Consider the following 144,179-nt stretch of genomic DNA (forward strand, 5'->3'; position numbering starts at 1 on the left):
TTCTTAGTGATCGGAATGTTTATAAGAAACTGAAGGGAGATCCAGGAAGTTCATTTGGGAAAGAACTGAAATTTCTACTAGAAGAAGCATACACTGAGGGTATTATCAACAAGAAGGAATTTGAATTTATTAACATCAAACACCCAAGAATTCCCATAATGTATCATCTCCCGAAGATCCACAAATCCTTGGATAACCCACCTGGAAGACCAATCATATCAGGGATTGGATCCTGTACTTCTAATCTATCAAGGTACATTGACACATTCCTACAGCCTTATGTACGGAACACACCCGCATTCTTGGAGGACACTAGACATGTAATCAATACTTTAAAAGAAATCAAATGGGAGGAAGGATGGATTCTTGGGACATTAGATATCACTTCCCTTTATACAGTAATTGATCACAAAAAAGGCCTGGAATCCGTACAATACTTCCTGGAACAGGATGTCACCATACAAGATGCACAACGACAGTTTATATTGGACTCTATATGGTTCATTCTAACACACAATCACTTCTTGTATAATGGAGATCACTACCTACAGAACAGTGGGACAGCCATGGGGACCAGGTTCGCTCCGGGATATGCAAATCTATTTATGGCACACTGGGAATCCAATCATGTTTACGGTAGCGAGGGACCTGGAGGGAACCTGGTCCTCTGGCGTAGATTCATCGACGACATCTTATTCATCTGGAGGGGAAGTATGGCAGCATTGGAAGAATTTATAACAAAGATTAATATTAATAACTTAGGGTTGATCTTCACAGGAGAGAAGAGCACTGAGAATATTCATTTCTTAGACCTGGATATATATATTGAGAAGAATGTTATAAAAACAAGAACCTACATAAAACCAACGGACGTAAACAGCTACATACTCACCACAAGTTGCCATTTTCCGCCATGGTTGATAAATATCCCAAAGGGACAAATGGCGAGAATCAGAAGGAATTGCACTGAGGATGATCAATTCAAACGAGAAGCCAATACACTTAGGGAGAAATTTATGGAGAAGGGATATCGAAAGAACGAACTAAATATAGCTATCCAGACCATGGGGGATAGGGACAGGGAAGAATTATTGAAGAAGAAACCCAGGATATCAACGGATGACCACGTAATGAGGATTAGTATGGGTTACCACACAAATAATAAAAGGACACAGAATATCATAACAAAACATTGGAATGTCCTCAGGAGAGATAAGATCCTAAATACAATTATTCCGGAGACACCGTCCTTTATATTCAGGAGGGCCAGTACAGTTGGATTGAAAGTAGCCACATCCACTGGTGTGTGGAATAAAAATAACAATAAAAATGGTAAACTTGGAGAAGGATTCGTCAGATGCGGAAGATGTTCCAACTGCAGAGACACTAGGGGCTACAACAAAATCACAGAAATTGCCACAGCGAGTGGTCCTATGAAGATTAACGATCTAATCACATGTGACACACGAGGAGTGATTTATTGCATAAGGTGTCCATGTGATAAATATTATGTAGGTCGTACTAAACGATTACTTAGAGAAAGGATAGGGGAACATCTCAAAAACATGAAGAAAGGATGGGATGGACACCCCTTATCAAGACACTACAAGGAGAAACACAACTGCAGCATCCGGGACACCAAATTCATAGGTCTAGAAATAGTAAGTAGAGACCCTAGGGGGGGTGACTATATAGCCAAAATGTCGAATAGGGAAAGCTTTTGGAACTTCAACCTAGGGACTATGACCCCCAGGGGATTGAATGTAGAGTTTGAGTTATTTGGGTTTCTATGAATGTAATGCCTGCAAACAGACCTACCCAATGTGACAGACAATCCATATGTGCATAGGTCTATCCGGTTACACTATTTTTATGTAATAATATTATGTACTTACATCCCTTATAGGCACCTTTTAAGTTTATATATATAGGTATATTTATTTAAAATTTACTAATTATTTAGTCTCCCATCTTTAAATGTATAGAGGATGTTATAGTGCGTACACTTGTTGCATGTAAGTACACATACCTTATATAATTCACATCCCTAACATTCCGAGTCCTTGAAATATATATTTTCTTTTATATTCCCAATTTTTTAATATTCCCACCTTTTTCATACCTACATTCCCTTTTATTACTGATCGCTTTACATTTTTTACATTTTTAATACTTTTTATTTTTTATCTTGTACAATTTGGGGATGTGTGATAATGCCTAAATATATGTAAGAGGATCCCAGTGAGAAGGACACACGAAAATTACGTATCGACACGGAAAATACGTGTGAATACGGATCTAGCCACTTTGAGACCCAGGAGACACGGAAAATACGCAGTTATATGGAATACAACCACTTTGGGACCCAGGGGAACCTACACTAGAAGGAGAGGAGGAGCTAATGGAGTATATTAATCCAAAGATGGCTGTTCACGAACCACTGGCTTTGAGAAAGGCGGCTGTAGTCCGCTGAAACGCGTAAGCCCTCATCACATAACCCACGCTGTCCTTTGTTGCTACAGGAAGGAATGCTTTACAGCCGCATCGACTAGATGTACTGATTCACTCAAGCCGTAACTAGGCAACAGCTGAGCAACACAGAACGCGGGGAATAGGTGACGTCACCGGAAGTGAACCAGCCGTCACCCGGAACCACCTTGGAGGTGGACGGCGGAACGGATTGAGGATACAGCGTGTGCACACGCTGAGTAGAGCCACGGAGCAGCCGGCCGGAGCTCTGACTCTACCACTGGACTCCAACCTGACTCTCTACCTACTCGTCAGGAACGTGAGTAGAACTACTGTGGATACCTTATTGTGGGAACCATAGACGCCAAGGTTTACACTACAACCCATCTGGCTATACTTAGGACTTATAGTGAAGAGGATATACGCTTGAGACGTGGTAATTAGTCCTCCATAAGGCATTTCTCATTGGAGCTCATCAACCTACCTCACCCTCACTTAGGATCAAGAGACATTATAGCAATATATATCCAGAGGTACAAATAGAGGATACACTATACAGACTTTTTATCCCTAAACGTCTCTTATTTAGATTTTTCCAGTTTTTTCCAATTTTTTATCCCAAGTTTTATCCCGATTTTTTTCATGCACATTGGAGGGTCTGTGTATGTTTGAAGGAGTGGATGATATGTATATACATTGAACATGAAATTTATGCCATATTGTGATGCAAAAAATTGTTTTATATATACAACAACTGACAGTCTGTGTTTTATAAGCATATCTTGAATAAATTCTGATATATGTTTTCATTAAGTTGATTAGCATTATTTACTAAATTGTTAGACCAATTTTTAGACCCAGCGCAACTAGTTTCTTTGTTTTCTATAGGTTCAACATTATAGGTAAATTTACTGATAATGTAATATCGCAATTAACTTGTTATTTACCTTTTTTGTTATTTAATGTTAAAGCGGATCCGAGATGAAAAACGAACTATAACAAGTAACTTGTATATATCTTATCTAAAGTTTAGATAGTTTACACAGCAAATCTAGCTGCAAACAGATTTAATAGAAAATTATTATTTCTTCCTGTGATACAATGACAGCAGCCATGTTGTTTGTAAACATTACACAGTGTCAGGCTTATCTGCACCATCAGCACTCAGACTGTGAAAAAAACCTAATCCCCCATCCTCCCCTCTGCCTCTGAAATCCATGGCTAGTAACACCTCCTCTTCCCCCTGCCCAGACTGAGCTCCCATGAGCCCTTGCTACTGCCAAGGCTCTCTGAAAACCTGTGGGTGTGGTTTATTTAGTTTATATGGAAGTAGAGCATTAAAACAAAAACAAAAAAGTATTTGGCTTGAGGAATGCCCTATAAACAATAGGAAAGGAACACAATTATGCAATGAGTAAAAGTTCACCTCGGATCCACTTTAAATTGCTATTTACCGTTATTACTAGTAATATTGTTATTTAACGCCATGCCTAAATTAGCTCGCAACTTTCAACTTTTTCTAAACGTATGCCTCAAGTGTTAGCAAACCGCATTAGCATATTATATATATTTACACACACACACATATATATATATATATATATATATATATATATATATATATATATATATAGGCTTGTACTAGCATTACTGTTTTTAATCAGTGCAGAAAGTTTGTGGCAGAGTAGGTTCTGTTTACCTATCAAAATTAATTTTGTGCAGGATTAACCAGTGGCATGAAACTGGTATCAGTCAGGCTCCACGCACAGTATTCAAATTGCACTGCATTGCTATGCAATGGCCTTGCAATGTAGCCGAAAAATTACTTTGTGCGGTATTGTTACGGTGCGACCAATACAGGAAGGCATGCAGTACAATGAAAGTATCCCTCACTGCCGCTGTAAATGTGCACTTAAACTCACTGCATGCTGTGTATTATATCATTGAATTACGCGGAACCACAATCAGTGTGATAGCATTAGCCACACAGGAATATCATTGCCTCTTGTCATGATGTGATGATATCGTCCGTTGTGACGCAACGGACACAGTGTGAAAGCAGCCTCAGTGTAGTTGTAATTGAAAGGGGCTAGATGGGGGTGTGAGCAAAATGAGGATTGTATGAAAGAAGAGGAGAGCCCTGCTGATGCAGCATGGTATGCCTGCTGGAGAATTGTGGGGTGTCAAGTGTCAAAGCAGATGTCATTTTATCACACATGGATGGGACAGTCAGTCAGGCAGAGGGGGAGGGCGAGAGGGGGGCCTCAGAGTACAGAGAGAGCTTGTGTGTGTCAAAGACAGTGAGAAGGGGGATCTTTCAACTAATGACCACATCTACTGAAGCTCCCTAACCCAACTGTAATTGGGACATCTCTCTGGCCTCACTCCCTTCTCCTTTCTGTAACTCTTGTTTCCTGTAGACTTACAACTCACAGGCCGCAACTTGCAAAAGAGACACTTCTGCAGAAGAAAAAAGGACAAATGCAAACAAATCGTCAAACCAACCTGTGAAGCAACTACTCAGGTCTAACTGACAAGGGAGCTAACGTTATCGGAAAACAAGAGGATCTGTCACGCTAAAAAGGCTTTTTTTTTAAAAATACTTTTATTATTTATTCATGACATTTTTTTAATTTATTGAGGACACTCATTCAAATATATTTATTTATTTTTGTTATTTAACTATTCATTTTTTCATTTAATCCTTCACCGCTGGATCCCCTTTTTCCCTCGTACGTTTATTTTAAAGGGAGCAATTACGTCTGTCTCTATCCCCTTCATTCAGTCCGCTGGGACTCCCGGAATTTCGCCACCCAGTATGACCTTGCTGGCGTCCGAGCGCTCGATGCTCATCCGGAGCAAGTTCCGCTCAGGTAAGATGCTACTAAAGTATTATTTAAAAATGAACCATATGTCTGTTATTTTAATTCAGAGTTTTTACGTCATCCATTATATTTATTTTTTTCTTGGATTTTCGGTAAGGTTGATGTTAATATGACAGGAACATTAATATATTAGTATAGTATTTGTTAATCTATCTATCTGTAAGCCCTGCATGCAATAGCTAAGTGCAGACTTTAGATATATATAAATCCCAATTCATATGTCATTGATCTGTTCTATTAAAGCTAAGCTTGTTAACATGTTTGCATGTGTTCACCTAGCACATTTGTCTATGGAGAGGGTGCTTCTGGGGGGAGAGAAACAGGAAACCTTCCACTGTGTGGAAAAGCAATAGAAATTCAAGGGTTAGGGTGAAATATAAAAAAAATCTGTTTAACATACCTAGAGCTTCTTGCAGCCCCCGAAGTCATCCTGTGCCCACGATGTCCATCTGAGTCCCTTACTAAGAAGCGGCGACCCCTGGAAATCTGACGAGCCGCCGCAAGTTGACGGCTACTGTGAATGTGCGGCCCTGAGCAGCCCCCCGCACCCTGATTGCGCTCCAGCTGCCAGGAGTGCTTTGTGCATGTGCAGTAGTGATTTTCACGTACTGCGCATGTGCACAATGCTCCCGGCTGCAGGAGCGCGATGAGGAAGCTTTAGCCAGCCAGCTTTGCGGGGGGCACCACTTCTTGCCGGTGGGACTCGGATGGACGGCGTGGGCACAGCATGGCTCCAGGGGGGCTGCAAGAAGCCCCAGGTAAGTTCAACTGATTTTTTAAATATCACTTTAGATTAGTTTACAGTTGGCTATCCAACATAAGGCTTAGTTTACGCATACGTGCAAAAAGTCATTTACAAGCAGGGCTCGGGCCGAGGCAGAGGCTGAAGAGGCTCCAGCCTCAGGGCGCAGTGTAGGAGGGGGCGCACAATTCATTCAGCTGTCATTCCCAATTGTGTTTGAAGCACAAAGAAATAAGAAAAGGACATACATAGCAGTGACTGCAAGCCAGATAACTAGAGATCAAGGTGTTGGGGATGTTAGGGGCCCTGGGGCGCCTCTTAGTCTAATAGCAATTAGTGTGTGACGGCTGGGGTGGGAGGGATGGAGGGGCGCACTTTGCAGTCTCAGCCTTGGGTGCTGGAGGACCTTGTCCTGGCTCTGTTTACAAGTTACTATTCCCCATCCAGGGCGCCATGGACTCAGAGGGAAAGATGTAATTCGGCTGCCAGGTGTTGCTAAGCTCCATCTTTTGGCGGCGCACATATTATTGTCTCAGCACCGCCATAGCCGTACAGCCTATAGAAGAGCATGGTGTGCCCAAATTTTCCTCCAGCATTTTGCACAGTTTCATAGTTTCCATCGCTTAGCAATTTCACAAACAATTTCTTAGAGCAACTGATGATGAATGAGCGTTTTTGCACATTCGTTCAAGCTGAATCGCTCCAAAAATGCTACATGCAACATGTTTGCGATTTTAAAAAAATCCCAGTGCTGCTGTGGGAACACCCTCATGGGGTTTTATTAGCCAAACATTTTTGGAAACAACTTCAAAAGCGCTCTTGGTTTGAACCAGCCCTTAGGCCACAATCCAAGTGGCTGTTGCGTTAACTGTGACAGAAGGAATGCAACACAAAGGACTGGGACGACAGCACCACACGCAGTGGTGTAACTAAGGAGCTTGGGCCATGGGGCCCTAAGAACAAAACCTATCAAGGACACCTGCAGTGTCAGAGAGGTGTATTTAGAATAAGGAAACAGAGCCTTCCAGTTCCTCTCACGGTCCCTTCTGTTCAGCGATGTCACCCAGTTTGAATCCCCGCCACGGGAGGCTCCTGAAGATGGGTGGCTCCCTACTGTGCAGGTGCAAGTGTGCGCTAGTGCATGCTCACACATGTGCAGTATGGAGTCTTCCATCTTCGAGAGAACTCGGGCTCCTGAAGCCTTCTGAAGCCTCCCATTGTGGCGCATGGGAGTGACAGCACTGAAACGAGAGGACTGTGAGAGAAACAAGAAGGCTCTATAGGGCCCAGAGCCCTCTCCATCTATTTTTTTCCACTTGCTTTAAAGGAAATATCGGGCTAAAAACGTGAAATCCGCTTTACTCACCTGGGGCTTTTTCCAGCCCCTTGCAGCCGACTGTCCCACGCTGGTCGTTCTGCTCTACGCTGCCGCCCCGGGCTTCCCGCTGTTCAGGCTCGAAGTCGTCCTTAATGCGCCTGCATGAAGAGCCACTGTCAATCATGGCCACGTTGTCCACGGCGTACAACGTGGCCATGATTGACAGCGGTGCTTCAAGCAGGAGCAGTAAGGACAACCTCGAGGTTGGCCTGAACAGCGTGCAGGGAGCCCGGGACGGCGGTGGAGAGCGGAGCAATCAGCGTGGGTAAACGAGTGTGGTAAGTTGCTTTACAAAGTGACTGTTACACCATACCACAATGCACCACTGTGAGCATGGCCTTAGGGATTTTTGTTCCCCATGCAGGCCATATCTCCAGGCACTGGAGTAGCATTAGGGGATGCAGAGGATGACATTGGCTTGGGGCCCCTCCATATCAATTATTTTGGATATAGTATTTGAGGGGATCCAGCGTGCAACTCATACTAGGGACCATAGCGCTTAGCTACACTACTGCCACCAGGTGATGCTTATAGACTCATAAAATTTTAGGTATGTTGCCATGCAACATAATGGCCACATTGTAATGTGGAACATTGCACTGCAATGCAACACCTATGTGACGTTTACAGTGCAACCAGTGCGGTGTAACGCCATGTGGCATTCCAGCATGCAATGACAATGAAGCATACTTTTCATTGACTGTATGCTTCACTAGATGAGACACAATGCACAGATAATGTGTGGCATGATATCTCTGTTCCGTTGCGTTCCTGCTTTTACAGGGAATTGCAATGCATTGCCCACTGTGAACATAGCCTCAGGGCCCTTTTACACTGGTGCAGTGTGGCATTTTACCGTAGCCTACCGCTATGTGAATCTATGGGGAGTTCACGTTGCCTGCGGTGCACTACACCGGAAGTACCCTATCTAACGCGAGCGCATATCGGAAGTCATGTAAGTCTATGGCGATGTGCGTGCAAAGTTAATGCAGCACATCACAATGAATTGCATCAACGCTCCTGTCCCAATGCTCACGTGTGGGTCCTGAACAACAGGGACCCACACACATCAAATTGCATAAAATGGCACAGCGAGTGCAATCAAGGCATACCAATTTCAGAGTAGTGCCCACTCTCCAATTCCCGACCCCAGGCACTACGCTGACTTGATTTGGCTTGATTGCATTTGCTTGTTGTTTGGGTTGTTCAGGACCCACAATTTGAGTATTGATAACCTTTGTTGAAATAAACATTGCATTTACATTCAGTATCAACTCATCTGCTTATCCCTTGATCGTGGGTTCTGGTCATCTAACTGTGATGTATATTTGAGCTCTCGTTGACTGCAGGTCTACAATTCCTGTGAGCGCCGAGGTTTAACTACTAACTCAACTAGCGTGACCATTGCTATGGTAGCGTGTGTTACTAGTGAGTATTACTGTTAGTAGCGCACGTTACCTTAGCAATGGTCATGCTAACAGGGCCGGATTTGTACTCTTTAGCGCCCCAAGTCCACTGTCATCAGCCATCTTCCTTAGCCAGATGACCCTCCCCCCTCCAGTATAAGTAGCCAGATTATGCTTCCTCCTCCCTCCAGTATAAGTAGCCAGATGACGCTTCCTCCTCCCTCCAGTATTAGTAGCCTGATGACCCTCACCCCCTCTCTCTTCCCTCCAGTATAGGTATCCTTATCACCCCTCCCCATTCCCTCTAGTATAAGTAGCTAAATAACTCTCCCCCTTTTTATGTAGATAGCCTAATTACCCCCTCTCTCCAGTATAGGTAGCCAGCTGATCCTTCCCTTCCCCCTAGTATAGCCTGCTGCCCACCCGCCCTTGATTCTGTGGTGCCCTAGGCCATGGCCTATGGGCCTTGTCTTAAATCTGGCACTGCATGCTGGTCAAGTAATAATAGTGTAATTTGCAGTGCATAGTGCTGTAAGTAAAGGTAGTATTGCCGCGTGTTGTCTGTGTTTGGCAATAATACTGTGGTTTCTTGCATCAGTCCCTATATATTTATACATTTTTGAACGTGAATATAAGTTTGTTTAGTAATGATTGAATGCAATTTTGCCTTCTTAAAACAGAAGGTATTTACTATAATTCAGCTTTAAGTAAGGAACTGTGGTTTCCCATGATGCTTCACTCCCAAATATACAAATCATCCAGTTATGCCTGTAAAGCCAGGCACACATCCAGAACTGCTGGCGTTTAGTGAACCTATAACTTATACATTTATGACTCTATAGACAAATCTGCTGGCCCAGAGCAGGATCATCCTCCGGGCAACCTAGGCAGGTGCTTGGGGCCTAGTGGGCGTCAAAGGGCTCCACTGCTATTTTCTTTGATCTCTCTATACTTCAGCTTACCAAACCCAAATCTACTACCTTGCCTAGGGCCCCATTACATCTTAATCCATCTCTGTGCTCGCGATACAGGTGGTAGAGACTTTTCTTTGCTGTGGGCGATGGAGAAACAAACACTGTAGCAATGACATAACTTAGTGCAGCACTGTGTAACGAGTGGTATGGACTAATGCTCTGGTGAGGGCTTGTCTTATGCACGATTGGACTATCATTTCAGTGCAAGGACAGGCAGGCAGGACATAGATGCAGACTGACTTGTTTCGGCCCTCTGCACAGTCCTGCAGGAACATTGGTGACATACAGTGAAACCAAGCAGCTGGCTCAACATGATGGTATGTGACCTTAAAGCAAATCTGATGCCAGCTGATGATCCTTGTCAAAATGGAAGGGATCAGATTCACTATCAGGTTAACGCGATCAGTACATGGGGCAGTAAATGAGGCAGTTAATGGCCTGTGTGGGGTGCAGTTCCCTCCTTACCCCAGACCATATTTGTTAATGTGTAAGGCAAGGGACACAATTGTCTTTCAGTTTTCTATGTTTTTCTGCATGCATTTTCTGCGCACCATGTGAGTTTGTATGTAGGAAAATGTGCACATTTTTTTTCACAGCAGCTAATGTAACGGAGAGAGATAACTGTCAAAATTATGCTGCAGGATGTCAGTTTTTTTTCTGTGTAAAAAAACACATTAGGTGTCAACTAGCCCATTGATTAACCAGTTCACCCCCAAGGGTTTTTACTCTAATGGACCAGAGCAATTTTCACTTGTCAGTGCTCCTCCCTTTTATTCCCTAATAACTTTATTACTATTTATCACAAGAAAATTATCTATACCTCGTTTTTTTCGCCACCAATTAGGGTTTTTGTGGGTAGTACATTTTGCTAAGAATTTTTTTTTATTCTAAATACGTTTTAATGGGAAAAAAACAAAAAAATGAAAAAAAAAATTATTACTCAGTTTTCAGCCATTATAGTTTTTTATAGTTTTAAAATTAAACATTCTCCTGTGGTTAAAACACACACATTTTATTTGCCCAGTTTTCCCGATTATTAAACCGTTTAAATTATGTCCCTATCACAATGTACGGCGACAATATATTATTTTATAATATAGGTGTTAGTTTTCTGTGGTTTCTTTTGTTCTGGCCATAATTACAAGCCCCTGTATAATAAATTAAAATTAATTTCCCCCATAAAATATAGATTAAAAAAAAGCTGAGTCCCTAAGGCAAATATTTATTTATTTATGTATTTATTTTAAGCTGATTTTTATTTACAAGTGTTTTTTTGGGGGGGGGGGGGGGGGGGGCGGTGGGGAGGGTTGGAAGTGTAATTTTATTAATTGTATTAATAGTGTGTATGTATTTGTATATGTATGTGTAATATACTTTTTGGCCACAAGATGACGCTAGTGAACATTCTCCCGTATAGGAAGTGATTTTTTACACTTTATTAAACGGTGGCAGCTTCCTGTTTTCATGAATGGACGCGGCTGCTGTTTGCGGTCGCGCCCATTCACTCCGCTCGGTCCTCTTCCCCAATCACTCAGAATGGGATCCCGACGGAAACGGCGGCGGTAGCGGCGCGCACACATGCGGAGCGGCGGCGGGAACGCGCGACGTATTAAAACGTCATGTTGCCATTAACAGGCAAAAGCATGACGTTTTAATACGATAGTTTGCCGTTAAATGGTTAACATGAGTTCCCAGTTTTTCTGTGCAGAAAGCGCGTCCTCCAAGTGTCAAGTGTGTCCCCGCCTAAATGTAGTTTAGAAAAAGCTATGCAGAGTAGTGATAAAAATCATCTATATAGATTTAATTGCAGAAAAAATAACAAAAGCAACAAGACCAGCAATTATTCAGTTTGTGAATATTTTCTACGCTGTGTACGCCAATTTATTTTTTATATGCATTATTTGCTATAACTTGATATGTGTTTATTAGTAGCAATAAGTACCAGCTGAATTTCCCAAATGCACCAAAAAGTGTACAACAGTTCCTGAGGACAATGGGTGTGATACAAATATGCATGTACATGAAAACCAAGGGTCTATTCACATGGGTGGTGGGTGAGAGATGGCACTGGGCATTTATCAGCTGTGGTGTTCTCCCTGACAGGTATCTAAATGGAAATGTGCTAGATGGGGCAGCCCAGGAACAATACAGCATGGAGTGGGGGCCATTGCAGAACTTACTCCGAACGCGGCATGCTACATTTGGGGAGGGCTGCTACTGTGCATCATGTGACCACTGGCCAAATGCTGTAGTGTAAACTGACACATTCAGTTCTTTTACTGGTTTGGGGGGGGGGGGGGCACTGAGCATTTTGCCCAACACTTAATGCTTTTTAATGTATTGCGCTTAATTGGTATATGCAAAAAAAGCATGCAGCATTAAAGTGTAAAAGGCCCCTTAGCAGTGTCAAGCTTTGACTCTAAGTTATTAAGATAAAAATAAAATATACTGAATTCATTTTTATAATCACGTGAACTACATAATTACATGTACTAAGGGTGCTTTTCCACTTCGAAGCATGATTGCATGCAAAATTGCACTGTAATCCTAAAAAAAATAATTGTGCATACCGATGATTGCGATTCAAAGAAAATCAAATCACAGTATTGGAAAAGCAGCACAGCGATTTAAATGATGATCATGGGGCTGTTGCAACCAGCAAAATGCGAGCGATAGCTTTTTGGAGCAGATCACAGAAAGTGGAAAAAGGTCCAAGCTGTTTGCCAGCCATTGCTAGTGTCTGATATGATTCAGGCATGGCAATGGTTGAAGTGATTTCCACTTGAAAGTAATTTGAACATGGTGCTGCTCTATAATCGTTTTTGTTTTTGTTACAGTCCATTTTTTATTTTGTTTTGCTTGGTCATTAAAATACTGTATTTTTGAAATTATCCGTCTCTTGTTAATGTCCTTTTTTTATTTTCAAAACTATTTTTTCTCTAATATACAGTCATATAATAATAATATATAGAATAATATTAATATATGTAGGACTTTCATTTTAAAAATGATAACGTTTTTGTTGTTGGTGTTATTGTGTTTTTATAGCACATATGTGTGAATTTGAAGCCTCTGAACAGAATATATAAAGCAATAAAATAAAGTAATAACTACTGTGGCTCTGCTCTTATATATGGCGGCAGAACCTTCATAATATTGACATTTTAATGCATATCTGCACAGGGAACAGGGGAGTAGCCCCTGTGACCTCAGGGGACCCAGAGCTGTAAGGGGCCTCAACTGCTACTTCACTGCCTCCGATAAGGGGTCCATCCTTCAGATCAGGAGTTTTTGGGCTACAATTGTTATGGGTGTTGTAACGATTGTGGAACTTTCTCCGTGATCAGCGCACAACGCGTACGCTGACACAGCGGAAATCCTCCACAAGCGTATATTTGCAGGCACCCAGCAAAAGGTGCTACGCACCTGTAGAGGGAAATTCCTGTCGGCAGATGGCGCTTGGGAGTGCAGAGGAACCAATCCTCTGTACCTCCACAAGTGCCAGACAGGAATTGTACGAAGCGCAGAACGCAATCGCAAGACAGGCGATTGCGAATGAGATTGAGCAAAGGGACAGGTTGTATGTGTGTGCACCAATCCATTCGCCACCCCGTGACCGCGCACACACAACAGCAGATATGAAATAGGAATGCGATCGCGAGAGGTGCGATCGCCAGACGTGACACAAGGCAGATCAGAATAGAATACGAGGGTAGCAAAGGCACAGCAAATAATACAATAAGGAGATACGGAAAATAACAAATGCTAGCTAACCGCGAACACCGCACTCATTCGCAACAGTGCACGCGGTTATGCGCGGTCTCCACGTGATAAGCACAATAGAGACAAGCAACGATAACTAACCATCGGCAGACAAACATGAAACAGAGGACGCGAGCGCTTGCTTAACGGTTACCTCACCGAGCCTCCAGCAAGCGTAGCAGACAAGACAGATACACGAAAACAGGGACAAGTGAGAGATAGGATCCACAGCACTAGCGAAAAGTGGCTAGCGCGATCCAGGTACTGAGTAGCAGAACAGAAGGATCCCCAGCGCTAGCGAAAAGTAGCTAGCGCGATCCCAGAAGACAGAACAGAAGGATCCCCAGCGCTAGCAAAAAGTAGCTAGCGCGATCCCAGGAGACAGAACAGAAGAGATAGCTGGTAGCAACCGCTGCACCAGCTATACTCCAAGAACAGAGATCAGAACCATTTCCTGTCGACCACCTTTGGGACAGGATAATGGCAAAAGGCAAGACAAGACAGAACAGGCAATACAGATAATACAACCTGACTGGGCTAGAAGGGGAGCCTAAAGCAACGCCCAGGAATTAACTATACTAGATAGCAATGGCTGACACTCCAGCAGTGTCCATCAGGAACAGACTATGGAAAGGAAATGACCAGCAAAGCCTTCTGGGAAACATAAAGCTCTTATAGTGCCAGTCATCAAAGACGGCAGGTAGGGGATTTGCATAACGAATGTATGCAAATTCCCCAGCAAGAGAACAGACCAGAAACTTGCAATGGAAAGACAGGTCTCTGTTCCAGAGACCTGCAGCCCACAGACTAGAGGAATGGACAAACAGCTGTCTGCCTGTGCAGCCAGCTGAGCGGATCATCACAGGTGTGAAGATCCCGATGGCCACACTTGTATTATGACCCCTGTGAGATGGGCCCCAAAGCTGTGAGGGTCACAAGGGGTAGGAAAGGGAAAGAATGTGAACATTGTGTGTGTGTGGGGGGGGGCATCAAAGTTTTGCTGGGGATCCCCATGGTCTATAGTTATGCCCCTGATCCATGCCATCCTCTGGTACCCCATTGCTGAACACGGATCTCCAAGGGCTTGTTGGTAAGAAGGTCCAGAACGCTCTCCTCATCAGGCATGAGCGCTGCCATACTGCACCTGCCCAAGTCTGGCCGCACCTGTGTAATCGGCTGAAGCCGTTAACGCAAGTGAGCGCAGCACTCCCAGGCTTGTGCCAGAAGAGGAGCGCAACAGTGGTGAGAAGGGCACAGAAAGCCTCTACAGGATCCAGAGGTTTCCCTTTTCTTAGGTAGGTATGTCTTTTTTTTACCCTTTCCTTTAAGTATTTAGAAAATGATGGGTAGTGTTGTGGTGTAGCTTAGGAATCATGAGCCCCAGTGTGAGTACTCCATACATTACTCTGCAGTTCCACCCAATGATCAGTGTTGGGACTGACTGACAGTATGCAGCAACCTGGAAACCCAGCCACATTCCCAGTCTGAAGCAGGGTAGGCCTGCCTGAGAACATATACTGTAGATCTGTCCTTGGTAATGTACAGCAAAGGATTGCTCTAACCCTTTCTGGGGGCTTAGCAAATTTGAAAAGGTAACTTTTAAAATAAATAAATAATTCTGCCCTGTCGTGTTTTTATTAAAATGAGTTCTTACTGTGGGTATGTGCTATTGTAATGTTAGTCCTGATATGAAGCCATCTGCACTCAAAACACACATTTACAGCTGGAACACTAGTAGAAATAAAAGCAACGAGGTTGGAAATTTGCATTTGGTTTCAAAAACTGAGGATCTTCGCTTCCAAAATGGATTACATGCATTCTGTACTAGACCATTTCACCAGCATTCAGGTTCCCTCCATAAAAAGGGTCCCTACCCTACATACACAGGTCAGCAAGCAAGCAAACATTTGATGCTCTTGGACCTGAGGTTCATGCGGGTGCACTGTCAGTTTCAGACTCAATTGCTTGTGTGCAATGTAAGAAGTCCAGCCCAAGTTTGTTCAAACCAGAGCAGGATCATCCACCAGGCAACCTAGGCAGGTGCTTGGGGCCTAGTGGGTGTCACAGGGCCCATCTGCCACCTTCTTTGACCTCTCTCCACTTCAGCTTACCAAAAGGACCACAAGGGGGCCCCAAATTTACTACCTTGCCTAGGGCCCCATTACATCTTAACCTCTTGCCGACCGCGTCACGCCAGTAGGCGTGGCCGCGGCGGCAGCCCCAGGACCGCCTAACGCCAATTGGCGTAAAGTCCTGGGGCTCTGTTTTGCAGGAGATCGCGCGCAGGCTGCGCGCGCATCTCCTGCTTGGGGGGCGGAGCTCCGCCCCGCCTTCAGTCTCCGAGCGGCTGTTGCCGCTCGGGAGACTGTTAGACGGCGTGATCGCCGTCTATTTACTCTGTGCAGCGCTGCGATCAGCAGCAGCGCTGCACTGGGGACAGCCGTGTGACACGGCTGTCCCCCTGGGGGACAAGAGAGCGATCGGCTCTCATAGGCAGAAGCCTATGACAGCCGATCGCCGTAATTGGCCGGCTGTGGGGAGGGAGGGAGCGAGGGAGGGAAGGGATTTAAAGGAAGAGGGTTTTTTTTTTTTAAAACAGCAACACAAATATTTATTTAAAAAAAAATAAACATGGGGGGAGCGATCAGACCCCACCAACAGAGAGCTCTGTTGGTGGGGAGAAAAGGGGGGGGGGAATCACTCGTGTGCTATGTTGTGCGACCCTGCAGCTTGGCCTTAAAGCTGCAGTGGCCTTTTAAACTAAAAATTGCCTGGTCATTAGGGGGGGTTTAGCCCTGCAGTCCTCAAGAGGTTAAAGGACAACTGATGTGAGAGGGATATGGAGGCTGCCATATTTATTTCCTTTTAAGCAATACATGTTGCCTGGCCATCCTGCTGATCCTCTGCCACTAATTGTTTTAAGGTTCGTATACACGTCCGATAAAGATCGTTCGTTACGAACGATTCGTGACGTTTACACGATATTCAAATTAGACTGAAAAGATCGTTCGTAATGAACGATTGTGTACACACGTGAACGATATAAGTATAAAGTACTGAACGACGAACGATAAAAAAATGCGTGCGCAAACGGAAGTGACGTTATGACAGGCAATAAGAACATGCGTTATCGGACGATCTTTGTACACACTGCAACGATTGAACGATTATCTTTCGAAAAAATCCGCCGGGTTGGATCGGTCCGATTGAACGATAACGATCGTTATCGTTCACAAAAACGATCGTTCACACTTTTTGAACGCACGATTATCGTTCCGATTGTCGTTATCGTTCGTTTTTGAACGATCGTTATCGTACGTGTGTACTCAGCTTTAGTCATATACCCTTAAAGCGAACCTTAAGTCTACTAAAAAAAATGAGATTTACTCACCTGGGGCTTCCCTCAGGAGGTCGCAATAGCAGCATAGGGGGCGATATACAGGCTGGGAACGCGAACAATCACTCGCGTTCCCATGCCTGTCGGCCGGTGACGGCCAAACCGGAAGTGCTCGCCGACGGGTCCTGGGACATCGGAGCGGAGCTGCGAGGGCACCGATCGGCTGCTGGGGGCTGAGGGAAGCCCCAGGTGAGTAAATCTCATTTTTTTTAGTAGACTTAAGGTTCGCTTTAACAAGCATGCAGCAGATCAGGTGTTTCTGACATTATTGTCAAATCTGACAAGACTAGCTACATTATTATTATTATTATTTATTTATATAGCGCCAACATCTTCCGTAGCGCTGTACATAGTACAAACAAATAATGGGGAACAAATATACATAAGAAATACAAGACACTGTACAGTCATGGCATTGAATAGAATAAATACAGATACATACATAGTTGATATGTAGTTGGTACATGTACATATGTTAAAATTACAGCAGTATGAGAAACACTAGGAGGAGGTCCCTGCCCTTGCGAGCTTACAATCTAGAGGGTAGTGGGGAGGAAACAAAGGGGAAGGAAACACCAGGATTAATGGGTGAGCCAGTGTGCCTTCAGTGCTGCCTATAGCAAATTATAGGCTTGTCTGAACAGGTGTGTTTTCAGAGTACGTTTGAAGGTTTCCAGACTCGTGGCATGACGAACCGGCTACATGCTTATTTCTGGTGTGATTCAAACACTACTGCAGCCAAATAGATCAGCAGGGCTGCCCGGCAACTAGTACTGCTTAATAGGAAATAAACATGGCAGCCTCCATATACCTCTTACTTCAGTTTTTCTTTAAAGAAACCATCAGGCAATTCTAACCTATATCTGATTACTTACCTGGTGCTTTCTCCAGCCCCTCGCAGCTGTCTTTTCTTATGGTGAGCGCTCCGACCGCAGCCACCTGCCCACGGTCCCCGCACGGTGCAGAGGATGACCTCGAGGTCGACCTTACTGCGCCTGCATGAAGCGCCACTGTCAATCCAGCCCACGTTGTCCAAGGTGTACTGCGCAGGCGCAGAACTAGAGGTCATCCTCTGCACCGTGCGGGGTCCCTGGGCCGGTGGCTGTGGATGGAGTGCTCACCGTGGGACAGACAGCTGCGAGGGCTGGACAAAGCCCTAGGTAAGTAAATCAGATATAAGTTAGAATTGCCTGATGATTCTTTTTAAGAGAAGGTGGGGTTCTAAGAATGATATCTGCACACAGAGGCTGGGTCTGCCTATACTGCCCAGCCTCTGTTGCTATCTCAATCCCCCCCTAAGTTCCCCCTGCGCTCTGCTGTCCCCCATAAATCACAGCCGCGCTGTCGACACGCAGCATGTCACAGCGGGATGTGTTTACCTATGTACTGTCACTCTCGCTGCTCCCCCTGCCTCCTGCATAGCTCCGGTCCCCGCCCGCGTCCCTTCCCTCCCCGCTGATTGGAGGGAAGGGACGCGGGCGGGGACCGGTGCTATGCAGGAGGCGGGGGGAGCGGCGAGAGTGACAGTACATAGGTAAACACAGCCCGTTGCGTGTCGACAGCGCGGCTGTGAGTTATGGGTGGACAGCAGAGTGCAGGGAGAACTTAGGGGGATTGAGATAGCAACAGAGGCTGGGCAGTATAGGCAGACCTAGCCTCTGTGTGCAGATATCATTTTTAGAACCCCACCTCGGGTTCTCTTTAAGCCATCGCTGGTTCAAACATATGTTTTCAGTTAATCACCCCTAGCATGTGTCTGAGGATCAGTGCAGCAGGAAGTCTCACATTCCCCTCAGTTCAGGTTTCCTTTAAGAATAGCAGTCCAGGTGATGCTATTTTTCATAAATTGGTGGCAGTTTTATGCAGTAATATACCAATAACAACTGCCACTCTGCATTAACTTAGCATCTGTTAACACATAACAATCTATTCCATTCTCTGTAAGGACTTATTCAGGTGCTTAAAGCAAATTGTTAATAACCTCTAATAACATTTATTATTATTATTATTATTATTATTATTATTATTTATTGCTATTATTAAAGGAAGACTGTAGTGAGAAGAATATGGAGGTTGCCATATTTATTTCCTTTTAAACAATACCAGTTACCTGGCAGCCCTGCTGGTCTATTGGGCTGCATTAGTGTCTGAATCACACCAGAAACAAGCATGCAGCTAATCTAGTCAGACCTGACAAGAATGTCAGAAAAACCTGATCTGCTGCATGCTCGTCTATGCTAAAAGTATTAGAGGCAGAGGACCAGCAGGAGAGCCAGGCAACTGGTATTGCTTAAAAGGAAATAAATATGGCAGCCTCTATATCCCTCTCGCTTCAGTTGTCCTTTAATATTGTGTACTTATACAACACCGATATCTCCTGCAGCACTTTATACCCAGGTCACTGACTGTCCCTCAGAGGAGCTCACAGTCTAATCCCTACTATAGCATAGTCTAATTTCCTTATCAAAGCCAATAGCCAATTTTGGGGAACAAACCAATTAAAGGACCACTAATGTAAAAACTTAAAATGCATGTGTATGCATAATAAAAAAAAATGGTACATACTAGTACGCCACCGATGTATTGGGCGCAGGATGAGCTGAATAAGGGCTCACTCTGCTGCCACTGAAATTCCCAGCGGCGTTAAATATGATTAAGTAATTTGGGGTCTGGTAATCACCAGCACCCTATATTACCTATGCACGGGACTCGGACTAAAGCATTGTGGTTATAGCAGATGCCTACTCAGGCGCTACACATGCAGCGCCAAGATTACCTGCTTTGATAAAAAGTATGTGTGGAGCAAAAATGCACTGTACACTTCTTTTTTCTTATGTTGCTGTCACTTAAGGCCACATACACACATCAGACCATGGTCTTTGGAAAATGAAAGATCACAGACCAATTTTACCCCCTTCCATGTAGTATGAGAGCCATACTCTACACAGTCTTTTCCATGGAGCTGAACTCCCCATCAGATAGAAATCTTTTCAAGATGCTGCACACAAAGATGCTGTAGACATTCAAAAGATCAGTATCTGCAAAAGATCTGTTCCTGCAAAAGATCCGTCCCTGCAAAATGCATTCATAGTCTATGATATCTGCAGATCATCATACACACCTTGTTTAACAGACATTCATCTGCAGATCAGATCCACCAGGATGGATCTTCAGATCTGCAGATGATTGTCTGATCTGCAGATGAATGTCAGTTAAACAAGGTGTGTATGGTGATCTGCAGATCTCATAGACTATGAATGCAATTTGCAGGAACGGATCTTTGGCAGGAACAGATCTTTTGCAGATACTGATCTTTTGTGTCTGTACAGCATCTGTGTGTGCAGCATCTTGCAAAGATTTCTATCTGATGGGGAGTTCAGCTCCATAGAAAAGACTGTGTAGAGTATGGCTCTCATACTACACGAAGGGTGGTAACATTGGTCTGTGATCTTTCATTTTCCAAAGACTATAGTCTGATGTGTGTATGAGCCTTTATAGCTGGTAGATAAGAATTTTACAGGACTGAAACACAAAGGGATCCCTGAGAAACACAGGTTATCAGACTTAAAACAACAGAAGTTATGAAACAGTCCATTAATTGCACTCCACATTACACAGTGTTTTCAGACCTCTTGCACACTACATGTGATTCCGATTTTTTTATCTGATCCGATTTTGGATTCCGATTAATGAACGTACTGCATAGTGCTAAGGTTTTTAATCGGAATCCAAAATTGGATGTATAAAAAAATCGGAATCACATGTAGTGTGCAAGAGGCCAAATGCTGTTTTCAGCAATCTTCCAAAGAATGTTGCATCCCACTTTTTATACCAGTGCAAGTGCAGGCCCAGGGACATGTGCGGGATAGGGGAGAGCTACGAGTGTGACTGCATCAAGCATTTCAGTGTAAAGATAATGGGACAGAGCGAAAAGCAAAAGAAGATTTACAGAAAGTAAGCTTCTTTTTTTTTTTATTAGAAAATGTGAACATTGCTTCCTGCAGCTCCAGTGTACTTACTATTTTTAAAAATGGACATGGATTATAAACAATTCATATTAAATTCCACTGTAATGTGATCATCAATGTGGTCAGCCACACACTCCACAGGTGTCTGAAATATGTACAGCAGGTTGTGCCATCTGCTTAGTGGTCAGCTCTGATGTTCCAAGTTTTCACAGTGAAACTTCACTACATTTCTGCTAGTAGTAAATACCGTATACCCTCATGGATGAATGCGGCTAATAAGCACATACCGTACCTGTATCCGGCTTATCTGCAAGTGTTTGGGAGAGCCTGCAGGGATCTTTGAAGGCAGTTTGGTGTCACATGACAACACCACCTAATCAGGTGTGGTCTGATGTCATATGCCTAAGCCGCTACTGAAAGATATTGGGAGAAGAGGGAACCATGCAGAGCAGGGGCAGACATACCATGAAGGCAGGGACGTAACTAGATCCCACCGGGCCCCCCTGCAAAAATTTTGAGCGGGCCCCTCCTCCCCACGGGACCTGCTCGGGCCGTTTTGGGGGGCTGGAAGGGACGCAGCAAGAGGGAAAAGCTATGGCCACACTCAGCGGGGAGGGGGGGCGGTCCACACTCAGCGGGGAGGGGGGGCGGTCCCCCCCCCTCCCTCACCTCGGGCTTTCCCCTCCAGCTTCAATAAGTGTCCGTGAGCAGCGACGGGCAGCAGCGGCAGATACATACCTTCCGTGCGTTCCAGCTGCTCACGGACACTTATTGAAGCTTGAGGGGAGCACAGAGGGGAAAGCCCCAGGTGAGGGAGGGGGGGGGACTGTCCCCCCTCCCCACTGAACTGCAGCATAGCTTTCCTCTCATGCAGCATCCCCTCCAGCCCCCCAAAACAGCCCCGAGCGGGCCCCAGGAGGGGCCGGGCCCTGCCGCGGGGGCAGGGGCTGCAGGGCCTATTGTTACACCAGTAAATGAAGGCACCTGAATAATGTGACTCAGGCTGTAAAATCTGGGGGAGGGGGGGAGGCATCTGGACCTGGTGCCTGCCTCCTCTCCACTCTCCCACCCGCATTACTTGCACAGATACTCCCTCCTCGGGGTGCTAGCACCAGACCGCCCAATCACAGCCTTCCGCTGCTCCTTTTGCAGACATATGATAGGTCGCTGCTAGCACAATCACTCGTTGTGGTGCCGCCCGCAAGAGCATTGGCACCAGTTAGCACAAGGAACAGCAGGTGGCTGTGATTGGCCGGTCTGGCGCCAGCACCCCTGCCTGGATGTTTGTTACTTAATAGCTCAACAATGGCTGAATGGATTTGAATGAAGTTTAGCACACACATAGTACATTACCTGGAATAACATGTAGGATGCTTTTTATCCCCATAACCAAAAAGTGAATGGAGACAAATACAAATTTCACTGGGAAAATGTAAACTGCAGCCATTCTTACACTGTTCATGGTAGGGTTTGCACAGTTGGTCACCAGGTGACTGGGATTAATATTCAGAAAAGTGGGTGTAGCTTACAAAAGCCAAGCAAAATTCACCTATTGATTTTCAAGCAGAATATTTAATTGCTGCCATTTTTGCACTGTTAATGACACAAGCTAACCTGGTACAGTTGGTCATTGGGTGATGGGAGTTCAAATTCAGAAAAGGGGGTGGAGCCACAGCCAATCTGATTGGTTTCATTTCAGTGCAAATAACTGATGCCAAAGAATGCAAAGCTCACAAACTAGGTCATTGAGTAATTGAGTTATTGTGTGTTAGGATTAGAAAAAGTGGACGGAGCCAACACCAGCTAAATACATACCTGGGCTACGCCGGGCCATCAACTAGTATAGCAAGCATGCAACTAATCATGTCACATTTTTGTCAGAAACATCTTATTTCCATGCTTGTTCAGGGTCTATGGCTAAAAGTATTAGAGGTAGAGGATCAGTAGGACAGTTAGGCAATGTGTAAAGAAGGAAATAAGTATGTCAGCCTCCATATTCCTCTCAGTTCAGGTTCCTTGTTAAGCACGCTCCAATGCACACTGTACATACAGGGCCAATGTGTTAAAGTGTAACTGTCGTGCATAACATCAAAAATCACTTCTTTATTTTTATCTGGTAAACAAGCAATAAGGATGCTATCCATACAATCCAAAAGTTAAAAATCACTCTTACTCGTCTTCTCCATAAAACAACATTCCCCAGTTTCCCTGGCTCTTATTTGGTACATCTGCCGCACAAAGGAAGTTACAGGGCATGCTGGGTTTTCTTTTTTTCTTCTTTCCCCTTTCCCCTCAGACATAACTATTGCAGCCTGATTGGCTGAAGCCTCTTTCCCTCCCGTTTTCCCCTCCCACACCTCTGTTCCTCTCTGATTCGCCAATATTTCTCATGCTGAGACAATGCACTTTCTACTGCAGAGATGGGTGTGAGTATAGGAAGACTGGGAGGAGGGCAGCAAAGCATACACAAACAGAGTAAGGGGGGAAATGAGGTCAGGATTGGCTTCAAGATAGACACAGTCAAAATGGAAAATCATAAGAAGGATTTTCTCTTTTTTTTTTTACTATAGAAGAATCACTAAAATCAAAATGTGGACAGTGCAATCCATATGTTATGTAAGTAGAGCAAGTATTTATCTACGTATATGCTTTTTGTTTTCTGAGATAGTATGGCTGACAGCTCCTCTTTAAGGGTCATAGCACTAAAGCTATGCCAATAATCCCAGGCTAGTTTTACCAGCTGACTTTGAATCTCCCTGTGTTCAGCAACCCTTTCCTATTCCATCCATATAAATTCTATTCTTCACCAGGGTGATCCTGTCAGATCTGTAACCACATACTGTAAATGTGCAGGAGACAGCCCATCAAGCAGCTTGTACAGCATGTTCCCTGTTTAATAGTACAGGGTTCTGATCGGTCATTTTGCTTCTACTCTAAATCAGGGACAGCACAATGTAAGCTCTTAAAGGGGCTATTTGTGTGAGTGGTAGTGTCTTAAAGTGACACTGAAGCAAAAAAAAACAAAAACTTGTGATATAATGAATTTAATGTGTAGTACGGATAATGAATAGAACATTATTAGCAAAGAAAAGAGTCTCATATTTTTATTTTTAGTTATACAGGGTTTTTTTTATAATATTGCATCATTCTGTCATATATGCAATTTGACTATGAAACAGAGCAGAGCTAATGACCCTTTCAACTTCCCTGCAGTAAAACTGAAGCTGTTTTTCACTGTTTCTTTGATGTTTAAGTGTTACAGAAAACAGCACTGTAGCCGACCAAAGTTGGGTCCAATAGAAGCTCAGAGAAGCTCTTTTGCATAGATAACAACTGAAGTTTCTTAACTCTTCCTGTACTGGAAACAATCTGAGACTTGTTTCTTTTCTACTAATGTTCTATTTCTTAGCTGTACTGCACATACAATTAATTATCTCATAGGTATATGTTCACTTCAGATTCCCTTTAACTTCCTATGTATCATGTTTTAATTATCAAGATATGTGTGTGTGTGTGTGTGTGTGTGTGTGTGCGTGCGTGCGTGCGTGCGTGCGTGTGTGTGTGTGTGTGCGCAGGTGTGTATGTGAGTGAGAGAGAGAGAGTGTACACTGTGCTAACAGCTGATGCTTTAACAGCTGTTAGAGTTTTCTGTTGGATACTCTAATCCTAGCACTGCAGCTGTGTGTCTATTCTCTGCAGCTTGTATTTTAGAAAACCACTATAATGATTTCATAGATGGCGTGTGACCTACTATGTCAGAGTTGTGGTCATATTTGAAAAATAGCACAATTGCCAAGTGTTTTGTATCCCTCTCCCAACCCTACTCAAACTCCCTGGCCATCACGTAGTGTGTGTAGGCTGAATTTAAAGGGGGGAAAGAAATCTAAATACAGTTTTCTGTTGAACAAAATAATTTTTATCAGCTCACCAAAATTCAGCACAACTCAGCTAAACCTATACTGGAAGTGTTCTGAATTTGTCACCCACTCCATAGCTATTTAGAATGCTCTATTCACAACTTAATAATACTGGTTATTTATCAGACACAGATAATGAGGAGTACATAGAAAAAAATGAAGCAAGAGTAAAGCTATGGAAAGTACGCACATACAATAATTGTCACATATCGGGTACCGGGAAACGATCCTTCGGGCAACAATTCAGGGACGGATGCTGTACAGACGCATCACTAGCCTTCTGTTGCTATGGAGTGTAATACTGTCCTATTTATGTGACTGGAAATTTACATTTTAAAACATTTGTGCCTTAGAAAGTATCCTTTGTTCTGTGATTGTACTCCTTAAAGAGACACTGAAGCGAAAAAAAAATGATGATATGATTTGTATGTGTAGCACAGCTAAGAAATAAAACATTAAGATCAGATACATCAGTGTAATTGTTTCTAGTACAGGAAGAGTTGAGAAACTCCAGTTGTTATCTCTATGCAAACAAGCCATTAAGCTCTCTAAGTTAAGGTCCGTACACACGCCGGACTTTAGGCAACGACGGGTCCGTCGTTGCCTCCCGCTGGGTGGGCGTGCCAGCGACAGTCCGGCGTGTGTACGCTCTGTCGTCAGACTGATACGGCTGTTTCTGAGCGATCCGCCGGGCGGATCGCTCAGAAACAGCCGTATCAGTCTGACGACAGAGCGTACACACGCCGGACTGTCGCTGGCACGCCCACCCAGCGGGAGGCAACGACGGACCCGTCGTTGCCTAAAGTCCGGCGTGTGTACGGACCTTTAGTCATGGAGAGGGCTGTTATCTGACTTTTATTATCTCAACTGTTCCTGGACTATTTACTTTTCCTCTGCTAGAGGAGAGGTCATTATTTCACAGACTGCTCTGAAAGACTCATTTTGAATGCTGAGTGTTGTGTAATCTGCACATATTATAGAATGATGCAATGTTAGAAAAAAACACTATATACCTGAAAATAAAAGTATGAGAATATTTTCTTTGCTGCTAATCTTCTAGTAATTATTCATAGTACACAACCAATTCACTATATCATATTTTTTTTTTCGCTTCAGTGTCTCTTTAAGTCTACACAAGAGTTATTTTGTCTCAGCACCGCATAGTGCGGTAGTGTCAGTAGTGTCTGCTAGCTAAAAGGAACTCCTTTTTATTCTGCACTTTTCTGGCCACTAGAGGTCACTATTTAGTACATGGGCAACATACATCTGTAAAGGTAACAATAATCTTATTCGGGACTGTGGGAAGACCGTATAGCAGACAGTGGTCTCTAGTGGCTGGAGGAAGCACTAACAAACACAGATCAAATGATTCCTCTCCACCACCTAGGCCCAACACTGGACATGGGAAATGGCAGAGTATGTAGTTCTTACTCAAAAGTTAAGCTCCTTTTTAGTGCTTTAGTCCTCACTCGCTGACAGTTTTGAGGGGGTTAAACCATGGCTGCCCTCTGGTAGCTCCAGTGTGTTACCCTAGGGCTGTACACATGAATGTGGTTAGCGGCAGCAAAGCTTAGTAAAATTGAAAGAATGTTGTTTACAACCACAGCCGCTTTTAACTGTGTACAGGTGTACAGTTCTGGCAGTATTTCCTGCAGTGTACCGTGCAGTGCGCACTTAGGAGAATCATTAAATGCCAGGTCTAGTCACCTCATGACCACAGACATCCAGCTGACAGCCAGCTTGTACAAAATCGTTATATGCTTTGTTCTAGGGGTCTGCAACTTAGGCCACGTTCACAATGGCTGTTGCTTTGAGTTCCCTGCGATAGCAGGAATGCAATACAATGAATTGGAACAGCGACGCTGCACGCCATCCTAGTGTTGCGTCGGATACAGTGAAGCATACACAAAGTAAAAAGTATGCTTCACTGCTACTGTTTACAGCTAAACTCCTTTAAATACCTGTTAAGGTAATGTCTTGTTTTAGATTAATAGGAATACTCTATTACCCTTTTCCAGATATGAAGTTGTCAGCATGCTAGACAGGTGGCTAACATAACCAAAGTACATTTTTTTTATATGAGGACTGCAGTGTAAAGAATATATTATCTTGTGAAAAAACCCCGTGGATGTCCTTCTGCAGATTTCACAAAATTGGGAGGTAAATATTGGGAATGCATACTGTGTAGTATCAGAATTATTCTTCCTTTCTAAGTACCTGTAATTGAAAAGGATTGTTACAAAAAATAATCTTTAGGAATCCTTTTGATGAGTGCCAGGTTAAATTTGTTCAAAGGTAGTGGTATAGCCAAGCCAAGGGGCTACATGCTCCAGTGTGAGTTTTACATCCATACACAACAGTTGCAGGATATTGAGCACTAAAACCTACTAAGGGCACAGTGTGAGAAAGGTGTAATGATTATCACTATTTAAAGCAAATAACAAAGAGAGTGTTACCCTCATAGCGCTAATGAAAAGCTAAGGCAGCAGTTGAAGGAGGACCCCTGGTGGTCCCTCAGGTCTAGGGGCCCCAGTGTGGTTGCAACCTCTGCACCTTCTATTGCTTAGTTCAAACATCTGGTTTAGCCACCCCATAAGCACCGGCTGACAGCTGGTTTGCAAAAGACCAAGGATATTGCTTTAGTAGCCATACAGCAATAAGTGTGTCCTCAAGTTAAAGAGGCACTGTAGTGAGATATAGTAGAATGTAGTAAATTATTGAGGATAACCACTTTTATGGTAATTTTCCAGATGTCAGCATCAGAAACACTTTGTATATCAGATATTGCAGTATATTGGTATGTATCCTCATCCTCCCAATGATGCTTAGCCTAGACCAGGCATGGGCAAACTTGTCCCTCCAGCTGTTGGGGAACTACAAGTCCCACAATGCATTGCAGGAGTCTGACAGCCACAGTCATGACTCATAAAGACAAATGCATTGTGGGGTTTGCAGTTCTTTAACAGCTGGAGGGCCAAGTTTGCCCATGCCTGGCCTAGACTGTTTAGCTATGTAGAATTCTCCCCCCAGAGCATTTTGGGAGCAGGTATATATACCTTTATCCCTGCGCTGCCTTTTCCGCCCTGTCAGCTTTCCCATTCTGCTGCCTTGTCCTCTCGTATCTGCCGACATCTTTACCGCTATGGCACTGACCCAGAAGTAGCCAGAAAGTACTTAGCACATAGCAGTGAAGATGCCAGCAGATACGGACATGGAGGTGGAACGGGAGAGCTGACAGGGCAGAAAAGGCAGTGAAGGGATCCAGGAGTAGGCAAGCTGTGCAGCAGTGTTTTGTTTCATACAGGTTTTAAAAGTACAGCGGTACAACAGGGCGTTCCTAGGGAGGATAAGTGCCATTTCCCTTCTGACTAATGCCATATTTGACGTCCTAGTCAGTCGAAGATTTCGGCTGATTAGAACAGGGACATTGAACTGAGAGAATGATGCTGTGACATCCGTCACAGCACCATTCAGAAAACGGCAACGATATCAAACAAACGTCCTCTCAGTTCAGGGGTACTTTAAGTTTCTATTTAACACTCGTTATTAAGTAAATATTGAAAGTAATAACACTTTTTATAAACCTAATAAACTCATAAAAAAAAGATTCCAATAATATAAAAATTGAATAAAGACAAATTTTCCCTTGTGACCGTTTCAAAGTACAGGACAAATCCACTCTAAAACTCATTTTTATTGCTACAGCTATCATCGATAAAAGCCGCTCACACAGTGCGATCACGTGCACATTTTCCTCTGGGCAGTGCTGAAAGGTCTTTAATTCCTTTAGCTTAGTGCGTAATGGCTATGGATAGCCCCTGTTGAATCATGACATTCATCTTAATGCAGACAGGTGGTGGAGGAGCACTTTAGACAAGACACTATTTCTCCTGCAGAGCAGATATCACTGGAGCATATATCCTGCATGGTAGGCCTCATGATACTTCATAAATATCTTCATTCAATTTACCATGTGCTATTTTTTTAAAAAAAGGTTGTGAATGCATAGGATTGTTCGGTGTATCTTAATGAATGGCTCATTATAGTAAAAATAGACTAAGTGCACAACCACATGATTAAAGTTTTTTAAACTAGGCAAGGCAGCATAATTTAAGACCATAGACCTTCGTTGTTTAAATCTCACATGCTGTAGCATGAAAAACAGACTTCAGACTTATTGGAAATGGCACCTGTTCCTCCTGGCCACTAGAGGCCACTTCTAGGAAACAGGAGGCAGGTACTCTATCATTTTCAGTAAGCAGTCTGACTCTCATCATCGATCAGTGACCTCTAGTGGCCAAGGGACTTAATTGAAATCACGAAGGCTTTAGGTTACAAGTGTTGTTGTCCTTTAATACCATCACTGTAGCTGTGCAAATATACTTTAAAAATAACACGTATGGCATTTCAAATACAGTAACTTTTCAATATATTTACATAATATTTGTTTTAAACAAACTGTGAACCTATAGCAGACTTCAGCCATTAGTAAATGAAAAACCTTCTATAGAAAATCCATGGTTACAAATGTAGCATTGTGATGTTTACTTTACCGCCATAGCCTGGCTCATATCAGGCTAAAGGGGAAGGGGGGTGGTGATGAGTTTGAAATGTAGACACAGAGTTTAGTAAATTGGTGAGTGGCAGTTTTTCAGGATTGCGGCTGATTGCCAGGGTTCAGGACTTTTGTAAATTAGCCACAAGGTTGTTCATTTTGGGGCTATTAATGCATCCAACATTGACTGTTTGTGTAGTGTGGAAGGTGGAGATTGGGGCACTTGGCATCCACAGCCACATCTGGATTTCCCCATCTAATACCCTTTCAGCAAAGGATTTGAGAGCTCTGCTTTAAAGGAAAAATGGAACTTTGTTTTATCGAGAGACTCTTTTGAAATCATTAATGATATCCAGCTGGCATTTTACCCTCTTTACTTGCAATGGACAGATTAATCAAAATGACAGTGAGAAAATTGTGTCTGTGTTCACTATTCTAATTCATCGCTAAGCAACAAGCACAGATTTTCCAGAACAAAACAGGGAAAGGATCTGTTGAACCGTTGTTATTATTATTATTATGTATTTCTATAGCCCTGACATCTTCCACAGTACAGAGTACATAGTCATGTCATTAACTGTCCTCAAAGGAGCTCACAAGCTAATCCCTTCATCGTCATGTCATATGTCCCTATTGCAGACTTGGAGGCCAATTTGGGGAATTCAGTAACTTATCTGTGTGTTTTTGGGATGTGGGCAGGAATCGAAGTGCTCAGAAGAAACTAACGCAGACAGAAGGAGAACATAAAAACTCCATACAGAGAATATTGTTGGCCCAGATTTGAACCAACCCTAATGCTGTTATAGTACTGTAGAATCCCTTTATAGTAAACTCCAAGGGACATATGAAATCGCTGCCGGGAGATTTGGGCGCAGGATATAGCCGGTATATGGCTTATGCTGCTGCTGCTCAAGTCCCCGCGGCGCTAATTACTATTCCCCCTCCAAGTGGACATAGATAGTGGGAATTATGTATTTAGGCTTCCAGCTAATGCTGGAGGCCGAATTACAGTGTTAAAAGTAACTTCAGCTCCGTCACCGTCTTCTGACGGCGCCGATGTTACTCACTGATCATTAGTTAAATGGAAATTACCCACGATCCCCACCTTATCAGATTGGCGGAAACTGGTCAGCTTAGCTCTTCCCTTCTATAAAATTACATATCAATCCCGCAACCAGTTTAATAAGTTTAATAGAATATGGCACACTTGGGTAGATGCCTCGGAAACCACGATTCCCAATTTTGACATCAATGTAGCAGTGCAAGATCTGCATCAGCCCTAATTGCTATTTGTTTCTGTTTTTTTTCGAACCCAATATATCTGTTCTGCTACTCATTAATGTGGCTTACCTATGCTCAGCTAATTCATTTGGATAAACCGTAGTTATTGTTTGTTACCCGCTCCATCTGGTATAGTCTTGTATCAACATTACATGGATTGGTACCTTGTTCTTTCTCTTTATTGCCTATAGTGTCCTGTATTTGATGCTTATTTGATGATTGTATGTTCTTGGTATTTAAAAACCAATAAAAATTCACTTTAAAAAAAAAAAGAGTTACACACTGAGCGCCGATATAGGCGTAATTCCTATTATGGTCTATGGTGGCACCGGCTGCGCCCAAATCTCCTGCCCTGTAATTACAGCCCTCGCCAAGCCAAGTAGTTTACTATATCAGGATTCATCATACATTATATATTTATACAGGTGCATGGTTAGGACCTATGGACTGCGTTTACTGTAGTCTGAGGTTTAGTATATCAGAGTTTACTATAATGGGATTCTACTGTAAAATGTTTGTAACCTTTGTTCAGGGTAAGTTGCCTGATGCACAAAAGGCCGGTAGCGCGTGGAGCAACGTGCATCACCATCTAATGCTGGCACTCTAGTCGACATTGTGAGCACTGTGCAAGTTGGGAGGAGAGACATGGGAAGATGAAGCTACATCTTTGTCTGTATGCACTATGCGGCTGTACTCCTGCTGTGCTTTCATCTTAGATGCATTCGGAGTTGATATTAGCATATATGAAGTGTCACTTCTGCTTCATTTTAATTTTGTCACACCCTCCACTCCTTGCTGCTGATTAAGTGTCCAGAAAAGTCGTGCAAACATGTAGGTGCGCATGAAAAAACACTTATTTAACATGGTTCCTAATGGTGACAGTAGCTCTCTTGCCTTGCAGCTCAGAGTCCTGGTTCCAATCCCAGCCGGGGCACTATCTGCATGGAATTTGTCTGTTCTCCCTTTGGGCTCGTTTCCACTATAGCGAATCCGCATGCGGGCACTGCATGCAGATTTGCATACTCAATGTTAGTGGATGGGGCTGTTTCCACGTGTGCGGCGGCGGCTGCGTTTTTCGGTGCGGGAAAAATCTGCACGACAGGGTCATCAGATTTCGCGTGCGGCAGAAATGCGGGCGAATCGCCGCTAATGCATTCAATAGGGAAATCGCATGCGGCTTTGTCATGCGGATTTCCCCGCGATTTCGCATGCGATTTCTCATGAAAGGCAATAGAACTTTACACAGGCAGTGACATGGTTAAATTCGCCTGGCTCCTTGCCATGCGAAATCGCATGCGAAATCGCGGGGAAATCCGCATGGGGAAACGCAGCCGCATGCGATTTCTTCAGCGGTGGAATCCAGGCGATTCCGTACCGCTACAGTGGAAACGAGCCCTTTGTCTGTGTGGGTTTTCTCCAGGCACTCTGATTTCCTCCCACAACCCAAAAACATATAGATAAGTTAATTGGCCTTTCCCTAAAAATTTGCCCCTATACCATGATACATACAGTACATGACACATAGGACTATGGTAGAGATTAATTGTTGTGAGCCCCTCAAAGGGACAGTTAAGTGACAAGACAATATACTATGTACAGCTCTGTGGAAGATGTCAGCGCTATATAAATACTAAATCATAATAATAATATGAATAATAATAATAATAAAGACTGTAACATAGGATACTCCCACGTTTTTCACTGGCTGGGGTAGAAAATGAGTAATAGCGATGAGGAAGAATGTCTCTGGAAGTCTTGTGAACATTTCCCCTAAGGACTCGTTTACACTAGAGGCGTTTTCGGTTTTTTTTTACACGCGGGTGATTTTTAAAATCGCCCACCAAATGCTTGTGCAATGAATGTCTATGAGAAGGTTCATATCATCACGGGTCGTGCGCTGTCCATTCAGTAAAGCGCTGCGTGGGCAATTTTTGAGGCGATTCTGCCTCAATAGAAAGTATAGGAGAAACACAAAACGCTCACAAAATCGCTTTGTGCAGCAATTGCATTCGCGGTTTTAAGAATAAATACATTGTATTTATTATTTTCCGGGTCAAAGAGTTCACTTTCTGACTTGCGCCGGGAGTGAATTGCAAAACTGCTCGGAAAAATCGCTTAGAGAACCGCTAAGCACAAAAACGAATTGCCCACCCAAGCGCCGGGAATAGGAAAAAAAAAAGACGCCTCAAAAACAGCCCGATGCGGACGGAACGCAATGTGAACAAGGCCTTACTTTAGATGTTATTGCGCACGAAAACGGACGTGTTATGAGTTATCACAGTTTAGTGAAACAAGCCCCTAGTCTGCAATACTTAATTAAGCAGAGGTTGAGCAATTCAGCCATATGTTGGAGAGGGCTTCAGTCATGACTATTAATTAAACACCTATAAGAGGTAAAAGGTATGGTTTGCAACTCTGCGGAATGCTACAACTCTCAGTAAATGAACATTCTGCAGAGATCACCTGGCAGGACTAAAGATATTGCAACCTGAGATACATTTTAGAATTCCAGGGAGAGGAAACATTTTACAATGGCCAAACACTGACTAAATAATGTATAAATAAATACTGTAAAAAAAAAAAGCTATTTTATTCAATACATTATTTTCAATTCAGTTCCTCTTTAGGTATTTAGCAGATTACAAAGAATTGGGTAATGTATGGAAAGCTTTTATACAAAATACATGTGTACCACCATACCTGACAAGGTTTACTGGGGATACTTACTCCAGAGGCACATGGTATATACAGCATCGGATTTCATAATGGGCTACACACAGCAATAGTGTTGAAAAACATTTCTATACAGCATGAGTGATTCACATATTTCTTTTAGAATCTGAATCCCTTTAAGATCAATGAGATTATTATGTCCAGATGTATTCGAATTCCCAGACTTTGTCAGCATTGCTGTCTGTCTGTTTGGTTATTTGATACAAATACCAATATTTAACTGCTGTTGTTGGTGGGTGTCAAATCAAATGGCTTAGTCTTCAACTCACCAACTGGCGTTTACACTTGGAAACCCTTTAAAGCAAATGTTCAGTGTAATCCAAACGGGATGAAACTCAAAGCATGGGAGGCTATGCGTGTGGAATGACTTATACACAGTTGTAGCGTGGAATCTGGATGGTTACTTGGAGCAAGGAATGTAGAACTTTATTTTGGTAAGTGAGCAAAGTTCTTCCTAGGTCACCAGTATCTGCACTGTGTTTGTAGGCCAGATGGGCGTTATTTTATTTTTATTATTATCTACAGTATAAGACTCGGTTCACACTGCACAAATCGAAAACTAATCCTGTAAAAACTCATCTGTTTTCAGTTTCAAATAGGGATGGCTGGAAATGGCAATTACCAGTTTTGCTGGTTTCCGATTTCCGTTTTCTGATTTCCAGGGAGACTTTTATTTTTTTGCATCCTCTGATTGGCTCTGAGGTGACCAATCACAGAATGCCGAATTTTACCGCAGTAATCCTAATACCATTGAAATTTTAGGTCAATCACAAGACTTGGGCATACTCGGTAGTATCCGGGTTTTGTGACTTATGTAAAATGACAGTGGTAATCCGATTTTCACAGTAAAATTCTGCATCCTCTGATTGGTCCAATGCTCCAGAGATCTGTAATTGGGCTAAAATTACCGAGTTGCGGTTATACGGTATTTCTGTGTAAATCCAATTTTGGATCGGAATTGCTGATTTCCAATCGGAAATGTGGAAATTTCAATTATGCGTAATCCGAATAAACTGTTTCAATAGTTGCAAATGGATCATTTTGTTACACTGGGCATCAGTTTTTCATCCGTGTGTTCCGTTCCCAGCTGTCACACGCTCGGTGAACCCATTGGCATCCAATTAGTTTGGCCGATCGGGAATCATCATACAGGACCCAAACTTGTGTTTTATTCATTAGAATGGAACAAACCGATCCGTTTACATCCGTTCAGATCTGTTCCCTTTAGTTCTGTTAAACAGAACATTTTGGGGGCCAAAGTGAATCTAGCCCAAAGAAGTAAGTGGATATGAAGACCTGTTTGCTACTTAACTTTTTGATGAAAGAAGTAGTGTGTGTGTGTGTGTGTGTGTGGGGGGGGGGGGGGGGGGGGGGGGGGGAGGGGGTCCAGGTCTGTGATTAGTACAAGCCCAGCTGTGTATTTTAATACTGTTGGCAAAACAAATCAGCATCTGTAAAAATAGCTACACACTCGATTTTTAAGCTCTATTCCAGATTCAAAGACTCTGATCAAATCTCCCAGAGATCTGTGCTGCAACACGACGGATCAATGGAAGTTTCCATTCGATTTTTCGAATAGTGCAAAGTAAGTCAATGTTGTTAGTGGTTTTATATAGGGATGGTCGGAAAAGCCATCCAAAAGATTCTGTGGAAATTCTGATTTCCATCACTGATTCAGCGGATTACCGATTTTCATTTTCCAATTTCCAGGTTCCAATTTCCGAGTAGCCTTGTTTTGGTCATTTTTTACATTCTCTGATTGGCCAAATACTTCTGAGTTGACTCTGCATTCTCTGGTTGGTCCAATGCTTCAGAGTTCTGTGATTGGTTTAAAATTACGGAGTTGCTGTAATGCGGGATTTCTGCCGATATCAGATTTCAGAGTTCCCGTCGGAAATACCGATTTCCGATCAGAAATGCGGAAATTTAAATTCCGCCAAGTTCTAGTTTGATATTGTGGTTGATGGTTGTGAACCATGATGTATGGTGGAGTGGGCAGGGATGACTTCTGTCCTGGAAACTTTGTGAAGAGCCAGCCCCTGCCATGTTTCTCAAACTCAAACTTCAGCTGAACTTAATTAAAAAAAATCTGTCATTACAAACACTTTATTTATTCTGTGAGAACTTCTCACAGCACTCACTGAGGAAGAAGGGGTGACCATGTGATTCACATGCTGATAATATTACTGCCTAACAAGTTTGGTGGCAGCTACAGGAGAAATGGATACACCTCAATAAGCATGTTTTATCCTCCCAACTCCCCTAACCTATCCTTAACTTCTTACCTAACATAACCCTTACTTCTCCCTGTTTCCTCTCCCTAACCGATGTAGTTAGCATATTGTACTATTGGGTATTGAGGCCTATTAGGCATTGCACTGCTGCCAGTAAAACTTATATTTTAGAAAAAATGCCTATTTAGTGTTTTTCCAGGTGACCCCAGGAGCAGTGGTAAAGCAAAAAAAGGATGCAAAGGCTGCCACCACACCCTGTCAGTGTTAACTTCCTGCACATTCCTGAAAGCCCAGAAAGGGTTAAGCTTCAGTGTTTATTTATATTACAGAGCACAGCTCAGGCACAGATAACAGCCCTGATTTACACTTGTTGATATCAGCTAATTAGTCTTATTTTCCTAGACACAAACACAGAACATGCAGCAGTGTATTTCTAAGCAGCTATGAAGACATTTTATTATCTGCGGTGGAAGAGTTTGGGTCCCCTTAAAAAATAATAATAATAAATGTTCAGTTCTTATGAGTTATATTGGTATGGGAAATCTTTTGGGCAAAATTTAAATCTTAATGAAATTGATGATTTTGTTGAATCACACATGACAAAGTCAAAGGACATAATGTGATATCCCACCTTTGCTAAACAAGTGATATGATTTATCAGTGGTACACAAGTAATTTTTGTAATCTAATGTTAGTAAAGATATCTTTCCATTTCAGTTTGCAGCCTGATGTGCAAGTTTTAAAGGCCCTAAACATGTGTACATTTTTTTTCGAGCTTGAAATCTGTAATTTTTAGTGCTTTGTGTATAATTATTATTATTAATATAGCGCAGACATATTACGCAGCGCTGTACAGTGTATATATATATATTGTCTTGTCACTAACTGTCCCTCAAAGGAGCTCTAATCTAATCCCTACCATTGCCATATGTCTATATTATGTAGTGTAAATACTGTAGTCTAGGGCCAATTTTTAGTGGGAGCCAATGTACTTATCTGTATGTTTTTGGAATGTGGAAGGAAATCGGAGTGCCCGGAGGAAACCCACGCAGACACGGAGAGAACATACAAACTCTTTGCAGATAGTGCCCTGGCTGGGATTCGAACCAGGGACCCAGCGCTGCAAGGAGAGAGAGATAACCACTACGCCACCGTTCTGCCCATGGCCAATATATAATGGCCAATAAGTTCCCCAGGATCTCCCCTCTTTCTGTATGTGTAGTTACAGTGGGATGCAAAAGTTTGGGCAATGTTGTTAACCCTCCTGGCGGTTTGCAAAAAAATCGCCAGGGGGCAGCAAATCTTTTTTTTTAAATTTTTTTTTTTTTATGTAGCGAGACAAAGTCTCGCTACATGATAGCCGCTGCTCAGCGGCATCCCCCCAGCCCCTCCGATCGCCGCCGGCGATCGGAGATCCGGAGATCCCGTTCAAAGAACGGGATCTCCCGGAGGGCTTCCCCCGTCGCCATGGCGACGGGGCGGGATGACGTCACCGACGTCATCGGCGTCGTGACGTCAAAGGGGATTCCGATCCACCCCATAGAGCTGCCTGGCACTGATTGGCCAGGCAGCGCACGGGGTCTGGGGGGGGGGGGGGGGCGGCTGCGGCGCGACGGATAGCGGCGGATCGGCGGGTAGCGGCGGCGATCGGGCACTGCACGCAGCTAGCAAAGTGCTAGCTGCGTGCAGCAAAAAAAAAATTATGCAAATCGGCCCAGCGGGGCCTGAGCGGTGCCTTCCGGCGGCTTACCCCGAGCTCAGCTCGGGCTTACCGCCAGGAAGGTTAATCATCATGATTTTCCTGTATAAATCATTGGTTGTTATGATAAAAATGTCAGTTAAATATATCATATAGGAGACACACACAGTTATATTTGAGAAGTGAAATGAAGTTTATTGCATTTACAGAAAATGCACAATAATTGTTTAAATAAAATTAGGCAAGTGTCATTTTATTGATTCCAAAACCTTTAGAACTAATTATTGGAACTCAAATTGGCTAGAAAACCTCAGTGACCCCTGACCTACATACACAGGTGAATCCAATTACAGTATAAGAAAGAGTATTTAAGGGGGTTAATTGTAAGTTTCCCTCTTCTTTTAAATTTCTCTGAAGAGTAGCAACCTGGGCGTCTCAAAACAACTCTCAAATGACCTGAAGACAAAGATTGTTCACCATCATGGTTTAGGGGAAGGATACAGAAAGCTGTGTCTCAGAGATTCCAGATGTCTGTTTCCACAGTTAGGAACATATTGAGGAAATGGAAGACCACAGGCTCAGTTCAAGTTAAGGCTCGAAGTGACAGACCAAGAAAAATCTCGGATAAACAGAAGCGACGAATGGGGAGAACAGACAGAGTCAACCCTCAGACCAGCAGTAGATTGAATGTTTTGTTATCTCTGCTCAGTGGCAGCCAATTAAGTGTCCCTGAGTGAAAATACTTGAACTATTGACCTTTGTTTTTTTATCTCTCCCTGCACTAAGAAGTTTAATTCTACCAGGGAATCTTTTATGTCTGTAGTTTTTTTACCAGAGAAATTTACTACATTCTTAATAAGGTACCGGCAAGACAGAAGCTGCCACTTCCATGACGAAAATTAACTCTTTCAGGCAGCAAAATAAAACAAGTAAAACAGCCTGGCTATTAATCTGTTTTGCACTCTACATACAACTGTTTATCTTGTCATGTCACATGTTGCCTCGGGTACACTTTGAATGTTAGTAGTTGATCATTTGGGTAACACTTTAAAGACCAGGTTTTCTGAGCTACAAAGGCTGAATATATTTATGAACTTCAGTAAGATTATGTCAAGCCAGGGGATACATTAGAGTACAAGCAAGCCAGGCCCAGCTGACACAGGATGACATCAGTACACGTGAATAGGACAGAAGTGTTTGCGATGTTGGCATTCTAACATCTTACTTGTAGTCCTAATGGATAATAACATGATGGCAGATGGAATAAGCCTTTCTCTGTGCCTGTGTACCTCTCTCTGCTGCAGTTTGGAATAATGGACTGATTATCGTTTATCAGCTGTATAGGTAAGCAGCTAATCCCATGTTAGTGGCAAGTATAAAATATACAGATATACACTGGGACAACCTGTGGCAGTACAGAAGGTTGTTAGCTCGGCGTTGTGTGCATGTGTGCTTGTGTTATGTAGCAGGTGTAGAATGGGAATTCATCACATGACTAGAGTAGCACCTTATGGGTGTGGTCATGACTCACAATGCTATGTTCCCTCCCTCAAAATGGAGTACTCTGAGAGGAGGTGTGGCCCAGACTGCCAGACTCCTGGACTGCTTGACAGTCTGAGCTGAATGAGTAGGAGAGAGCTGATTGGGTCACATAATTGCTCATATCCGGACCTAAAAGAGATATTCACATTTGCGGAGAACTGCAAATATCAGGACCTGAGGGTGTATATTCACATTCTGAAAAGAGTTAGGAGTTTGAAGGGAGGGTTGGTGAGTAATAAAGAGAGAGATAGAGAAATCTTGCTATAATGGAGCAAACAGAAAACCAATCCTGCCATGTCTAATAAGTACATTTGCTAAGTGTAAAGATTATTTAGTACACTGATACCTAATAATGTAATATTTTATTTCTTAGTTATGTTGACAGAAACATCCAGGGTTCTTCTCTGAGACTCTAATCTTGCTGAAGGACTTTTCTATCTTGATCGAAAATCCAGAAAAATAATTTCCATCCTGCTTGAAGAATCTTGTCATCTTGATTTCAGCAAGCTGTCTCTGTATAGCTTGTAGCCTCCTTCAGTGCTGATTGAAGAAATGCAAAATCTTGATAAGGGCAGAAAATCCCCACTATGAGGGTAAATGATTGACAGGCGTACGTTAAAAAGGGGCGCTGGGAAAAAAGGGCGCGAAGTTTTAAACGATAAGCATGGATAACGTTTAAAAATGTATTGTACTGTATTTCGTTTAAAATTAATGTTTTATAAAGTTATAAATCATTAAATAATGTGCATTAAATCGGCAATTGTAAAAACGTTAATCTTTCGTTTAAATAGTGAAACGTATAATAACGTTTAAAAAAAAAATTACTAAGTAACCCTCCCTGTACTTACCCCTAACCCCTAGACCCCCCTGTTGATGCCTAAACCTAAGACCCCCCCCTGTTGGTGCCTAAGTAACCCTCCCTGTACCTACCCCTAACCCCTAGACCCCCCTGTTAGTGCCTAAACCTAAGACCCCCCTGTTGGTGCCTAAACCTAAGACCCCCTGTTGGTGCCTAAACCTAAGACCCCCCTGTTGGTGCCTAAACCTAAGACCCCCTGGTGGTGCCTAAACCTAAGACCCCCCTGTTGGTGCCTAAACCTAAGACCCCCCTGTTGGTGCCTAAACCTAAGACCCCCCTGTTGGTGCCTAAACCTAAGACCCCCCTGTTGGTGCCTAAACCTAAGACCCCCCTGTGATAAGCATTAATAACGTTTCAAAAACATATTGTGCGGTTTTTTCGTTTAAAAATAATGTAAAAAAAAAAAATTTGTACTGTTTTTCGTTTAAAAATAATGTTTGGAAAAATATTGTACTGTTTTTCGTTTAAAAATAATATTAAAAAATGTATAAATCACTAAATAATGTGTAATCATGAGAAGCAGTAATAAAACATTAAGTCTCCGGGTGCCGCTTTTAAAACGTTATTTTTCTCCGGCGCCCTTTTTTCCTATCGGGCGCCCATTAAACGATATTTATTATGGGAGTGAATGGCGGCGCCCGATTTGTCCACTAGCCTCCTGCGCCCTTTTTTACTGTTACCGATTGACAGGCCTATAACCCCAAAATCGAGAGCTAATATTTGCAGCCTAATGTTGTTCTTTAAAAAACTCACAGGCACACATTGGTTGCTCTGACATTAGCATGATATGCAGTAACCAGCACATGAATGGTAAGGGCTGAAGCTAAACAATCAAGTGACTACTTGTGAAGCAAATATTTTCTTTTTTTCTGATATGCTAGTATACATTTTTTTTGCTTTTTACCCACAGTTACACACAGTTGGTCATTATACCTTTCTTCAAATCACCTACCCTCAGGGCCAGCACATCCATAGGGGCAAAATGGGCAGTTGCCCAGGGCCCCAACGCTGTCTGACAGGCTCCCTAGGTCTCCTCCCTATCAAGGAATTCTTTATTGGGGCCCCATTTTGATGCAGAGTGCTCACAGTGGAGCACACTCCCCTGTCTGGCTGGCATACGCTTCTTTGTCCATCCCCAAATACCAGTGCCTATTCTCCGTTACCCAGTGCAATGTTATGTGAGTTCAGACTTATGGCTAAGTCACAGAGAATGCCTGTGGGCATAGACATAGCAAGACACAAGAGGTAGTGCTCTTGCTGGACCGCTGTGTCAGCTGGATCTGGGGCCCTGGTGGACAATACCATTGGGGGGTGGGGGGTTGTCGAAACAAAGGGGGCCATGTAATGCTGTATTTGTTGGGAGTGGAGGGTTATTTTACATTGCTTTATTGGGGGGGGGGGGGTCACCTTATACTGCTCAAGGGGCTCTATGTTAGCCAGAACCAGCCTTGCGTACTCTGCTGCATGTTGTATTCCAAGAGGACCAAATGTGCTTGTGCTTGCAATAGCAAAATGCAGCATTTAGTATGTCACATAATTTTTCAGGAAATGTTCTATCACTGGCCTTGCTTATTATCTCAGCTCCTGTTGGTTGTTGCCCGTTTGTAGTGATTTCAGGACTGCATTAACAAGTAATCCAAAATGTCTCCTAACGGTCTATGTTTTGGTGTTCCCCATAGCTTCAGTGTCTCTGGTTGTCTGATGATGTCATCCTTGAAAGGACAGTTGCAACTTGGGCTTGTCAATCAACTGCTGGCACCTGTGCCACAAGATCTGCGTAAATCCTGACTTGGCTGCAACTAGACACTGCAATATTACCTCACCATAGTTTTTTAAGTATCCCTTTTTTCTTCCTCTCTGCAGTGACTGGATTAGTCAGGATTCCCCTGACATGCCAGGACTGATTTCATGTTGATAATATGAAAAATGCCTTGCTGAAGTGTTAGGCCGTTGGAATGAATTAGAGAGCAATTATCTTCCAAACTTCCAATAAGTAAATAAGTAAACTGTGGTTCCTTCAGCAACACCTAACATAATAAAACAAGCATATGTATGCACTGTTAATACAATAATACCAAAGGACTGTATGTGGCACCAGTCATAAGCTAATTACAAAATAGAGTGAAAGTTCTCTGAATATATACAAAGGTATAGATAGGGTCAGGGGATGAGAGACACAGTTCTAACAGCTGTCCCATGCCCCCATGGGAAGAAGAGGGCCTGGCTGTGATGTCTCATACCAACATATCTCTGCTTCTTTCCTTATGGTTCCATCTCTCCAGTGTCTAATGTTCCTTCTTTACTTCCTATAGGGACAAGTATTACGAAAAAAAAATTGAATTTAAAATGCATACTGCAGAGTAACCTGCACTATAAATGTTTTCTCTTGTCGCTTTCACTTACAGTAGGAATTGAAAATCTGACAAACCTGACAGGTTTTGGAGGGACTGGGGGATTATCAGTTATTTCTTTATATACAAAAACACGTATTGAACTGTAGTTGCTCAGTCCAGCTGCAAAAATAAAATGTAAACAAGTAGGTAAACTGTCTGACAGTTATCTACAGATCCTTTCCAGGGAGTGCTTTTGTAAAAATGAATGATAATACTGAGAATCTCCCATGCGGAACTAGTTCAAAATCTGACACATCTGTCAGCTTTGTACTACTTACTGAAAGTAACAGCAACGTAGGAAAAAAGTAATTTATACTGCATTTTACTCTGGGAGGAATGTACATTTTATATTTATTTATTTTAAATGTTAAAATTTTTCATGATAGTGGTCATTTAAAAAAACAACAGTCAAAGAGGGTGTGGCTTATTTGTTGTGGGTAGGTTCTTGAAAAGAGGCATAGCATGAACATTGTATGATGAAAAGAACTAGAGTACATGGCAACCACCCCTCTCCTGAGGAATATTATAGAACAAACATAATTGGCTGAATTCACGATTTTGGTAGTGACTGGAGGTAACTTCCACTCAAGCAGTGGGTGGTGCTTGATTAACCCTGGGGTTTACTGTAAAACATAACACACTGGCGTACTGGATGTCTATTAGCACATAAAAAGACAAGACGATGGTCCATATGCAACTGACGTTTTCTCTGGAGTTTTCTCCTAGGTGCTATTTTTACAACTTGTCATAAAATGCCATTTAAACCACCAGCAAGCAAGAAAATACAAAAATAATTTTGAGAGTACTTTTTTTTATCAACTTTTTTTGGAACTTTTCAATTGTAAAATGCTGAAAACTTATTTTAAAGAGAAGATGAAAATTATTTCCTAGGAGATAACTCAGGAGAAAAAGTTAATTGCATAGAGATCCACAAGCATTTTCAAAAAAGAACAAAGGAATGCCATCCAGTGCAAACGTTGGTGGAAGAGAATGAACCTAATAAGATAACTGTGTCAGTCGGAGAGTCACCACCTTATAAACAGACCACTTAGAACATTTTATGACTAGGTTTCCCTGGTGAAGAATTAGAATCAGGCCTCTAAAAACCCCAAAAGCCCAAAACAACAACAAAAAAAATCAAACAAGTACCGTAAATGCTGCAAATATTATATAATTTATATGAATATATAAATATTCAGTTGTATATAACATGAATCAAGATTTTTAGGGGATTTTTGGAAAACATGGTTATAGGACAAGAGCTTAATGTTTTCAGCAGTCTGTCTTCTCACTCTTTTGAGTTTTATCCTAGTACATGTTTTAGCAAAAGAAAAAATACAAAAACAAAAGTCACTTTTTGCTGCAATTACAGTAACATGTAGAAATTGAAGATGGTCCCAACATTTCACCCAACTTTCTGATGATAATAAGGTATATTTGTATATTTGGGGTCCTACTAGTATGGAGCACCGGGCATTCTTCTTTTCCCCAGTCTACCCATGAACTGAGTGAAGTTATTGATTGGATGGGCCAGGGACTGGTAGTGCCGAATGCAAATGGGTCAGAGCTGGACTTATGGCACTCGGGCCATACATTGGATAAACCATTGGTTATCCTCACCCCACCTGATAACACTACAGAATCACTAACCTGAGTAGAAGGACTCCTACCCCTAATCTTTTAATGTTGAGTTATGGCTTTACTAACCCAGAAAAACAGTATGAGCTGCCAGATTCTAGACGCTGGAGTGCAGTGACTAATGTTCCATAAAGCCTTGTTGAGCTCAGCCAGTGATGGCTTCGGATATTTAGGCATAAAGTGAGGTAAGCAGTATAACTTAAAGTCTTATGATAAGTAGATTGTAATGCATTGCATTGCATGTATTGCACCCACTACTTTTTGTTTCCTCCCTATTCCTTTAGATTGTAAGTTTACAAGGGCAGGGCTCTCTCACCCTTTTGTGTCTTGGAATCTGCTACATTTCGCACTTCATGTGACTTTTGTCACTGTAATTTCTAGGTCTACTAATTCTGTTTTATGTACTAATGTCTCTACTTTGTGTATATCAGTGACTGTATTATTATGCACCCCATGTTTGTATCTTACTCTGTACAGCATCACAGGCTTTGCTGGCACTGGTGGTGTACGGAGCTGTAATAATAATAATAATACCACATACTGTGAATATTCCCCAAATTGAGCAGATCAGTGTCCAGGCATGTACATTTAGCATCTGCTATGAATTTGGTTTCTACAGTATTAGGAAAGAAATCACTTACCCTGGGAAAGCCACTAACATACTGTTATAGTTACTAAAACAAGTATATATTTTAATTATAAAATGCTGTTATGTTAAATGAAGAGGTATTAACAGTAATCATTAGGTGTCTGCCAGTGCCACTATCTTTGCAATTGTCCATAACTAACGTATACAAAATGTATAACAAAGCACAAAACCAATACATTTCTTCAAATGTCCCTAAATTTTGTGTTTCACAAAAATGTGGTCCTTTCAAAGCCATTTCTGACTGTGATAGTTCTTTTTTTGGGGTATGATCTCTGTTTTTTGGGGGACTCTTGAGATATCAGGAACTGTATATGCAGACAGAGACGCCAAAATAATAACATTTGCTAAAAATGTTAAGATGAGAGGAGGCAGCGGTCGACTTACCTCCTCCAAGCAAACACAGAGACTTTTGTATATATTTAAAAACAACAAGAGTTTATTTGTATACTCCAAAAAAGTGCAAGTGCAACGTGTTTCGTAGGCATCTCCTGTTTCATCAGGAAATAAAAAATGGAGCATATACTCATACAGAGGCGCTGAGCTTTGCACCAGACCTGTATGAGTACATGCTCCATTTTTTTATTGCCTGATGAAGCAGGAGATCCCTGCGAAACGCGTTGCACTTGCACTTTTTGGAGTATACAAATAAACCCTTGTTGTTTTGAATATATACAACAGTCTCTTTGTATGTCTGCTTGGAGGAGGTAAGTCCACCTCTGCCTCCTCTCATTTTAACATTATTAGTAAATTTTATTTTTTTGGCGCCTCCGTCTGCATATATAGTTCCTGTGTCCACCCTTGGTGGAGAGGTGTTGCCCCATATTTCCTATCTACAGAGAGAGACTTATTAATCATGAGTGGGGAGTCAGGTCTAATCTCTCCACCTGCTGAAATAGTGGTTACCTGGATGGTAAACCTTGTTTGTGAGTATATCTGTATACTTACCTTACATATCCATTCTACCAGTACATACTACACCATATTGGGCACTCGGTGACTCCATATTTGTGTTTCTTGAGATATCAGTTTTTGGTATAGTGCAGGATGGATAAATATACTGTAGCACAGGTTAATTTTGGTGCAAGATATTACCTATTATTAGAATATTGGTACTATCTCCATACCTAGCACTAACCTCCCTCTTCACACCTAACACTTGCTTCTCTCGCCACTACCTTATGGCATAACACTTACTTTCCTCTTTCCACTGAATGCAAACCTCCCCCTCTCCTCTCTTCATGCTAAACACTCACCTCCCTCTATGCTACCATATTGTCTAACACTAACCTTCCCTTAATTATGCCTAACACTAACCTTCCCAATCCACTCCTAACAGTAACCTTTATTGCTATGCAGAAGCAGCAGAGGACTGTCAGAGAATATGATGTCACACAGTGGGCAAGGCAAGTGGCACACAGCATAGTAATGGTGAAGGCGGTCATTATTGCACCCCCCGTTGCTGATTTTAATCTAGCATGTGTCCCCCCTTTTCACAACTAACAGTAACCTCTCTTCCTGCTACCTTATCACCTAACACCAGCCCTCAGAGCTTGGCTAAATAATCCCCTGACGTTAAAGTTGCCTAACGTTAAAGTTTAGGTAAACTGTAACCGAACTCCTAACCAATTCAAGCACCACCACTACCTGAGTCCAGCTTCGCTGTAGCCACACTTATAACCACACTCAGTTATATCATACCTAAGCACCCATGGCCAAAATGAGCATCTGGCACCCCATTGCCCAACCCATATGCATTGCGGTCTATAGAGGGGCCGAGCAGCGTTGCCATACCAAAATCATCTGCTTTGCAGAAAAGGACCTAGCTTACATGCTGGCCCGGTCCGCCCATGATGCCAAGTAAGGCGACTTCCTCAGGCGGTAGAAGTCTGGGGGCAGCATCAGACAGAAACAGGAAGTGAAGAGAGTGCCTGGCCAACCTATACTGGGGGCAACTGTACCTGGCTAACCTATACTAAGGGCAACTGTACCTAGCTACCAATACGGGGGGCACCTATACCTGGCTACCTACATACGCAAAGGGTTTTTTTTGGGGTGGGGGGCTCACAGCAGCTATGACGTGCGGTGCAAATTGTCGGGTGCGGTGCAATCATTCCATCTCAGGGGGGCATCCTGACAAGTTTTCCTCAGGCAGCAAAAAGTCTAGAACCGGCCCTGCTTACATGACTTGTGGTATTAATTTTATAGAGAAAGCTGCTGACAGGAAAAGATCCAGGGTCAAGTACACCATTTCCTAGAAACTAAAGGTAAATTCTACCAGATGGCATTGAAATAGCAGCCCTCAGCAGGCATTGGTTTCTATTCTACATTTAAAATTTGGATCCAGTAATTTCATTGTAATGGGTACGCTAGCGTCTTATATCCGTTCTTAAGTTCTCAGTTGCATTAACAGATGGACTGTAGCGTTACCCTTGTGTTTGAGACGGCTAAAGTAAGTTACCTTTTGTTTTTCAGCCTGTGTGTTTTGGAGAAAGGGGAGTGAGAGAAAAGGGAGTGGGCGACATATCGGATTACTGGAATAAATAGAAGCCCCCGTCACTTAAAATCATTCAGCTGCTCAGTGCAACATTGGCCAGAGACAACTGTGGGTAGCATGAAACTGCTGGAAATAGAACATGACCCAGTCTTACTATGTCTCCTTGGCCTTCCATGCCATCTCGCACCTATAGAAAATGCTGGCCTGAAATGTTAACCACTGCTTGGTGAGGGGCTTGATTGCACTATGGCAGTTCTAGAAATGTTCTCTTTATTATAGTGCAGACTGGAGCATATTAAATGAGTGAAAAGAGTGATGGTGTGTGCAGGAAGCCATGGCAGCCAATTAACTTTCAGAACAAGCTTGTTCAGAAGAACTGTAGGAACAATGTCTTAAAGGGAACCAAGCACTACGTTTTTCTGCAGTTTCTCCTGTTTTGTAATAGATATAGGAGCTGCCCCCTTCCTTTCTAGCTGCTCATTATTTTATCCAGGGGAAGGTGTGAATATAGCATCTGTGACTTCTCTAAAATCTTTGAAGCACAGTTTCCTTCCTCTCCACACCCTACTGAAGAAGAAAGCATTTGTTTGCTCTCTGCTAATGTGTGCAATAAAATAATTACATTAGTCCTTACCTGTCTGAAATATCTGCGGTTGGGCAGGCCTCGGAAGTAGGGTAATAAAGACCTCTGCTAAACTATAAAAAGAAGAGGTAAAAAGTGAAGTTTAAATAATGAGCCACATTGTTGGCATGCATTCTTAATTTGCTATTGAGATTCCCTTGGTGCTAAAATAGTGCTTTTTTTGGCTCACTTTAAAGAGGCACTGTAGGAACATATAGTAGAATGCAGTAAATGATTCATGGATACCCACTTTTATGGTAATTTTCCTGTTTTCAGCAACAGTATATCTATATATTTGTATATAACCCTGCCCTACCAGTGATGCTTAGCCTAGGCTGTTTAGATATGCAGAATTCTGCTCCCAGAACATTCTAGGAGGCCAGGTATATTTTGTACTGGCTTTGAAATTCTCAGCAATGAACATTACGGAGATTTCACCTGTCAAAAATAAAGATGTTGCCGCCTGTGATAAGTTTCAGAATGTAATTCAGGGTGAGGAAAGATTTTACAATGGGCAAACACTGGCTAAATATTTTATAAATTAATACAGTTAAAAAATAAGCAATTGTATTCATTTTGTTATTTTCACTACAGTTCCTCTTTAAGGTGGTCAAGTCACACAGGAAATCATGAATAATTACATTAACAATAGCAAATGAATAGGAATTCTTGGAATGTCCTTGGCATAGTTAGATCTGCCTATCGGATTTGTTCCATTTATGAGGATGGTATGTTCTAAAGTTATGAAAGTCACTCTCTGTGATTAATTACTAATTAGACAAAGCTCAACGATGAGAAATTATTGAAGTCATAAATGTGTTTCTACAAGACAGCAGCTGATCAGCTCCAGAAATCAGAGGGTTGAGAGAGACTCTGGACAGCCATAGACAGCGATATTCCAGTAGAAGCACAAACAGCAGGGAGTCATTTAGGCACATTTAAATGAGAGGCTCATGAAAACATCGATGGTGCAAACATTTCCACTCTAATCTTTGAACTGTCAAGAAATTCAAACTAATATTGGAAAGGATAACTACTTGTGAAAATGATCAATGGTTTTCACCCCACATTATAAAAGCTACTCATAGTACCTAGTAGGGAGATGGATGGTAGGAAGATGCAGAGGAGAAAGAAAGCCCTGAGACTCCCTCATGAGGAGATGGACCAGTCCAAAACCTGTCGGTTTTGTCAGATTTTAACTGCTTCCTTTTTTTTTCGCTGGAGTGGTCCTTTAACTGGAAGGGACTACTGCCCCCCTGCAAAGTGTTGCTGCTGGATCCCTACTGCAGGTCAAAATGCAAGACATGAGGAGAGGTGGCATGGGTACCTGGCTGGTCACAATTTTGAAGACTGGACAGGGATATACTGTTAGATGACTAAAAATCAAAATTTAAATACTGCTCTCAATTTGAGGATGGATGAATTCACTGCAAGAAAAACGGGAAGCAGGAAAAAAGGGCGCCGGCATAGACTCTAATTCATTGATCATTAATACGCCGTCCAAAGCAGAAAAAAGGGTGCCCAATAAATATTGTTAACAATATTCAAACATTAATGTTTTTGAAATATGTTATCGTTTTAGAAGCTTGCAACGTTATAGGTTTTGGCATATTAGTTTGTTTGTATGTACAGATTTTACATTATCAAACATATTATTGTTTCTATGTGTGTAAGGGTGTTTTTGCAGGGGGGGTGGTTTGGGTTAGGCAGTCAGCCTACTGGCTGCAGAAAATGTTCCCATTCCTGCAGCTGATAACTTGTGAACAACAAAGTCAGTTTTGAAAGGTCTAAATTACCAAAGTTATTACTGTTGATAGCTCAATCCAATGAAACTTCATGGAGTTCCCTTTTGAAGCCCAGCTCTAGGAAAATAAGGGGGTTGATTCATTAAGCTGAGCTGCTTAATGTGAGCAGTGTGAGTTGAGTGCATACTAGGCACGGTAGTGCTGCATAGTCTGTGCTGGCAACTTATGCACACTTCATTCACATAACGGCGGTTTCACGGATCCTGCCCTAAGCCCTATCGGATCCAGTGGCTTTTCCTACACTTTGAGTGGCCCAATAGGCTGTTTCTCACTTAACGGGCAGCCTATTGGGCCACTCAAAGTGCAGGGATCACGTCCTATAAAGCCACTGGACCCGATGGGGCTTAGGGCGGGATCCGTGGAGCAGCCTCCATTTTGAAGAAGCATGTGTAAGTTGCCAGCGCACGCTACGCATTACTACCGTGCGTAGTGTGGGCACAACTCACACTGCTCACATTAAGCTGCTTTGCTTTTGCTGCACAGCTTAATTAATCAACCCCAAGGTGTTTTAGTTTTGAGGAATTAGGATCTCTGAGACTTTTCCTCACTTCTTGCCCAGACATTCCAATTTCATGGTTATCTTTAATTGAAAATTAAACAGAAGAACTACATTAATAGTGGGATCATCGTGGTTGCAGTTTTGTTACTAATTTCCAAATAAGCAATTACAGGAAAATGAGCATATGCTAAAATTGATATAAAATAGGTGTACGTGTAAACCTGTGATATGCCTGAACATTGTGCTCATGAGCAGTGTTTGTGTTGGGAATCGCATGTTCAGGGCTGTTGACGAAGGCAAATGTTTGGTTGCGTCCACCAGCAGTGGACTATTACCCACAATGCCCAGCATGACCTTTAAGAGTCTCTATGATTTGGAGCGGTGACATCAACACGGCTGCAAAATGGTGAGCGCGGGTTTTTAAACCCATGACATCTTAGCACATTGGCATCTATAGGCTCATGCCCTTGAGGTGCCCTCTTTGAAAGTAGTAAAAGCTGAACATGTTACTAATTTGATAAAGATATAGATTTTTTGCTAACTAAAATTAGTTCAATTTTTTTTCCGTTCTCTTTCAGTTCTCCAACTGAGAATGCAGCATCGGCGCTCGCAAGAACAAATGTCTGAGCGGAACCTGATGCCATGTAAGTTGTTATAAAACAATTTATGTTATATATAAGAGTCCACTCCATTCATTATAAGTGCGGGCTTGGCTCGGAATAAAGATGAAAAATGGCTCACCTTGCAACTCGGGAGGACGCGTAAATTGCCCTTTTTAAAAAAAATAATTTGTGCAGTGCCCGACCGACACTCCAAGCGCCAAATCAGACATGCAGCACTGGCGTCAAAATGATTGCCGCATCGCTGCCACAAAATCAGCTGCCTCAATATTTATCATGTGGCAAATTAACCATAATATGTTGAGATCAATGACCCAGAACATATGGACTTTCCTATATGATTGTAGTACTAAAGTCAAGTAAAGAAAGAAAGAACATTGCATATCCCAAACTCATACACACCAAGGATAGATCCAATGGGGGGTTGCCTCATTCAGAGGTTATGGGGGACATAGTCAGGGCCAGAAAGTGTAACTCACAAGTTGTACACAGCAGCAGAGTTTGGGCCGTAGTTTCAAAACATTATGAAAGAAGATAATAGGCATAATAATGTGGGGGGGGGGGGGGGGGGGCTTTAACCAGTTCCGCCGCCCGGACATGAAGCTCACTTCCGGGCGGCTGCTCTGCTGCGCTCCCGCGCGCGATCGCGGGCGCGCCCCCGTGTCCCTGTGGTGTCCCCCGGTAGCCCTGGGATCAGTGAACGGGAACATGGTTCCCGATCACCGATCCCTGTCCCTCGCAGAAAAACCGAAGCGCTCACAAATGAGGCTTCAGTTCTTCTACCCGGAAAAATTTCTGCATCCCCTTGTACTTCCACTTAGTGAGAAGTACAAAGAGGGAAAACAAAAATGAAGGTGGCTATCTTGTGGCCAAATAGTAAAACTACATCTACATATTTTTTCATTACAATTTACACATATAACAACATTAAAAATTAACTGTTTATGTCCCACACCAAAATATTACCCAAATAAAATTTTTAATGGAAAAAAAATACAATAAAAAAAAAAAAAAGACATAAATAGTTACCTAAGGGTCTGAACTTTTTAAATATGCATTTGAAGGAGGTATACCACAAATATTTTTAAAATTATAAGCTTGTAAATAGTGATGGACGCAAAACGGAAACAATGCACCCTTATTTCCAAATAAAATATTGGCGCCATACATTGTGATGGGACAAAATTTAATTAATATAATAACCGAGACAAACTGGCAAATAAAATACATAGGTTTTAATTATGTTAGCACAGATTATTTAAAAGCTATAATGGCCGAAAACTGAGAAATAATGATTTTTTCCCCATTTTTTTCTTATTAATCCTGTTAAAATGCATTTATAAATAAATAATTCTTAGCAAAATGTACCACCCAAACAAAGCCTAATTAGTGGCGGAAAAAACAAGATATAGATCAATAAATTGTGATAAGTAGTGATAAAGCTAGTAGGGAATGAATGGGAGGGGAAAATTGCTCTGATGCATAAGGTGAAAAATCCCAGCGGGCTGAAATGGTTAAAGGCCACTTTACCTGAGGCAAACAAATACCAAGGGGTGAGCAGCACAAACCAAAATGTAATGCAATTTTTTTTGCAAAGTATGCAAGCAGCAATGGAGATCCCCAATCTCCACATAAAATATATAATTAATGCAGAGGGGCTGCAGCACACAACAGGAAATAGTGACAGGGGCTTTTGGTTACGCTTTAACGCGCTTAAGCTCACCAACTGCGCCAAAGTGTCCCCAATCTGGTGAGTCCTACTCTACCATGCAAAATGCCAGTTTTTATAAGCAGTCTAGTGGGAACTAATCCAAAACCCAGAGTCAACTAAATAGGAGAAAAAGAAATTAAAACCACCTCACCTTTCACTAGCTACCAAAGGAACTCTCTGAACATGTGCTATGCACTAATTTATATGCTTAACTGTGCTAGAGGTGGGCGTGGCTATGCAGGCTCACAGGGGAAAATTATAAACAAATACCAAGGGGTGAGCAGCACAAACCAAAATGTAATGCAATTTTTTTGCAAAGTATGCAAGCAGCAATGGAGATCCCCAATCTCCACATAAAATATATAATTAATGCAGAGGGGCTGCAGCACACAACAGGAAACAGTGACAGGGGCTCTTGGTTACGCTTTAACACGCTTAAGCTCACCAACTGCACCAAAGTGTCCCCAATCTGGTGAGTCCTACTCTACCATGCAAAATGCCAGTTTTTATAAGCAGTCTAGTGGGAACTAATCCAAAACCCAGAGTCAACTAAATAGGAGAAAAAGAAATTAAAACCACCTTACCTTTCACTAGCTACCAAAGGAACTCTCTGAACATGTGCTATGCACTAATTTATATGCTTAACTGTGCTAGAGGTGGGCGTGGCTATGCAGGCTCACAGGGGAAAATTATAAACAAATACCAAGGGGTGAGCAGCACAAACCAAAATTTAATGCAATTTTTTTGCAAAGTATGCAAGCAGCAATGGAGATCCCCAATCTCCACATAAAATATATAATTAATGCAGAGGGGCTGCAGCACACAACAGGAAACAGTGACAGGGGCTCTTGGTTACGCTTTAACGCACTTAAGCTCACCAACTGCGCCAAAGTGTCCCCAATCTGATGAGTTTTTTCACCAGATTGGGGACACTTTGGCGCAGTCGGTGAGCTTAAGCGCGTTAAAGCGTAACCAAGAGCCCCTGTCACTGTTTCCTGTTGTGTGCTGCAGCCCCTCTGCATTAATTATATATTTTATGTGGAGATTGGGGATCTCCATTGCTGCTTGCATACTTTGCAAAAAAATTGCATTAAATTTTGGTTTGTGCTGCTCACCCCTTGGTATTTGTTTATAATTTCCCCCTGTGAGCCTGCATAGCCACGCCCACCTCTAGCACAGTTAAGCATATAAATTAGTGCATAGCACATGTTCAGAGAGTTCCTTTGGTAGCTAGTGAAAGGTGAGGTGTTTTTAATTTCTTTTTCTCCCATTTAGTTGACTCTGGGTTTTGGATTAGTTCCCACTAGACTGCTTATAAAAACTGGCATTTTGCATGGTAGAGTAGGACTCACCAGATTGGGGACACTTTGGCGCAGTTGGTGAGCTTAAGCACGTTAAAGCGTAACCAAGAGCCCCTGTCACTGTTTCCTGTTGTGTGCTGCAGCCCCTCTGCATTATTTACCTGAGGCAAAGCTACCTAAGGTAAGCACAGAGGTATTTTCATACTAGATATATCCAGGTGTGCATACTGCATCTTCCGGCGCTCCGATTATCCTGTCCACACTCATGTGATTCACAACAATAGATTTTTGTAATCTGCTTGTGTTCCAGCTTTATTAGTTAGTTTATACTGCAGATACTGCATGCAATTATTAATTCATCCTTTCTATATCATACCTCCAGCTGGAAATAAACCACAATCAACTTTCCCAGAACAAAATGGAAACTTGGGACAGACAAAAGTAAGTGTACATTTACTTAAAGAAATTTCTAAAAATATGTTGCGTACAGAAGTAATTTTGTTGAAGCGTACAACATTCTTTAAAGTGTACCAGAGCTGATTAAAAGAAAAAGTTTTATACATACCTGGGGCTTCCTCCAGCCCCATACGCTCGAATTGCTCCCACACCGCTGTCCTCCGCTGTCTGCAGCTCCAATACCGGGTCCTGTCACTTCTGCCAGTTGGGGCCAGTCTAGCGTAGGAGAAGTGCACCCTCTACGTATCTCTCCAGTGGTTGCTGGAGAGATACGCAAAGAAAGAGCGCACATTTCTGACATAAGACTGGCCACGACTGACAGAAGTGGTGGGACCCGGTATCGGAGTTGCAGATGGCGGAGGACAGCAGCATGGGAAGCGATCCAAGCGGATGGGGCTGGAGGAATCCCCAGGTATGTATAAAACTTTTTCTTTTAATCAGCTCTGGTTTCCTTTAAAGTAAACCTGAAGTGGAAATAAACTGATGAGGTAAACAACTGTGTCTATAGTTCTACTCCTAAACAGGATTCCCATATTCTTACTTTGTCTTAAAGTGGTATGGAACTCAAATTTTCATCTTTGCTCTGAAGGATTACATTTATAGGAAAAATACTGTTAAAAAGTTACTGGAAAGAAGCTTTTAAAAGTAGCTTGATTATATACAGTATATATGTTACGGCCAGAACCCGAAGTCGGGCCACTGGCCAAATGATTCCCTTAAGTTTCATGTATTTTCTGGCCGTCTCGCTGCGGCTAAGTGTATCAAAAGTTAGTTAATTTAATTAAATTAAGCCGGCGGCAATGTAACAGATGAAGCCGCCGGCTTCGGCTCTGCCTCCTCTCCTCTCCTCCCCCTGCCTCTCTCCTATACAATACTGACAGCCGGAGTCCCCCCAGAGTCGTTCGTCGCGGCAGGGAATCCTTCTGTTCGTTCTTGCAGAGTGGGTGCTGGCAGAAGTAATGTCTGCAGCCCCCGCTCTGCTTGTTTCTTGTGACGAACGACTCTGGGGACACGAGTGTCCCCCGACTGCCAGTGTTCTATAGGACAGATGCAGGGGGAGGAGAGAGAGAGGGCTGAAGCCGGCGGCTTAATATGTTACATTGCCGCCAGCTTAATTTATTTAAATTAACTAACTTTTGATACATGTGGCCAGAGCCGGGACAAGGTCCTCCAGCACCCAAGGCTGAGACACCAAAGTGCGCCCCTCCATCCCTCCCACCCCAGCCGTCACACACTGATTGCTATTAGACTAAGAGGCGCCACAGGGCCCACAACCTCCCCAACACCTTAATATCTAGTTATCTGGCTTGCAGTCACTGCCATGTATCCCCTTTTCTTATTTCTTTCTGCTTTAAACACAATTAGGAATGACAGCTGAATGAATTCTGCGCCCCCTCTTACACTGCGCCCTGAGGCTGGAGCCTCTCCAGCCTATGCCTCGGCCCGGCCCTGCATGTGGCTGCAGCAAGATGGCCAGCAAATACATAAAACTTACAGGAATCATTTCATTTCTAACATTGGCCGCAGGGGCATGGCCACGGTGCCTTTTGGCCGGCCAAATCCCGAAGTGGCCAGACTTCGGGTTCTGGCCGTAACATATATATGCTAACTAGGCTGTACTGCTTGAGGGCCTTTTGGTTTTTCAACAGATTAGATTACTTGTATTTGTGAACAGAAGCAAGCATGATGACAGTATGGGCACCAAACTGTAGAAACTCACGTTTTTATTGAGTGTTATGCCAGATGGTATGGCTTGAACGACATCTGAAAAAACGATCTTTCATGTGTGTGTACGAGTCTTTAGTCTTGTTTATCTCAAGGCTCATACACATGTCCAAACTGCACACAACCGCATGACCAACATGACAAACCACACAACCTGACAAACCTGTATGTACACATGCCTAGACGGCTAAAAAGCCAACTCAATTAACATGCTGTGCACGCAAGAGGACTGACAGAGTACACATTCATAACAAGTACAAGTCTTTCAAACAACTTGTACACATGCCCCAACTGCGCAACAACTGCATGATATCAGACCAACATAGATCCAACAGTTGGATTGATCAAACCGCCTGTTATCAGTTGCTCAAGTTGTTTGCATGCATACACATGCCTGATTATCATCTAACAGACTAGACAGATGATAATCAGGCTGCAGGGTGGTCCGTGTGTACTTAGCTTCAGACTTACACAACATTATGACCTCTGATTATGATTAGTTATTAGTGAATCTTTACACTGTTCTGTTAATAATACAGCTACAAATAAACTGTCATTTGGAGCTCTGAATTCTTAACCCTGAAGGTGGCCACACACAATAATATAAAATGATACGATTTTACGGCAATTGCATAAATATGATCAGATCTCCTGAAAAAAACAAAAGCTTTTTTTTTCATTCGACTGAATAATCTGATCGGATTTCCTGTTTTTTTTTTTAATCAATTTGGAATGCTGGAAATTTTTCTTCAATTTATCTAATGATTGTATGGTGTGTGTTACATTGTCAATTTATTAATATGCACACCCTAGCAATTTTCTCAGAGTTTAAAATAATTTTTTAGCATACTTGGGGAAAAAATTGAACATATGTGTGTGGTACATTGGTCATATTTTTGAAATGTTACAATCAGTCAAACAAATTGATTGCAATTCTTGAATTGAACAGATATTTAAAAAAATTATATGGTGTGTGGCCACCTTTACAGTGGAAAAAAATGGGCAGAGCAGGACTGCGTTCGAACTGAACATACACATGTTTATCTCACCACATTGCATGTCACTTCAGGTACCCTTTAAGACCTAAGCATGGGAAATTATGATAAAAAAATATTACTTATGAGGTTCCTTAGAAGACTGTGTTATTTGCTCCACAGACGGAAGACTTCATGAAGTGCAAGCCCCAGAACAAGCTCCACAAAGTGGCGGCTGTGAAGATGCCTTTTTCGGAAGGTTGGGATTCCTGTTGTCACACTTGGGAGTGGGGTTTGTAAGGCTGTGATGTAATAAGAATGTACATAAAATGATTAGAAGTATTGAAATTGAGGTAGTAAAATAAAGTTGTAGGAGAGGCATCCGGATGGTAACTATAGTTACAGACATGCTTCCAGATAATACTGCAAAGTGCTCTCTACATGGTAAGGCCCCCATAAAGAAGTCAAACCTTGATCTTCACTCAGGGACAAGCCGATGCCTAAATTTTTGCCCAAAAATATTGGCTTATCCAGTAGTATAAAAGGTATAAAAGTTTTGCCCCGTCACCTGTGTTAACCAAATATTCCACCTGGTTGGTTTTAGATGGACTAGTTGAATCAGATGAATTCAAAGAGAAGAAAGCTCGCCTGGCTGAAGATCTGAATGAGAAGATTCTACATCGGCCAGGCCCTCTGGAGCTGGTGAAGAAGAACATCCTACCATTGGCCGCCAGCATGAAGGATGGAATAAAGGGTGAGGTAGTGTTTTTACCTTAGATTGCACTAAGCATTCAGACAGCTTATACTGTATCATTTATAGGATAAAGTCATAGCTTTTGCTAGATCTTTTTTTTTGTCATATGAATTCTACTATATTATCAATTATTACCTTGTTAATTCTCTGCATGTTCTTGTGCATTTGCCAACATAACTACAAACAACAACTCATAATCTGCATTGAAAGATTGCTGAAAAGAAAGAGTATCTCAGTTACTGAAAACATTGTGTATCCTTCAAGGGAACCATGTGACATGATGAGATACACATGTATGTACAGTGCAGCACACAAATGCCTATGCTGTGTTCCTATTGTTCTTTCTCTGCCTGAAAGAATTAATATTCAGCTATGCAACTGACTGTTTTTTTTCTAGTCGGTAGCCAGTCTGACTATACCATCTAGGGTTGGTAATGCTTGGGAGAACTCATGGAGGAGCCTGTGATCAGTTTGATCATCTGATAGATAGGGTCTGTTTTTCTGGTCATGATCGCATGTTAAACCAGGAAGTCATCACAGCAAATCAAAACCTTACAAATCTATCAGCTGGTTAAACTGATTACGTGCGTCTACATGAGTTCTTCTAAGCATTGCCATCCCTAATACCATCCCTCACTGGTAAGGAATTACAGACATAAAACACATTCCTAGCAGATAACCGTGCTTCTGAGAGCAGGGGATAGATAATAAAAGTCAGTAGTTCATATATTTTAGCTCACTGAGACACAGGACAGACTGTGTCATTGATAAAACAATAAATCTTTTTTTCTTTTTAATTTTTTAAACTTAACATAAAACTTGGGATACCTAAAGGTCATTTTTAGTAGTAGGATGTAGTAGATTAAGTTGTTTATTTCATCAGTTCATGTTCACCTGAAGTTCTCTTTAAATAAGCGTAAAGCTTTTTCTCCAAGCTTTTTCACACGCCCTGTTATGTACATGTAGTTATTCCCAGGCAGTATCCAGAGATAGCAAGGAAATGAACAGCGCTACTTAAAAACAGGCAAGTGCCTACCTGCAAAAGAGTGCAAGCCCCACTTGTGGGATATAATACACACCGAGCATACACATGACCTGTCTACCACTGGAGGAGGATGTTAGTTTCCTGTAACAGCTTGCATGCAACCTATTAAGTACTCGTCCCTCCCACTGCGAAGAAGTCGATCCTCCATGGGAGGGGCCTAACACTAACTAAATCCTAACCTATGTATATGCCTAGCCTGGGTGCGGCTAATCAAATCAAATCGAAAATTGAAAATTGCGCAAAAGGTGGATGCGCTGATCCACCTTTTGCGCAGTATCCAGAGATACTTTTATCTTAAAAGATATGTTTTGATCAGGAAGATGTAACACAAATAACCTGTTTTTCTGCTGTCTTATTCAGATATTTAATTAAGCTGGCTAAACAGAGTATTTAAAACTTTTTTATAAGGTAACATAGTAACACAAGTTGGTTGAAAAAAATCCATCCATTTAACTGGCTAAGGGCGACACTAGTTGAAAGCTACGTCCTGTTTTGATGCCGATGTGGCTGCCAGGGAGTAGATATCAGCTCACAGACGCCACGCATTCTCTCGCTGCTCTCGTTGCTCTCGCTAATCTCTCCCTACCACAGCTCACTCGCTCTGCCGTCTCTATAATGGTGAGCCGGTCAGGACTCAGGAGCCATTTCATTTGCTCCTAACCCTGAATGTCAATGTAAGTAACTCCCATTGGCTAACATAGATAGACCACTTTCAGGAGCCAATGAAGGCAGCTCCTGACCAGCTCACAGAGCTGTGCCGTCATAGAGACTGCAGAAGGTGGCTTGAGGTTCCCGTCGTGGACGGCGGTTGCGGCAGGTATGTGCAACGATTCATCGGTATTCCATCTTTTCTTGTACCAGTGGTCTCTTGTCCTTAAGGGGGCAGAGAACGCTGGTACTTGAGTGCTTAAGTTTAACCAGAAAGAAAGAAAAACAAACCAACACTGTCCTGAACACACACATATCCCAAATGATTCCATTACAAATGTAATTCCTACTGAATGATCCCAAAACTTCATTTTTCAGTTCTGCGCAAAGTTAGGAAGGGTCAGCGTCTGTGTTGAGCATGTAAATTTTATCTGAAAAGATTTCCCCTAACTTAATAAAATCAAAACAGAAAGTGAACAGAAATCGGTCACACAAACTATAAAAATGTTGTATCTTTACAATTAGTACTTTTTTTCTGTGATGTCAGAAAAGAGTTCTATGTTACTAATAAAGGTGCAATGTTATAAATGAGCGTCTTAATTAATACAGCAGGAAAAGGACCTCTGCAGTGTTGATATTGCCATCTACTGTATATCTCCATTGGAGAAGCTAGGCATTACTCATGTAAATGGAAGTGCAATCCCCAGGATTCCAGGAGTGGGGAGAGCATCTCAGATGTCTCGGACACTTTATATTTAGTCTCGGGGTTAACATTCAAGTGTGAACACTTTGGTAAGGGGCTAAATAGTGCATGTTCTTGGATGCATACAACAGTTCATCTACTTAAAGAGGCACTGTAGTGACATATAGTAGAATGCAGTAATTTATTCTGGATACCCACTTTTATGGTAATTTTCCTGGTTCCAGCATCAGAAACACTTCCTCACTTCCTGTATATTAGGCTGTTTATTATCTATAATTCTCCTCTTAGAGCATTCTTAGACCAGTTATGTTTTCTACTGGCTTTAGAGCTGTCAGTAAACCAACATTCTGCAGAGATCACCTGCCAGCCGTAAAATTATTTACTTGCTTGCAGGTGGCTTAAAGGGCATTTCATTGATAGATGTGAAAATATCACCTCCTAGGAGAAAACCTAGAAGAAAACGTTATGTCGATCAGGCCCACTTTTTTTTTTGTTTACCATTTGTTTGTTTGTATTTTGTTTGTCATCAATATAGGTCATATAGGCCTCAATTCACTAAGCTTATCTCCTGTCCTTAACAACATTTCTAGAGTTGTTACCATGGTGATGGTAGTCAGGAAACATTTTACCTTAGGCAAACCTAACGTTAACTCTTCAATCCTTAAAATAACTCCAGAATTCGACATAATAACTACATAGGACGTAACTTAACTACAGAGGAGGTAACTTAACTACAGAGGAGGCAGCTTAAGGAATGAAGAGATAAGATAACTCTCTCACTGTGTGGAGGTAAGTTTTCTCTTGCCTTTTTATGCCCAGCGTGATCTTAGTGAATTGAGGCCATAGTCTTTGACACAGCATTTTATAAATATTAATGTCAGACTTAAGCTTGTTCTTTAATCTCTTTGTTTCAGTAGATCAGATCCAGATCTCTTCATCTTCTGATGCTTTCTCCTTTGATGATGACATCACTAGCTCTTCTTCTTCCTCTTCCTCCACTTCTTCTTCTCCTCGCTTTGCACCTTCTCCTGGTCTTTCAGTTAACCTGTCCCCAACATCTACCAGCACTACATTTCAGGTATGAGGCTGTTTCTCATCTCTAGAGAGAGTAGTTCCATGTATCGCCACCAGGTGGAAGCATATGCTATATTATCTATTGCCGAATACTCAAGTATACATGAACCATGGGAAAGGTACCTAAGGTAAGTACAGAGGTATATTCATGCTGTATCCTCATACCTCTGTTCACTGTCTGTTTGTCTCCTAATTCCCGCCTGCTCCCCTTAATCACGCTTTGAATAATCAGACTACCGGTAAAGTTAAACTTTTAGGTGGGAAGAGGCAGGCCTATCACCCTCCCATTTGTTATGGAGGGTAATGGGAAGGAACATTGCCACACACCTGCCTCTATCCGTCTCCCTGTCTTTCTCAAGGCGAGTGAATGAGGTGGGGAAGAGTAAGGAATGGGAGGATGATAAGAGGAAACATTGACGCAAATCTGCGTCTTCCTTTCTGAAAGTTTGTTGTTACCCAAAAGTTTAAAAAAGTGTGATTACGGGGACTAGGGTTTGATGGGTGGTGAGGGGTCGGAGGAAGGAGGGGAATACGTAGAGGATTGGACAACCCACAAATGTATGTGGATCCAGCATGAATATACCTCTCTGCTTACCTTAGGTAGATTTGCCTCAGGTCAGGTGGTTAATGAGAAGCTAGCAATTTCAGCTTGAAGGCAAATTTCATGCAAATTTTATGCAGCTTCAAATTGAATTGTGTCAGTCAAAAACAAGCACTTCCTGCTGATTTGGATTGGTGTAACGCCCACCTGCATACACTTTGCATAAACTTATAGACTTATTAGCATCCTGTTGAGAGAGATTATATATATATATATATATATATATATATATATATATATATATATATATATATATATATATATATATATATATATATATATATTGTGTGTATGACTGCTGAATTGAACCAGTAGACCATTGCACCTAGCACTTCTCATATTTTTCTTTTTGAAATCCTTTAATCTTTTAGATAATGGAAGGATATCCTGATAATGAACATTTTGTGTCAGTGTCAGTGATTCTTTCCAGCAGTGAAGTCTTATCTTCCCCAGCGATCTGAAAAGTGTGGATGTTTCTCATCTGTACCTTCACTTCTCTTCCAGCTGGATCATCCCCGTCTAATTGAGGTGAACCAGCTCGGTGCAGGGACAATTACTGAGGCTGACTCATTGGCAACCAATAGGTCAAGCATTCATCTTTCAACACAGGTCTCGTCTGGGGTTCCTAAGGTATTGTATTGTTCTATGCGGCAAACACACTGCTCAGGGAATTCTCTGTAGAGCAGGAACACGAGTTATCTTATCCAAATAAAATATTACATAAATAAAATTTGTAAAGGGATTTTTATACATATAAATTGTTCATAGAATAAAACATGAATATAAAAAGAAATTAATAAAGTGAAAATTTCTCACTATTTGTGACTGCACCACTACTAGTAACTTTTTCAAAATTATTATTGAATCTTTGGTTGGCAATCTATTACCAATATTCACAACCTTTTCCTAATTAATAAAATAAATAAACAGCAGCATCCCTACGACGGTGAGTTAGGCCCACGGTGAGCCGGAAGACAGCTCACCCTGCTGCCGCTCAAATTTCTGGCGGCGCTAAATACCATTCCACCTCCGAATCATAGCAACTGAGAGGAAGAAGCCATTCAGGGTCTGGCGATTGCCGGATCCCCGAATTACCCTTGCGCGAGGTGCGTACTACAGTATTAGTGATTATGGCAGCGCCGAAACCACTTGCTGCGGTCTGCAGCACATTCAAATTCCCAGCATGTATATCGGTAAATAGTGATCATTGACTGAATGACAGGTTTTGTGAGGCTACGTTTCCACTTTGCAAGACGCAATGTTGTCATTTGTTGTCATGCGAGAACGCATCGGACTCCCTCCAGCCGTGCCATGCAGGGCTATGGGGATTCATATGCGCAATCTGATTTCATGCTGATTTCAGTAGCCTGTAAAATCGTATTCTGTATTCACGTGCGGGGAAACAGATGTAGATCACAATAGTGGAAACTCAGCCTAAATGTTTTTGTGCTACTTGTTTATCTTTCCGTGTTTTGGGAATATAAGTAGTTGTTTGGCTGTCTTCCAACTCAGGCTCTCCCCAGTGTAGTGCTGTTGCAGAGCCACAGTGCCATTTGTCAAGATGTTGGTTACCACCAGTGCTTGGAATTGGTGCTAAGGGGCAAGATGATAAAACATGAGAAACATACAAAGACGTTAATCATAGCATATCAGGGTAAGCAACAGGAAGGGGTTGATGTTAGGGGAGGTTAGGATTAGATGTCAGGATGGCAAGGTATTAACATTGACAGGGGAGATTAATGTTAGAGGCTAGGAAGGGGCTTTTTGCACAGGGGATAGTTAGGGCTGGCTAGTCAATTATTATTATTATTATTTACAGAGCACCAGCATATTTCGTAGCACTGTACAACATGCAAAACATAAAACAATGGGGAGCGTAGACAAATGAGCAGTTCCCGGAAGTGGGGTTGAGACACTGGTGGAGTAGACAAAAGGGTTAGCTAGAATTTCAGTTCTAGATATAGAAAATTATAAACGTGTCTGAAAAGGTGTGTCTTGAGTGTACATTTGAAAATCTCCAGGCTTGGAGCATATTGGATAGGCTGTGGTATAGAGTTCCAAAGGTGAGGTGACACTCGTGAGAAATCCTGAATCAATGAGGTAGAAGTGATGGTTACATTACTGAAAATTGCTTTACATACTAGAAGAGCCCAATAATGCCCAGCCCATATGTGTATAGTGCGAAGGGCAATAAGAAGAAACATTCAGCTGACCAGCCTTATCAAAGTGTTCTCTTCTCTAGAGAGTTTGTGTTGGTAACAAACTAGCAAAACTTTTTTATTTTTTATTTTATATGGTTACTGTTGGAGCCTGAAAATTTGAAGCAGAACTGGACTGACAGGAGTAAATAAATAAATAACCTGGTGCCTCCAAAATATTTAACTTTATTTTTCCTTAAAGTGGCAAATGGCGAAAAAGTGTAAAATGTAAAGTACATGTAAACATACACAAATAAGAAGTACATTTTTCCCAGAGTAAAATAAGACATACATTACCTTTCTCCTATGTTGCTGTCACTTACAGTAGGTAGCAGAAACCTGACATTACTGACAGGTTTTGGACTTGTCCATCTTCTCATGGGGGATTCTTAGCATGACCTTTAATTTTTATAAAGACATTCCCTGAAAAGGATTTATACAAATACTAGTGACCTTAGCCCATTTAAAAATGGGCTAGGTCTGTCAGTAATCCGCCAGCCGTACGCATGCCCGCCATGCACACACGACCGCCACTTCTGGCCCCGTCCTCCTCTGGCTCTCGGCAGTGTCTCTGCGTCTTGTCCCTGCACATGAGCAGTGCTAAAAAGCACTGACACATGGACAGATGCAGGGACACTTGCCTATTATTAGGTAGGATGCTAGCCAGCCTCCCTGCTTGCTGCACAGTTTTTTGGCAGTTGGATGGAGCAACCGCCATTTACTAAGTGCTTTTGAAAATAAAGTAAATCTAGAGAACCCCCTATGAGGAGATAAGCTGGTCTAAAACCTGTCGGTTCTGCCAGATTTATACAACCTACTGTAAGTGTCAGCAACATAGTAGAAAAGCAATTTACTGTATATTCCGGGTGTATAAAATGACTGGGTGTATAAGATGACCCCCAACTTTTCCAGTTAAAATATAGAGTCTGGGATATACTTGCCGTATAAGACTACCCCTCTTCCAACGCACACCAAATAAAAATGAAAAACACATCATATACTGGTGCTATGTATGAACAGATACTGGTGCTGTACTGTATATGGTACCCAGTATATAACAGTATATAGGCAATTGGTTGGATTGGTCAACTCTCCCTCTCCCTAAGTGGATTGGTCAGCTCTCCTTGTCTCCCTGTTTATGAGAGTGGTATGGAAGAATAGATCGCGCTGTGCCCATAAAACAAGCCTCTTTTACCCTTCTGGCCTGCCCTTGTATCCTATTTACCTCCTTCTTTGCCTCTCAGATCTCGCACATGTGCACCTGTGCCGCTTCACTACAGTCCTCAGCAACAAGATCTGAGAGTTGGTAACAGGATAGGGCGTATTACCCGGCATCAATGACAACCGGCGTATAAGACGACCCCTGACTTTTCAGAAGATTTTCAAGGGTTAAAAAGTAGTCTTATACACCAGAATATACAGTATGTCTCATTTTACTCTGGGACAAATGTACTTCTTATTTTTTATATATTTACTTGTACTTTAAATTTTACACTTTTTCGCCATAGTGCCCCTTTAATAATATAATACATCACTGGTCTTGTACCTTTAAAATCGGTGGAAAACTTCACTTAAATCATTCCTAGGAATGCATAGTGCCGATGTACAATTTTTTTTTTATGAGCACAACTAGGATTGTTTTGTTAGTTAGGAGGTTTTTTGCTTTCAAATATTGTAAATAATTTTTAAGTGACGGTAACACCAGTATCTCTAAATAGAAAATATTTGTAGCACTCCTGACTTTAATTAAAATGCTGGCATTATATGATAATAACAGTAGCTTGCCTTAAAGAGAACCTGTACTGAGTAAAAATATTTAAAATAAACACATGAGGTAACTTCAAATGAACATTACATAGTTACCTTGCTATCAGTTCCTCTCAGAAGCTCATCATTTTCTTCTGACAATAATCCCTTCTAGTTCTGACAATATTTTGTCAGATCTGAAATATATCAGTTGCTGTCAGTAAAATATCAGTTGCTGTCAGTTATAGCTGAGAGGAAAACTGATGTACCAGGTAATGTCCATGTTTCCCTATGGCTCAAGTGGGCGATGTTACAGTTTAACTGTGTGCTGACCAGAAAGCTGTTATGGGTAATGGCCATTTTCAAAATGGAGGACAGAAAATTTCCTTGATCACAGTGAACAGACAGGACGTGGGACAGGAGAAAGACACTGAGGAGTAGACTACATGGAAGGTAAGTATGACTTGTGTATGCTTATTTTGACTTTTAATTTTCAATTCAGGTTTTCTTTAAACACAACTTTGTGTTGATACTTTCAGGTCCCAACGAAGCCTTCTGACATGGGAAAAAGCCAAAGGCAAAAGAAGCCCAAAGATGCTAAACCAAAGGTTAAGAAGCTCAAATATCATCAATACATTCCACCGGACCAGAAGGCGGACAGGTCACCGGTTGCAATGGATGCTGCCTATTCTCGTTTGCTGCAACAGCAACAGATCTTCCTTCAGCTGCAAATCCTAAATCAACAACAGAACCAAACCTTCTGCGTCCAGACAGTCCACCCACTGGCTGCCAGGTAGTCAATCAATTATCTCTATTAGGAGAATCCTCGGTTTCACTTTTATGGTATATTATTTTCAGACAACAAATATCAATCAATAGTCTTTGACTTATTTTTTTTTTGTTTTCACAGTATCTCAGCAGATCAGGTGATCAGCTTCACAGGAGCTGCACCTGCTGGTACTCCCACTATAAACATTGCTCCCCCTTCTGGTACAGCCATAGCAACTGCACCAAATTCAAACGCAACCTCTCATCTGAAGCCAGAACTGTTGCCAGCAAACCTGGATGATCTAACAGTGAGTGAGACTGGACTGCTTTAAGTTACTTTATCTTAAAATGTAATCATGCTCTGGAATGTGCAATAAGACAAAATAAGAAGTACATTGTTAGTTTATTTCCAGTTTTTCTAAATACTTATAGGGGTTACTTAGCAAATGTCTTCCACCCAGGGCCGGGCCGAGGCATAGGCTGGAGAGGCTCCATCCTCAAGGCGCAATGTAGGAGGGAGCGCACAATTCATTCAGCTGTCATTCCTAATTGTGTTTGAAGCAGAAAGAAATAAGAAAAGGGGATACATACGGTAGCAGTGACTGCAAGCCAGATAACTAGATATTAAGGTGTTGGGGAGGTTGTGGGCCCTGTGGCCCTCTTAGTCTAATAGCAATCAGTGCGTGACAGCTGGGGTGGGAGGGATGGAGGGGCGCACTTTGGTGTCTTAGCCTTGGGTGCTGGAGGACCTTGTCCCAGCTCTGCTTCCACCTTGCTTATTAATTAGAAAATGAATACTGTACAGCTATGTACACACTTCATATTATCGTGAATTGAAATGATCATTAGAGATGTCGGGTGGCCGTTTAAGATTAAGTGCTATGTCAATCAAGGTTGTTTTTGAGTATAGGCAAACCAAGCAAATTCCTAGTGTGACACCTGGGGAGGAGCTATTCATAGTACACGGCACTTCATGTAATTGTTATACACAATTGCAAGTTCCATTAATAAAGAGATAAATACTAATTTTAACACCTAAATGGGCACTGTTGATTAGCCAAACAAAGAAGGCCTAAATAGCATAACATTAATATGGCAGGTGCTACTAATGTGCAAATTGAACTGTAATTGTTTTGTTTGCTCTGTACTGTGGCAACGCTTCTGGATTTTCTACCTGTAAAAATCCAGGCTGTACCTAAACAGTATGTTTTTATAAAATATCTAAACAACCCTTTATTATTATTATTATTTATTGTATTTATAAAGCGCCAACATATTACGCAGCGCTGGACAATAAATAGGGATACATACATTGCAACAAGGGGTGACAGACAGAGAGGTAGAAAAACGGTTATACAACATAGCACAAGGTTATAAAATGCGGTTTCCAGAGACCCGGCAAAACAAGTACGAGTTAGTCCATGAGAAGGGTGTAATTGCCGGGGTAGTAAAATTAAGAAGGACACACTAAGGGAGGGGGAGGCCCTGCCAAGGCTTGCAATCTAAAGAGTGGGGGGACACATAAGGTAGGACTGTGGAAACCCTTATAACAATTATAGGAAAGGTTTGTTATGTGAGTTCAGTGAGTTTTTTAGCTTATAAACCACTAACCGTGAGTTTGTGCCGTGAGGTGTGGTAATCTGTGTATGTTTTATACACCTACAGTATTTTGAGAAACAGTATTATTTTGGCTATAACCTATGAATGTTATTGGTGCCTGCAAAACTAATGCAGGTGATGATCTTCCAGTTCACTGGAAGACTGGAAGAGGGAAAAGGTACCATGCCTATAGCACCAAAGTGTCCCGAAATAGCCCCGATGTCAATCATAGGCCCTGCTATTAATTTTTACTTTTTTTTTTGCCTAATAATGAAATATTATTGTCCTATATTTCCTAACAAGGAATGCAAAAATTGTCCTGGGAAGTATTTTCTAGCTAAGACTATTGGATAAAACTGTGGATTTGTAGAGATTGTGCCAGTTGATCAAGTGTAGCATTACAGGTCATTGTCACCTGTACTGTACCTATAATAGTGAAGTTAATTTTATGAACAGCTATAACTTTTACTTAAAAGTCACCAACAGCCATTAATTATTTATTGTATATTTATCCAAGGTGTCAGAGCTCCGTCAACATCTGCGAAAAAGAGGACTTCCTGTGTCAGGCACCAAACCAGCCTTACTGGAACGCCTTAGGCCATACCAGATTCCTCGTACCAAGACCATTCCAGCCCCCATCCAAAGTGCAGGGTTGTTAACCCCAATAATTGAAATTCCAACCTTTACAAATCCTTCTGCATGTGACACCGGTACCACCACTCTCTGCACATTTCAGACCTCCCCCCCTCCAGCTCCTGTGGAGGGTCTTCCGGAGGCATCAGAAATATCCATCGGTGTCCCAGAAAACCCTGAGACACAGGCAGGAATTCAAGACAAGGACGTGCCGATGCAAGGAATAGATGATGATCAGGTTCTTCTCGAGAAACAAAGGGTAATTGAAAATCTAACGTGGAAATTACTTCAGGAACAAAAGCAGGCAGAGGACCTTCGTGTTGAACTAGAGATGCACAAACGTTTAAAAAATCGACGAAAGAACGAGAAGCTGAACCCCAGAATTACCATCAAGACAGAGACTGACGAGTCTGTAACTTCATGCGCAAAAGCACAAGCTGAAGAACCACAGTTTTTATATAGACTAAGTAATGACAGACCAGAGTTACCACCACCTGTTCAAGAGCCACTGATGAGTCCAGACATTACTGAAAACTACATGGTAAGTACATTTTACATATCTATAAGATTAATTATTTATGCATGGTGCATATGTTGATTGAATAGACTTATTCATTATATCAGCTAATTACAGTACAGTGGGTAGCACAGTGGCGTCAGACGCGTATTTATAGGGGTGCATATAGGGCACCTGCTATAGGCGCCCCCTTGTGGGGGGGCGCGTCCTCAACAAGCAATGAATCACTCCTGTATTAGCTGGCTCACCGCCAGCGCTATTGTATAGGTCCGCCGCCTGCCCGCTGCCCGCAGGAGGAGAGGAGAGGACGAGGGATTCTGTGACATTTACTGCTGTGACGGTGACCTGCCGTGCAGTGCTCCCCACGTGTCACCTAACCGCCTGGTGCCAGCTACATCCACGCACTATTTCCTGCTAGTGAGTCTCCCCTCCCACCCCCATTACATATGCGGCCAATCAGGAGGGGGATCGGATTCGAGGATACAAGGCAGCGAGAAGGCGTCAGCGTTGCTATGGCGACCAAAAACACTGTGGGACGGAGGTCCCCGCAGCGTCTCTGGTCACCATAGCAACTGCGGCACTGCTTGCTGCCTTGTATTCTCGTTCCCGCTCCTGATTGGCCGCATATGTAATGGAGGTGGGAGGGGAGACTCACTAGCAGGAAATAGTGCGTGGATGTAGCTGGCACCAGGCGGTTAGGTGACACGTGGGGGGCACTGCACGGCAGGTCACCGTCACAGCAGTAAATGTCACAGAATCCCTTGGCCTCTCCTCTCCTCCTGCGGGCGGCGGACCTATACAATAGCGCTGGCGGTGAGTGTGCACATTGTGTCTGTGAGGCATTGGGCAGATCACACCTGGCTGGTGGCAGAAGTAAAATGTAAAATATTATAAGCTAATAACGATTGATTGATTGATTGATTGATTGATTGATTGATTAACCACTGACCACTAATCAAATTGGATACCAGAGCCAAAAGACTCTGGTTAAATAGGCATATGATGTGGTTAGGGTAGGGTGGTATAAGCAAATATCACTTTCTTTTTCTGTCCCTCACTTGCTGTTCTCCTGCAATAATCAATGTTCTTTTGGGCAACTCACAGGACCCGGACATACTGTGTATGCATAGTATGTCCTTCTCCCCTGTGCATGAATGATGTCATTATACAGGAGCATGCGCACTCCTGTCCTGCGTGTACTCTCACTGCAGTGGAGCGCGGTTTGCGAGCGTACTCCTATACAGTGACATCATTCGGCGAGGGCACATTGGAGGAGGACATACTATGCATACACAGCACAGTATGTCCAGGTTCTAGGTTATGTGGATCGGCCAAAAGAACATCGACTATTGCGGGAGAACAGTGCGCGCTTTGCTTATTTGTCATCACGTACTTCAGTGTCGTCATCTTCCAAAAAATGACTGCGAATCCGCATATAGTGCTGCTCCATAGTATTTTCAACATCTGGGGGGGGGGGCGCAATTTCAATGCTTGCCATAGGCGCTGTTATCCCTAGATACGCCTCTGAGTGGCGTAGTGGTTAGCATTCTCGTCTTGCAGCGATGAGTCCAGAGTATGATTACATAAAAATGTGAGGCACCTAAAACATTTTTTAACACAACTGCATCTGAGTTGTTTCATTTAAAATTCATTGTGGTAATGTACAGAACCAAAATAAGAAAAAACTGGTCTCTGCCCAAATATTTATGGACTTAACTGCATATTGCCTTTTGCGGCTGCTTTCAAATCTGAGTTCCTACATTTGCTCACCACTTACTTCTTTCTAACCAAACATCCTGTCTGTTTGTGTAAATGTACTCAAAGAAGAAAATGACCGGGTCTCAACCTGGATTTTGGTCGAGACCCGGTCATTTTCTACTTTGAGTATGTTTGTCTGCACCTTCTCTGGGCCCAGGTGCTGACTGGTTGACTCCCTGGTGTTTTAACAGGTGTAAGTAGTGGAGCGATCGAACAACCTATCTTGATTATTTTGTATAAATGCACAGTTTCTACTGTAATAAAGAGATTCTGTGCAATGTAGTCTGGAATCTATTGTTTCTGCTACTTTGGTGTCACATGGTTACTCCTGATGGACATGACGAACAACTGAGTCAATGAAGTCAGAAATCATGTTATATGGCAATGGTAAGCACATGCGGTATATGAAAAAGAGAATCTGTCCACCTATACACCATTTAACCTCTTCAGGACCACAGGCTTTACCCCCCCTAAAGACCAGGCTAATGTGTGTGAAATAGGCCACTGCAGCGTTAAGGCCAAGCTGCAGGGCCGCACGACACAACACAAGTGATCCCCCCCCCTTTCCCCCCCACCAACAGACCTCTCTGTTGGTGGGGTCTGATCACCCCCAGGTTTGATTGTTTTTTTTAAATAAATATTTACTGTCTCTTTTTTGATGATGATTTTTTTTTTAAATATGCAAATTACCCTCCCTCTCTCCCCTCGTCTGCCTATCACAGCGGATCGCTTTTGAGTCCCCCAGGGGGACATCTGTGCCACACGGCTGTCCCCTGTACAGTGCTGCTGCTGATCGCAGCACTGTACATGTTAATTAGACGGCGGTTTAGCCGTCTAACAGTCTCCCGAGCGTCAATTGCCGCTCGGAGACTGAAGGCGGAGCTCAGCTCCGCCCACCAAGCAGGAGATGTGCACGCAGTCTGCGTGCGATCTCCTGCAAATAAGAGACCAAGGACTTTACGGCCATCGGCGTGACGCGGTCGGCAAGTAGTTAAATTAATTTATCATCCTGGCTGCTATTACGATTTGCCGTGTTCTGTTTAGTGCTAAGTTGGGTTGTAACTAGTTGTGTGTGTAGATATTAATTACCATCCTTCAATGATGAGTTATGTGTTTCATCAATAGAGCTTTCACTACAAAATCTTGTAACAAAACATTCCAAAGCTTTAGTTTTGCAACAGGCGAGTAGGCGACCTGATCTGTTGCAGAGTGAGCTTGTAACCTCTAGAAATACTGAGTGTAGGCAGTCTCTCCCACTTGCTATATTGGAGTCTCAGGGTAGACATCTTTTACTCAGCAATGAAATGACCTACCATAACTTACGATGAATTTTCATTTCTCAGCTCTTCCAGCCTCCTACGTGTGATGTGATAGGACAGGATTTTGAGCTTCCAATGCAGATTACGGCGAGTCCTGAAAGTCCAATTCAGAAGCCTCGCTCCTTTGAAGAAGAACTACAGGAAGCTATACAAAAGGCACAGGTATGTGAGCCATAGCAGCATTGAGTGTTTTGAAACATTTTGGTTTTACTTACCAGTACTGAGCTCTCTTGATGCTGGAAATCACAGTTAACACAACTAATGATGATCGTAATCTGCTCATTACGAATACATGAAATTTCGTGTCCATTTTTGCAATTATGGCCTTACGTAATTACAGTTTGGACATTCAATTCATTTCATGTAATCTATTTGTAATTTTGCATAATTTCCTGCCGACTTTAGTGGTTAATAACAAACCCCCATACATGCTATTGTCACCAAAAGGATCCAAGGGAAAAATGGTTTTTAAACTCAGAAAAATTAGAAAAAATTAGAAAAATGTTGACTTGTTTCCACTACTCCCATTGGCATACAAAGCAATTTTGATGATGGTACCATGTGTGGTGGCTCTGCCTGTGGCTCTGCCTGTTCAGTAAGCCAGCACCTATTCCGTAGGAGACCTTGGGCAAGTCTCCCTAACACTGCTACTGCCTATAGAGCGCGTCCCAGTGGCTGCAGCTCTGGCGCTTTGAGTCCGCCAGGAGAAAAGCGCGATATAAATGTTCTGTGTTTGTTTTGTTTGTTTTGTTTGTATTGACTGCTAAAATTGGCATGAAATTAAGCCAAAATTATCCGAAATGACGGTTCCTGATTATGGTTACAAACAAAATGAATTACTATTTTTCACAAAATTTCGCATTACAATTTCACAGTGTAATTGTGAATTATGATGCGAAATTATGATTATACAAAATTAATGCTCATCACTACGTTTAACACTGATTCGCTTAATACCTTTATATTTTCCTAATCCCTCCTGACCTACCCTGGCATTAATCCCCATACAGTCACACAACCCTACTCTCCTGTACCTAACACCAATTTGAACCTTGAACCCCTTAGCAAATATGCCACCCAAAGCCTTTACCAGAATCTTGTGCCTAATCTTAACTTTTTCCCTGACAAAACTCTAATTATAAAAATATATGAATGTTGTATATTGTTAAATAAATAAGCAATTTTATAAATTGCGTTATTTTCACTGTAGTTCCTCTTTAAGAAATTTTAGGCACATTTAGGTAAAAGAACACTTTATGTCCAAAAGCACTGTACTAAGGTGACCTGGCAATGAATGGAATTATTTTGTTTATGTGTACCGTATATACTCGAATACAAGTCGACCTCGTGTATAGGTCGACTCCAATATTCAATCCTCTTAAGCTGGAATTTTTTATTGACTCAAGTATAAGTCTACCCAGCAAAGTTAATGGCTGCACTTGGGGCTCAGGAGGGCTTAATGACTGCACTGCATACAGTATTGCAGCCATTAACCCCACCTGTCCCTTAAGTGTAGCCAATACCTCCCTCCAGGGCCCCAAGTGCTGAAATTATTCACTTCCTTTTATGCAGCCCAGTATTTCCCTCCGGTCCCTTTCCTTGGCAATTGTTGCGGCCACTAGCCAGGACTTTCAGATCTATGTTTTCTTGGCATTTCCTTTCCTCAAAGTATCACTTATCACTAGGTAAATTGCTGCAAATGGGAATGTCACTATTAGTACACACATCAGTCTGTGATCAGTGCCGTCAGTGACTCGTGTATAAGTCGACCCCTATACTTTTATGAAGCGAATCAGACCTAAATTTCTAGACTTATACTTGAGTATGTACAGTACTTCAAATTTTGTTTTAAGTATATTATCTGTTTTTCCCCAGATGGCTCTTACACAGTCAATTGAAGACATATTGGAAGAGCCGCTACTACACACAGGTTAGTTTACAAGAAAAGCAACACTTATACTGAATGTATTGACACATTTGCTTCGGGAATAGTCTGGAATGCCAGAATTTAGAATATAGAAGTACCAAAGACTGAGCTCATTCCTTCTTCTTGACAGGTTCAGTTTGAGACTGGGTACTTAAAGCATATCTGTTACAAACCGGAGTAGCAAAAATGGGTTGTGAAATTAAATTCTTAATTTAAAGTAATAATATGAAAATTATATGATAAAAATGTTTAAGAGATCTACACAGCATGTGATACACGCATTACCTAGGTAACACAAGTGTTGCTTTGGGAACACACAGTGCGCTTCTTGCGTAGCACAAGCAGTGCTCGCATTTCCTAGGTAAAGTGGGTTGTGCTAACTACACAATGTGTGCTAAGTAGTCAGGGTAAGAAACTTTAAAATTGCTGTGTGCTTCTGTGCATGGAAACTTTACCTGATGTTTACAGAACATGGCCCATATAGACAGATGCAGTCAAAGTGTGATGTAAAAAAGAGTTTTATGCCTGAGGCTCCCTGATAATCAGTGATTCCACCCATCTCATTAAAGAGACTCCAAGCCTGTCACAAAAAAGTACACTACCTGATCCAGAGGAAGGAGGAGGGTGAGGTGGAGGATGGGTCAGGTAGTGTCCATTACTGCCTCTCCCCACTGCTCCTATGTGATACAATCCTTCACTTTCTGTTCTGTGACCTCTGGGGTCACAATGCTACAGATGCAGCCCTGCTCTCCTCTGAGAGCACAGAGCACTGATTGACATTGGAAGGGGCGGTGGAGAGGTGGGAACAGGCAGAGGGCAGTAAAAAAGGCTCTTAGGGTGGGCACGTATCTTCCCCATTAGTTTGCCAACAAGCTGTCAGCAGATTTGGTGGGGGGGGGGGGGATTGGGCAGCATGGCAAAGGGATCTGACAGGGGCGCGGAGGGCACACAGAGCCATGTCCTGCAGGTGGGAATATGCCTCTGTGTCCCTTTTTTATATTAAAAACCGCCTCGGGTACACTTTAGTGGCCTAACTGGGAGGCTTGAGATGTGAAAGTATTGAGACCACGCACAATTGCTACAGGAAATCATCAGCCTATTTCTGGAATACTGATAACAATTAAAGAGTCACCCAAATTGAGATAAAATACTTAAAGAGGAACTGTCACGAAAATCTTAAAATGTAAAACACATACAAATAAGAAGTACATTTCTCCCAGAGTAAAATGAGCCATAAATTACTTTTCTCCTATGTTGCTGTCACTTACAGTAAGCAGTAGAAATCTGTCAGAACCGACAGATTTTGGACTAGCCCATCTTCTCATGGGGGGGGGGGGGGTGTTTCAGGGTTTTCTTTATTTTATTTACTTTAAAGCATTTAGTGAATGGCAGTTGCTGCATGCATCCAACTGCCAAAATAGTGTGCAGCGAGCAAGGAGGGCTGGCCGGCTTCTTTGTATTAATCATTTTCAGGTAATGTCTTTATAAAGAATAAAGGCCATGCTAGGAATCCTCCATGAAGAGATGGACTAGCCTTAAACCTGTCGGTTATGTAAGATTTCTACTACCTACTGTAAGTGACAGCAACATAGGAGAAAAGTAATTTATGGCTCATTTTACTCTGGGAGAAATGTACTTCTTATTTGTATGTGTTTTAAATTTTAAGATTTTCGCGACAGTTCCTCTTTAAAGAATAAAGTAATGTGAGGGAAGAAAAGTTAACCTGAAGAATATCAAATACCTATAGAAGATAATTGTTGACATTATTATATGGCACATTTTATGAGGCTTGGCCAGATGCTTTAGAGCAGGGCTTCCCAACCCTGTCCCCAAGTGCTACCAACAGTACTTGTTTTGTAGAGAATCACAAACATGCACAGGTGACTGAGGTGATGTTATTAGGGCCTAAGCCCATTAATGCAGTTGTGTCCGCTTCTGCCCGCTTTTCAGCATCTGTAACATTAGTGTGTAACTGAAAAGCGGACACAACTGCGTCAGTGGGCTCAGGCCCCTAATGTCTTCTTAGCAGATTAACTACTTCTGTGGATTTCCACAAAACATGCACTGTTTGAGGACAGGGTTGGGAAGCCCTGCTTTAGAGCAACCCTGAACTGAACAAAAACATTTTAAAATAACTACAGTCTGGCAGATGCTGTTAGAGCTGCTGGTTACTTCATATACACACACACTTTAGGAGCAATAATGTTTATCAAATATGATATATAATTTCTATTTTTACATTTTAATGTTAGGAATAGAGTAACCAAGCGGCTCAGGGTGACCCAAACTACTAGGAATGTATAGGGGGATAAAAGGAACCAAAAAGCCCTCCTACTAAAAAAGCAAAACTTGGTGTAATTGCCTTCTTAAAACAGAAGGAAATTTGCAATAATTAAGTTATAAATGAACATTTGTGGTTACCCACAATTCACTACTACTAAATATGCAAATTATCCCTTTTCACCCTTGTTAAGCCAAGCAAGCATCCAGAACCGCTGGTGTATAGCAAGCCTATAGCTTTAAGTTTTACACAGCCATATCAAACCCACATGTAAACAGCCTGTTTCTGACTTTTGGTCCTCATCAGTACATGGCAGGGATTGATAAGGCTGTATGAAATAGGGCTTGAATGGGTACAACAGAGTAACTAAGCATCTCAGGGTGACCCAAACTACTAGGAATGTATAGGGGGATAAAAGGAACCAAAAAGCCCTCCTACTAAAAAAGCAAAGCTTGGTGTAATTGCCTTCTTAAAACAGAAGGAAATTTGCAATAATAATGTTAGGAATAGCAATCTATGTTAAAAAAAACAAATCAATAATTCTAATATAGAATTTTCATTTTTAAAACAGCGTATCCAATTCATAATTAGTTAAATTTGTTCTTAATTCATCAGAGGAAGGCCATAAATAAGAAATGTATAGCAGCATTTTAAAACTTCACATAATAGAACAAGCCCAAAATTGTTCATAAAACAGTTATTACAAGTCATAAAATTAAAAAGGTAAAGACAATGTAAATTCATATTAAACAATTAAGAAATAGTTCTCTATGAATTGTTTAAACTAATATCAAAGTGATTTGGCAGCAGTGTATTCAAGTAACCTGCTCTTTTGGTAAGATTGTATTATTCACTGATTTATATAAATAATAATAATAACAATAGGTATCGTATGACATCTATGCAAAAAGGGTGCAGGGGAAAAAAAAGGCGCTCAATGAAGGTGAAAATTTTTTTCTCGCCAATAAGAGCTAACACTAACCCTATTCTCACACTGAACCCTCCCTCTACCGATGTCTAACCTTAACTGCCTCCCAACCCCCCAAGGCTAACCTTAACCACCCTCCCCACATGACTAGCCTTAACCACCCGCCCACAGCTAGCCTTAACCACCTCCCACAGATAAGCTTAACCACTCCCCTCCATCACGGCAAACCTTAAAGAGAACCCGAGGCGAAGTTCTCACAACGAAATCCACATACAGAGGCTGGGTCTGCCTATAGAGCCCAGCCTCTGTTGCTAATCAGATCCCCCCAAAATCCCCCCTGTGCTCAGCCAGACCCCATAAATTACAGCCGCATTGTGCGGCTGTGTTTACCTTTCTAACGTCAGTCTCGCCGCTCCCCCCGCCTCCTGCAGAGCTCTGTCCCCGCCCGCATCCCTTCCCTCCAATCAGCGGGGAGGGAAGGGACGCAGGCGGGGACCGAAGCGATGCAGGAGGCTGGGAGAGCGGAGACTGACGTTCTAAAGGTAAACACAGCCGCTGCTGACACGCTGCGTGTCGGCAGCGCGGCTTTCATTTATGGGGTATTGCCGAGCACAGGGGGGATTTCGGGGGGATCTGATTAGCAACAGAGGCTGGGCTCTATAGGCAGACCCAGCCTCTGTATGTGGATTTCGTTGTGAGAACCCCACCTCGGGTTCTCTTTAACTGCCCTCCTCCAGTTATAAAATGCAGCCATCCTTGCATAATTGTATGGTTCAAGTATAACCTATAAATGTATATTATATGCATATCATGCAAAACCATTTCGATCTCACGGCCAGTGTACTTTTCCCTTGGCAACTATTGTAATGCATAATGGCCCATATGCAATTAACTTTTTCACCTGAGTTATCTCCTAGGAAATAATTTTCATCTTCTCTTTAAATTAACTTTTCAGCTTTTTACAAATGAAAATGTACCCAAAAGTTGGTGAAAAAGTACTATACAATTTATTTTGAGTATTTCATTTCTTGCTGTTTGCTTAAAATGCATTTTATGACAAGTTGTGAAAATATCTCCTTAGAGAAAACTCAGGAGAAAAAGTGAATTGCAAATGGGCCAATGAATTTTAATTGGACTTTTAATTTAATTTAATTTTTTTTCTATTGTAGATGAATTAATGCATGTTGATAGTGACATCGACATAGCGGAAAGCATGAAAACGGAATCAGATCTACAATCTGCTTCTGCAGTCCCGAATTTTACAAAGCAGGGTCATTGCTGCTTAGATGCACAACCTCCACCTGTGATGCCCAGTTCTACAATTCTGGAATTTCCTGTGTCGGGGAACTACGACTTCTTGAGTGGTCAAGACAACTTCTCTGTCATCTTCTCTCCTGATCAGATTGAAATTCCATCTTCACCTGATCATCCGGAAATCAACATGTCCCCTTTGTCCTCCTCCTCCTCCTCCTCTTCAACTCGCGCTGCATTTGATCCTGCAGACTGGCTGGAAGCATTGACCTCAGGATCTACGTCAAACTTTGGTCCTAGCAGTCCCGTAGGTTCAAGCATATTTTCAACTGACATTTTTGACTCTCCAGACTTAAGTATTAACAGAATGATTGACTTAATGGTGGAACAGTGGTAATCAATAAATGGCAAAGGACAAAAGAAACCAACTAGAGCTCACTCCTAGGGTAACAAAAAAGTAAGATAATCTTTCTTTTACTAGCTTTTGCTAGCCGGGGTACACGGGGTGGAATGTGTGGTCAAAACTCAGGTCGTATGATAGGTGAGTATGTGAAAGAATTGGTCTCAGCTGCTTCCTGTAGACACTATATTGGCTGCACTAGAGTTGGTTAGTGATCTGGAGTTTTCGGTATTGTGTGAACTCATGGCTCCAAATCAGAAAACATTGTATGAAATGGCCAAAGACACAGTAAATACCTTACCCAATTCCACAAATACTAGCGCCTAATATCTGAAAATCAACATTGTCTTATGCAAAAACTGTGAATTAGAAAATGTAGCATTGAAACAGAATCTGTGTTACATTTAAAATTGAATTACATTAAACATTTTCTATTATCACCATTTCCATAGCAATTTGTGAATGGCACATCCGGTCACATCACATCTGGTGACAGGTGTTATTCTATGACAACCATTAGAAAATTATGGAAAATGGTGTGTTAATTCATGTCTTTGATGATCAGAAGCTGTCAGTAGTGGTAATCTTAGCTAAGTGGAAGTTAATATAGGAGAATCTGATTCCTTTACATGTGTTATTTGCAACAGTTCAAAGTTTACTGTATATATTATTTTATAAGGTGTTTTCCATTTTCACTCTCATACAGTGATATGATTACATATGGGTTCTTTAGGATTTTAATACACAATTGAAAACTTGTAATACTGTTCCCAAGTTCCACTTAATTGGCTTATTTAAATCTCAATTCCAGTCACAGGTCTGAGTGACCCAGCTGATAGCTTAGTAAGCAGAACACCCAAATAATTATTTTTCAAGTGATTTGAAACAGCAGAGCTAAATCGGTTAACACACAACTTTATGGCTAGGGCTATTGCTGATTGGTTCTGATTCATCATGCTATTCAGACTGCAAGGGGGCGGGGCACAGACTAAACGATCTGATAGGTTTAGAGCCCATAGCTATGGAAGTCTATGGAGCAGGAAGTAGATGATGAAGAGACTCATAACCAGGTTTTAAAAGAAGTATTATTTGATATCAACCAGTCAAGGAGTTTCTGCACAGATGATAACAATTTACTCTGTATTGTCAGAATTAGAAAACCCTTTTTGCCTGGATTTGAGGTTTAAGAAAATAGCCTAAATATTTGTAATGTTCTGTCACTCGTAACAACCAATGAGATGATAGTTTTAGTCGATACAGGGCTGTGAATATTTTTGGTTGTGTCAGTACATCGTGACTTTTACAGTAATTTTTACAAATTTGCAGGCCCGTAATAAATGTATTTAGGAAGAAGAACCTTAGTTTTAAACAAAAAAGCATATTGTTAATATTTGGAAAGATGCTTGAAAATGGCATCCCACAAGGCTTTGCTCAAACATTCCATTAAAAGGTTTCCAGGCAGGAGGAGAAATTGCTGTAAAGACAAACAACACAGGTGTGTAGTATGTCAGTGTGTCTCTGTAACTACACATCTCAGCAGTCTTTATTCTAATGCAAAGCCGTGGGGTGCAAGTGTGGACAGTGAAGTCGTGTCTGTAAGTGCTATGCAGCAAGAAACAGGGCTGCCAGTCACCTGAGTGAGTGGATTACACAATGCTGATAGCAGTGGATGATCCATCTCCAGTACATCTCATTGGCTGACCACAATGGCCAGCAGTGAGCATTCACTGCAGTGACACCAGAGGAAGCAGGATCACTGCAGTTTTCTTATGGTGTCACCACAGCCAGGGATAGCAATTATCAACTGTAGCCACCACCAGCATGTACCCCTTGCAGAAGGTGATTAACACTTATTAAAACCCCTGTAAAAGCATAGAAGATTGTGAGATTTGTTTATGCAAAGGAACAATTATTGATTTTTGTTTAACTTGTGCTTTACTTGAAATAATATCTAGAGTAGATGGCTCCTTAAAGGAGACAGAAGTTGAGAGAAGCAGCTTTTGTTGCCAAAGGCAGCAGAAGTATTGTAAGTTTAATAGTAAACTTTACTGGATGACCCAAGACAAGAGGATAAGTGCACAAGTTTCATTCATACCATATAAACATAGTGTGATGCAAAGGACGCTGTAAAGATACAGCAGTGTTGACATACAGTGCCCATAAACTGTGCAATTTTAGTGAACAATCGTATTTACAATACTGAATGCTTGATTGCATCATCGTTCGTTTTCTTAATTACATTGAGATCACCCATAGTAAAATGTACGCTGCAAGTGTGACTGCTTAAAGAGGAACTTTATTGAAAAGGTAAAAAAAAATAGAAGAAAGATCAAGAAATGATTAATATTCGCCATGTAATTTGTTCATATTATTTGATCCACAATCAGCCTGCACATAATCATCTTTACTACTGGCAGACATGACAAATCTATAATCACACCCACTAACAATGTGATAGGCTAAAAGGTTATTTTCTTTTTATAGATATACATATGCACAGAGGGAGATACTGGTTGCTTGGCAGTTGGAAACAGTTGTTATTTCCCACAATGCAACAAGGTTTACAGACAGGAAACTGTCAGGACCTAGGTCCTGACATCACATTGTGGGGGGGGGGGGGTTTCACCACAATATCAGCCATACAGACCCCCTGATGATCTATTCGAGAAAAGGAAAAGATTTCTCATGGGAAGGGGAGTATCAGCTACTGATTGGGATGAAGTTCAATCCTTGGTTACAGTTCCTCTTTAAGCCTGATATGGCGTAGATTTTATTACACTGGCTTTATCACATGCTTCTGACCCTGTCATTACTGTGAGCCAATCATAGTGATCACAAAGAAAAAAAGGCTTTGGTTTTTATGGGGCTAGAGCTGCGCGGTCCCCAGTGGGTTCAAAAAACTGATTGATTAGCGTGGTGGATTTTTTCATAGATACAATTGCAACTGGTTTTATGATTGGGAATAGTTTGGATTCTTTAATGCTGTGGATCGATTGAATATGATTTTTTTTCTTTTGATCTTAATGATCTCATCTAAAATATGATCACTTACTAAAAATCGCACTGTTGATGGGCACCATAAATACTCATGCTCTGCATTATGTGAAACAAATCCATGAAGTACAAGCTACACACAGTAGACCTCAATCATCAAAATGTCTTTTCAGAACTGTGCCCCATTGCCACTGATTGCATCCAGTCCTGTACAGAATCTGATTGGCTTCCACTGAGCAACACAGGCAGAATGAATTTCAGACACTTTGATGTATTGGAAAAATTATTGCTTGTGGCTTATGAGCAAAACACTGTATTTCACAATGCTAAAAAAAAATAAAAGCTCAAAGAAATATCATTATTGCTGATCTGTGTGGTATGATTCTGAATGGACAATAGCCACTGGGGATAAGTTGATGTTTCACAGAAAATTAATTTTCCAAAGAAAAATCCCATATCTCTTTTCCAAATGTTTTACCAAAAGGTTTTTTTTTTTTTTGTAACTATGGGCTTGATTGACTAAACCATGATAACTCAAATATCACACCTTATCAAAGATATCACACCTTATGAAAATATATGACACCTTATGAAAAGATATCACACCTTATCAAAGTGAACACACCTTATCAGAGTAGCATAGCCAGCGCTACAAACCCACAGGGGCTCAGGGCAGGATGAGTGCCATTGCCGATTAGCAGGCATAAGTTTGTAGTGCTCGCTATGCGACTCTGATAAGGCGTGTTAACTTTGAGAAGGTGTGATATCTTTGAGAAGGTGTGATATCTTTTCATAAGGTGTGATCTTTGATAAGGTGTGATATTTGAGTTATCACGGTTTAGTGAATTAAGCCCTATGTGTGTTATATTACTTTTTTGTATCTGTATCTTTAGAGGTAACTACCATGCCACTTACAGGTACTATTTGGGGGGCTGCTTATGGTAATAATTCACTCACCAAACCAAGCCAATCATTACTGAATAATGTCAGTAAGGACCCTTCCACAATGCATGCGCTTCAATAGAATTGTTGAATCCCATGCATTTTGTCAAGCTCAAGGGCACTGTGATTTACATAGTAAGGGTGCTGCCCTGTACAGAGTGGTGCTATCTCTTTTTAACCTAATCTTGTTTTTTTCTATTTTTAACCTAATCAGAAACGTAGTGCCTGCTGTAGTTGCAATTAGGTTAAATGAATGGGGGCACATGCAAATCGCATAGCAAATGCAGTGCTATGTGATTTGCTTTGTTACCTCCCAACTCTAAAATTTTCCTGTTGCTTTTTTTTTCCAAGTCTGGAATCGCAATCATGACCATCGATTGCAACCATAATTGTAGCAAAATGCGCACTCGAAAACAAAAACATAAAAATTGTGGCTAGTCTTCTTGGACCCCGTGGTAAAATACGCTTTTACATTTCCACATATTTCACATGATTTTTAGCAGTTGATTTTCTTTTTTAACCCAAAAAAAAACAGGTTTGCTCAAACTAAAATGACTATATGCCCCCATGTGCCCTCATTCATAGTGCCCGGTTTTCTGGATTACTTTGATTCTCGAGTAAATGAAACAAATTGTCAATGCATCCTGCATAGGACTGGATGAAGAATGAACATCAAAGTTGGAAAGTGGAAAGTTTATTTCACAAGAAAGTATTTTGTGCAAGGAAGACTGAAAGTGAAGGAGTCCTCACTGTATCCAAAATTTTTAAAAAATGCTTGCCGTTTGCAGTCCAGTTAAATGCACCGAATATGAATAACATAACATTTGAACACTTGCTGTGAAGCTGCATACAATAATATTAGGCAGGTCAAATTCAGCAGGGTAGAATAATACTTGCATTGCTTAATAACGACTACTAGAAGCAAGAATCCAACATAAAACATAACTTCAGGCCAAATCTGAATATGTTACAGCCAGAAACCAAAGCCTAAAAGCAACTTAGGAGGCGCCCCTGGATACCGTCGCCGGTATAGATATCACACAGAAAAAATGAAAGCTTCTTGCCTACATTAAACAAGGAGACTTGCGCTGGTGTATAATAAAAGAAGAATTTATTAGGACTACAAGCACTGCAGACAATGCGTTTCGCGGCTTTAACCGCTTCCTCGGGTCAAGTATAATGCTTTAAAACAAACAAAAAATGGGCGTTCAGAATACACAGATAAAACCATATATAACATAGATATGACAACAGTATTTCACACATAAAAAACATTGCATTAGGACATAATAAACATGGTGTTGACTTACTACGTCACAGGTGTATTGAAATTTAAACGCATCAAATTGGAAAGCACTAGAACAGCCTGGCCACTTGGGGTTCTGGCTAGCCAATATGCAAAGTAACCAGCTACTGTGGCCAAAAACTGTGCAATTTTTTGGGATTTTGGCCAGCCAGAATGGGAAATGACAGGACCTGGCCGGCCACTTCCTGAAGGCAGACTGCAAAAGTTTCACCATCGGCATCTGCGGTACCCGGATCCTTCCCCTGCCCCTTGCCCCCTGTGTCCTCCTCTCACATCTGTCTCCAGGGAGGAAATATACAGGGCAGCCCATCCAGTGCACCTGTACTCTCTCCCTCCCTGCTGTGTGTGTGTGTGGTGTCTCCAGCTTTGTAGCCTTTGTCACCATTGTTCGCTGCTGTTATACAGGGTGCAATAAAAGCCAGAGACACCACACACACATTATGGAGGGAGAGAGTACAGGCGTGCTGGATAAGCTATTCTGTATAATCTCCACCCCGGAGATAATGTGAGAGGAGTAAAACCAAAGAACAGTAGATCCTATAGTGAATGCACCACTGCAATCATTTAGAAAGTAGTTGACCTAAGCCCGTTTAAAAATGGGCTCTAGGTCTTTTCATTCTGCCACCGCTGCCGCCAGTAAGTGGCCATGTGCGTGCACCCGTTCTCTCCGCACACCAGTCCTCCGCACCCGTCTGCCGCACACATGTGCTCACACACCTGTCCGCCCAGCTCACTGGCCCCGTTCTCCTGTCCCAACAGCTGTCTGTCCTGCACATGCGCAGTAGCGCAACACACGGACACAGGGACAGGATGACGCAGGGATACAGGGATATTATTAGATAGGATATACAAAAATGAGTCTTATTTGGTACAAAAATGAGCAAAACAATTAAAAACAATTAAAATGAACAATGAGCAGGGCTGCCTTGAATATGACAACAATAGATAAACTCAGTGACTCCTGACCAATGCAATAATGTGTAAACAAATAGGGCAGGTCAGCAGTAATGAACGCCACTAAATGGTCAATAATGCACAACAAATAAAGAGTGTGAGCCCCAAAAGAGAAACAAAATCCACGTGAGTGATTTGTGGGAGATGAAAGGCAAAGACTGACACCATGAGAATAAACAATCAGGTAAGTTATTATTATTATTTATTGTATTCATAAAGCGCCAACATATTACGCAGCGCTGGACATTAATTTAGGTTACAGACAATATTTTGGGGTGACAAACAGCAATATGACAATACAGGAATACAAGAAAGCCAGATCACACAGCACAGTATGAGTACAAGGTAATGCTTAGTCAGTCACTGGAGGGGAGCATGGAGATTAGGCAAGTTAGGTTTCTTCAAATGCATAGCATGGGTGCACAGTAATGGAGGTGCATGATCAGGTAGGACACAAAAGGAGGAGGACCCTGCCCAAAGGCTTACAATCTAGAGGGAGAGGTAGGGACACGAGAGGTAGGGGACCAGAGTTCAGCTGTGGGTTTAGAGCAATTGTGAGGGGTGGTAGGCCAGAGAAGTTGAAAACAAAGTGAGTGACACTAAAAAAAATGAATGTGCACAGTAACAGGAAATGCACAGATGCGCACAGCGGCGCAACAAGAAGTGTGTAAGGCACACAATGGCACTGAAAAATAAGAGGGCTCTCTGAAATGCCAGGAGAAAGGTAGGAGAAGCTGGAGAGACCCTTGCTCAGAGCCGTCGCAATTCGCTGTGTCAAATGTTTTGTCTTTAAAGTGAACCTCCAGACTAAAATCTACTCAGCAGTACTGAAAATGGCTTGGTGTTTCTTTAACAGGTTCACAGCATCAGAACTTTGTTTTTCTTACCCAAGCCTCATTTTTAGCTGCACAGAAGCTAAGTTCCGCCCCATCAAAGAAATCTGCTCGGGCATTTTTCCCTTGATACTGTCCAAAGCATGATGGGTTTTCTGATGTTGTTCTCATTGCCTAGCGCGTGCAGCTGGGAGGGGTGATCAGGACACAGGACAGTTGGAACTGTGTCTCATGCTCCCTATCACCTCCTTTCAACCAAAAAGATGGCTGCCCCCATGAAATCACAAAATGTTCAAATTCTTTTAAAACAGGGTAGGTAAGAGATTATATTACCTATCTATTTTAATTTACATAACTAATGTAACTGCATGACACACACAGCCCTTTTCTCTCCTTCCCTGGCTGTCTTATACAGGCTAGCTGTAATCACCCTTGCAGCAGAAGGGGTAGAGCTACATCCTGCCTGTGTGCGCTCATCCCCTCACTATCTACTGCATGTGAGAATACCTACAGAGGTGATAACTTAAGGCCTGGAGTGATAAGACAACACTCTCAGGCCCATATGCAATTCACTTTTTCTTTTGAGTTTTCTCCTGGGTGACATTTTTACAACTTGTCATAAAATACATTATAAACCACCAGTAAGCACGAAAATACTCTAAATACATGTGATAGTTCTTTTTCAACAACTTTTGAGTACTTTTTTCAATTGTAACATGCTGAAAAGTTAATTTAAAGAGAAGATGAATATTTTCTCCTAGGAGAAAACTCAGGTAAAAAAAGAATTGCATATGTCCCCCTTTCTCTTAATTGGATTCACCTGTGTATGTAGGTCAAGGGTCACTGAGCTTACCAAGCCAATTTGAGTTCCAATAATTAGTTCTAAAGGTTTTGGAATCAATAAAATGACAACAGTGCCCAAATGTATGCACCTGCCTAATCTTGTTTAACCACTTAGCAACTTCTGCCACGCTTTTCTACGTCCTTGTTTACAAACACCTATAAACACATGTAAATATTTATTTCTGTTTTCTATTTTTAGAAAACTGAGTACGTATAGCACCATCTTGTGGCCAAAAAGTAAAACTACTTCCAAATACACTATTATTCACTTACCATAGGAACATTAAATACGTTTTCCTTATTTTTGAAACTCCTTCACCCCTAACCCAAAATAAAATATTATCGCCATACTTTGTACTAGGGAAACAATTTAAACATTGTAATAACCGGGACAAATGGGCAAATAAAATGTGTCTGTTTTATCTACAATAGCACATTTTATTTTTAAACTACAATGGCTGAAAGCTGAGAAATGGTGATTTTTTTTTCTTTTTTTTCTTCTTCTTCCCTGTCAAATACATATAAAATAATATAATTCTTAGCATAAAGTACTTCCCAAAGAAAGCCTAGTTTTTCCCTCAAAAAATAATGTATAGATCATTTCAGTGTGATAATTAGTGATAAAGTTATTACCGAATGAATGGGAAGAGATTTTGAAGGGGAAAAAACATGTGGTAGAGAAGTGGTTAAACAATTATTGCACACTTTCTGTAAATCCAATGAACTTCATTTCACTTCTCAAATATCACTGTGTGTCTCCTATATTATATATTTAACTGACATTTTTTATCGTAACAACCAACGATTTATATAGGAAAATCATGACAATTAACAAAGTTGTCCAAACTTTCGCATCACTCTGTATATATCTATCTATCTATATCTATCTATCTATCTATCTATCTATCTATCTATATATATATATATATATCTCAGCCCAAGCTCAGCTCTGGATTACTGCCAAGGGGGTTAAGTATTACCACAGGATGAGTAGAGCAGAATGCAATACATCACATACAATGAATTATGCTCTGTTCATTATGTGTAAATGTACAATTGTGTGTAAATGTAGAAATGTACTTCTGCTTAATGCAGTTTAGTGCATACACCACTTTTTCAAGTTTTGTGAAAATGTGTATCTTGCAAAAAACATTGTGTTTGCCGGAAATGTAAATTTCTATCTCATCTCTAAAATCACCCTTAAGGCCTTGTTCACATTATAGGTGTTTTTGTTAAATTTTAAGGGCGGGCAATTTTCAAAATCACCCTGATTCTCTATGAGAGAGTTCATATCAGAGCGGTTTGTTTGCAATCTGCTTTGAAAAGCAGTGCTTGAGCCATTTTTGAGGCGATTTGCCTCAATGAAAGGTATAGGAAAAATGCAAAACGCTCACAAAATTGCTTTGGCAAGCGATTGCGTGAGCGCTTTTTTTTAAAAAAATACATTGTATTTATTGTTTCCGGATTTTTTTTCAAGAACAAAAGACGGAAGCGCTCTGCAAAAACGCTTACGCTCTGCTATCCCCAGCGCCGTGCTAACAAGGCTGTTTACATGTAACTGTCTATCAGCACCGCTCCCCCGCCTCCTCTGTATTGGCGCTACCCGCCCGCGTCCCTTCCCTCCCTCTGAATGGAGGAAAGGGACGCGGGCGGGTAGCGCCGATACAGAGAAGGCGGGGGAGCGGCGCTGATAGACAGTTACATGTAAACAGCCTTGTTAGCACGGCGCTGGGGATAGCAGAGCGCAGGGGGGTCCTGGGGGCACACCATGGGGCAACATAGGCTGGTGATAGTGTGCACAACCAGCCTCTGTGCCCCCACTACATCATTAAATCCCACCTCGGGTTCTCTTTAAGATAAACCTCCAGTTGTCAACATTACATTGTTCTATGAGGGCCAGCTGTCAGTTTCCATGGCTTTGAGTCTGTAGCTCTAAATATATCTGGTTCACACTAAAGTCTTCGGATAATATACAACTAGATGACATGAGTAGGAGTGAGAAAAATCGTTGCTGCCACATTTTCGTTCAACTTCCGGTTGAATTGCAAAAATCTCACAAATCCTTTTTGCCAAACTGGGATAATAAATGTCTCATATACATTTGAATTGGTTTATGCAGTGTATGTAGTCCTGTCGTTAACTGTCCCTCATAGGCGCTCCCAATCTAATACCCACTTGGGATGAGCAACTGATTTCTGAATTTCAAGTTTTGCATCGGCATCAGCATCAGAATTCAGAATTTGCAATGCAGAATTCCATAGAATTATGCCGTGTACTTTAAAGTCAATACCATCAACTTTAGCAGTTAATTGCATTCCCACGCCAATATCCTTTAACGTCTTGAATAAAGATCTTCATGCCCTTGCTACACACCTCGCTTCCTGCCACTGGCACTCACGATATACTAAACTATAGCAAGCCCAGGCAAAGCATCTTTAAATGTCAGCGGTTCTCCTAATTGGTCCTTTAAAAAACAGGAATCCTCCCTGAAGATGCTTTGCTGGGGCTTGCTATACTTTAGTACAGCAAGCCTCCTGACCCCTGTGTGACTGCCGCCAACACTACCACCCACAGACACACATGACACCCACAGCTATCAACTAGTGTTGGGCGAACAGTGTTCGCAACTGTTCGGGTTCGCCCGGATTTCGGGCTGTTCGAGTTCGATTCGGGCTTCGCCGGACACCTCGTGGTGTTCGGCCATGTGTTCGGCCATGCGGTCGAACGTATGTTCGGCCTGACAGCTCATGGCCGAACGTTCCCCGAACGTTTGGTTCGCGCTGTGATTGGCCGAGCGGGTCACGTGGTTCGGGCACGAACACACGGCTTGTGCTGCGATTGGCCGAGCGGGTCACGTGGTTCGGGTAAATAAATACCCGAACCGCGTCATTTCTCCGCCACTTGCGTTTGGGTTTAGCTTTGGGTAGGCAGGCAGGTTAGACTCTCTCTCACCAGCTAGGCTAGCCAGGGCCCCCCAGCCTCCTATACTATATTTGCCACTGCACTGTAGTGCCAGTCAGCTCAGCGTGCGTTTACTGCTGGGATCAGTAGTACTTCCGTCCATCACCAGTATATAGCATAGTATATAGCATTGTCTTCTATTGCCACTGTACTGCCGGTCAGCGTGTACTGCTGGGATCAGTAGTACATCCGTCCATCACCAGTGTATAATATAGTATATAGCACTGTCTTCTATTGCCACTGTACTGCTGGGATCAGTAGTACTTCCGTCCATCACCAGTGTATAACATAGTATATAGCATTGTCTTCTATTGCCACTGTACTGCCAGTCAGCTTGTACTGCTGGGATCAGTAGTGCTTCCGTCCATCACCAGTGTATAATATAATATATAGCATTGTCTTCTATTGCCACTGTACTGCTGGGATCAGTAGTACTTCCTTCCATCACTAGTGTATAACATAGTATATAGCACTGTCTTCTATTGCCACTGTACTGCTGGAATCAGTAGTACTTCCGTCCATCACCAGTGTATAACATAGTATATAGCACTGTCTTCTATTGCCACTGTACTGCTGGGATCAGTAGTACTTCCGTCCATCACCAGTGTATAACATAGTATATAGCATTGTCTTCTATTGCCACTGTACTGCCAGTCAGCTTGTACTGCTGGGATCAGTAGTACTTCCGTCCATCACCAGTGTATAACATAGTATATAGCATTGTCTTCTATTGCCACTGTACTGCTGGGATCAGTAGTACTTCCGTCCATCACCAGTGTATAACATAGTATATAGCACTGTCTTCTATTGCCACTGTACTGCTGGAATCAGTAGTACTTCCGTCCATCACCAGTGTATAACATAGTATATAGCACTGTCTTCTATTGCCACTGTACTGCTGGGATCAGTAGTACTTCCGTCCATCACCAGTGTATAACATAGTATATAGCATTGTCTTCTATTGCCAGTGTTCTGCCAGTCAGCTTGTACTGCTGGGATCAGTAGTACTTCCGTCCATCACCAATGTATAACATAGTATATAGCATTGTCTTCTATTGCCACTGTACTGCTGGGATCAGTAGTACTTCCGTCCATCACCAGTGTATAATATAGTATATAGCACTGTCTTCTATTGCCACTGTACTGCTGGAATCAGTAGTACTTCTGTCCATCACCAGTGTATAACATAGTATATAGCACTGTCTTCTATTGCCACTGTACTGCTGGGATCAGTAGTACTTCCGTCCATCACCAGTGTATAACATAGTATATAGCATTGTCTTCTATTGCCACTGTACTGCTGGGATCAGTAGTACTTCCGTCCATCACCAGTTTATAACATACTATATAGCATTGTCTATTGCCACTGTACTGCCAGTCAGTGTGCGTGTACTGCTGGGATCAGTACAACCATAATGAAGAAATCCAGTGAAAGAGGGAGGGGCAAGGGAAGAGGTGTTTCCCCTGACGGTTCACGTAGAGGCCGCAGTGGAGCACCTAAGAAAACCGACTCAATACCACCCATGTGTGCCAGACAAACAACCCTCACTGATCCACAAGAGCAGGAACGGATAATGAATTGGATGACCTCTCAAGTGTCCAGCAGCGGGTTAAGCAGCAGCAGCACCAGCACATCCTTGTTGTCACGCACGAGGTCCTCTGCCAGTTACAAGGAGCCAGTGGGCACAACGGTGACACAACCAGCAGCTACACCATGCACACAATGGCCGAATAACCAGTCCGAACAATTATTTCCGGACACAATGGCCTCTTCGGAGGAGCTATTCCCACTCCTACCCTTACAAACAATGGAACAGCCAGAAATGTTGTGCCCGGATTCACAACCATTGTGCGAGGTAAATGCACCACGCACTGAAATGCAAGGCGAAGACGAAGACACCCAAATCCCTGAGCAATGTGCGCAGGAATTTGAATTGCAGGAGGTCCACCAAGAACATCTTGAAGACATGGCAGTGAGGTGCGCAGAGGGTGTTCTGGGGAGCTCTAGTCCACTGCACACACACACAGTCACAGATGAGGAGATGGAAGAGGAGGTTTTGGACGATGTGGACACAGACCCGGATTATCGAGTACAAACCGTGCTGTCGGGATAGCAGCAGTACAGATGAGTCTGCTGCAGAACCCACTGCTGCAAAAGTTCGCCGTGTGCCACAAAGTAGGCGGGGGCGGGGTATTTCGGACACAACAGGCATAGCCGTAGAAGTGAGATGTCAAAGAGGCACGAAAGAAACTCGCCAGCAAACCAGGAGCTCAAAAGTATGGGCTTTCTTCGACGACTGCAGGGAGGATGTTACCATGGTGATTTGCAAGGTGTGCAGGACCCGACTGAGCAGGGGGAAAAATATCAACAACCTCTCCACCACCAGCATGCGCCGCCACATGGTAGCCAAACATAGCACTCTGTGGTCAAACACGCAAGGCCAGGGTAGCGGCTCGCTTCCAGCCCCCAGCAACACTGCCTCCGTTGTCACCAGATCCTCCTCAGCAGCAGCCCAGCCATTACGTGGTACACAAACATCCGTAGTAGACGACGATGTCAGTTTCCGCAACAGTCCTCTTGACGTTTCCCAGTCTTCAATGACCACGACAAAAACAACCAACTGTCCTTCGGTGTGCGATCCTACGGTTCAGTTGTCTGTCCTGGAGATGTTAGAGCGCAAGAGAAAATTGCCAGCAAATGACCCCCGGGCCGTGGCACTAACAGCCAGCATAGCCAAGTTTGTGGCCTGCGAAATGCTGCCATATGGCGTGGTGGAGACAAACAGCTTCAAGCGCATGATGGCGCTGGCCATCCCACGTTACGTGGTTCCCAGCCGATACTATTTTGCGCGGTCTGCAGTGCCAGCGTTACATGAGCACGTGGTTAGCAAAATAACCAGAAGCTTGAAAAATGCCGTTGCCTGCAAGGTTCCTGGACGAGTGCCTTTGGCCAGGGTCGATACATCTCCCTGACGGCGCACTGGGTGAACCTTGTGGAGCCTGGCAGCGACTCCTCATCAGCTACTGCGCGGGTGTTGCCCACGCCGCAAACTGCTGGACCGGCGTCCCTCAGAGATAACAGCAGAACCTACCTCGACTCTGACTCCTTCTCCTCCAACGCCTCCCAAAGCGGTACCTCATCCGGCATCGGTAACCCAGCAATAGGGTCGTGGAAGCAGTGCAGCACAGCTGTTGCCATGCATCAGCAAGCCTTACTGAAGCTGATCTGCCTTGGAGATAAGCAGCACACAGGTGAAGAAATTTGGAAGGGAATCAAGGAACAGACCGATTTGTGGCTGGCACCGCTGGACCTGAAACCAGGCATGGTTGTGTGTGACAATGGGAGCAATCTCATTCGCGCTTTAAAGTTGGCTAAGCTGAGACACATCCCTTGCCTGGCACACGTTATGAACCTAGTTGTTCAGCGGTTCCTGAGGACATACCCAGGCGTGGCAGATCTTCTGCTGAAGGTGCGACGAGTGGCAAATATTTCCAAAAGTCTAGTACCGCTTCAGAGGGACTCACCAAGATGCAGGAGCGGTTCAATCTACCGAACCATCGCTTGGTGTGTGACGTACCCACGCGCTGGAATTCGACGCTGCACATGCTAGCACGCTTTTGCGAGCAGAAGAGTGCAGTGGTCCAGTACATGACAGCGCAGTACCGAGGCGCATCCGGACAGCTACCAAGCTTCTGTGGATCTGATTGGGCCACCATGTTGGACCTCTGCCAAGTCCTCCAAAATTTTGAGCAATCCACGTTGCTTGTGAGCGGTGACAACCAGGGCCGTTTCTACCCCCGTGCGGGGCGTGCCGCCGCCCGGGGCGCTGTTAGGAGGGGGCGCTATAATGGAGGGGGGAGCCGGAGCCGCGGGGAGGGCAGCAGGACCGCTCTCTCCTTCTCCCGGGCGCCCTTCGTGCTCCCCCCTCAGATGCAGAGCGAGCAGCCGGGAAGCGCTGTTTGCAACTCACCTGCCTGGCTCCAAGCGCTGCTCTCTCGCCGCTGGTCTGTCTCTTCTCTCTGCATACATGCTGATACACGCGGCTTCCGGCTAAACAGGAAGCCGCGTGTATCCGCAGTATGCAGAGAGAAGAGACAGACCAGCGGCGAGAGAGCAGCGCTTGGAGCCAGGCAGGTGAGTTGCAAACAGCGCTTCCCGGCTGCTCGCTCTGCATCTGAGGGGGGAGCACGGAGGGCGCCCGGGAGAGGGAGGGAGAGGTCGGGCTGCCCTCCCCGCGGCTCCGGCTCCCCCCTCCACTATAGGGGACAGCTTGCTATCTAACCTATCCTGGGGGCACCTACCTAATCTAACCTACGCTGGGGGCAGCTACCTAATCTAACCTACGCTGGGGGGCACCTACCTAATCTAACCTATACTGGGGGGCAGCTACCTATCTAACCTATACTGGGGGGCACCTACCTAATCTAACCTACACTGGGGGGCACCTACCTAATCTAACATACACTGGGGGGCACCTACCTAATCTAACCTATACTGGGGGGCACCTACCTAATCTAACCTACACTGGGGGGCACCTACCTAATCTAACCTACACTGGGGGGCACCTACCTAATCTAACCTACACTGGGGGGCACCTACCTAATCTAACCTACACTGGGGGGCAGCTACTTATCTAACCTTCACTGGGGGGAAGCTACCTATCTAACCTTCACTGGGGGGCAGCTACCTATCTAACCTACACTGGGGGGCAGCTACCTATCTAACCTACACTGGGGGGCAGCTATCTATCTAACCTACACTGGGGGGCAGCTACCTATCTAACCTACACTGGGGGGGCACCTACCTAATCTAACCTACGCTGGGGGGGCACCTACCTAATCTAACCTACGCTGGGGGGGCACCTACCTAATCTAACCTACGCTGGGGGGCAGCTACCTATCTAACCTACACTGGGAGGCAGCTACCTAATCTAACCAACACTGGGGGGCAGCTACCTATCTAACCTACACTGGGAGGCAGCTACCTAATCTAACCTACACTGGGGGGGCAGCTACCTATCTAACCTATACTGGGGGCACTTATTTAACCTGTATTGGGGGCACCTACCTAGCTAGCCTATACAGGTGGCCACTATACTGGCTACCTATATTGCAGGCACCCACCTAGCTAACCTGTACTGGGGCACCTACCTATCTAACTTATACCGGGGGCGCCTGCCTATCTAACCTATACTGGGGCAACTATACTGGCTACCTATACTGGAGGCACCTACCTGGCTAACCTATAGCGGGGGCAACTATACTGGCTCACCTATGCCTGGCTACCTATACTGGGGTACCTATTCTTGGCTACCTATACTGGGGGGGACCTATACTAAGTGCAACTAGACCTGGCTAACCTATACTGCGGGCACCCATACCTTGCTCGCGCGGGGGGGGGGGGGGCGCAATTTTTACACCCTCGCCCTGGGTGCATTTTAGCCTAGAAACTGCACTGGTGACAACTCTTCACTCAGCATTACGATACCACTGCTGTGTTTGCTGAAAAAATCAATGCTGCAGATCAAGGAAGCCGCAGTCAGGATGCAAGTGGGGGAATCTCAAGAGGACAACGATCAGCGTGATGATGATACCAACATCAGGCAATCTGCCTCAGGAAACGCTGGTCCTCCCGGCAGCTATGCTGAAGAAGAGGACGAGGAACAGCTGGAGTTGGAGCAGGACTTGGACGCCCCCACTGCCGAGGGACAGAGCGGTGCACGTTGGACTTTCATGATTCAGCGGGAATGGACAGCAGAAGAAGACGAGGAAGAAGGTGGGCGACGGCGTGATGCTGGTGATGATGATGAGGGTGCGTCAAGCTCAGAAGAACATGATGAGGATTCTGTTAGGACTGTGGCAGGCATGGCTCAATTCATGCTAGACTGCATCAAACGCGACCCGCACGTTGTTCGAATTCTGGACGACGTGGATTACTGGGTTTATACCCTTCTGCATCCACGGTACAAAGACAATGTTCCCAAACTCATTGGAGAAACTGTCAGACAGGTCAAAATGGAAGAATACCAGCAGGCCCTTGTGGAGACATTAGAGAGGAGATTGACATCCTCCTCCTCTAGCCAGTTCCACGCCGACAGACTGACTTCCGCAAACCCAGGACGAGGAGGGGAACAAAGAACGCAAGCTGCAGCTAGTGCCCACAAGGGAATGGTATCGGCAGTGTCCTTGGAGTGGCAACATTTTCTGACACCCATGCAGCAGCCCACAGAACAGCAATCGCCCAGTTCCACCTACAACACCGCTCGCCTGCAGAAGATGGTCAAGGACTACATGTCAGATGGCGTAGCCGTGTTGAACAATCCATCTGCACCCTTCAACTATTGGGTCTCTAAGCTACACACCTGGCACGAACTGGCAATGTACGCAATAGAGGTGCTAGCTTGCCCGGCAGCCAGCGTTATGTCGGAACGCTGTTTCAGTGCTGCCGGAGGCATCGTCACAGATCGGCGGCGTATCCGCCTCTCCACAGAAAATGCAGACCGTCTCACTCAAATTAAAATGAATCAATCCTGGATTGGAAATGACTACGCAACACTCCCGGACCCCAACCAAGTAACATGAACAGTGAACATCTGTGATGGGCTAGCGTTTCTGGTCCCTGTTTATTGAACCTCTTATCTGTATTACATTTATGACTGCATGGCGGCAAAATGCATTGCTATCCGCACGCTTCTTGTCCTCATGCAAGGCCTGGGTTGTTGTGTCTCAAAGCGTGGCCTTCTCCTCCTGCGCCTCCTCCTGTTCCATCACGTGTGCTGCTGCTGGGTTAGCGTTGCCGGTCCCTTTTTACGGAACCTCTCATCTGTATTACATTTATGACTGCATGGCGGCAAAAGGCATTGCTATCCGCACGCTTCTTGTCCTCATGCAAGGCCTGGGTTGTTGTGTCTCAAAGCGTGGCCTTCTCCTCCTGCGCCTCCTCCTGTTCCATCACGTGTGCTGCTGCTGGGTTAGCGTTGCCGGTCCCTTTTTACGGAACCTCTCATCTGTATTACATTTATGACTGCATGGCGGCAAAAGGCATTGCTATCCGCACGCTTCTTGTCCTCATGCAAGGCCTGGGTTGTTGTGTCTCAAAGCGTGGCCTTCTCCTCCTGCACCTCCTCCTGTTCCATCACGTGTGCTGCTGCTGGGTTAGCGTTGCCGGTCCCTTTTTACGGAACCTCTCATCTGTATTACATTTATGACTGCATGGCGGCAAAAGGCATTGCTATCCGCACGCTTCTTGTCCTCATGCAAGGCCTGGGTTGTTGTGTCTCAAAGCGTGGCCTTCTCTTCCTGCGCCTCCTCCTGTTCCATCACGTGTGCTGCTGCTGGGTTAGCGTTGCCGGTCCCTTTTTACGGAACCTCTCATCTGTATTACATTTATGACTGCATGGCGGCAAAAGGCATTGCTATCCGCACGCTTCTTGTCCTCATGCAAGGCCTGGGTTGTTGTGTCTCAAAGCGTGGCCTTCTCCTCCTGCACCTCCTCCTGTTCCATCATGTGTGCTGCTGCTGGGTTAGCGTTTCCGGTCCCTGTTTATTGAACCTCTCATCTGTATTACATTTATGACTGCATGGCGGCAAAAGGCATTGCTATCCGCACGCTTCTTGTCCTCATGCAAGGCCTGGGTTGTTGTGTCTCAAAGCGTGGCCTTCTCCTCCTGCGCCTCCTCCTGTTCCATCACGTGTGCTGCTGCTGGGTTAGCGTTGCCGGTCCCTTTTTACGGAACCTCTCATCTGTATTACATTTATGACTGCATGGCGGCAAAAGGCATTGCTATCCGCACGCTTCTTGTCCTCATGCAAGGCCTGGGTTGTTGTGTCTCAAAGCGTGGCCTTCTCCTCCTGCGCCTCCTCCTGTTCCATCACGTGTGCTGCTGCTGGGTTAGTGTTGCCGGTCCCTTTTTACGGAACCTCTCATCTGTATTACATTTATGACTGCATGGCGGCAAAATGCATTGCTATCCGCACGCTTCTTGTCCTCATGCAAGGCCTGGGTTGTTGTGTCTCAAAGCGTGGCCTTCTCCTCCTGCGCCGCCCTCCTCCTGTTCCATCACGTGTGCTGCTGCTGGGTTAGTGTTACCGGTTCCTTTTCCTGGAACCTCTTATCTGTATTACATTTATGACTGCATGGCGACAAAAAGTATGTTACCTGTGCAAAGAAAAATGACATTTTCCGCATTTAAAAGACAGTTTTTCCTTTGAAACTTTACAATCAATTTTCTCAAAAACTATAAGCTCTTTTTCAAATATTTTTTTTCCTCTTGTACCCACTCCCAAGGTGCACATACCCTGAAAATTTGGGGTATGTAGCATGTAAGGAAGCTTTACAAAGCACGAAAGTTCGGGTCCCCATTGACTTCCATTATGTTCGGAGTTCGGCACGAACACCCGAACATCGCGGCCATGTCCGGCGAACGTTCGCGAACCCGAACATCCAGGTGTTCGCCCAACACTACTATCAACCACAACACCCCTGCACCGCTAACCCCTGCCACTCACCAATGCTCACCTATGGGAACCCTAGCAAAAGTACCTTTGAATTTGCCTACATATTTTCCTATTGTTTTTTTACAAGCAGTAATGACCATCCCAACGCATATCATAGTCAGTCATTATTTTATGTTCCTATTGTAATCTACAAGGAGAGACTAATCAACCTATCTGTGTATGTTTATAGGTTGTTTGAGGAAACTAGAGTACCCAGAGAAAACCCACAAAAACTTGAGGAGACCATACAAACTACATGCAGATAGCATCCATGAAGCAGAAAATTTTTTTGCCATACCACCAGCAGCACTGAAGGTTTGGACAGAATTCTGGATGTCAGGGAAGAGAGAACTTCAATAGCATGTTGTGCCAATTGTGGGCAGATGCCAAGCCTGCTTATTCCAAACTCTATGATGTCACTGTTGCCCCGATATTCTGTATCCTCATTATCACCATTCACCACCAAAAACAACAAAGAAACCTAGATACATGTGTGCCATTCTTTAAGCAGTTGGTGGTTGCTATGGCCCTGTAATTTAGAACTTGTAAAAATTACCCCCCCCACACACACACACATTGTTGTGATATGGCAGACAGAGGTGCTCCCAGTATTAGGTAGGCTCCAGTAGTTAGTAGTTAGAGGTAGCCCCCAGTAGCCAGATGTGTTCCCTAGTATAGGCAGCCAGAGGAGTGTTGGGTAACTCTCCTCTCCTGGATAACAACATGTCCCATTTCCTTCCTCCAAGGTGTCCCATCTTATTGGTATCAGACCTGCATGTGATCACGAAAGCGTCATGTGATCACATGCAAGGTGATTACCAAAGAGACAGGATGCCTAGGAGGAAAAAGATGGACAGTGTGCGGACACCAGAGAGTTTAGTTATTTTTGCTCCTCCGTTGCACACTCTGCACGCCCCCCATTTCCCCTCCGCCACTGTCACCTGTCCCCAAAGTGCAATTTGAGCTTAAAGCGGAATATAACCCTGCATTTCAACTTTGCTCTAAAACATTATTTACAGTGTGCAACCAGCATTTTTTTTTACTAGACCAGCATTGGAAGGGTTACACAGAGCTTTAAAGTTCCTGGAGAGAACTGCAGACACATCCTAAGCTTAATAGATACATTTTGTTTACATAAATGTATCTAAGTGTGTAATGTGACTCACTCTCTCTGACTGAGAAGGAGCTGGAGGACAGCCAAAGATTGTGTAACATTTATCACTTGTTACATTCTATTTAGTTAAATGTATCTATCTGAACTTCTGCATATCTCTCCATGGAACTTTAAAGAGGAACTCCAGTGAAAATAATGTAATTAAAAAAGTGCTTCATGTTTACAATAATTATGTATAAATGATTTAGTCAGTGTTTGCTCATTGTAAAATCTTTCCTCCCCCAGATTCACATTCTGACATTTATTACATGGGTGCATTGTTACTGTGGGCAGGTTATTTAGCTGTTTCTAGCTGTTAGACAGCTTTAAACAGCCATTTCCTGTCTGTGAACATTGTTACATTGTGGCAGTTTGCCAGGAGTACCGCGGTATTCAGAGCCTCTTGTAGGAGGGGTTTCAGCACAAAATTAGTCACAGAGCGCCCCCTGATGGTCTGTTTGTGAAAATCATTCTATTTCTCATGTAAAAGGGGGTATCAGCTACTGATTGGGATAAAGTTCAATTCTTGGTTGGAGTTTCTCTTTAAACCTCTGTGTTTAACCCTCCCACTGCTGGTCTAGTAAAAAAAAATAATGCTGGTTGCATATTATATGATGTAACTAATGTTTTAGAGCAAAGTTGAAATGCAGGGTTATATTCCGCTTTAATAACAGTTTTATGCAATCTTTTTAGAGTACTGATTGCACAAGTTTGGATAGGGAATGAAATGATTATTTTATAAATGTGAATTTTATGTACTTATTTAATATTCATTAGTAATAAATAATACATTGTTTTAAATATTAAACACAGATTCTGATTGGATGCTTGTTAAAAGGCCACCTAAGCAATCCTAATATATCAGGAAAAAATTGTCAGCGCTCCTGATCAGCCACATCTGAAATTACTACCAACAGAGGTGTGCAGAGCCCTCTAGAGGAAAATACACACCTTGTAATCAAAATAGATGCAAACTATGCACTAAAAATAAACCCTAAAGTCAAATTAAAATGTAATGAAAACTTGAAATAACAAATGGGTGCAGCAGCGATAAGTACATTTAAATTTGTAAACAGCAGGGGGAGGTGGCAGCGCTTCCTATTGATTGACCAGCAGCAATATATCATATATATTGTGAAAGATTATATAGAAAATCAGCAACTAGTTATGGGATCCAGGTCAAATAACACTAATATGTTCTTATCCCTATTAACCAGTAGTTGCAGAAAGAAATGACTACAGTTCTTCCACTTGTGATTCTACACGGTAACCAAGTGGCTGTCACTCTCATCCTACAGAGCTAGAGCCTCAGGACTTATTTCTATGCAGGACACTATTAGCATGAAATTTGTATGCTTTCCCTATCTTTATGTTTCCTTAACATACTATGGTTCTTCTCCACATCCAAAAAGCATACTAGTAGTTAGGTTCAGATGGGCATTTGGGTGACTTTTACCGCAGTGCTTGTTGTTAAATGTTGCCCATTCAGGTAATTGGGCAGCTTCCGTACCATTATTTACTGTCATTTGTGTGTGAGCACCACTTTCCGATCTCTATATTTCTATCAGTTCAGCTAACGCTCAAAGCAACAGGTGTCTGTGTCTTTGTGTCCCCCAGCGGGGGTGAAATACACCAAAAGCTGCCAAAAGCCGACGGAAGTTGTCAAATGCTTTTCTGCGCACTTGCAGAAAACCATTTGTCCAACATGCCGACAGAAGACTCCGTTAACAAGGCCCGTAGAGACATGAGATTCTAAAGACCTCAGATGGTCAGTTGCTGATATTCATTGCTTGTTATATTGTGAAAAAACTATATGAATGCATAACAATGATTAAAAAAAGACATGCATTGAATAGGGACAACCTTAAAGGGCAACTGAAGCAAGAGGGAGATGGAGGCTGCCATATTTATTTCCTTTAAAGCGATACCAGTTGCCTGGCTGTCCTGCTGATCCTCTAATACTTTTAGCCGTAGACTCTGAGCAAGCATTTGCAGATCAGGTGTTTCTGACATTATTGTCAGATCTGATTTGCTGAATGCTTGTTTCTGGTGTTATTCAGACACTCCTGCAGCCAAATAGATCAGCAGGGCTGTCCTTTAAATTGACTTATATTACAAAACGACAATGCATCGCAACAGCATTCTTTTTTACTGCAAACATTGGCGCCACCTAGTGTTCTTTCATAATACTACTACACAATTCAAAGACGACACTATTCTGCATCAAGCAGGAATACCTATATAGGGCATGATGACCCAGAACTACTAGCTATAGGCTAACTATACACCAGTGGTTTTGGATGTGCAGCCTTGCTTTCAGGGGTAGGAGTAGGGAAACCATTTGTTAATGATACCACTAGTCACAGCACATATAGAGGTGATCATTACCAGCAAAGCACCAGCAGAAAAGGTTAAAGGATTGATGAAGAAGGGTCCCTAGTGGACCCCTCTGGTCCAGGGCCTCCCAGTGCAGTCCCAACCTCTGTTTCCCCTATTGCTATATCACCGACCTTCTGTTTTAAGGAGGCAAAATTCCATTTTACTATTCTACAGCATGTTCTTAAAAAATAATATGTATATTTGAATGGGATATTCATAAGGTGCTAGTTTAAAGGAGTCATCAGGGAAAATAATGTAAAATGAGTGCTACCTACCGGGGGGCTTCCTCCAGCCCCAAGCTCCAGCATGTCCCTCGCCGCAGCTCTGCCCGCAGCCGTTTGCTGCAGCTCTGTCCCGGTCCCCGGCGATGACGTCAGAGCGACCTCCAGGTCACTCTGTACTGCTCCTGCGCGAGTGGCGCTGTCAATCACTGCCACATCTACTGCGCCTGCGCAGTCCGCTCTGGCCCACGTGGCGGTGATTGACAGCGCCGCTCACGCAGGCACAGTACAGAGCGACCTGGAGGTCGCTCTGACGTCATCGCCGGGGACCGGGACAGAGCTGCAGCGAGGGACATGCTGAGAGCTTGGGGCTGGAGGAAGCCCCCGGTAAGTAGCACTCATTTTACATTATTTTGCCTGATGACTCCTTTAACATCTCCACTGTATTTTTACCGTTTTCAATGCTTTTTGATGTCGAACATCAGTTTTCAAATATTAAGGGCACCTCTTTTCAAATTTAAATTACTAATGATATTATTATTATTATTATTATTCAGAACACATTTTTTTTTCCTATTTAATTATCACATAATTTTTATGAAAAATTACATACCGTGTAAATCAGGGATTTCAAACCTGTCCTTCGAGGGCCGAGGTCCTCACACATTTTTGGTACAGCTGAAATTAATTGATGGGACTGAATCAGGAAAGGTGTGGTCCATCAGGTAGAACACATTCCTCTCTTTCTCAGTCCATCCTAAACACTGGCATGAATCTGGCCCTCCAGGCCTGGAGTTCGACACATGTGGTGTAAATAAAATAAAATGCATTTTTTTGTATAAATTAAATAAAAATAATATATAAACAATAATCCTTTTTAAAGATGATCTCCCTAGCATTTCCAATGTGAAATGTTGAAATACAAATTTTCCTTTCCACATCATTTTCAACAACTTCTGGTGCTGAAATAAACTGACATTTTTTTTTTCTTTTACAAATTAAAATAGAACATTTAAGGAAAACTACAGGCAGTCTCTGTCATCCTGCAAGAGCTTTTTCCTCACTTCATTTTCATTTTATAAATATGGAGCAATGGGAAACTCAGGAAAACTGATGAAAAAAACCCACACTGACAAAAAAGGAAATTCAAGACCTTAGTAAATATTTATTTTTAATTGAATCACTTACAGGCAGTTGAGTTATTCTCCTGCTAGAACTGGATTCATATTCTTCCCCTAGTTGATCGCTTATATCTTACAGTTCCATGCAGCCAACATTTTGTAAAAATCTTATTATTATTTGTAATAAAACTTTTTATTATTTTTTTACATTTTTTTTTATGTTACACCAGACATTTGTGTTTAGATACCAAGCCATATAAAGGCCATTTTAGTCACTTAGCAACCAGAAAAAAAGAAAAACAAATTATCACTCAACTTAACGGGCCAAAAGCCAATTTCTCCTTTCCTATAATTTAACAATGTAAACAATGACAAGGGATCACCCCCTGTGAGTTGGCCAGATGGCAGCATACAGATGTCTTAATTTGGGCTCAAGATCAGAAAATATTTTCATAGGAAATTCTATATTTTCTTTCTCAATAGGCATATTTTAGATATTAAAAACATTATAAATGTTCCATGGTGTAAATGTTACTTTAAACTGCAAGTAACTTGCCCGTTGTCCGGCCATTTCTTCCAGAAGGGAGGTGAGTCCACCCACTTCGCCCTTTTTAACGATTTTAATTTATTTTACTCTACCTGGCGCCTCTGTTATCCTGCTACAAAAGGACAGGGTGTAGAGAGTATGTTAGATAGAACTTAACATGTACACAGAAAAATAATTTTCCCCATCCCTGATTTCTCGTAATTGTGCCCTTTTTTTTATTTTTTTATGATGAATGTTTTTGATCTGTAAACAAAGTAAAATAAGACAAAAAGGACCAACCTAAACATAGAGCACAATTTTTAAATGAATGCTTCATCTCCATTTTGGCAGTACACAAAGTCCTAGAGAGACAAATGTGTTCTCTCTCGGCAACTGCTGTGAGGCAGCCGTCTTGTGGCAGGACATTTTGTACTATGTCACAAAAGCAATTATGCTAAAAAAAAAAAAATGCATGCAGAGGAGGACACGGGGACAAACGGAGGTCAAAGGGGGACACAAAGGGGCACAGAGGAAGACACAAGGAGGACACAAAGGGGCATAGAGAAGGACACAAGGGGGGCACAAAGGGGCATAGAGAAGGACACAAGGAGGACGGAGGCAGGCACATGGGTGACACAGGTGGACACAAGGGGGGCAGAGGAGGGCACAGGGAGACACAAGAGGTACAAGGAGGCATGAGGTATAAAGGGGACATAATACACAAGATCGCCCTTCACCATGCATGCACCAGGTTTAGTATATATTCTTTTTCTCCTGGTTTTTGTCCTCTAAACCTAGGTGCCTCTTATGGTCAGGACAGGAGTAGAGACAGCCCGAACGGTTCGCCGGGGAACGGTTCCCGGCGAACTTCCGGGGTTCATGATCACAAAGAACCGCAAACTTTTCTGGAAGTTCGGTCTCCCTGATAGTGCATCATGAGGGTCAACTTTGACCCTCTACATCACAGTCAGCAGGCACATTGTAGCCAATCAGGCTACACTCCCTCCTGGAGCCACTCCCCCCTTATAAAAGGCAGGCAGTGTCAGGATTTTCACTCACTCGTGTGCCTGCATTAATTAGAGAAGGGAGAGCTGCTGTGCAGACTCTCATAGGGAAAGCTTAGTTAGGCTCTTGTAGGCTTCTTAGCTTGCTCCTAGCTGATTCTTATTGCTAAAAAAGCACCCCTCAACAGCTCTTTTGAGAGCTAATCTTGTTCTTGTGATCTATTTTTTTTGTGTGGCCCACTTGCATTATATACAGCCCTGTCAGTCAGTGGCAGCTGGCCTTTGGCCCCTTGGTGGTATAATTACTGCGGTGCCAGGTGCACATTATAATACCCATCACTGCATATACCTACTACCTGTTGTTCACTTCAGTGCACGCACCTACCTACGTGAGCACACACAGTGTCACTGTGCCTGTCCGGTACATGCCTGTGTGTGACAGGTGCACATTTATAATACCCATCACTGCATATACCTACCTGTTATTTACAGTGCACCCACCTACCTACGTGAGCGCACGCAGTGTCACTGTGCCTGTCCGGTACATGTCTGTGTGTGACAGGTGCACATTGTAATACCCATCACTGCATATACCTACCTGTTGTTCATTTCAGTGCACCCACCTACCTACATGAGCACACGCAGTGTCACTGTACCTGCTTGGTACCTGTGTGTGTGTGACAGGTGCACATTTGTAATACCCATCACTGCATATACCTACCTGTTGTGTTCAGTGCACCCACCTACCTACGTGAGCGCACGCAGTGTCACTGTGCCTGTCCGGTACCTGTCTGTGTGTGACAGGTGCACATTGTAATACCCATCACTGCATATACCTACCTGTTGTTCACTTCAGTGCAATCACCTACCTATATGAGTGCACACAGTGTCACTGTGCCTGTCCGGTACCTGTGTGTGTGTGTGTGTGTGTGTGTGTGTGTGTGTGTGTGTGTGTGTGTGTGTGTGTGTGTGAGAGAGACAGGTGCACATTGTAATACCCATCACTGCATATACCTACCTGTTGTTCACAGTGCACCCACCTACTTACGTGAGCGCACGCAGTGTCACTGTGCCTGTCCGGTACCTGTCTGTGTGTGACAGGTGCACATTGTAATACCCATCACTGCATATACCTACCTGTTGTGTTCAGTGCACCCACCTACCTGAGTTCCTGAAAGAAGCAGGGGGAGCTCGTTGTCAGAAACAGCTGGTGGCAGTGTCCAGCGCCATGTATCGCCACCTATGGACAGCCAGCCAACATGCCCTTCAACGTCAGCTGCTGATGCCACCACCCCAGGGGCGCTCAGCGGTTTGGAAATTTTTTAATGTGTCTACCGTAGATCAGAGCAATGCCATCTGTTCTCTCTTCCTCCAAAAATTGAGCCATGGAAAGGCCAACACCCATGTAGGGACAACTGCCTTACAAAGGCACATGGAGAAAAGGCACAAACTGCAATGGGAAGAGCACCAGAGCAAAAGCAGCACACAAAAGAAAAGCCACCCTCCTTCTCCTCTTCCTCCTTCAGGTGCAGCATCTTCAGCCGCTTTCTCCCTTGCACCTTCACAGCCATCCTCCTCCACTCCGCCTCTGACCTTGAGCGGTTCCTGCTCCTCTGCCCACAGCAGTCAGGTGTCTGTAAAGGAAATCTTTGAGCAGAAGAAACCAATTTCTGCCAGTCACCCCCTTGCCCAGCGTCTGACAGCTAGCTTGGCGGAACTGTTAGCTCGCCAGCTGTTGCCATACCAGCTGGTGGACTCTGAGGCCTTCCATAAATTTGCGGCAATTGGGACACCGCAGTGGAAGATACCAGGCCGCAATTATTTCTCTAAAAAGGCGATACCCAAACTGTACCGTGAAGTTGAGAGGCAAGTGGTGTCATCTCTGGCACACAGTGTTGGGTCAAGGGTCCACCTGACCACGGATGCCCTTATCTGCCAAGCACGGTCAAGGCAGGTACATTACTTGCACAGCCCTTTGTGTCAACCTGGTGACCGATGGCAAGCAGGGAGTATGTGGCTGTGCAACGGACCGACTTGTGACACCTCCATGGCTTGCAGGCTACCTCCTCTCCTCCTGCTACATCCTATTCGCTGTCGTCTTCCTCCTCTTCCTTGGCTGAGTGGCAGTTCAACTCTACTGGTGCTGCGATCTCCTCTCCAGCTACACAGCCCCAGCTCCCCAGGGCCTATGCTGCATGCCAGGTATGAGGGTGTCACACCATCTTAGACATGCCTTGCCTCAAAGCGGAGAGTCACACTGGAGCAGCTCTCCTGGCTGCTCTTAACAAACAGGTGGATCAGTGGCTGACCCCGCACCAGCTGAAGATCGGCAACGTGGTGTGTGACAAAGGCAGCAATCTCATTTCCGCTTTGAATTTGGGAAAGCTGACACATGTACCCTGCATGGCACATGTGCTGAATCTAGTCATTCAAAATTTGTGTTAAAGTACCCAGGCTTAGAGGACGTCCTGAAGCAGGCTAGGAAGTTGTGTGGGCATTTTAGGCGGTCTTACACGGCCATGGCACGCTTTGCCAATATTCAGCGGAGTGAAAAGTTGCCGGTGAGATGCCTGATTTGCGATAGCTCGACTCACTGGAATTTGACCCTCCTTATGTTCTCTCGCCTGCTAGAACAGCAGAAAGCCGTCACCCAGTACCTCTACAATTACAGTAGAAGGACAAAGCCTGGGGAGATGGGGATGTTCTGGCCCAACAACTGGATACTCATACGAAATGCATGCAAGCTCATGCGGCCGTTTGAGGAGGTGACCAACCTGGTGAGTCGCATTGAAGGCACCATCAGCGACTTGATCCCGTACGCTTACTTCCTGGAGCGTGCCGTGCGTACAGTGGTGGATCAAGCTTTGGAGGAGCGTGAACAGGAACAATTACGGGAGGAAGCGTTGTGGAATCAATTCTCATCAGAACAAAATGTTTCCTCAACACCTGCGGCAGCACAGAGGGGGGAGGAGGAAGAGGAGGAAGAGTCGTGTGGGGAAGAGGAGTCAGACTTGGATGATGAGGAAGGTGTTTCTTTGGAGGAGGAGCTGGCGGTAGAAGAACAACCGCAGCAGGCGTCACAGGGGGCTTGTGCTGCTCAACGTTTCCGTGGTATTGTATGTGGCTGGGGGGAGGAGGAGGACTTACCTGACATCACTGAGGAAGAGCAAGAGGAGATGGATAGTACGTCTGCATCCAACTTTGTGCAGATGGCGTCTTTCATGCTGTTCAGCCTGTTGAGGGACCCGGTATAAAAAAACTCAAGGGGAATGACAATTACTGGGTGGCCACGCTACTATACCCTCGGTATAGCCACAAAGTGGTGGACATGTTACCAACTCACCTGAAGGCAGAAAGGATGCAGCACAAGCTGGCAACTATGCTTTGCAATGTGTTTAAGGGTGATGTCACAGCACACCGCAATAAAGGTACCACTGCCAGTAATCCTTCTCCCATGTCCACGCAGGCAAGGACAGGATGCTCCAGCGATCTCATGGTGATGTCGGACATGCGGACATTCTTTAGTCAAACACCTCGCCTTAGCTCTTCCGGATCCACCCTCCACCAACGTCTGGACCGACAGGTAGCTGACTACCTGGCCTTAAGTGTTGATGTAGACACTGTGAGCAGCGATGAACCCTTGGACTACTGGGTGTGCAGGCTTGACCTGTGGCCAGAGCTGTCCCAATTTGCCATCCAACTTCTGTCTTGCCTGCCTCAAGCGTCCTGTCAGAAAGGACCTTCAGCGCAGCTGGAGGCATTGTCACTGAGAAGAGAAGTCGCCAAAGGGTTCAGTACCTCACCTTTATCAAAATGAATGAGGCATGGATCCCGGAGGGCTACTGCCTGTCCCAAGACTAAGTCAGTCCCCACACACAGCATCTCTGCTTCCACGCTGTGTGACTGCCCTGCCCCAAGACTAAGTCGCTCCCCACACATCACCTCTGCCCGCAGGCGCTTTCTGGTGCGTGTACATGCCTGCCTAATTTTTCTGGCTGCACTGCAGCTGCAACAACAAAACAAAAGGCATGTACATGTGCCAATTCCCCTTCGTGATCATTACCTTGCCGCGGTGAAGGGGCTTGCGTATCACAATGAAGCAATGACCGATGGCTATATGAGTGTCTCGGAGGTTCGGGCCATCTCTAGTCAGGAGCGCCTTATATACCGAAAAATACGGTATATAATTTGTGTTTTTTTTTTGGTATATTGCTTTCAGATAGGAGCAAAAGGAAAGCAAAATGCCGGTGTTTGGCTATCTTCCTTTTTGTTCAACTAGCTTCCATGGCCATTTGGAGGGTGTGAGAGCAGTGGTGCCAGTTCTGATGGCCACCAAACCCTTCAGCACCTCCAGAGTCCAGAATGGACTGGCATTAGAAAGATTACGTACTTTTTGCCTTTTCTTGGGAGGATGGTAAGCAGATAACCACTCCTTTCAAGCTGAATATTTAAAGTGGTCTTTTTGCAGACTGCTTGTCTTTTTATTCAGTAAAAAAGATAGTAAAACATAGACACAGGTAAAAAGTACTTTACAAAACATTCTCAACACTGTTTCAAAAGTCAAATTAATATTTTATTATTTTTTTATCCTCATCTTCTGAACAAAGATCCCCACTTGTGATTATGGCGATCTAATCAATGATACTTAAGGACTTTATGTCTAATGTGACAGTTCAGGAACGAGTTCTGTACAGATGTGTTGCTAGATGCATTCTGTTACTATGGAGGTGGGCAGATGTAATGGAGAGGAAGGGTTAAGGAGAGATAGCAATTTTGTCGGCCTGTGCTCGGACAACATGATTTGGCAGGCCAGGTCTTTTACCAATCTATTGGGGAAGGTACAGGGCCACCTAGCTGGAGCTGGAAAATTCCCATTCAGTATTAACCTTTTTAAGTTCCAGTTCTCCACCAGTAAGGGTCAAAAATGTATTTACTAGGTAAATATAATAAAATAATGTTATACTTTTTACTAGAGAAATATTGTAATACATGATATAAGTTCACATTTGGTGAACAGGGTTCATGTCATCAGGAGCCAAGGAAAAAGAGAGGAGTTTGGAAAGAAGGGAGAATTGAATATTTATTTTTAAAAAGAGTAAGGGAAGTGTGTGTGTGTATATATGTGTGTGTGTGTATGTGTGTGTGTGTGAGTGCGTGCATGTGTGCGTGCGTGCGTGCATGTGTGTGTGTGTGTGTGATAAAGTGGAAAAGACACACCACAACACCGCTCACTCCACCCAGTACAGTGCCAGGACCAGGACGGCCGACTCCAAGGAATATGCAGAAAAAGATGAAAGGCCCGCATGATGTCCTAAAATCAAAATCCTTTATTATGGACGTATCCAAAATTTATAAAACATAGTCACGCATCTCCAGCTGACATGTTTCGGAACAAGTTCATAAACGCTCTACCCCCATGGTAACACATACCAGTCGGTGCAGGATCTAGAGAGCCAGTCCTTTAGTACAAACCATGGAATAAGGATCCGCAGACCAGGCTTAGTTTAGTGAAAAGATGTCCGTTCTTTATTAGAAAAATCCACATGACAGAAAGTTGTGCAATAAAATCACAGGATCGACTAACGCGTATCGGGCTTACAATCTGCCCTTAGTCATAGTCAAAGTGAACCTGTTGAGGAAGCAGCTTATAAATGGCTGTGAGGGAAAAACTCCGCCCCTCTCAAGCCAACAGCCAGGTCCTTAAAGGGAAACATTACAAACAAGCAATAAAAGCAAACTTGCAATTTATAAAATATTACAAAGATATATACAAAGGTAAGAGTAATGTAAAAAAGAGATAACCACTGGAGCTACAGTATTGCTACAAGAAAGTACCAAAAGGAGAGAGAACAAATACAAAAACAAAGGGGTACTATGCCGGTCAGTAATCATATACTAGGTTCAAATCCCAACGTTTATTTAAACCTAGAGGTGTGCGAGTGCCTAGCCTATAAATCCAATAAGCCTCCCGTTTCAATAGGAGTCTTTGTATATCACCTCCTCTGATAGGACAGGTGACTCGTTCAACTCCCTGAAAACTAAAAGATCTTAAGTCACCTTTATGTATAGTTTCAAAATGTTTAGAGACTGCTGACTTTTGGAAAATGTTCCAATGTGTGCCACAATAGTGCTCAGCTATCCGTGCTCTTAGGTTGCGAGTCGTGCAACCCACATATTGAATCTAGCACTGAGAACAAGATATAACATAGATGGTATATTTCGTATCACAGTTAACATATTGTTTAATGGGAAAGCTAGTATTGAATGAATAGGAAGGCACTGTAGTTCCCCGCTTATGACAATGACAATATTTGCAGATTCGATAGCCACAGGGGTAGGAACCCACCGTGGCCAACCATGTAGGGGTATGTAGTGAGGAGGGGGACCTAAAAAGGCTGGGGGAAAGGATGGAGCCCAGGGTCCTGACCTTTCTGGCAGAGAAACGACATCCGCCGTCAAGAACTTTTTTGAGTTTAGGGTCTGAATGCAGAACTGGAAGATATTTTCTCACAATAGTAGTAATTTTTGTAAATTACAGTAGACATATTCACAAATGTCATAATGATAGGTGTCAAAAATAAAGATTCAAAACCATCAATCATTATTAAAGCTTAAACAGCCGACACCCAGCAACCCCCAGTCAACAATATGTATATAATAAAATAATGAAAAGATGTATATAAAATCAACTGAGTATAAACTAAAAAAGACTGAACAGCGAAAACTAAAAAAGGCATTTAAGTAATCAAGGCTAGATCCCAGCGAGAATTCAAACCTCTAGGAAACCTGGTACCCTGGTTTTCGCTGTTCAGTTCTGTTCTGTTCAGAGTCCTTCAGAGATGCAAAATCAGTAATAATTATAATGATGACATTATTAATAAGGGGGAAACCAGCATTATGAACTGTATACAATAAAAGAAGAACAGAAAGATATAAAATAAACTATTATTACATGTTGTATACACACACACACACACACACATATTCCTATATACACACACATATATATATATATATATATATATATATATATATATATATATATATATATATATATATATATATATATTCTGCAAAGTGGCATGTGACCAGTTCACATGTCTGAAAGCACTCAGAGAGTCCACAGAGCCCAATTCTGACTTTTTAAACACGGTTAACAATTATAAACATTTCCCAGTCCTTGCATCCTTTTGTTTATTTTCTCACATCTTCTACCACTTGACCTCCTGCTATATGACATCATTAGAAGTGTTTTGTCAGACCCCAATAATTGTAAATGACTGAATGTCAGCTGATGTTCTGGCGGTATAAGACAGGTCTGCCAGAGTGAGAGTTCCTGTATGAGAAAGCAGATTGGACAAACACTCTCCAGCATGCTGACCTGTATTCTGTCAATCATCCCTGGACAACATAACTTACCGTGGCACTTGTAGTTAAATTGTGTGGAAGCCAGGGAGTATGTTTAATGGATGTCCTTAACAACTTATATAAAAACTAGTAGACCTAAGCCTGTTTAAAAACGGGCTCTAGGGCTGTGTTTCCGCCACTCGCCGCCGCGCGCGCACCGGCTGCACACCCGGCCGCCCGCTCACACGCTGCACTTTCAGCTGCCCGCTCACACGCTGCACATCCAGCTGCCCGCTCACACTCCGCACATCCGGCCGCACAAGAGAGCAAATAGTGAAAGTGCAAGAGAGAAAGAACAAGCACAGTTGCAGAGAGAAAGAGAGAATTCAAGATGGAAGGAATTGAGAGAGAGAGAGAATGCAAGATGAAAGTGAGAGAGAGGATGCAAGGTGGAAGTGAAAGAGAGAGACTGCATGGTGGAAGTAATTGAGAAATAGAGAATGCAAAATGGAAGTGAGAGAGAGGATGCAAGGTGAAAGTAATTGAGAGAAAATGCAAGATGGAAGTGAGAGAGAGAGAGAGAGACTGCAAGGTGGAAGTGGGTATGAGAGAGAATGCAAGGTGGAAGTGAGAGAGAGAATGCAAGGTGGAAATAAGAGAGAGAGAGGGCCATATGCAATTCACTTTTTCTCCTGAGTTTTCTCCTAAGTAATATTTTCACACCTTGGCATAAAATGCCTTTTAAACCACCAGCAAGCAAGAAAATATTGGCAGTACTTTTTCACCTACTTTTACAACTTTTTCAGTTGCAGATTGCTGAAAAGTTAGCTAAAATTGAAAAATGATCTCCTAGGAGAAAACTTTGGAGATAAAGTGAATTCACAAGGGCCAGAGACAGAATGTAAGGTGGAAGTGAGAGAGAAGATGCAAGTTTGAAGTGAAAGAGAGAGAGAGAATGCAAGGTGCAAGGTGAAAAGAGAGAAAGAGCAAGCACAGTTGCAGAGAATAACAGAAAATACAAGGTGGAGGTAAGAGTGAGAGAGAATGCAAGGTGGAAGTGAGAGAGAGGATGCAAGTCTGAAATGAAAGAGAGAGAGAGAGAACACAAGGGGGAAGTAAGAGAGCTAGAAAATGCAAGGTGGAAGTAAGAGAGAGAGAGAATGCAAGGTGGAAGTAAGAGAGAGAAAGAATGAAAGGTGAAAAGAGAGAAAGAGTAAGCACAGTTGAAGAGATTAAGAGAAAATACAAGGTGGAGGTAAGAGTGAGAGAGAATGCAAGGTGGAAGTGAGAGAAAGGATGCAAGGTGAAAGTGAGAGAAAGAGTGAAACAAAACGTCAAGAGCCAGCCCAGCCAAGACTACCAACACAGGCTGACAAAAGCCCAAATAAAAGGAATGATAGAAAGCTGCAAGGACCGATACATAGAGGAATGGAGAAGTGACATAAAGAACTCCCAGAAACTCACTATCTACCAATCACTACAGAGGGAGTACACAATGGCCCCATATCTGGAGAGGCTACACCACCACAAAGATAGACAGGCCTTGAGCCTGTACCGTCTGAGCGCCCACAACCTGGAGATAGAGACAGGACGACACAGACAGACATGGAAGCCCCGGGAGGAGAGACTGTGCAGGCAATGTGACCAGGGGGTCCTGGAGGATGAGGCCCACTTCCTGCTACACTGCAGCAAATATACACCGTTGAGGACCGCCCATTTCCAAAGACTCTCCGCCCACATTGCAGATTTCACCTCCACAGATGAGGAGAGGAAACTCTATATCATACTGGGGGAAGAGGAAGAAACTGTGCAAATAGCTGCCCGATATGTCACGACCTGCCACCAACTGAGAGGAACATGATAACACATGGACTGTATAACCCCATACTCCCCTCCCCAATGCACTGTATGCCTATACCCCCCTCCCCTATGGACTATATACCCCATCCCCCCCATACCATCCCGTACATCCTCCTATGGACTGTATACCCATGTCCTTCCCTTATTCCCACAATCCCCCCCCCCCCCCCCCCCCACGTTAATGTTCTATTTTGCTTTGGCAATGCTAAATGTATTTGGTCCTGCCAATAAAGCTTTTTTGGATTTGGATTTGGATTTGGAGTGAGTGAGAGAGAGAGAGAGAGAGAGAGAGAGAGAGAGAGAGAGAATGCTAAATGTATTTGGTCCTGCCAATAAAGCTTTTTTGGATTTGGATTTGGAATGCAAGGTGAAATGAGAGTGAGAACGCAAGGGGAAATGAGAGAGAGAATGCAAGGTGGAAGTGAGAGAGAGGATGCAAGGTGGAAGTTAGAGGTAGAATGCAAGGTGGAAGTGAGAGAGAGAAAGAGAGAGAGCATGCAAGGTAGAAGTAAGCAAGAGAGAGAGAGAAAGAGAGAGAATGCAAGGTGGAAGTGAGAGAGAGAGAGAGAGAGAGAGAGAGAGAGAGAACGCAAGGTGAAATGAGAGAGAGGATGCAAGGTGGAAGTGAGAGAGAGGATGCAAGGTGAAATGAGAGAGAGAATGCAAGGTGGAAGTGAGAGAGAGAGAGAGATCAAGGTGAAATGAGAGAGAGGGTGCAAGGTGGAAGTGAGAGAGAGAATGCAAGGTGAAATGAGAGAGAAAAGGCAAGGTGAAATGAGAGAGAAAATGCAAAGTGAAATAAAAGAGAGAATACAAGGTGGAAGTAAGAGTGAGAGAGAATGCAAGGTGGAAGTGAGAGAGAGGATGCAAGGTGGAAGTGAAAGAGAGAGAGAGAGAGAGCATGCAAGGTGGAAGTGAGAGAGAGAGAGAGAGAGAGAGAGAGAGAGAGAGAGAGAATGCAAGGTGAAATGAGAGAGCGAATGCAAGGTGGAAGTAAGAGAGAGGACGTGAGGTGAAAGTGAGAGAGAAGATGCAAGGTGGAAGTGAGAGAGAGGATGCAAGGTGGAAGTGAGAGAGAAGGTGCAAGATGGAAGTGAGAAAGAGAGAGAGAATGCAAGGTGAAATGAGAAAGAGAAAATGCAAGGTGGAAGAGAGAGAGAGAGGATGCAAGGTGGACGTGAGAAAGAGAGGGAGAAGTCAAGGTGAAATGAGAGAGAGAATGCAAGGTGGAAGTGAGAGAGAGGTTTAAAGGTGGAAGTGAGAGAGAGAGTGCAAGGTGGAAGTAAGAGAGAGGATGCAAGATGGAAGTGAGAAAGAGAGAGAGAATTCAGGGTGAACTGAGAGAGAGAATGCAAGGTGAAAGAGAAAAACCGAGAGCAATAGGTGGCAGAGTACTGTACAACGTATTTTCGAGTGAGAAGGAACACAAAGCTTTGTGTATTGAGAGAAAGTGGAAAGTACTGTAGTAAGAGAGCACAGGAAAAAAAACAGCAGCATGTGGAGCTGCAGAATGGAAGTGCAAAATCTGCACATTTAGAGAAAGTGTCAACTACCACAGACAGATAGAGTGCAAAGTGCTATAGAGCTAAGTGTCAACGAGATAGAGAGAGGGAGACTGTGTTTGGAAAGTGCTGTATGTAGAGAGACAGGAAGTGCTACAAAAATACATTCCAAAGCGCCAAAGAGAGCTCATAAAGTACTGAAGACCAGGGCCAGGCCGAGTCAGAGGTGAGAGAGGCTCCAGCCTCAGGGCGCAGTGTAGGAGAGGGCTCACAACTCATCTATCATTCCCTTATTGTGTTTGAAACAGAGAGAAATAAGAACAGGGGATACATGGCAGTGACTGCAAGCCAGATAACTAGAGATTAAGGTGTTGGGGGCCCTGAGGCGTCTCTTAGTCTAATAGCAATCAGTGTGTGATGGCTAGGGTGGGAGGGATGGAGGGGCGCACTTTGGTGTCTCAGTCTTAGGTGCTGGGGGACCTTGTTCAGGCTCTGCTGTAGACTAGAGCGAGAGAGAAAGAGTGCAATGTGCCATAGTGTGAGAGTGTACAAAGTACCACAGAAAGGTGTTATGCTACACTAGTTTGGATAAGGGCCTGTGGAAAAGGGCTTCTTACTAGTTGACTATTGTGTCTCTTGCTCACAGGGTGGGCCCATTCTCTCACTAGCTTAGCAGTGATGTAGCTATGGAGCTAGTGTGAGTTTTACATTGCCCCCCCCCCCCCCCAAGCACTCTATACATAACAACTGATATGGCGCATCAAAACCTGCAAAGGACAACCACAGTATCAGAGGTGTAAGTAGAGGATGGGAAACAGTTTGTTAATGATTGCTGCTATTCAAAGCATCTACAAAAGTGATTATTACCAGCACTGGACTAATAAAGCGCTAATACTGTGATTGAGGGAGGGCCCTTAGGGGCCTCTCTGGCCCCAGTGTGGTCACAACCACTGCACCCCCTATTGCTACTCCACTGTAGCTTAGTGTCCACCTATCAGTGTCAGCCATTAAGGGCTGGTTTACAGCGAATGCTCTGCACCAGTGGATCAGTTGCTGGGCTGCCTCTGTGCCTTTTTCAATTTATTGGCAACGATCTGTTGTGCACTGAGAATGCATGCAGCAATCTGTCGTGTGCTGCAATGGATGCATTGCCATTACATTGCATTGGTACCACAATAACCACATCTGGGTGGCAACTGACGTACTCGACTTTTGTTATATGATGAAATGTTCACTAGAAAGTCCCCCCCCCCCCCCCCCACACACACACACACACACACTGTGTTTGTGGATCTCTGTATTTCCTGAGTAACCACAGCTCTGAAGCAACCATTCTGACCTGTGAATTAGAAAAATCTGGGTGGAAACCATACAGGGCAGGGGTCAAATTCTCCAGCAGGAGGTGGAGACTCCAAAGTGCACCCCCAAAAAAATGGTGCTTGCCTCAGTAAAGATAGCAAATGTGGCTCCAGTATTAGGAAGACCCCATGCCCAGCTTAGATAGCCAGGTGTGTTTCCAGTATTGGCCATTGTACCACCAACACTACATGCTGAAGCCAGCCTTGCATGTACCATTTATGCTCAATCCATTTATGCTCAAAAATACTATTCTGCGGAAAGCAGTGACCATCCCTACTAGAGAGAGAGAGAGAGAGAGAGAGAGAGAGAGAGAGAGAGAGAGAGAGATGAATCTACCTGGCTATCTGGGGTTCTCTTTGGACAACTGTTGAACACAAAAGGCAAGGCCATGCCTGGCTACAAATCCTTAAGCAGTGGCTGGATGGTGTAATGGTTAAGGGCTCTGCCTCTGACACAGGAGACCAGGGTTCGAATCTCGGCTCTGTCTGTTCAGTAAGCCAGCACCTATTCAGTAGGAGACCTTAGGCAAGTCTTCCTAACACTGCTACTGCCTATAGAGTGTGCCCTAGTGGCTGTAGCTCTGGTGCTTTGAGTCTACCAGGAGAAAAGCGTGATATAAATGTTATTTGTCTTGTCTAATTTTTCTTTTGGATTGAGCATAAATGGTACATGCTAGGCTAGCTTCAGCTAGTAGTGTTGGTGGTATAATGGATATGTTAGTTACCTACCATACACTGAGACCTGGGTTCAATTCCCAGCCACGGTATGTAAGCTGGCTTTTTAAATACTGGAATTCCCTGGCAGATGAGACCCTCCTCCCTCCGGTAGGAGGTAGAAGGAGGAGGAGGGAGAAGCCTACAAGAGGCTAATTAAACTCTCCCTAGCAGAGTGCGAGCAGCAGCTGTCCCTTAACTAATTAGTATAGGCAGACGAGTGAGTCAAATGGCTCAAGGACCTTGCCATTTATAAGGGGGGTGGGGCTCCAGCAGTGAGTGCAGTCTGATTGGTGACAGATGTGCCTGCTGACTGTGATGTAGAGGGTCAAAGTTCTGCTCAATAGAGCATTATGGGGCGAATCGAACTTCCGGGAAAGTTCGCCTTTGGCAGGCGAACGCGAACCACCGAAGTTCGCCGGGAACCGTTCGCCGGCGAACCGTTCAGGACATCTCTACCTGCAATATCAGTTAGCCTCCCCCCATATGCAGAGTATGTGAGAAGACCCAGAGCATGCCACACCTGTCAGTGCTGCCAGGGCCTTCACTATGTGGCACAGTTTAATGTCTCCTCTCTGACTCTTCCATTGGCAGATGTAATGCGTCGCTCCAATAGAGGGCATCATAGAGAGGAGACACTGAACTGTGGGATATGGTGAAGATCCCGGTTGACAGGTGAGAGACACCCTCTGAGTCCGCTCTCATACTCTGCGTATGGCCAGGTGAAGTGGGCATTTCGGAAAGCACAGACGCACTCTCTAGGCTCTGCGCCCAAAGACTGGTGCCTCCCCAGCCTCTTCCTTGGCCAGCCCTGATTTCATATGAAACTTTTTTCTTTCTGGATGATGCCCATAAATAGCAGGTCAATCTCAGCAATGTATGCCTGTTATGAAATGACACAGGGAAATGGATGGAGGGGACACAGAAGACTTTGTTACTGTAGACATACCAATACTAATAACAGCAATGAGTGAACTGGTTTCTGATCATCAGAATAATTCATCCTTGATTCTATACACGATGGGGAATATCTTGGAGCGTAATTAAATTGTATCTATCAACAAAAATGAAGTTCAGTACCTAGGGACAAATTATTATTTCCTCAATGAGTTGCTACTTTAATTGCCTTTATATTTCAGCTTCATGAATTAATTATTTGTTTTTAGGCTTTTACATTTTTAATAGCAAGTTTCCATTAATAATTATTTATAATATAGGGGATGGGAGCGTGAAGAAGATATACAGTATATATGAGACATATGGCAAGCTTTCTTGTTTAATCTATTGAGTTTGCCAATAAATAGTATCATCCTTATTCAAACGAAAACTTTCTGCTTTAACTGATGGCTAATCATTTATAATATCCTACTGCCATTACTTATAATGCAGATTGTTGCACTAGAATTGGTCACTAACTAAGAAAGACAGATAAGGATAAAATAGGCAAGATAGCAGTTTAGACCCTTGACAATGCCCCTACCCCACTGCCAGTTTTTTTGGTAGGTAGGTGGAAAAGAGAGCCAGAGGATTACTGGTAGTAGAATATCAGTAACATTACTGATATTCTACTACTTAATTTGGATAGTAGAATATTGGTTATCTTTATCAATATTTTACTATGGCCTAACCCAACCCTATACTCACACAGAACCCTCCCTTTACCAATGCCTAACCCTTAACCCTCCATCAACCATTGTCTAACCCTTAACGCTCCCTCTAACAATGTCTAGCCCTTAACCCTACCCTGGTGGTGCCTAGCCCTTAACACTCCCCTGGTGGTGCCTAGCCTTTAACACTCCCCTGGTGAACCCTCCCCTGGTGGTGCCTAGCCCTTAACACTCCCCTGGTGAACCCTCCCCTTGTGGTGTATAGGCCTTAACACTCTCCAGGTGGTGCCTAGCCCTTAACCCTCCCCTGGTGGTGCGTAGCCCTTAACCCTTCCCTGGTGAACACTCCCCTGGTGGTACCTAGCCCTTAACCCTTCCCTGGTAAACACTCCCCTGGTGGTACCTAGCCCTTAACCCTTCCCTGGTAAACACTCCCCTGGTGGTGCCTAGCCCTTAACCCTTCCCTGGTAAACACTCCCCTGGTGGTACCTAGCCCTTAACCCTTCCCTGGTAAACACTCCCCTGGTGGTGCCTAGCCCTTAACCCTTCCCTGGTGGTGCCTAGCCCTTAACCCTTCCCTGGTGGTGCCTAGCCCTTCCACTATGTGATTTTCCTATTGAGACTTCCGATCGACATTATATTAATTTCCCTGTTTTTTTTTTTTGTATTGAGACTTCCACTATATGATTTTTGAATTGAGATTTCCTCTATATGATTTTCGTATTTAGACTTTCTTTTGCCCTTGTATGAAATTGTCCCTATGATTTTCATATTGAAACCTCCTCTGCATGATTTTCGTAGTATCGTGACTTCCTATTGCCATTAAAAAGCATTGTGCGCCCTTCCGTAAAAGCCACACTGTGCTCTGTGTGGCACCCATTTTAACCACTTGCCGCATGTGCCTTTTTTACCTGCTTCGCCCTAAAATCCTGCAGGGCCCAAGACAGATGGCTAGGTTGCTTTGTGAATATTCTGACTACTAACAGGTTCCATCTTTTCAAGTGGCTAGAAATTAATATACGCATAATATATTTAAAATAATTTGATTACATTTATAGAAGAAATAGTGTGCCGAGACGTGACTTTTAAAAATGCAAAATAATTAAGACTGTCCGGTCTGAAAGTCATTGTACATTCATTTCCTCTTATATAGACTGCTGTGTTTTGTCATGTTATTTTCTCTGTGACTCAGGCCATTTATGCTACAGGTGTCTTCCTTATGGGAAGAGCTGCTTTATATACCCACATGTGTCTTCCAGTCTTCAGTACGCAGCTGTATGGACACTATCTCCCTATCTTGGATAATTAAAATGAAAAGCTTTAGTTGATGGGTCACTGCTACTAACTCTGCGCTGGTGGTCTTCATGGATGATCACATAAGCTCAAGCAATTAAAAATAGGCAATCCCCACGCGGTCCACTAATGTCGGCTATTAACTGACACATTGTTTTCACATATGTAGATGGCTGTCAAAACAAAATACACCCATCAAAGGTGGTCTGAGTAAATCTGCAAATCCCAGGAAATGCATCTGCCTGTGGCGCAGATCCACAATATCTCACAGCTGGTCCTCGGAAAGGAAGTACACTTGGGTTTATTCAGGAAGGTAAAGCGCTGTGTGGGAAATGCAGGAAATCATAAAAATGAAATAAACGTCATCTGTCTGGTAAACTGTCATTTGATTATTGCTGTTGGTAGCCACACCTTGGACATCCTCCTCAACATTGCTTCACTTTATGCCCACTTGTATTTGCCATGGCTACTTAAAGGGACTCCGAGCTCTGAATAAAAACGAAATTGGTACTCACGTGGGACTTCCCGACCTACGGTGGGCTGCAGAAAGCCCCAGGTGAGTACCAACTTCGTTTTTATTCAGAGCTCAGAGTCCACTTAAAGGGAAGGTTCAGGGTGGATACAAAAAAAATAAAAATCCACAAATATACATAGTACGCTACGGTATGTCTCTCTCTGCAAACCACAGTTTTTTCATAACCTTAGAAATGTATGTTAAAGGGAACCTAAACTGAGAAGGATATGGAATTTTCCTTTTAAAATAATACCAGTTGCCTGGCTCTCCTGCTGATCCTGTGTCTCTAATACTTTCAGCCACAGCCCCTCAACAAGCATGCAGATCAGGTGTTCTGACTGAAGTCAGACTGGATTAACTGCATGCTTGTTTCAGGTCTGTGATTCACCCACTACTGCAGCCAAAGAGATCAGCAGGGCTGTCAGGCAACTGGTATTGTTTATAAGGAAACATCCATATCACTCTCAGTTTAGGTTCCCTTTAAAGGGAAGGTTCAGTGTGGATCCCCAAAAAATAAAAATGCGAATCCACTTACCTGGGGCTTCCTCCAGCCCGTGGCAGGCAGGATGTGCCCTCGGCGCCGCTCCGCAGGCTCCCGGTCTCCTCCGGTGGCCGATCCGACCTGGCCAGGCCGGCTGCCAGGTCGGGCTCGTCTGTGCTCCAAAATGCGCCTCACGGGGGCGCACTGACGTCATCAGACGTCCTCCGGGCGGTACTGCGCAGGCGCAGTAGTTCTGAGCCTGCGCAGTACAGCCCGGAGGACATCCAATGACATCAGCGCGCCCCCGTGAGGCGCATTTTGGAGCACAGAAGAGCCCGACCTGGCAGCCGGCCTGGCCAGGTCAGGTCTGCCACCCACCGGAGGAGACCGGGAGCCTGTGGAGCGGCGCCGAGGGCACGACCTGCCTGCCACGGGCTGGAGGAAGCCCCAGGTAAGTGGATTCACATTTTTATTATTTTTTTGGATCCACCCTGAACCTTCCCTTTAACCACTTTACCCCCGCCCGTACGGATTTCTCCGTCCCTTTTTCCATCCTTTAACCCCCAGGGACAGAGAAATCCGCACACTCCCGCCGCTGCCCGCGCTCCCGCTCGTAAACACGCCGCCCGCCGCTAGTAAACACGCCGCCGCTCGCTCGCCCAGAGATTAACGAACGGGAAAATCCATTCCCGTTCGTTGATCTAAGCCCCGCAATGATCCGCTGCCGCTCGGCTGAGCAGCGCGATCATTGTGAGCAATAACAAACTCCCAGCCTCTTTCCACTTCCTGCAAGCGTCCGGAAGGACGCTTGCAGGTCGCATGAAACAAAAAGTTACTGTTGCCATCTTGTGGCCAAATAGTAAAACTACACCCTAAGCATTGTTTACACACAAATAAACTAGTTTTACACAAAAAATTAACTCCTTACCTCCACACTCCCCAATTTTTTTTTTTGTAATTAAAAAAAAATAAAAAATTTACAATTTAAAAAAAATACATAAATAGTTACCTTAGGGATTGAACTTTTTAAATATTTATGTCAAGAGGGTATAACACTGTTACTTTATAAACTATGGGCTTGTAATTAGGGATGGACGCAAAACTGAAAAAAATGCACCTTTATTTCCAATTAAAATATTGGCGGCAAACATTGTGATAGGGACATAATTTAAACGGTTTTATAACCGGGATAAATAGGCATATACATTTAATGGGTTTTAATTACAGTAGCATGCATTATTTAAAAACTATAAAGGACGAAAACCTGAAAAATAATAAATTTTTTCCCACATTTTTTCCTATTTTCCCATTAAAACACATTTAGAATAAAATTATTCTTGGCATAATGTCCCACCTAAAGAAAGCCTAATTGGTGGCGAAAAAAACAAGATATAGTTAATTTCATTGCGATAAGTAATGATAAAATTATAGACGAATGAATGGAAGGAGCGCTGAAAGGTGGAAATTGCTCTGGTGGTCAAGGGGTAAAACCCCTCAGTTGTGAAGTGGTTAACATACATTTCTAAGGCTATGTAAAAACTGTGGTTTACAAAGAGAGACATACCGTACTATATATATTTACTGATTTATCTACTTTTACAAAGTAGTCACTGCGATTAGCTCACAGTGATCACAGTGTCAGGAGCCAATGAAATTGGCTCCTGACAGGCACAGGGAGGTCAGTTGCTATTGGACAGCTGAGTGGAGTGGCGGTAGCAGTGCAATTGCTGCAAAAGCGCACAATGTCGCGACATTGAAATCTACACCCTGGCAATCACAAGGCTAGGTTCACAGAGGGTATTGTAGTGCATTGCCTGTTAAAGCAGAAATTGGAATGGAATGCAATGGAATTGGAAATAAACGCCACACATCATCCGTGCATTGTGTCACATGCAGTGAAGCATACAGTCATTGAAAACTATGCTTCACTGCCACTGTGTATGTTCACGGTTTGCAGTAATGCACAGGGATGCCGCATGCTGTTAGACCACACCGCACCAGCTGCAAAAAATCCTGGGTTATTTGTCACTGGGCACATACAGTATATCCCCCTTTTTCTTACCAGCATATGCACTTGCACTTTACTCTTACCGTATGGATTATCTTTATACAGTATTGTTGGCCAGGGATTGAGTGTTTATTATTTGATATGTACCCCATCCATCAGTTTTTAATGGTTTGTAAGTGTTTCTCATTCTTGTAAACCAATAAAGCTCCTTTTTTTGGCATTTGTACATGAGCAAAATTGTATGAAGAAAATATCCAGAAATTCGCCTCAATGGTCCTGCCCTGCACACAACAACACTACCTCAAAATAAAGTTTTACTTTTTAGAGTTTGGAATCTTTGGATGGGATTTAATAATGAATAGGCCTTCATAAGCTGCAGACTAGAGATAACCACTGTATTCAACAGAAGTTCCTCTGGAAGAGAATCTATGGAAAGTCCTATGATTGATTTAGTCAGGTGCCTGATTGGCTGATCACAATCATGTGGTCATCATGTCATTCTTCTGCTTCCTGTTTCAGATTACACAGGAAGCAAAGCAGCAGTGAAACCTGAACATGTGATTGTGACAAGCCAAAAAACTCCCCCGAAACATATAAATACATCACCTTCTCAGATTGATCACATGCTTCATCATTGATTCTGCTACAGGAGAGGCTGTGTAAGACTAAATAATCATTTCTACTGCACATTCGATTCCCATTGGAAAATAAGTGAGACTAAAAATGCATATAAAAATTATTCTCACTTCAAAGTGTTGATCTGAATGGGGAATTCCCTTCAAGTGTGCAGCGGAAATGGAACACACAGCTTTATAAATAAGCCTGAGGTTCTTCCATTTGTCTTCCTGCTCTTTTATAGAACCACACACCCTTTATTCATCCTCTCTCTCTACCGCCAGTGCATGACCCCATTTTTGGCTTTTCTTCTGCTCTGGGCCTGAATAGAATGTGAACTTTTCAACTCGTTGATATGCGGTGTGAGTGTTCCTCTTAACACCACTGCTCACTGTTCAGGCTTTTCTCCCCTCTACGATCTGGCAGGATCTAACTCATAACAAATCCATGCTGTAGCCTTCCTGTGCCGTAGAAAGAAATAAGTATGATTGGTGCTTATAATTCGTGCCATATTGCCAGATATTTGCACATTGGAATAACATATTTCTGCTTTGCTTGTTGAGGAATTAATAGCACATAGAAAACAGATGTGAAACAAGCTCGCTCAGGAATTAAAGCTTTAAATTAGTCGCAGGAAAATTATTGACTTTGGATAACACAGGGAGCCGTTTGTTTCTGCAAGTATTCATAATTCATTTCCGACCTGCGGAACAATATACCGGCTATGTCATTCTGCATATTGAAGGCTGCAGTGACACAGTAAAGACATATGATACAAAAAGAATAAAAATTAGAAAAAAAAACACTTGGTGGAAAAGTAAATCGAATAATGTTTTTCTTAAAGCAGATCTGAACTCAGAACTTTCTCTCTGCACTAAAAGATAAGCATCAGCATAATAACCTTTAGGGCTTATTCACAGTGGGATGTTGTGTTGTAATGTGTCGTTAAAGTTACAACACAGCATTACTGCAATTACTACTCACTGCAAAAAAAAGAGGTGGGTAACGCACATTAAAGTGTACCAGAGACGATTCGAAATAAATGTTTTATACATACCTGGGGCGTCCTCCAGCCTCATGCGCACGGATCGCTCCCACACCACCCTCCTCTGTATCGCCAGTTCAGGGTCCCGTAACTTTGACTAGTCGCAGCCAGTCTGACGCAAGAGAAGTGCGCCCTCTACGTATCTCTCCGGCAGTCGCCGGAGAGATACATAGAGGGCGCACTTCTCTTGGGCAGACTGGCCGAAGTTACGGGCCCCGGTACCGGCGACACGGAAGACTGAGGTGTGGGAGCGATCAGTGCGCATGGGACTGGAGGAAGCACCAGGTATGTATAAAACTTTTATTTCCAATCGTCTGTGGTTTCCTTTAAGGCTACGCTACTGCTGCATACAATAGGTATAGTAAAGCATACAGGCAATGAACAGTTTGCTTTCCTGTACCTGGTAACGTGTGCGTTTAAAGGTAATGCAGTGCAAGCAGTGCGTTACCATAACGCTGCACTTTACAATGTGACGCTAACGTCGCACTGTAAACGTCCCATAGGATTACCATTGCAGTACGGTAAGCTGAGTTTATAACGTAGCTCCACTGTGAATGTAGCCTCAAAGAAAAGGATGTCTTTGTTACAGCTGATACAAATCCTGAAATAAATCTGCACTGTTTCTACTTCCTGCTTTCATGGAAGCAGACATATTGTTTACAGCCTGTGCTTTCAAATGAGCGAATTATTTATTTATTGTATTTATAAAGCACCAACATATTACGCAGCGCTCGTTATCTGCCTTATCTGCCGTGGCAGTCAGGTGACAGGTGAGAGATCAATTTACAACTTGTTATTAGACACAAATGAGGTGGAATTAGACAGGCTAAACTCTCTAAATCCATACAGGGTGCATGTATGTTTTCCTTCTGTCCTTGCAAGAGTTCAGGTCTACTTAAATATTTTTAACTTTTTGCAAGTTTCCTATTTTAACTTCTAAAAAGTGTAGTACTTTTAACGGCTGTTGCAGTTTAAATACTCTCGTAAACATGACATCGCATTAGGCGAATTACTTACGTACACATATCACTAAGAGACAAGTAAAATTGTTTATTTTAGAAGTTTTGTTTTACATAGATGTTCAAAGGAATGGGCGGTGAAGACTCTGGGTGTTCCAAGATCTTCATTGAAAACACAGGAAAGCTTCCAAGGAGGACAGAGGGGTGCGCAGTTGTTTTTACAGATGAGATCTGGCCTAGCGCTGAGAGGTTAATGTGGCGTCCTCCTGGGTTGTACATGTTCAGCTCAGCAGTGAATGGTCAAGTTATGGTCATTGCTATACCTGTCCTTCAGAGGGATGTCAATGCTTATCCATTATGCACTGCGGGGAACATTTATCGAGAAATTCTGCACCAATCTGCGGCTTACGCTTTATAGTACAGTACCTGCACTGATCTTCAGAGAATTGGTGACACCTGTGCCTGCAATGCAGAGCAATAGTTTGGTGGACAGCTTTATACTTTGGCACAACGAGAAGAAGACAGAGAGATTGAGAACTCAAGGTTTTGGCTACAATACATGTGTTTTGCTCTGCATAAAGCTAGCCATTCACTATTCATTAGCGGCAAAAACGCTTATCCCGATCATGGGATGTTAATTACCCACGAGTCAATCACAGGACAACCTCAGTGCCGTGGTTAACCACAACTTCTATATTGTTACCCAATTAGATGTTAGATTCGACAAGAACGTCTAATAGGCCAAAAATATTGTATAGTATATGGCTAGCTTTAGTTTCACACTGGGTGCTGCTGCTAGGCAGATTTTCTAGATATCCCCCAGAGAGTGCAATTGTTTCCGAGACAACAGGACCATTCCTGGGCAATATAAGCAGTGACTTGGCTTTCTGACCTTCAATGCACCACCTATGCAATGTTTACAGTGCTGCCGATGCGGTATAACCGTGTACAGTATTCCAACGCACTGCATGAAGAGGGTTACTTGAAAACATGTGTTAACAGTGGCCGTGAAGCATACTTTTCATTGACTGTATGCTTCACTGTATGCTTCTCCATGTGCTGCTGATAACATGTGTTGCAACTTTCTTGTTCCGTTACTTCCTAACTGTGTAATGTCTGTGCACGGCAATATTACCGCGGTTTCCTGCATTAGGCCCAAGATCCTTGTCTCTTTTCTCCTCTAAAATAGGACAACAGATACCTAAGCTCACTGTGATTTATCAACATAATATATGTATGCATTTGTATATTACGTTCAATATGAGTGCAATGACATCTTGCTTTTAATACAACAAGCGCAATAACAAGTACTCTGAGAAGCACTTGTTTACACCCTCTAGCACGCTGCCTCCTGTGTGTGGAAGTGGGTATGGCTCTAGCAACAGGGAGATCAGATTCTCATCCCCGGAGAAGCAGAAGGATACAGTAAAAGCAGCTGCCATGTGTTTACCCTCCAGCTTCTGCCCATTATTAGATTTGGACTGACTTAGCTTTTAGTTCCTGGAGGATTTGATAGATGTAATGATGTTGTCTTCAGAGGCATTGGAGCATTATCGTCGCTTCTATTATTTGCGATTTTGTCAGTTGGGGAAATGAGTTCCACATATCGAGACACACATTTCATTGTTAGATTTCATGCAAAGGAATCTGGTGCTACAAGCCTACAGACTATGTAGCTGTGAAATAAACTTAATAAAAAAATATTCCAGCCTGATTTGTTGCTTTGCAGGTCAGCCACATCTGTTTGAATACTTAGTTGGTGTCTAGTGAAGATGGCAGTTTTGGGTTCCTTCCTAATCAGTACATATATTACAGTGTGTGTGTGATTTTATGTTTACATGGCAGGGTACTCAGTTAAGTTATGGAGGATCTCCAGGATTATGTTTATTGACTGGGCAGAAACACAAACCGCTTAGTGAAACCATTGCACAGTATTGCATTATCCCTTTAGCAGCCAATTTTCTTGCAAATGCTCCTGGTCAATTTATTTTAGCACTTTTTTTTTATTTCCCTGCTAGTAATTAGCACTGCTGTAATGTGTATTTATGGCCACTTGTCACTAGGGGGAAGTGTGAGACAATAGCTGAGGACTTGTTCTTCCAGTTTCTATATTTGCTGCTAGTAGAAAGAGATCAAAGGATTCCAAGCATTTACAGCACAGTGAGATCTGCTCATTGAAGTCAGAAGCAATGCACTTATCTCAAATGAGAAAACTCTATTGAAGTCGCTTATGGGTTAATAAACAAAAGGTAATTATAGGTCATCAGATCCAGCACATGGCCGAAAGCCAAGACCAAAATGCAGCATTGTGGGCCAGTGGGCAAGGCCTGCAAGCATGCATCCATAACCACTGGTTTATAGCATCACTAGATGCTTTCAGCATGGCTTTTAGGTTTCTTTTGGCCCCCTATGTAATATATGTGTTACTGCTTCCACCTTCCCTACACATGGATCAGCCAAAACATTATAGTCACCTGCCCAGGGTTTTGAAGGTCTCCTTTTTGCCGTCAAAACAGCTCTGGCCCATCCAGGCCTGGGCTCCACAAAAAGCTTTGAAGGTGTATTTCCGTATTTTGCACCTAGAAATTAGCAACAGATCCTTTGAAGAACAACTATGTGGAAAAACTAACATTTGAAATACAGTATGTATATTACCGCACAATCATAGCTGGATTTGTACTCTTAGTAACCCTAGGCTTTCTTGCTGTTCCTCTTCCAAGTGCAGCAGTGCCTCCCATTCCATGTGCATCCTCCACATGTACTATCTATGTAATGCAGCCCCTCTATTTCATTTAAAGCTCTCTTGGGAAGCAGCACCTCTCTTTCATGTGTTGTAGGAAGTGTTAACTTACCCTTGTCACCATCTCTGGCCGTTGCGGTCCACCTCACTCCAATGCTTCTTCCTTCTTCTGGCTTTGGAGGAGGAAGTATCAGGGTAATGAAGCACAACAAGGTGGCAACACAGGTGAGTTAATCTCTCTGCTGCATCCCATGTTAAGCCTCTGTTTTATACAGAGCTCAGAACAAGCATTCTGAAACTTATCCGTAGTTGCTGTCCAAATTGCACCCTCTTTCATAGCTAGCTACCCATCTTCTATGTCCAGCTGCCCCCCTTGGGTGGCAGCCACCCAAGGCAAAGCACTGTAAAATGACCTTTTTCATTTGTAGCTATATGAAACTATAACTTTCAGTGGGTTTAATTAATCTGATGACTCTGAAACTCTCACATTGTAGACTAGAGATCTTCTCAGAGGGACCTTTACAAAATTTGAGTTTGGCACCAGCAGAATGATTGTTGCAGTATAACATGTTCTTGTGTACTGCTCCATTAGTGGACATCTGCTGAATTACCCAGAAGTTGAGTTGTCCCTGCATACAGAAGAAGCCAGTGGGTACAGCTCCAAGTTCTTGAGCTCACCTTAGTATTGATTTCAGTTACCTTCAGTTACCTTCTAGCTACAAAAGCTTACCTCTACTCTGCTCAAATTGGACCCAGCTGCAGTGGTACCCTATATGTATTGTACAAATGCATTGTGTCCCTCAGGGGTGTGTTGCAAGGTCCGCACCCACTGCAGAGCAGATGCGTGCCACTTGTCCATTGGTTGGCAACAAAATCCGATAAATACAGAAAATGTGAAGATCAGCACAAAAAAGTAGCTTAAAGTGTACCTGAAGGGAAAAAAGTGCCCCAAATGGGAAATTAACTTAGTAGAGGGAAGCCTCTGGATAATCAAGAGTCTTTTTCCATCCCCCTCGCCTCCACCAATCCAAAATCCTGTGCTGGGAGTCACCGAACCTCTTTGACAAGGGCTTGTGAAAGAAAGGTCACATCACATGCTCCTGTCTGGGAACAAGCATGGCCGAACTGCACCTCGTGCCTGCACAGTAGCATGGAGCTGGGCTACTGCGCAGGAACAAGGAGATCTGTACTTGCATAGTGCGACCATGCTTGTTCATGGACAGGAGGGTTTTGGTGATCCATGTAGTGACCTTGTACTCAAGAATACCCAGGTAAATGAAGAGACCAGGAGCCCAATGGTGTAGTATCATTAATAAATGGGAATTTGAAAGTATATACATCTATACTCACAAGAGTGGGTTGCAGATCCCTGCAACCATCCACCGTATAAGCCAGCGGAAAATTATCCATTCCTGCTCAGTTTTCCAGGTCCTGACGAAAGTTGGATGGTCGCTTTCCTGGGTTTGTTGTTTTTAGGGAGAAAATACTGTTAGCTCCAAAGGAGGTTTATCTGGATACTCATAAGGATGGGAGTGCCCAAGTTTAAAATATATATATAAACTTCTGATAGTTAAAATAAGAATGAGAGGTAATCTCTTACCTCTCCTGACGACAAAAACACCAGTAGTACTGGAACAGTATTTATTCAAAACACAAAACAGACAGGACCGCTGCTGTAAACTTCCAGAGGGTCTCAGCATTAGATCAGTGGTCTTGAAAAGGATGTGGTAAGCCTTTGGAGGATCCAGAGCCTTCCTGCTATTGAGGTAAGTATCTGACTTGCTTTTTTTAAAAAAAATAGAGTTTTATTTTAAAACATAGACTAAAGATTAATTCTAGCATAAAATCAAGACGCACTCAGGTGGTAAAACGTGTCCCTGACCCTGAGTCATTGCAAATGCAAAAATGTCATGTTTGACTAAAGTGTAACTTTAGCATTCAGGATATGAAATCTCTTAACTGTAGCATTATATGGGAAATGAGCTGGGCTGCTAGACTAATGCAGAAGAATGTTAGTGGGTGGTATACGGAATGGGAAAAACAGAAATGTCTTCATGCCGAATGCTAGATGAATTGCCGATCCCACCATATTACAAACGTAACGTCAATTAAATATATCCTATATAAGCAAAACAGTTTTCACCCCATAGAGCGTTCAGCTGCACTTTAACGTGCTTCTGTAAATATTGTAGACGGTGGAATTCTGAAGAGGTGAGGTGAAATTGCTACATGACTTTTCGGATTAAGTCCCAGACACGTCATTAAAGTGACAGCTCCATGTTGTAACAGTGCACTGTGTAAACACAATGAGAAAGTCAGTCAGTCAGTATATCAACAAAAAAAGGAGAAACACTTGGAATGTATATTTGAATATTCAACCCATATGTATTCACAGCGTGGGGATAAAGGACACAAGGGAAAACACTGAACCTGAAATGACTGTGTAAGCAAAGCAAAAATTCACACAGGGGAAGATGTGAATGTTCCTCTGAAGTCATTCCCCGTCCCAAGGCACCAAACTCCTGCGCTATTACAATAGTGACAGATGATGTTATTATGTTTAGCCAAATTGAACTGGATCGGCAAATTTTTAATGTCACTTCACAGGCTGTCTTGTTAAAATTGCATATCTTGGAGGAAGGGAGAAAGTCGTTATGTCTGAATAAAGTTGAATTGGCCTATTTGTACTTTTCCAAAGTCACAACTTCACAACTTGTTGACAGTAAAGGAAATACACTATGGAGTAGTTTTAATAGATTAAGGGCTTGATTCACAAAAGCGTGATAACTCAGTTATCACACCTAAAAGCTTTGACCGTGCAAACTAGGGTGCTAAGTAGTTTGCACAGGCAAACTACTTAGCACCGTAGTTAGCACATGCAAACTACTTAGCACCGTAGTTAGCACGTGCAAACTACTTAGCACCCTAGTTAGCATGTGCAAAGCATGTTAGCATGTGCAAAGTGGCTTTTCCCTGGCATGCTAACACTTTGCACGCTTTAGTGAATCAAGCCCAAAATGTTCAATTTGATAAGTAATGAAGTTGATCAAAAACCTGTTTGAACCTAGAGCCTTCCTCACTCAATTTTGACAGAAAATTGCAGCAGATCCGACCCAATCGAGCTTGGCTATTTCCACAGGAGCCCAAGCAGAAAGCCGCTAGTGAACGTATGCCGGAAGGCCACTTTTATTATTATTGTTATTAGTTGTTGGGAGTGTAGGGCTGGATCAGGCTGACTCAGTGAGGAGGAGAACGGAAGAAGCCATATTTGGATCCAGAGGCTTCCCCCTTCTAAGGTAAGCAACTATTTTTTTTATTTCTTTTTTTTTTTTAACATTACAGATTCCTTTTAACACGCATACCTAAATATATACAGTATCTCACAAAAGTGATTTCACCTCTCACATGTTTGTAAATATATAATAATAATATTTCATGTGAAAACACTGAGGATATAACACTTTGATTCAATGTAGTAACTTGTATAACAGTGTATATTTGTTTTCCAATCAAAATAACTCGATGCACAGTCATTAATGTCTGAACAGCTGGAAACAAAAGTGAGTACCCCTCTAAGTGAAGAATGCCAAAGTTCTGCTCAATTAGACATTTTCCCTCCCCGAGGTCATATTACTCGTTAGTGTTACAAGATCTCAGATGTGAATGGGAAAATGTGTGTTAAATTTGGCGTGATTGATTTCACACTTTACATAAGGATGGCCAAGGCCAGCCTTTCTCAACCTTTCTACCCTGGAGGAACCCTGCAAATAACTTTGGGATATCAGGAAACCCCTGCAAACAATTTTTTGATCTCAAGGAACCCCTACATTTATTTTGGAGGCGGCATGGTCTTTAAAAGTATGTGTGGCTGTTTATTTCACTACCCCTATTACACTACCACTCATTATACTGTCTCCTGACCCCCCAATTTAGTGCTTCTTGTTGAAGTATCACCTATTATAATGTGCTCTATTATACTACCCCCACGATGGGGGAAAATGCCAAGGAACCCTTGCAGAGTACTCGAGGAACCCTGGTTGAGAAAGTCTGACCTAGGCTATAGGAAGATTGCCAACACCATGAAACTGAGCTGCAGCATGGTGGTCAAGACCATACAGCAGTGTAACAGGAGAGGTACAAATCTGAACAGGCCCTGCCTTGTTTGACCAAAGTATTTGAGTGCTCATGCTAAGCCTAATATCCAGAGCGTATCTTTTGCAAATAGATGGATGAGTGCTGGCAGTATTGTTGCAAAGGTTGAAGAGGTGGGGGGTGGAGGGGAATTTTACCATTTCAGTGTTCCGACCATGCACTGCAAACTGCATCAAATTAGTCTGCATGGCTTTTGTCCCAGAAGGAAGCCTCTTCTAAAGACGATGAACAAGAAAGCAAACAGTTTGCTAAAGACAAGCAGACTAAGGACCTGAATTACTGGAACCATGTCTTGTGGTCTTACGAGCCAAGATAAACGTCTTTGATGCAGTTGGTGTCAAGTGTATGTGGTGTAGTGTTGGGCGAACAGTGTTCGCCACTGTTCGGGTTCTGCAGAACATCACCCTGTTCGGGTGATGTTCGAGTTCGGCCGAACACCTGATGGTGTTCGGCCTTTTAAGTTCGGGTTCGGCCCGAACTATTGAATGGCCGCCGACAGGGCCGAACAGGGCCGCTGTTCGGCCGAACAGGGCCCTGTTCGCCCGAACATGCCGCAATACGGCCCCCCTATGGGGTCGCAGGCATAAGGGGGGAGCATGCCCCGATCGCGGGGGGGGGGGGGTCGGAAATTCCCCCCACCCCCTCCGCTAGCGCTCCCCCCTCTGCACGCTTCCCCATACAAAAGTTTAAGGAAAGTACCTGCGGTAGTGGATGGCCTGGCAGTGGCACTGTGGAGTGAGGAGGAGGAGTCCGGAGAGTGACGCGTTGAGGGAGGCCGGGCAGCGGGCGTGAGGTCATAGAAAGGGCGGAAGTACCACAAGGGTACTACCGCTGAACCGCCCGCTGCCCGGCCTCCCTCAACACGTCACTCTCCGGACTCCTCCTTCTCACTCCACAGTGCCACTGCCAGGCCATCCACTACCACAGGTACTTTCCTGAAACTTTTGTATGGGGAAGCGGGCAGAGGGGGGAGCGCTAGCGGAGGGGGTGGGGGGAATTTCCGACCCCCCCCGTGATCGGGGCATGCTCCCCCCTTATGCCTGCGACCCCATAGGGCCCCCAAAAGCGGGATGTTCGGGAAGTTCGGGGTTCGGCCCGAACATGCCGAACATCTCGGCCATGTTCGGCGAACTTTCCCGAACCCGAACATCCAGGTGTTCGCCCATCACTAATGTGGTGGCAACCTGGTTAAGAGTACAAGTGTGTCTTGCCAACAGTTAAGCAGCATGTAGATGGAAGAGTCATAGATTGGGGCTCCATAAGTTCTGTTGACATGGGGAAGTTACAGTTCATTGAGGGAACTATGAATGCCAGCATGCACTGTGACATGCTGAAGCAGAACATGATCCCCTCCCTTCGGAAGCTGCGCTGCAGGGCAGTATTTCAGCATGATAACGACCCCAAGCACACCTCCAAGATGACCACTGCTTGCTAAAAAAACTGAGGGTAAAGGTTCTGGGCATCCGTTGAAAAGGGCGCCTGAGCTGCCTGTATGAAAAGGGCGCCTCCATAGACATCAATGTTATTTCTGCAAATATGGGCTACAAGGTGGTGAAAAGGGCACCCGAGTTTTGATATAGGCTTCAAGCGGGCACCCCTTTGTAGCCCATATTTTTCGGCTACATGGTTTTCGGCTACAGTAGGGCACCCCTTTGTAGCCCATATTTTTTTCGAGCTACAAGGTTTTCAGCTACAAGGTTTTTGATTCTGCTACAAAAGGGCGCCCTTTTATAGCCTAGATTTTTGATTTGGAGGTGCAGGGGGGTTAGGATTAGGCATCACAAGCGGGGGAGGGGGATCTAAGGGTTAGGCAACACTAGCGGGGCTTAGGGTTAGGCACCACCTGGGAAGTCCAAAGGTTAGGCACCACCATGGGAATCTTAGGGTTAGGCGCCACCTGGGGGGTCTTAGGGTTAGGCACCACCAGGGGAGTCTTAGGGTTAGGAACCACCAGGGGAGTCTTAGGGCCTTTTTCCACTAGCCTGCGATTTGCGATTTGCTTCTGATCGCAAATCACAAGATACATTAAACTAATGGAAACTGCAGCAGCAATTTCCATTAGTGCGATCCGATTGCGATGCGATTTTGGTCAAATCGTCCTGCCGCGTTTTGTATGCGATTGAGCTGGACTATAATGAGTATAGTAGCTCAATCGCAATCGCATGGTGGAAAGTGAAACGCGATTGCGATCGCGATCGCATTTCATAGTGGAAAAGAGCCCTTAGGGTTAGGCACTGTCTGGGGAGGTCTTTTATTTAGGGTTAGGCACCACCTGGGGGGTCTTAGAGTTAGGCACCACCAGGGGAGACTTAGGATTAGGCACCACCTGGGGGGTCTTAGGGTTAGGCACCACCAGGGGGGGTTAGGGTTAGGGGAGGGTTCTTTGTGAGAGTAGGGAGAAGTTAGGTCGTAGTAATCACCAGGGGCTGTCTTAGGGTTAGGCATATATGGGCTACATTAGGTGCCCTTTGTAGCCGAATTTGGAATATATGGGCTACACCAGGTGCCCTTTGTAGCCGAAGTTGGTATATGTGCTACTCCAGGCGCCCTTTGTAGCCAAAGTTGGTATATGGGCTACACCAGGCGCCCTTTTTGTAGCCGAATTTGGCATATACTGTATGGGCTACACCAGGCACCCTTTTTTCCAGGCGCCCTTTTCAAATAGACGCAGGTTCTGGACTGGAGAACATGTCTCCTGACCTATTGAGCATATGTGAGGCTTACTTAAACAGAAGATGGAGGAGTGAAAGACAGAGCCTGGACAAGGATCTCCAGCACCCAAGGCTGAGACACCAAAAGGTGCCCCTCTATCCCTCCCATTCCGGCTGCCACACACTGATTGCTATTAGACTAAGAGGCACCCCAGGGCCCCCAACACCTTAATCTCTGGTTATCTGGCTTGTAGTCACTGCCATGTATTCCCTTTTCTTATTTCTCTCTGCTTCAAACACAATAGAGGATGATAGCTGAGTGAGTTGTGTGCCCCCTCCTACACTGCGCCCTGAGGCTGGAGCCTCTCTCACCTCTGCCTCAGCCCGGCCCTGGTGCAAGGTTTTTAACTTCTACCAGCTTTGTGATGTCATCATGGAGGAGTGGAACAGGATTCCAGTGGCAACCTGCGTAATATGTTAGCGCTTTATAAATACAATAAATAAATAAATATAAATAAATAAAACCTATGAAGCTCTAGTGAACTTCATCCCCAAGAGAGTGCTTGAAAATAATAGTGGGCACACAAAATATTGACACTTTGTTACGCATTTTGACATTCTTCACATATTGACAGCACTTTTACACTGCATCTTGCACACTACATGCGATTCCGATTTTTAATCGATTTTCACATGCAATTCCGATTTCCAATTTTCAATCGGTACTGCATGCTGCATTTTCTCTGTTTTTTTACTTTTGATAGCATCCAGGGGAAATCGGAATCGCAAATCGGATTTGCAGTGTGCATACAAGCTGTACACTGACTACTTTACATTGCATCAAATGGCCATATCTTCAGTGTAGTTCCATGAAAAGATATAATGAAATATTCACAAAAATTTGAGGGGCTTAGTGTTTCACAAGCTTAAAGGATACCCGAAGTAACATGTCACATGATGAGATAGACATGTGTATGTACAGTGCCTAGCACACAAATAACTATGCTGTGTTCCTTTTTTTCTTTCTCTGCCTGAAAGAGTTAAATATCAGGTATGTAAGTGGCTGACTCAGTTCTGACTCAGACAGGAAGTGACTACAGTGTGACCCTCACTTATAAGAAATTCCAACTATAAAACACTGTAGTCACTTCCTGTCTGAGTCAGGACTGAGTCAGCCACTTACATACCTGATTGTTAAGTCTTTCAGGCAGAGAAAGAAAAAAAGGAACACAGCATAGTTATTTGTGTGCTAGGCACTGCACATACCCATGTCTATCTCATCATGTCACATGTCACTTCGGGTATCCTTTAACACATATTTCATTGTAAATGTTACATACAGTGGTGCTCATCCGGATTCCGAATATCCAAACTATCCAGATAATCCGAAGTTTTTACACTATCCGAACTTTGAAATTCGGATATTTTTTTAAATCCGATAGACTATCCGAGCAAACTTGGATTTCCCATCTGAAATCCGAAAACCAGAGAGAGAGAGAGAGAGAGAGAGAGAGAGAGAGACCTTAGACAGGTTTTTTAGCCATTTTCAGGTCACTTCCGGTGTTCTATCCAGATATCCGAATCTGGACGGATACTGGGGTCAGATATCCGACCCGGATTCGGATTGGAAAATTTTGATAATTTTGATACAGCGGTATCTGGATCCAAATTAGTTCCAGATAGTTCCATTGGCAAGGTTATCTCCTCCATGGGTTTTAACTATCATCTTTATGCAGATGACACCCAAATCTACCTCCTGTATTGTAATATTGCTGTATGTCATCGCTAAATATTGTCTGTAACCTAAATTAATTTTCAACGCTGCGTAATATGTTGGCGCTTTATAAACACAATAAATAATAATAATAATAATACTGAAAAATGGTATCCGAGCAGCACTGGTTACATACTGTATGATCAAGTTCAGGTATAATTTTCTGTGAATGACAGGTTCACTTCGGGGCATACCAATGCACCCGAGCAGTGATTAACACTTGTCTCTTACAGTTGTTGGGTGCTGTATATCTTTATGGTGTTTGAATGTTCTATATTTTGTTTGCATGGAGTTCCTTTGCGTGTTTTTATTCGCAACCAAAATCATGGTGGGAGGCTTATCACGACTCTAACTTCTAAAAAATGAAAGTGAGTGTGGCAAGAGTATACAAGTGTGGTAAGAATATTAGACTGTAAATGCCTTGATAGTGAGTGATGTAAATGGATTTGTGTAAAGTGTAGCAGAAAATGTTATCTGTGCTATATAAATGTCTACCAAGCATAGCCTGTTCATACATTGCAGTATCATGTATAATACATGTGATGGCACTAGAGGGCAGCGCATCTCTGCTCATGCTTGATGGATAGCAGAGCGTCTCTGGCATCTCTCTCTGATGGATATCAGAAGATCCCTGGGCTTTGCTCCTCAAAAACACAGAAATCTGAGAGTCCCCGTGGTTACAAGGGAAACTGACAGCAAAATAACTTCAGAGTTCTAATCAAATATAATGTGAGTCTGAAAACTGCTAATCAGCTGCTAGCGAGAGTGATGCTGGACATAACATTACAGCTTTATGGAGATAATAAAAGTCTGCAAGCTGAAGGAGTGTAGCACTTTCCCAATAATATCTGCGGGGATTACACCACCATATTCCCTGGGTCTTTTCTCTGATCTCCGGAGATTATGCATTAGGAAGATGTACTGCAGCATTGTATAAATGTTAGCCTAAAACATGTGTGGCTCTTAGACTTTTTTATTATATTCATTTTATAGCCTGGACAATCTTGCTGCAGTGCTTCACAGAGAACACACATCAGTCCGTGTCCCTCAGAAGAGCTCTCAGTCTAATGTTTATATCCAGGGTCGTTTCTTGGGCAGTGCGGGCAGTGCGACCACCCTGGGTGCAAACCGGCAAGTAGAAGAAGGGGGGCGCAGGCAGAAGGACATAACCGCTAGGGAGCTGGTGACGTGCGATCCAGCCAAATGGATGAAGAAAGAAGATTACCAGCGCGTTCACCTTCCTTGACTCCTCCTAGGCTGCCTGCGTCAGAAGTCAAGTCATCATCACGTCACCACCGCATAATGACACCTGATGTACTGTAGCGGTACTGCAGGCTGCGTGGCACCCATGGAGGAGTTTACTTTTTGGGCTCTCTTCGCCTGTGTGTTTTCCTGGTCCCTGCTTCCTCCTGGATGAGCGGCTGGTCACTAGTAGGTAGGCAGATCTACTTGTGACCTGTGGCTGTGTGACTGTCCCTAAAGAGTAAGGGTTTGCGAGTCCACGGGGGTGGGTGGGAAGGGGGCTCAATTATTACACCCTCGCCCTGTGTGCAATTTAGCCTAGAAATTGCTCTGTTTCTATGGCTATCACGTCTGGCCAATCTGAGTTAACCTCCTTGGTGGTTATCACCAGGGATGAGCAGAAACTATGCCAGTGTGAATTTACGCATCGTAGTTCGCATCTACGCATCGTAGTTCGTAGGTGAACTTTCAAAACTATGCTTACGAATTTACGCGTAGCGAAGTACCGTTACGTGTAGCTTACGCCCACTATGCGTAGTTAACATGTGTATTGCGTAGTGAACTACGAATGCGTTACTCGTGTCTAATTTTCCATGTGCGATTGTATTCTTACAAATTTACACATTAGAAAGGGGAATGTACGCATAGAAGAGTTACCGGTATACACAATTAAAGAGGAATTAATGCGTAAAATTTTCTGCATGCGGGCATAAGCATCCGCATACACTGCACTTCGCACTACGTGTAATTGCGTATTTTAACGCGTAGTCTATGAAATGCATACGAAGCAAATATTTGATTTCGAAGCTGTAGTTTGGCAAAGCGAAATTGCGTAAAACTACACGTAGTTCCAGCGTAGCGAAGTTGGCTGACTACGACCATCCCACAAGTCAGACTCGGGGTGGGAAAAAAAGCCAGGAGCACTAACCCTGAGTGTGACTCGTGGTAGCCGCTGGGAGCCTTGTGCAGAGTATATTGCACAGTGGGCGCTACAAGCATACACTGTAACTTAGGCTATTCCCCTTTTGACCTCTGGTCAAGTTGTACACCTTACTAGATAATGTAAAGAAAAACACTGCCATAGGCATGCCTATTGTATACTACCCCACTTCTTACCACTCCAACCCAATTTCTTTAGATTGTAAGCTCCCAAGGGCAGGGCTCTCAACTTTTTGTGTCTTTAAATCTGTTATTCCTTTTTTGCCTTGCAGTTTGGTATACTGTACATTTTATTCATCATGTTTCATTTGTCACTGTAAATAACAATTTTGTATTTTGTACCATTGTCTATATTTGGTGTATACCATTATCTGTATTATTATGTACCCCATGTTGGTTTCTTACTTTGTACAGCACCATATAATAATACAGTAATAGTAAATCCACATTTTCAGACTGGTTTTGGTGGTAAATTATGAAACTTTATTTTTGTTGCAAATAGTAGCATACTGCTTAGCTGTATTTATTTAAAGCATACCTGAAGTGACATGTGATCTGATTAGGTAAATACAGTATATACACATATGGTACTAGCCCTGCCCCTACTAAGAACTTATCTGAAGTCCCTTTCTGTTTTCCAGTATAGCAACAGTTAACAAAACTTGAGTTGTTATATATGCAAATTAGATTTGTGGACAGTTTGTCCACTTCAATCCAGTTTAAATGGAAGCTAAATGGCTGAGGTTTGTCAGCAGAGGGTAGAATGAGGTTTTGCTGCAAGAAAGTTCAAATGGTCATGGTCATTACTTTTGCTTGTTTTTTTAGCTTAAAGAGAGTCTGAAGCGAGAATAAATCTCGCATCAGACCTCCTTGGGGGTGAAGGGACCCCCGTTAAGCCGCTATAGCGCGGCTTAACGGGGGTCCCTTCACCCCCAAATCCCCCTCGATACACCCGGGGAGCGCTTCCTGGTTGGGGCAGGGCTAGCCGCCGCAGCCCTGCCCCACGCGCGTCTGTCAGCGCGTATCTCCGCCTCTCCCCCGCCCCTCTCAGTCTTCCTTCACTGAGAGGGGTGGGGGAGAGGCGGCGATGCGCCGCTGACAGACGCGACTGGAGGCAGGGCTGCAGCCGTTAGCCCTGCCTCCAGGAAGCAATAAATCACGACCAAATCTCGCAGTGTCGCAGTGGTCGTTTTGGGGGTGAAGGCACCCCCGTTTAGCCGCGGGATAGCAGCGTTTTAGCAGGGCCACACGTGCCCCTGCTATTTATGAGCTCTGAAGCGAGATTTATTCTCGCTTCAGAGTCTCTTTAACCACACACAGTTCCCATTCACTGATCTAAATGCCTGTGATCAACGATCACTGGCATCAATGAGATACCATGATCATTGAAAAAAAGAATGCAAAAACATACATACATAACTTCCTGTTAGCATACTAACAGTACGCACAGGAATATACAGTGGGGGGACATCTAATGGCCAAATTGTAAAAATACATTTTGCATACATTAAATTACACATACGACATACGTTTACATGCAAATTAACCCCTTACCTCCCTCACTCTCCCATTGTTAGCCCCCCAAAATATGGTGTACACACATATATATATATATATATTATATATATATATATATATATATATATATATATATATAGAGAGAGAGAGAGAGAGAGAGAGATGACATTTAAAAAAACAACACATAAATAGCTACATTAGGGACTCAACTTTTTTAATATGTAAGAATGGAACAGAGGCGCCAACAGAATAAAAATAGTAACCAATTAAAATCAATTAAAATGTTGGTGGCGAGGGTGGACTCGTCTCCCCAACAAAAAACACACTGGCTGGCAACCCACACTTGTGAGTATACATCTCATCTGTTATTTATACGCAACTGGTCCAACAGTAATACACTATTGGGGGCTCTCGATTGTTTTTTCTTTTCTTTTCTATAACTTTTTTAATATGTATGTCATGGGGGTATAATTAGTGACAGACGCAAAACTGAAAACAATACACCTTTATTTCCATATAAAATATTGTCGCCTTACATTGTACTAGGGACATAATTTAAATGTTCTAATAACCGGGACAAATGGGCAAATAAAATATGTGGCTTTTAATTACGGTAGCATGTACTGTATTAGTTTAAAACTATAAACTGTAATAGCTGAAAACTGAGAAATAATGGTTTTTTTTTTTTTTTTTTTGATAGAATGGGAGGAGCGCTGACATGTAAAAATTGCTCTGGACCAGAAGGGAAAAACCTCTTAGTAGGTGAGTGGTTAATTGGCAGAGAGTGGATTCTAAAATACAACTGTCACAGTCTGATGCAATCTAAAAATTAAGCTATAAAACTGAAAAGAAAAATATGAGACTCTTTTCTATAGTACTAATTTTCTATTTATCATCCATACTACTCATGCAATTAATGATCTCACAAGTTTATTTTCACTTCAGGTTCACTTTAGGAAGTCATACTCACTCTATCTAATACAAGGATAGCTGCGTGAGCATGCAAGAAATATTTTAGATTGACAGATCTATTCAAGCCCAACAGAGTTATGGTGTTCAACTGTCCAATCTATGAAGTCTCTCCCAGCAGAAGTAGCTAGGAGCGATGACCAAAGCAGAAAAAATTGACATCTGATCCAATACTTGTCATTTCACTTGTGTCTCACTTCCACGGAATATGACACTTTGTGCATGCTGCGTTTCAAGGACAAAGACTTCTCCTCATTTTCTGTTGCTGAATCTTTACATTCACTGAACTAAGGGTCTGGAAAGTACGGGGTAAACAGCACATTTAAAGGAAATCTCTGCTCTTGTTGATATGACATTTATAATTGCTATATAATTGCAAAGTAAAATGTTTTGTAATTGAATGCCATTGAAGATTGCATTGGTATTTCTCTCTGCCAAATGTTATTTTCTAAAACATCAAAATAATTCAAGTCATGCTTCCTTGAAACTGTGGCAGTAATACGTTAGTTTGTGTACTGGATATCTGAGAACTGTGTAATCGCTTCACTGCTTCTACAGAAATATGCATGTATCAAAAAGCAAAGTCTCAGGCAAACACGTCCTGGGCCAGGTCAATTGGGTGCCGCGATTGGCAGGTGCCCTATAGGTGCCTGTGTTAATTATCAGTAATTGGGCACCCAGGCGATGATTTGGGCTCCCGATGCAACTAGTAGCTGATCAGCTACTATATAGTAATTAATGGTTGTAGTCGCTTTCAGGGGCGTAACTAGAGGGGAGCAGCCCCTGGGACTGCAAGGGGTCCCAAAGCTGTGGTAGGCGCCATCTACTAACCTTCCCTTCCTCCCATACAGGGGACTATACTGCAGATCAGGTGTTCTTGTATTTGTTATGTGTGTGAAGATCATGATGGCCACCAGGGCCGGATTTGTACTTTTTACCGCCCAAGGCCAACTACAGTATACCATCTGTATGGTTGTTGTCTCTGTGTGCCCCAATGAGAATTCTACTTACTTTCTATCATTGGATGTCACAGACAATAGCTATTTCAGTAATATGCATATAGATTATAAGTTATGTTTTCCTTAACAACTTTTATGTTATGTTTGCCATCTCATTAATAGAGTTGGGCCGAACGGTTCGCCGGCGAACGTGGTTCGCGCGAACTTAGGTGGTTCGCGTGCGGGTGTCGCACGCGAACGTTTTGCGGCAAAAGTTCGCAAAAAATCGGTTCGCCCCATAATGCACCTGAGGGTCAACTTTGACCCTCTACATCACAGTCAGCAGGCCCAGTGTAGCCAATTAGGCTACACTAGCCCCTGGAGCCCCACCCCCCCTTATATAAGGCAGGCAGCGGCGGCCGTTATGGCCACTCGTGTGCCTGCATTAGTGAGAGTAGGGCGAGCTGCTGCAGTCTCTCATAGGGAAAGATTAGTTAGGCTTAACTTCTTCCTGGCTGCATACCTGTTCTGTTCAGTGAGCCCTCAGCCCACTGCATACCTGTACTGTGATCCTGCCACTGCATACCTGTTCATTGATCCTGCCACTGCATACCTGTTCAGTGATCCTGCCAGTGCATACCTGTTCATTGATCCTGCCACTGCATACCTGTTCAGTGATCCTGCCAGTGCATACCTGTTCATTGATCCTGCCACTGCATACCTGTTCATTGATCCTGCCACTGCATACCTGTTCAGTGATCCTGCCAGTGCATACCTGTTCATTGATCCTGCCACTGCATACCTGTTCAGTGATCCTGCCAGTGCATACCTGTTCATTGATCCTGCCACTGCATACCTGTTCAGTGATCCTGCCACTGCGTACCTGTTCAGTGATCCTGCCACTGCATACCTGTTCAGTGATCCTGCCACTGCGTACCTGTTCAGTGATCCTGCCACTGCATACCTGTTCATTGATCCTGCCACTGCATACCTGTTCAGTGAACCCGCCACTGCATACCTGTTCTGTTCAGTGAACAGTTTGGTGTGTCAGTGTGAAGCAGTACCTTAATTACACTACCTGATTGATGTATACACATGCAAGATGTTTTAAAGCACTTTAGGCCTGTCATTTAGCATTCAATGTGATTTCTGCCCTTAAAACGCTGCTTTGCATCAAATCCAGATTTTTCCCGGGGACTTTTGGCATCTATCCCACTCCGCTATGCCCCCCTCCAGGTGTTAGACCCCTTGAAACATCTTTTCCATCACTTTTGTGGCCAGCATAATTTTTTTTTTTTTTCAAAGTTCGCATCCCCATTGAAGTCTATTGCGGTTCGCGAACTTTAACGCGAACCGAACCTTCCGCGAAAGTTCGCGAACCC

At 43.2% G+C, this 144,179-nt stretch overlaps 1 protein-coding gene and 1 long non-coding RNA gene across 3 annotated transcripts; one reads left to right on the forward strand and one right to left on the reverse strand.

The window, feature by feature from the left end:
- The first annotated feature begins 4,761 nt into the window (after positions 1-4,761).
- Positions 4,762-78,862, forward strand: LOC137521603 (myocardin-like). 2 transcript variants are annotated; one of them, XM_068241067.1, is made up of 13 exons: positions 4,762-5,342; positions 50,480-50,545; positions 53,916-53,974; positions 56,872-56,947; positions 57,293-57,442; positions 60,753-60,916; positions 62,018-62,143; positions 65,997-66,250; positions 66,368-66,533; positions 68,342-68,998; positions 72,076-72,213; positions 73,927-73,981; positions 78,357-78,862. In XM_068241067.1, exons 1-13 carry the CDS (start codon positions 5,288-5,290, stop codon positions 78,833-78,835), a joined length of 2,445 nt encoding a protein of 814 aa, XP_068097168.1. In that variant the 5' UTR covers positions 4,762-5,287; the 3' UTR covers positions 78,836-78,862. The 2 variants fall into 2 exon arrangements, with proteins under 2 accessions (XP_068097168.1, XP_068097169.1); XM_068241068.1 differs by having other exon boundaries at positions 60,756-60,916.
- Positions 39,330-65,679, reverse strand: LOC137521604 (uncharacterized). Its single transcript, XR_011022163.1, has 4 exons — positions 65,575-65,679; positions 47,610-47,671; positions 42,042-42,107; positions 39,330-39,482 (listed from the first exon to the last, which is right to left on the reverse strand). It is a non-coding gene; the product is annotated as an uncharacterized lncRNA (long non-coding RNA).
- Positions 78,863-144,179: the final 65,317 nt, after the last annotated feature.

This window comes from Hyperolius riggenbachi, chromosome 6 (genome assembly GCF_040937935.1).
Source record: "Hyperolius riggenbachi isolate aHypRig1 chromosome 6, aHypRig1.pri, whole genome shotgun sequence".
NCBI classification, from domain to species: Eukaryota; Metazoa; Chordata; class Amphibia; order Anura; family Hyperoliidae; genus Hyperolius; species Hyperolius riggenbachi.

What these genes read in the sequence shown, in the direction of transcription:
- LOC137521603 (XM_068241067.1), top strand. Translation starts at nt 5,288, where the DNA reads ATGACCTTGCTGGCGTCCGAGCGCTCGATGCTCATCCGGAGCAAGTTC. An exon ending in ACATTACTGAAAACTACATG is followed by an intron (nt 68,999 to 72,075) that starts GTAAGTACATTT and finishes TTCATTTCTCAG; the next exon opens with CTCTTCCAGCCTCCTACGTG. An exon ending in AGAGCCGCTACTACACACAG is followed by an intron (nt 73,982 to 78,356) that starts GTTAGTTTACAA and finishes TTTCTATTGTAG; the next exon opens with ATGAATTAATGCATGTTGAT.